At 41.9% G+C, this 144,179-nt stretch overlaps 1 protein-coding gene across 1 annotated transcript; it reads right to left on the bottom strand.

Moving 5' to 3' along the window:
- Positions 1-31,320: 31,320 nt before the first annotated feature.
- On the bottom strand, positions 31,321-142,845 carry LOC126457648 (CLIP domain-containing serine protease HP8-like). Its single transcript, XM_050094129.1, has 7 exons — positions 142,735-142,845; positions 61,304-61,452; positions 52,384-52,621; positions 47,204-47,312; positions 46,934-47,127; positions 35,786-35,881; positions 31,321-32,376 (listed from the first exon to the last, which is right to left on the bottom strand). The coding sequence occupies exons 1-7, from the start codon at positions 142,787-142,789 to the stop codon at positions 32,060-32,062; spliced, it is 1,158 nt and encodes a 385-aa protein (XP_049950086.1). The 5' UTR covers positions 142,790-142,845; the 3' UTR covers positions 31,321-32,059.
- Between the last annotated feature and the right edge of the window lie 1,334 nt (positions 142,846-144,179).

Below are 144,179 nucleotides of genomic sequence, written 5' to 3'. Positions count from 1 at the left end.
AGGCAGCAGTATGGATGACATTAGTATATTTGTTGATAGTGATACACACACATGATGAGGAAGAAGAAAATGCTGATGAAAAGCAATTATAACCGAAAAAGACAGAGAAAAATAGAAAAAAGCATGAAGAACTAGTGTAGTGATAAGTACACTTCATGCACACAGGACTTCTATCTCCTGCCGCTTTGGCAGGAAGGCAGTTGCATCAAACAGAAGTAGCAACAATCCAGAGAGGGGGAGGGGATGGGGAGGGATAGCAGGGTACAGGTGGGGGGGGGGGGCAGCAGTGAGCACTGCCTCGCAGAGGGCAAGGCAGGACAGTGGCAGAGCAAGGCTGCCAGGTGTAGTGTTGGAAGGCTGTAGGGAAGGGAGGGAGAGGTAGACAGACAGGGAGCAGAAAAGGAGAAGACCAGAAAGGAGAAAAGACTGCTAGTACATTGGCAGAAAATAGCACACAATGGGGGTGAGGGGAAATGGATTGGGGCAAGATGATACATAAGAGGGTGCAGAAACTGTTGGGTGGAGGGTATGAGAGTAGATTATCTTAGGCTGAGGCAAGGACGATTTCAGGACCAGAGAATGTGTTCTTCAGCTAACATCCATCTGCGCACTTCAGAAAATCTCATGGTGGAGGGCTGGATTGAGATGGCTTGGGTTGTGAGTCAATCATTGAAATAAAACACGTTATGATCAGTTGCACATCATGCCACAGTGCATTTGACTCTTCTGTTGACCACATTTCATGGTGGCCATTCATCCTGCTGGACAGATCCTCAGTAGTCATGCCAACATAAAAATGTGTGGAGTGATTGAGCAGAGGTGGTATATGAAATGGATGCTATCACAGATGGCCCCACCTCTGATGGGGTCGGATGAGCTTATGACAGAGCCTGAATGGGAAGTGTTGGGTAGGTGGATTGGGTAGGTCCATCGCCTAGGTCTTCACACGGGTATGATCCATGTACCGAGGGGCGTGGTTGGAAGTGGCATAGGGATTGAGTAGGACATTGTGGTGGTTGGATGAGTGATGGACCACCACAGTAGGGAGTGTAGGAAGGATTTTATTTAGGATGTCCCTCATTTCAGGGCGTGATGATAGATAATCACAGGCCTGAAGAAGGATGTGCTGCGATTCTTCCTGCCTGGGATGGTATTGGTGATAAAAGGACATGCTCCTTTGTAGTTGGTTCTTGGGGCAGGGGGAGATATAACATAGGAATTTGTTTGCAGACTTGGTCTGAGGGAATGAAATGTGCCTGTCTGCACAAACTTTTGTGAAACCCACAGCACCAGGGTGAAGAGAGTTCTTGTGACTGCAGGTATACTATTCCCAATGGCCAGGCAGGGATTTTTTGGCGTGGAAAGGATGGCAGCTGCCAAAATGCAGGTACTTTGTCCGGTCGGTGAGTTTAATGTGAACAGAGGTGTGGAAGGAGCCATACAGTGGGTGGAGGTCAATCTCCAGAAAGGTGGCACACTGGGGTATAGGACCAACTGAAGTAGATAGGAAAGAAGATTTTGTGGTTGTGAAGAAATAACGATGGGGTGTCTTTGCCCTAAGTCCAGGTCATGAAGATATTATCAGTCAAACTGAACGAGACCAGGGGATTGAGGTTTTGGGAGGCTAGGAAGGTTTTCTCTAGATGGCCCATAAACAGGGTGGCATAGGAGAGTGCCATGTGTAAGTCCACGTATGTGCCACAGATTTGTTTTATACCTTCCATTCAAAGGGGAAGATGTTGTGTGTTAGGATAAAGTTAGTAAAGTGCATGAAGAATGAGGCAATGGATTTGGAATCTGAAGGACATTTGGAGAGATAGTGTTCAGCAACTGCAAGACCATTTGTGTGGGGGGTGTTGGTACGTAGGGAAGTGGTATCAGCAGTCACTAGTAGTGATCCAGGAAGTAAAGGGATGGGGATGGTGGATAGTTAGTGAAGGATGTGGTTAGTATCTCTGACTTGGGAGGCTAGATTTCAAGATGAGGACCAAAATTCTTTTAGTGGGAGCACACTAACTAGCTACAAAGTTTCATCTAGAATTGTTGGTTTTGTGGATTTGTGGAGCATGTAGTATATGTGTGCATGTGCTGGGTTTCATAGGATTGATGAGGGAAATCGATTCAGGACAGATATTCTGGAAACAGACTAAGCCTTTAAACAGGGATTGGAGTCTATGTTGGACTGGGTTAGGATCACTGTGGCAGAGTTTCTAGGTGGAGAGGCTCGCCAAAATCCACAAACCCATCAATGCTGGATGCTCCATTGTACCCAGTTAGTGTGTACCCACTGAAAGAATTTCGGCCCCCATTGACAAACATTTCCTATCAATTTTGTGAAATCAAGACTCCCAAGTCAGAGACAGCAACCACTTCCTTCACCAAGTATCCACCATCCCCACTTCTTTACTTCCTGGATCACTACTGGTGGCTGCTGATATCACTTCCCTACACACCAACACCCCTTATGCCCATGGTCTTGCCACTACTGAGCACTACCTCTTGCAACATCCTTCTGACTCCAAATCCACCCCCTCTTTCTTCATACACCTTACTAACTTTCTCTTAACACGCAACTCCTTCTCATTTAATGGGTAGGTATACAAACAAATCTATGACACAGCCATGGGCAGCCACATGGCCCCTTCCTATGCCAACTTGTTTGTGGGCCATCTAAAGGAAACCTTCCTAGCCTCCGAAAACTCCAAACCCCTGGTCTGGTTCAGGTTGACTGATGACATCTTCATGATCTTGACTTAGAGCAAAGACACCCTATCCTTATTCCTTCACAAGATCAACATCTTCTTTCTCATCTGCTACACCTGATCCTCCTCCCAAGCATGCCATCTTCCTGGGAATTTACCTCTTCTTCCCTTATAGTGCCATCTATACCTCTGTCCACTTTAAATCCACCAGCCAGCCTGCCTGCATTTTGGAAGCTGCCACCCCTTCAACACCAAAAAATCCCTCTCATACAGCCTAGCCACCTGGGGATGGTCTATCTGCACTCACGAGAATTCTCTTTTCCATTATGCTGAAGGTCTCACAAAGGCATTCACAGACAGGCACATTCAATTCCCCCAGACCTAGTCTGCAAACAAATGTCCTGTTCAATATCCTCCCCCAAGAACCAACTACAAAGAGACATGCCCTTTGTCACCCAGTAGCACCCCTGACAAGAACATTTACACCACATCCGTCTTTAGGGCCATCATTATCTATCATGATGCCCTGAAATGAGGGTCATCATACCTAAGATCCTTCCCACCCTTCCTAAAGGGGTGGTCAATCACCCACCCAACCTCCAAAACATCCTACTCCATCCCTATGCCACTTCCAACCCCAACCTCCTATCACATGCATTATATCCCTCTGGAAGACTGAGGTGCTGGATCTGCCCATTCCACCCACCCACACTTCCCATTCAAGTCCTGACTCAAGCTTATCCCACCCCATCAGAGGCCGGGCTACCTGTGAAAGCAGCACTGGTGCAATCATTGCACACCTTTTTATATTTGCATCATTACTGAGCAGCTTTCTACCAGATGGCATCACAGACAGCTGATCATAATGAGCTTTATTCCAGTGTTTGCTTCAAAACCCAAGGCCATCTGGATCCTTGTCTCCACCACCAGGTTTTCTGAACAGTGCAAATGAGGGTTATCTCTACAACACATTCTCTGCTCCTGAAATCATCCAGGCCTCAGCCTACAGTAGTGACCTACTGTCCCCATACTGCCTCCACCCAACAATTTCTGCCCCCCTCTGTCCTATCATTTCCTCCCAGTTCATGTCCCCTCAACCTCAATGTGCACTTTTTTCTGTCAACATGTCTCACTGGTCTTTTCCTCCTCTCTGCTCTTCTGCTTTCACCTGTTGACACTGTGTCTAGCAGCCTGGCCCTACCACTGTCTAGTCCCTACAAGCACCATCAGGCTGTACTCACTTCTTTCCCCCGACTCATACCTTCATATACTCCCCTTCCCCCCACCCATCTCTGTATTACTGCTGGATCGGCTGGAGGTAGTGGTCATTGGTGCAAGAGGTGTGCTTGCATGTGCGAATGTGTGTGTGTTTCCTTTCTGAAGAAGGCTTTGGCTGACAGCTCATTGCATAACAGTGTTTTCAGTGTACCTGTCTGGACCTCAATGTGTCATCTATATGGTGAGTAGCACTCCATTGTTTTCATACTAATGAAAATTTGAATTATGAATTCCAAACCAGTATTGACTGTGATATGCAAAGGTCCACTTATTTTCAAAGTAACAATAGTCTTTTTTTTTTTTTTTTTTTTTTTTTTTTTTTTTTTTTTTAACTACTGAATATTTTATGTGACTAGTGAAAATTTTGAGTTTGAGTAGTGTCAACTAATGTTGCCTGCACTTACAATTATGTTTACATTTTTATTTATGAGTACTATTTAATGTTCCATAATACAATGAATTAAAACATACACAATCTCCCAAAAGACTAAAGAACCTGTAGATTAATTATGTTTGTACCCAACATTCGCTTGTATTCCTGAATCTCAAGTAAATGTAGTTACATTTCTTGTATGTCAATTATTGGTTCTGTCACCTTACTACCAAAATTAATGTTAGACATATGCATCATATGCAAAAATAACTACTAATTACTTCTAATGATAGAGGTATTTTATTTGTTTATAGAATAAACAGTAACGGTTTCAACAATAACTTCTGTGGCACACACTACTCACCTTCAGAATTGGAGGAGACATCCACTGCAGTGCTCTTGTATATTTTACAAAAAGTTAAAAATTTTTCTTAATAAAATCTGTTGATAGTCAAGGTTGCAAATAAATAATACAGGGTGTCCATAAAGTCCCTTTACAACTTCAAAATTTTATTACAATGGCAGTTGTTGAAATATCTTAACAACATTTCTTTTATTGTAATCAGTGTTTACAAAAAAAATTTTGACACTGTTTAATAGACCTCTATATGGGCGCCTTTAGTTGTATGAAGGACATCAAGACGGTACGCAATTTCTTGCCATGTTCACTGTAGCACTGATTCATCAGTGGTGGCAATGGCATTACAAAACCTTGGCTTTAAGTCAGCAATGTCCCATATCGGTGTTTGATACACAATATTTTTACATACCTCCATAAAAAAAAGTCCAAGGTAGAGATATCTGGTGAGCGTGGTGGCCAAGGAATTGGCCCATCCCTCCCAATCTGCTTGGAAATGTTTCATTGAGGAACTGACGAACATGCAGTCCTCAATGTGGTGGTGTACCATCTTGTTGGAAAATGACAGTTGGTTGTAAGTCAATCAGTTGTGGTGCTACATATTTGGTCAAAAGATTGAGGTAAACGTCTGCAGTAATTGTTGACTCATTGAAGAAAAATGGACTAATTATTTGGTTGCACATGATTTCACTGCATACATTCACTTTTGGATTATCCCGGTGAAGCTTCCTAGTCACATGGGGGTGTTCAGATCCCAAGATTCTCACACTGTGTCTGTTTAATGTCCCAGAAACATGAAAAGTTGCCTCATCACTGAAACAAACTCACTTGAGGAATGCTTCATCCTTTGAAAGGTTCTCCAGCATGTTGAGTGCATTGAGTGCAAACTCTGTCCGTTTTGGCTTGTCATTTGACTCAAGCGTCTGTAACTGTTGCACTTTGTAAGCATACAACCATAAGTTCTTGTGGAGGACCTTATGCACAGTTGAACGTGGTAGTTGCAACTGTCTGGCAGCAGTGCAGATGGACTTCGTAGGTGAACAAATGAAGACATAAAATGCGATTGACGTTTTCCTCAGGTGTTCTTGGTTGCCCACTCCTACCTTTATCCAACACTGTCTGTCTCCAAAAATTTTTTGTGCCATGCATGGATTGAAAGGCGTGATGGTAGATCTCTTCCAAACTTCGTTCTGAAGTTTCGTTGGGTCTGAAAATCCGATTTTGTCTCAATAAACCAGGACACTTGTTTTGCCTTGTCTTGAGGAGTTGCCATTTTATAGAGGTTCAGTTCCTTGTGTCAACAGAGTATCTGAAACACAAAATTTTATTATGTATAAGAACTTTAGTAAACAGTGATTACAATAAAATAAATTTTATTAAAACATTTCAACAACTGCTGTTGTAATAAAATTTTGAAATTGTAAAGGGGGCTTTTATGGACACCTTGTATTATGTGATGACTGCTTTCAGAGAACTGCATTAAGGTAAGCCACAAGAAAGGATTAAGAATCCTTAATACAGACAAAATGTTAGATACATAGTGATTGTAAAAAACATGTGCAGTGTGTACTCATAAAATGGGACTGAGACACTCGTGCAAGAGCTGGATGACATATACCATTGAGATAAAGCATTGAATATACAAGACCTACGAAATAAATGGGAGATGTCAACACATAATAGCACACACAATGCCATGAACCAAGCCAGAATACAGAGTGAAAACCCAATATCCAAGTCAACCCTGATATACAGAATTTTGCATGCAAAATCATTGCATTAGTAACTTTTCAACCAGAACATTACATATAGGAATACAAGTAAGTCCAGTAGTATGTGGCCCCACTCACAGTTGTAAGTAAACCACCCAGCTCTGTGTGCTTGCGCAGTTCACAAGGAAACACCAAAATGCCAACAGACGATATGCAAGTGAACATAGTTACAGATAGTATGAACAAGGTAATATACAAAAAGAAAACACTGGATACAGGAATTAACTAACAAATGCATGCATCTCCTTCTTGAGAATTTGAATGTGTGGCACCCCTTGTAGAGGGGTACCACTTTGTCTAGCAGAACTTGATCAGCTTCCTACTGACTACAATCTTTATCTTCTTAATGATGGTAGCTGCCCATAGCACTTTTCCAGTTGTCAACCTAACAGTTTCTTCCCCTAGTGCCATGGCTACAACGCACTGGTCATTACATAATGATATTTGTGACAGTGTCCACTTTCTACATCTACAATCTGCAGGCCATTGTTAATTATTTGGCATAGAATATGTCCCACTGTACCAGTTATCAGGTGTTCTTCTTGTTCCATTCATGTTCTGAGTACAGGAAGAACACATCTGTGTGTGCTGTAATTAATCTAATCTTTCCTCATGATCTATATGTAGCAGTGAGTAAGAGATTGTAGTATATTGCTAGAATCGTCATTTGAAGCTGGTTCTTGAAACATTGTCAGTAAATTTCCTTGGGATAGTTTAGGTATATCTTCAATAGCCTGCCAGTTCCGCTTCTTCAGCATCTCTGTGAACTCTCCCATGAGTGAAACAAACTTGTGACAACTTGTGTTGCCCTTCTCTGTATATGCTCAATATCACCTGCTAATCCTATTTGGTATAGGTCCCACACACTTGAGCAATATTTCAGAATAGGTTGCATGAGTGATTTGTAATAAATTTCCCTTGTAGTCTATCTAGATTTTGCCAGTATTCTATCAATAAACTGAAGTCTACCATCTGTTTTACCCTAACTGAGTGTATGTGATCATCTCATTTCATTTCATTTCATATCTCTGCAAAATGTTATGCCTGAATGATGCATTTCTATCAAAGTCACAGCATACTTCCTTTTTCCATTTTGTGAACTGCACAATTTTACATTTCTGAACATCTGAAGCAAGTTGCGAATCTTTGCACCACTTTGAAATCTTCTCGAGATCTAACTGAATATTTATGCGACTTTCATCAGACAGTACTTCAATATAGACAACTATGTCATCTGCAGGTTACTATTGATATTGTCTGCAATGTCATTAATATACAACATGAGCAACATGGGTCCCAACACACTTCTCTGGGGCACACCTGAAGTTACATCTGCATTTGACAATAACTCTTCATCCCAGATAGCATGCTGCATCCTTCCTACCAAAAAATTCTTAATCTTGTCACAAGTTTCAGTTGATGTTCCATATTATCATACTTTTGACAATAAGCATAGAAGTGGTAATGAGTCAAATGCCTCTCAGAAATGAAGAAATACTGCATCTGCATGATGCATAGATCCAAAGCTTTCAGTATTTCATATGAGAAAAGTGCGAGTTGGGTTTATCATGATCAGTGTTTTTGAAATCCATGCTGGTTGGCATGAAGGAGGTCCTTCTGTTTAAGATATCTCATTATATTTGAGATCAGAATATGTTCTCAGATTCTACAACAAATCAATGTCAAGGATAGTGGACTGTAGTTTTCTGGTGATCCTGTCACTTCCTTGCCACTGCCAGACAGACTGACCATCACAATGGGTGCTTCAAAGGGTAAGCTGGCAGTTATCTGTCTCTGCTGATATCTTTGTCCCCTATCTGTCAGTTTACATCAGTGAATTTGTGCAATACTTCTCCAGCATGATCATCCACAATGCTGAAACTGCTATTCCCCTTTCTACATGTCCCCTCCACACCAGTTGGTGCCATGGTGGATAGAAATGACAAATTGAAGATACCCCCTATGTTGCACCCCCTACCAAGCTGTATCATTAATGAACCTTTCATTGATTGGGAACTGCTTCACTCTTGCCTCATCTCACAATACAGTCCCAAGCCCTGATTCAGATCATAATCAGATGATCCAATAGCTGAATGTTACTCAAAGACTACATCTACTCAGGGTCTTCAACCATATTTGGTTCAAAGGTGTCTTCTCTTCAAAATAGCCAGACAGTATCATTGTTCTAATCCTTAAACCAAGTGAAAACCCAACATCTCTCAACAGCTGCTGACCGATTACCCTCACCAACTTGCCATTCAAACTGCTTGAAAGGGTCTTGGATCTTTTTGTCCCCCTATCAGTGTAGTTTCCAGGAAGGATGATTTTGAACTGACCATCTGATCTGGATGGAAACGGCAATCCAGCAGGCTTTTTCTAAGCATCAGCATCTTACTGCAGTCTTATTTTGACCTACAAAGGCATATGACACCACTTGGCACCATCATATTTTACTTTCCCACCATGACTGGGACTTTCAATGTCATCAGTTTTTACTCCACTGGTTGTCCCATGTTGCAGTTGATACTTCACTCATCTCTTCATGGGCCAAGCAGAACAGCATTCCACAGGGCTCCGTCCAGAGTGTCACATTCTTCTTCATGACCATAAATGGGATAGTGACCTCTGTGGCACTGCTGGTCATCCCTACACTCTATGTTGACAACTTTTGCATTTAATGTAGCTCATCTTAGTCGCCTTGACTGAATGCCAGCTCCAAAACACCATCTGACATGCTTCTGTGTGGACTCTTTGCCATGGTTTCCAGTTCTCCCCTGCAAAAATGCAGGTTATGCATTTTTGTCATCATACTATGGTCCATCCTGACCTAGAGCTCTTCTTGGGTACCCAGAATATAGAAGTTGCTCCACAGACTCATTTTTAGGGCCTCCTTTTTGATAAAAAGCTGACTTGGTTTGGCTGTCCCATATTCAGCAACAAAAGATTAATTGCATGTGGAACCTTAGTGCTATCTGCTTCCTTGCCCACTCTTCTTGAGGTGAGGATTGTACTACTCTTTTCCATATTTGCTTGTCTTGGTGTCATTCTGACTGTACTATGGTTACCAGGTTTTAAATCCTTAGACTCAGACTGCCATTGTGGAGTTCATGTGGCCACTGATGCCTTCCAGACTAGTCCTGTACACAGTTCCCTTGCTGAAGCTGGAACTTTATGTCTTCAGTTCTGAAGGTACCAGCTCGAGGCCTTGTATGTAATTGCCATTCCACAATTCCATTACCATCTAACACATCCCAGGGCAGGAACTGAGAGAACATTTGGCAGCAATTACTCAACCCCCATTCACTTTGCCAATCTCCTGTGCAGGTTTACAGGGCCATTTGCTCACTCAGACATGGAACAATGTCTTGTTGGCTACAGTCACTCTAATACAGTCTGCATTATCAAGGAGTCTGCATGGCATTCTTCCTCGTTCCCCCAGCCTACATGTTCTCCGCATTGGTCAAACTAAGTTAACCCATAGTTTTATTTAATGTAACAAGCCACCTATACATTGTAGTTGTGGAGCCTTACAAACAATAGCTTATATTCTGGTGGAGTGCCTCCTTCTTTTGGCCCTCCATTTTAAGCATAGCATTCTGAATCCTTTGCCTCAAATATTCACAATTTGTAGACGGATGAACTGGGTCTCTGTTTTCTCCATGAAAGAAATTTTTGTTTTCAAATATAAGGAGTTTTAAGCTACCTTTGGAACATGTGTGATGTGGTTGGGGTTGGTGTATCTCACGTTGCACGCTGGTCTGGGGACGCCCAATGCTATCCCCTTGACCAGCTCATATTTTCATCCCACTCATACTCTGTTCTAATTATTTTTGGATATGATTTGTCTCCTTTTTTGCCACACCTAATTTTCTATTGTAGAGCTCTCACTCTGTTGAATAGTGTGGTTTAGCACCTTGACTACAATGGAGCGGGGGTCATATGGCTGTGGGCAGGAAGACTCCTGTCACACGCAAAGCCCTGTGGATGCCCACCAACTGCTGTACCTATTTATCTCATCTTGTTTTTATTATTGGCAGTACAACTGAAGTCCATTAAATTTTTAGCCTCCTCACTCTTACCATTCTAAATCTGCTGCCTTGCTTTGTAACTGTCTTCATCCATCAGTTGGCTGGCAGGAGTCGAAAGTAGGGTGTACCTTTTTTCACTATTGAATGAGCCCTAGGAGATGCCTCATATGCTCTGACTTGCCTATGGCCTGATCCATACACTTCTCCATAAATTCTTTCTCAGCTCTGGCATTGGTATTGCCTTATGCCTCAATCTCACTGCTCCTATGTACTTTCATCATCAAAACACATACTTTATGGAGGTCACTAATTCAGAATGAACAATCCCTGGATCAAGGGACCAATGATCTTGCTGTTTAATCCCTTATGCAAGACAGCAAGCTCTTGATGCTCTGGTTAATTAAATTATCATTTCAGATACAGCCAGTGATGATGTTGCAAAAATAAGATTCAAGGGAAAAAAATTATTGCTGCCTGACAGAATTTTTGCAGTCCCACAGCAATGACAACACTAGAATATGATGTGCAACAGTGAACATTGCCAGCTTATTCCTGACATGAGACACTAGCCACAACTATATGGAAGTGCGGAGACCAAAGTGATTACATAAACTCATGAGGGTGATGTCAAGAGCGACTGCCCTGGAAGCAGTGTTCTTCAGCCAGCCATGACTGCCACAACCATGGCTGACAATAACACAACTCATGGCTGTGGCTGTGTAGGTTTCACTCACATTTCAGTGACTGGGTACACAATTGCTCCATGTTGTGTAACCACCCAAATTCAAGATGCAGTTTCAATTGGTGCTCTGGCTTGTAATGCACAACAAATTTGCCTAAAGCTCAAGGAAATGGGCCAAACTAGTTTTACCCTACATGAAAGATATGGTGGTAGACTGTATGTGTTAGACACTGCAACAAATTAATATCTCCTTATTGACCTTGGCTCTGAACTGAGCATCATTCCTGGGGAACAGGCACAAACTGAACACACAATGTGTGTCATACAATTTGGGCAACAGACACTCATATCAAACTATTTGGAACTGTCAAGTGCACTGTAGAGCCTGGTTTGCATGAGAAATTTATATAGAAATTTGTGGACACAGACATTCATAAATCGATGTTGGGCACGGCATTTCTTAGCTGATTTTGCCTCTCCCTGATCTAACATGAGGGATTCTCAGGCAAACCAGCAGTGGAGAGTCAGAACCTGGTATCACTGGCAGTATGGCAGCATGTTCACAGGCAGCTTCTGAGAAAAATCTTCCTGCACAACCACCTTCAGACCCTACATATGACATTTGTCTACAATAACTTAATACCTGCCGGCGTTTGAAATCCAAACTACAAGTGGCAACAAAAAGTCATGAAGAAGGAAAAAATCAGAGGCTGTGGCTACACGATGAGAATTATAAAGCTTCAGCACATTCATTAAGTAGGGAAGTGGGCACTACACAGTCATATCTGTGACAGCTAAAAGGGGAACAGCTCCCCGACTCAGATTTCCAGAATGAACAAGACAGCACCCATTGAGACATCCACAGACTACACACATGGACAGTCAGTGTACTATGTGCCAAAAATACAGACCAGTGTAGTGAATGTTTCTTATAGTGCTCATGCACCTCCTACTTGTGCCCTGTGCATCCCCCACATGATGTGTGCAGCATACAAACAGAGAGGTGTCAACTACAGCACAGAGCACAAAATTAATGCCACACCAGGCTCACTGGTCTACCATAAGATGTGCAGCATGCTACCAATTAACCCCATCCAGTTGGCCGTGCAGTCTAATGCACGGCTTTCCGGGCGGTAAGGAGCGCCGGTGCCCGGCACAAATCCGCCCAGCAGATTTGTGTCGAGGTCCGGTGAGCCGGCCAGTCTGTAGATGGTTTTTAGGTGGTTTTCCATCTGCCTCAGCGAATGCGGGCTGGTTCCTCTTATTCTGCCTCAGCCACACTCTGTCGGCAATTGCTGTGCAAACAAGTTCTCCACGTATGCGTACACCACCATTACTCTACCACGTAAACATAGGGGTTACACTCGTCTGGTGTGAGACATTCCCTGGTGGGTCCACCGGAGGCCGAACTGCCCAATAACCCTGGGTTCAGAGTGGGGCGGCGGAGGGGTAAAGTTGACTGCTATAGTCGTTGTGGGATTGCGGACCACTGCAGCTGCGGCGAGGATGGAGCCTCTCCGTTGTTTCTAGGTCCCCGGTTAACATAACATAACATAATATGCTACCAATTAGATTATGAGCAGATGAAACTGCTATCAAGGAATTTCTGCAGGCAGGCACAGTAAGACCGTCAGAGATGATATGGTGATTAGCAGGCCCTGACTGTTACCCCATAACAAATATCCAAGAATACTCAAACCTCAACAGGCACTTCCATGTTCAGTATTCTATACTTTAAAAAAGCATACCTGCAAATTCCCATAGCTACTGAGGACATACCCAAAACTGCTACAATAGCACCATTTGTGCTCTACAAATTCTTGTTGGTGCCTCATGGTTTTCAAAAATGCAGCCCAAAGGTGGCAATGCTTCATTGTTAAAATTCTCCTCAAATTTCCATTCTATTTATTATACTTAGACATTATAGTTTTTCTGGGATCTCTGCAAGAGCATGATAAACACCTTTGACTTATTTTTGAGACCCTTGAACATTTTGGAATAGTGATGAAGATAAATGCCAGCTGCACCAAGCAGAAGTAATATTTATAGGACATTCCCCCAGTTGAGTCAGGGTTTGACCCACAACCCGATGAACAGAACATATTCGTCAACTTCCATGGCCAAGAAACTATCAGAAGTTATTACATTTTCTTGGCATGATTAGTTTTTACAGATGTCACATGCCTCTGATGGATGCATTGGCTGAAAAAAAAAAGAACATGCGGCAAACGGACTCTTCCATGGACTCCCAAAAATTCAACAGGCCTACAACCAAATTAAACTCAGCTTACTACAAGCCACAATATTGGCCCATCCTGACACCTTGTCAATTACCTCTGATGCAAGTGAAACCACAGGTGGCACAGTCTTTCAGCAAATAATTGCGAGCAAAAACACCCATTACCTTTCTTTTTGCAGAAGGTAACCATGTCCAAATGTAAGTGGCTGGCTTATGCTCATGCATGAGGCAGTGCCCCACTTCACAGAAGAACTGATAGATTGGCTGCTAACAATTTACATGGACCACCAACAGCTAGCAGATTTCCATAAGCAATCCCAGAAAAGACCATTCCCACATTAGTTCCACCACCTCGATTATGTTGTTCAGTTTTCTGCCAAAGTCAAGCATCTGAAGGGCGCAGACAATGTCATGGAGGATTACCTATTTCTTGAGTCAATATACTGTCAGTTAACATCAGCTACGACAATCTCACCAAAGCTGAGCTACAGGGTCTGCAAATCTGTGAACTTCAAGGTCTATGACTGTACTGAACCTGAAACTGTGCACTATCCCTGCTTCCTCCATGTAAGCCTGGTGTAGTATTGCAACACCAGCTCTGTCCACTAGTTTTGCTCACTATTAGGAAGCTTATCTTCAATAGCTTACAGTGACTCCCCTACTATCAAGCTTGTTTGTCTGACCTGATATGAAGCAAGATTGCAATCTGTGGACTCAAACTTGAATGGCTTGCCAGTGCTGCAAAGTCCAAGTGACATGCTCATTGAAAGCTTGGGCAATATAGAATACATAAGGTTGGTTACATCATATTCCAATCGATTGGATCAGCCCTTTACTGGAATCAGAAATTTGCTGGTACATTCTTTCCATGATCGATCGCATCACTTACTGGATTGATGTGACATCCATGCCAGGTGTAACAGTGGAAATGGCAGTGGGAGCATTCATATAATTGACTCATGTTTTGGCTGTCCAGTGTCCATCACTACTGAACAGGGCCACCAATTTGAGTCTGTATTGTTCTTTGAGATATGTAACCTTTTTGCTGTCCAGTGCTACCATATCACAGCCTACCGTCTACACAGCAACATATTTGTGGAGTGCTGGCATTGAACACTCAAGGCAGCAATTATGTTGATCAAGTCCATAACCTGGATTCTATTGAGCATTCATTCTACATTCAAAGAAGACCTTCGAGCTCCATTAGCAGAGATTTTATCTGAAGAACCACTCAACCTACTGGAAGATTTCATCTCTCTAGTACAACCAGTGGCCACTGCAGAGTTACCAGCCCTAGTCTGGGCAGAGAAACAGTGTATTGCATAAATAAGACCACCATTGCCCCAATCGCAAGGCTCACCAAAAATTTCTTTCACAAGGCAGTAGCAGATTGCAAGTACATTGTGCTACAAGACAGTACAGTCAGACCAGCACTGCAGCTGCTGTATTCTGGACCTCAATGAGTACTGAAATGGGGAGATAATACAGTCAACACACAACTACATGGGAAGCTGGTCATCAGCTGTGATTATATCATATGAAATCAGCCTGGATTTTCTGAGGTACACCCAGTACAGTTGATACATGTACTGCTTGGACAAAAGACAACAGGTTGGTTGGTTGGTTTTGGGGAAGGAGACCAGACAGCGTGGTCATCGGTCTCATCGGATTAGGGAAGGATGGGGAAGGAAGTCGGCCGTGCCCTTTCAGAGGAACCATCCCGGCATTTGCCTGGATTGATTTAGGGAAATCACGGAAAACCTAAATCAGGATGGCCGGACGCGGGATTGAACCGTCGTCCTTCCGAATGCGAGTCCAGTGTCTAACCACTGCGCCACCTCGCTCGGTCAAAAGACAACACACATGTTGTAATGAGGCACAGGTGAACATCATTCAGAATACTAAAAATGATTTCAAGGTGAGCCTTGATCTGCAACAATTCAAGTCACATGAAACAAATGTAAAAATGGTAGATGGCTTTGTTGTTGTTGAAAGAAAAGCACAAAGAAAAGACAGAATGAGCATGGTTTTATTTTCAGACAGTTGAACTAGAGACAGTAACTTCTAAACTATCATCTCTTCGTGTTCTTACTATTACAGTTGCTAAAAAACAATTGCATCTGGTGTACACAGAAGAAGATATGGTTGACAATGCACCACTTTATTTGTCGCCGTCACAAATGATCCTTCTGCTGCCACAACCCAAAAACTGCAACACCAACCAGCAATCTCAATATGGCCATAACGAATGACCTCCCCCATACCTTAGTCAGTATCACCTGGACAAAATAAGTGGAAGGAGAAGAGGCTCTTTGGGAACATTGCCATTGATGACATGAAATATCATATAAATAAAACTCTTTAGCAGCCATATTTATCTCTCCTGTAAGAAGGAATATCTTTGACATTGTAGCCTTCCTCTGTTTGCGGTGAACATCTATCTTGCATTCACTTGATTTTTCTGTACGCTCTGTTATTAGTAATAAAATTCCTGTTAACTTTCAGCTTCAGTCTGGAAGGCACCAAACCATAACTCCTACAGATAGATTTTTGTTATTGTGTGTATTTGTTAATACCAGTACGTTTACTTTTTAGCCATGTATGATCATAACCAAGAAATTGTATTGTTAATGGAAATCCAGGATGGAAGTTATTTGAAAAGAACAACAGGCTGCTACTTACTTATAGCCACCAACAGTTCAAAAACAGTCAGTGTTAACCAGCATGTGTCCTGAAACGACTATTTATGAATGTGTCTGGTGCTTGAAGAAACATTTGTACAATATATATAGGTGAGTGGTAGTATGTTCACATTTTTTAATTATAACCCAACAGAATTTTTTTGTTCTTAAACAACTTACACAACTTCACGGTGTTGTGGCTCGACAGTACCTCACAAAAATAATTTTGTGTAGGACAGATGAATACATATGTTGACCCAGGCTTACCATGTAACACAATTTGTTGTTTGGACAGTTTAGTAACCATCAGGCCATTTTGAGTAATTATAAAGAATAAATTCCAACATACCTTGCAACAGATTCAAAACTTTTTTAATAGGTAACTGTCACTATAGTTTAACACTTTCGCTGCGGTGTCGGTGCACGTGCGCAACTCTCCAGTGCGGCCCGGCAATGTGCAAGTGCGAGTCAGTAACACATTGAAACGGCAGGTACTGTCATGAAACAGATTCTAAAGTTGTGCTTCCATGCTATCATCACTCTGAAATTCTTTTGCAGCCTCTAAATGACAATCTCTGTGGTATGCCTCATCCTCACTACACAGAAAATCACTGTCGTCTAGTACACTAAGTAACTGTTCCTCTGTCAGTTTAACACTTTTCCTGCTCCTTTTCACATTGGAAGGTCCAGGTGTCTGTTCATTAGTCTCCATTACGAACAATATATGTTCAATAACTGACCACACAAAGGTGTACACGCTTTTATGCTAGCTTAGACGCTGCAACTAGACTGCGTAATCCGACTGTGAGCGCGGACGCTTATAAGTGTCAGCCTCACTGGTTCGTGGCTTGTTGTGACGCTTATAAGCATCAGCCGCAGTGAAAGTGTTAAGTCAGATTGCAATGCAATTAATACAAGTAAAAGAGATGTAACTTACATGTACATCAAGGTGACCAACTTAGCGATTTTGTCACTGGATCTAGCATTTATTAATTCAGTTTGGCGACAAGATTTTAAGTTTTGTGACATGTCTCATTTCTGCCGATTTTAAGTTTTGGGACATGTCTCATTTCTGCCGATTTTAAAAGTGTTTTAGCAACTACTCTGGAGTCTTTTAAAGAATGGCAGTAAATTGTAAGTTTTAGTTTGACATGAAATGTGAAACAGTTGTCACAGTGATTAGATATAACTTTCTTATTCCTCATTAGGAGCCACAAAATATCAGTGTTGGCAGGGCAAATATCAATTAAAAGAATTGAGTAAATGTTTCCTATGTATTGCTGTTTTCATACATCACTGTCAGATATCCCAAATTTTTTCTGGGATTCCCACCCTAGCACTTACCATGACATCGAAGTGACAATAATAAAATCTGATGTTGATATTTCCTGTTATTATTAATGTGCACCGTTGAATCACAATTTGTTTAATGGCAAGCCATAAGAAGAGCCTTTCGACAGAGCGCTATTGAGTGTTCAGTCAGCGTACAGTTGAAAATACTATTATTACAAAATGTTTTACAGCCACTAACCTTCGTAACCTCTTAGTTCATCCCTATGAAATCCCCAAACCACCTTCCTTACCCTCTGGCTCCTACCCTTGTAACCACCCCCAGTGTAAAACTTGTCCAATGCACCCTCCCACCACCACCTACTCCAGTCCTGTAAAGGAAGGTGTACACGATCAAAGGCAGAGCCACGTGTGAAAGCACCCACGTGATTTACCAACTGACCTGCCTACACTGTGAAGCTTTCTATGTGGGAATGACCAGCAACAAACTGTCCATTCGCATGAATGGACACAGGCAGACAGTGTTTGTTGGTAATGAGGATCACCCTGTGGATAAACATGCCTTGGTGCACGGCCAGCACATCTTGGCACAGTGTTACACCGTCTGGGTTATCTGGATACTTCCCACTAACACCAACCTGTCAGAACTCCGGAGATGGGAACTTGCCCTTCAGTATATCCTCTCTTCTTGTTATCCCCCAGGCCTCATCCTCCGCTAATTTCAAGTTGCCGCCGCTCATACCTCACCTGTCTTTCAACAACATCTTTGCCTCTGTACTTCCGCCTCGACTGACATCTCTGCCCAAACTCTTTGCCTTTACAAATGTCTGCTTGTGTCTGTGTATGTGCGGATGGATATGTGTGTGCGTGCGAGTGTATACCTGTCCTTTTTTCTCCCTAAGGTAAGTCTTTCCGCTCCCGAGATTGGAATGACTCCTTACCCTCTCCCTTAAAACCCACATCCTTTCGTCTTTCCCTCTCATTTCCCTCTTTCCTGATGAAGCAACCATTGGTTGCGAAAGCTAGAACAAAATTCAAGCTTTTGCAACCAACGGTTGCTTTGTCAGGAAAGAGGGAAGGAGAGGGAAAGACGAAAGGATGTGGGTTGTTTTAAGGGAGAGGGTAAGGAGTCATTCCAATCCCGGGAGTGGAAAGACTTACCTTAGGGGGAAAAAAAGGACAGGTATCACACACACACACACACACACACACACACACACACACACACACACACACACACACACACACACACACACCCATCCGCACATACACAGACACAAGCACACACACACATTATATATATATATATATATATATATATATATATATATATATATATATATATATATATATATATATATATAAACTTGCTACTAGTTGCTTCAATGATTATCTTGTTGTAGTCCTTTATCTATGTCTGTTGATATGTAAAAGGTAAAATAATTCTGTACGTTTAATAGTCTTAACCGCAGCAGGTTTACCTGACAGCTTACGGCCATAAGCTGTAGTGTTCTGGGCTTGTTGCTTGGTTGATTACATTTTTCTATTGTTTGGGAAGACAAGAGACATCTGTATTTATGATCATTGCAGGACCAACATTGGTTTCTGATGTTCCGCACCCAACTGTGATCTTGTACCCTGTACCTTGGGTGTGTATTTGGGTTGAGAGTTGTCTACTCTGAGGCACGCCACTCACTCTCTGTTGGAGCCTGTTTTGCTTGATCCCCCAGAACTTGGTCTAGCCCTGCCACTTCCAATCTGACTTAATGATAAATCCAGACTTGAGTAAGACCATATCAGTAGGGGTGCCAGTTAACTAAAGATTCACAAAAGCAAAATGTGCTGCTATCATTTGCAATGTCTTAGGATGATATTTTGAGAAACAGTTATTAAAGGGTATTGATGACAGGTGTTACAGCTTAGCCATCATGTACTGTTCAGAAACAAAGAAGTGCTTTGTTGCAACCTACTTGCAGGTAATACAACTGAAGGGTGAACTGAGGAATGGGATACAACTCATCAGCTTTGACCAATGATGTTATTATTGGTAACATATATTAGTTTATTTTTTAGGAGTAGATAACATGTTCTGTGGCAAAGCATCTAAAAGTAAACAAAAATAAATGAATGAATGAATGTGTTATTAAGAGATACTATTTCGTATGCTTTTTGTCGCTTGTGGTAATTTTAAATCATTTTTGTACGCATTTCGAATTATACCTTTGGTACTGAGTCATTCCAATTGTGGTTTCCACTGCAATTGATTCATATACTGTAGTATGTAGGTCAAGTGAAGAATAGGATACTAGTACTAGTGAAGGTGAAGGTGAAAAAAAGCAACAAACTTGTACCCCCTACTTCAGTTGGCCTATATGGGTCAACTGAAGAATAGGGTACAGCCTTCATAGTTCACCTGAAGTACTAGATGCCAGAGTTATGGATGTCACTTTTTTGCTTTTGCTAGTATTAGTATCCTATTCTTCAGCTGATGTACACACGACAGGATATGAATCAATTGCAGGGGAAACAGCAATTGGGATGACTCTCTATCAGAAAATGGCATAATTCAAAATATGTACACAAATGGTTTATAATTAGAATCTGCAGAGGAAAAGGCGGCCGATGTGCAGTGACCAGTTTTCATCCAAAGAACTGGGCAAGATCATTCATTTATTTATTTGGATGGGGAGGCAGACAGTGTCTGCCACCTATCAGCCAGTCAGCAATGACAGAATTGAGGCGCTTGCCTGCCATCTTGCTCAAACAGTTTTACAGAAACTAGTTGGTAAAACAATTGATTATTGCATTATTTATAGATTTATATGTCAGGTTCATGACGATGTGTTCATCATTTCATTAAAGGTAACAGTTATTGTGATATTTACATGGAAGTAACGCACTGCACGAAATTCAAAAATGTTTGCAGTGAAAAATGGGAGTCGCTATGATTTTGCATTTGGTGCAAATTACACAATATGTTTCTGCATGTGAAATTTAGCTAACATATCAAATATTTCTTTAGACTGAGATGGAGGTCTCTCCATCACATCTTGAGAAAATTGAGCTGATGTAACACATTCATTTGCGATCATGCTGACCCAGCCATAAAGCCAGAATGAAATATCCACAACATCCCTCCCATTTCATAATTTGTTTGAAATATCGAAATGAGATTTTGGCAAATGATAGTACACAAATAGGAGAGTTTTTTTACCATACAGTTATTATACAAAGCTTCATTATCTACCATGTTATTCCACTAACAATAGACTTTTTTGATGAAAGAATGTAAGTTTTAGAGGCCACCGATAGCTGGTGAAACGAGAAATGCTATGGGTTTTGGAACAACATGAGTGAAGATATTACATGCTTATTCTGAACAGAGGATGTGCTTTTTTTAATAAGCTACTGACCTTACTTTTCCTCAGTTCCTAACTTAATAAATGACCATTTCAGAATTCTCCTACAACTGCACCGCAATATGTTAGAGAGGCAACACTGTGTAAACTCTGCTGTGTTTTGGCAAAAGAAGCAAATTTTAACATGACAACCAGAAAAATGTGTAGGTTAACTCAAAATTCACTCTTCACGATGCTTCTCTGAAAGTTGCAAATCGTTAACATGCCAAGAGATAATAAACTGCTGCATTAACCGGGATTATTTTTAGATACTAATGAAAATAGGGGTGACGGATAGTTTTGAGTGGTCACCATACGAGTGTGGATGTGGAGGAGCTCCACTTAACATCTACAAAAAAATCTGAGTGTAGCTTAGAGCGGCAGTTCCCCTCCAGCACTTGGCATTTCCCCTACAAGCGCCTAACCACTCTGCCAACGCATGCCCTGCTGACTGTGCATTTGCCGACCACAGTATTCTGTGCAGACTCTACCACAAGCAACAAAAAGCGTACACAATGGCTACCTCTTAATAACACATTCATTTATTTTTATTTACGATTATGATGCTTTGGATCAGTTGAAGCATAGGACACACATTTTATGTTTGTTGCTAGTACTAGTATCCTATTCTTCAGTTGATACTAGTGAAGGTGAAAAAACTGAGATACATAAATCTGTATCTTGTACTTCAGTTGACCTACAGCTGATAAATATCAACTGGCGTATCCCATACCAATGTTACATATGTCACTTTTTTTTCCCTTCTAACACTAGTATCCTATCATACATTTGGCCTACGTAGATTGACAGAACAATAGGATACCAAGACTTTCTACTGTGAAAAAAGCGACATATGTAACATTACATTCGAAATACGGGTATGCGTGATACATTTTCACTATCTGTTTTCTTTGTGCCACGTTCCTTTGTCAACATTTGTCTTTGCAATGCATTTGTAGTAACTTGTGACATTTTTTCAAAGCTGTACACTATATACCATTATTCCATATACTGCAACTAAATGAATGCACCACTGATGCTCTTACCTCAGCCTTAAATGCTTGTATAAGGGATAGGGGTGTAAATTTTGTAAAATTAATAGCAATTGGGACATGCTCCTGCAGAATTCCTTCCTAGTAATTTATACTTTCTAATCAGAAAATCCTACAACTGGTTCTCCCATTCATCAGTTAGGCAAGTCGCACACAAGGAATTGTATGGAGCAATTAAGGAAGGAAAATTACCTTTGAAAATTTGAATGCAAGTGTTATTCATTGGCTGCCCATTTCTGTAGGTGTGGACAGAATATTTCAAGACAGACTGGCCTCAAGAGACAGAGACTGTGGTGATGTGTGTGTGTGTGTGTGAGTTGTGTTTGAATGTGTATGTTGTCTATTTCTGACAAAGACCTTGTTACCCAAAAGATCACTTTCTGACAGTCTCTTTGTTCTGTCAATCCTGTGATTCAGCCTCTCCACTACATGGTGAGTAGCAACTGTCTTGTTTACAATATTGTTAATTCCATCTTGGATTTTCCATTGTTTTATTATTGTTATTATTATTAAACAGAAAAAAATCATACCTTTATTAAAAACTTATTAACTCCACTTCACTGTAGAAAATAGAAATTTCCAGTATGAATTTTAAAGTAAATAACTATGCTCATAGCTTCAATGTTATACTTGAGTCTGCTTAGCTGCACAGAGATGCTGATTCATGGTGGAATCGTTGACAAAGCAAGCCTCATTTCATCATCTATGAATCAGAGACTCTCTGTCTCTGTCTCTCTCTCTCTCTCTCTCTCTCTCTCTCTCTCTCTCTCTCTCTCTCTCTCTGTCTCTCTCTCTCTCTCTCTGTCTCTATTTTTAATTTCAGTCAATGCCAGGAAGCCCATTTCGCACAAATACGTAGTTGAAAATGGTAATATCATCTGAAATGGCATCTCAGAGACAGCCAGGTATTTGTGGCTTGTTGACAACCAAAATGTATCTAAAGGTACTTTGAAAAATTATAATTTCAAATCTGCCAGTTACTTTTGCAAACCTAAACCTACATTATTCACATGATATTTTGAATCCACAAATGGATCATGAACCCAATCACAATCTTCAATTATTGAAATTCTGCTGCACGAGTACTAAATATTCTTTAATTAAGTGTATCAACACCTTATTATCATAAGTCACAGGCCATACAGCTAAGAACATCTCATACAATCCATTTTCAATCTTCAGTATCCACAAATTTAGCTTATTAATAATTCCTTGACTATTATCCAAACTAGTCCAAATACTTTTGTTTCCACTTTCCATTTTTCCTGCAGTATATTGGTAGTTTTTAGTTTAGGGACCGTCTGACAGCAACTGAACGGCACATACGGTGTATCAGGTTCCTAGGTCCCTAGAATTATGCTGGAGGGCATGCTCCGCTACTGGGTATTGGGCATCTCCTAGGCGGACAGTTCGTCTGTGTCCGTTCATGCGCTCAGCTGGTTTAGTAGTTGTCATGCCGATGTAAAAGGCTGTGCAGTGCAGGCATGTCAGTTGATAAATGACATGTCTAGTTTCACACATAGCCCTGCCTTGAATTGTGTATGTTTTACCAGCAGCGGGGCTGGAGTAGGTGGTTGTGGGGGGATGCATGGGGCAGGTTTTGCAGCGGGGTTGGTTACAGGGGTAGGAACCGCTGGGTAGAGAAGTTAGTCTGGGAATATTGTAGGGTTTAACAAGGATGTTACGGAGGTTAGGGGGGCGACGAAAAGCAACTCTGGGTGGTGTGGGGAGAATTTCGTCAAGGGATGATCTCATTTCAGGGGTTGACTTGAGAAAGTCATATCCCTGGCGGAGTAATTTGTTGATGTTTTCGAGGCCAGGATAATATTGGGTGACAAGGGGGATGCTTCTGTGTGGTCTGGGGGTAGGAACATTGTTGTTGGACGGGGAGGAATGTATTGCTCGGGAAATCTGTTTGTGGACAAGGTCTGCAGAATAGTTGCGGGAGAGGAAAGCACTGGTCAAGTTATTGGTGTAATTGTTGAGGGATTCGTCACTGGAGCAGATACGTTTGCCACGAATACCTAGGCTGTAGGGAAGGGAGCGTTTGATGTGGAAAGGATGGCAGCTATCAAAGTGAAGGTACTGTTGTTTGTTTGTCGGTTTGATATGGACAGAGGTGTGGACGTGAGCTTCAACAAGATGAAGGTCAACATCCAGGAAGGTGGCTTGGGTTTTAGAGAAGGACCAGGTGAAATTCAGATTCGAAAAGGAGTTGAGGTTATGGAGGAAATTAACGAGTGTTTCTTCACCAAGTCCAGACCACAAAGATGTCATCTATAAACCTATACCAGGCCAGGGGAAGCAGCTGTTGGGTCTTCAGGAAAGCCTCCTCCATGCGGCCCATGAAGAGGTTGGCATAGGACGGAGCCATACTGGTTCCCATGGCCGTTCCCCTGATTTGTTTGTAGGTCTGGCCTTCAAAAGTGAAGTAATTATGGGTGAGGATGAAGTTGGTAAGTGTGATAAGGAATGAGGTTTTTGGAAGATCTTCGGGTGGGCGTTGGGAGAGGTAGTGCTCAAGGGCAGAGAGACCATGGGTATGTGGGATGTTTGTGTAGAGGGATGTAGCATCTATGGTGACAAGAAAGGTTTCAGGTGGGAGAGGAGTGGGAATGGATTTGAGGCGTTCTAGGAAGTGGTTTGTGTCTTTGATGTAGGATGGGAGTCTGCGGGTGATAAGTTGTAGGTGCTGGTCTACCAGAGCTGAGATACGTTCGGTTGGGGCTTTGAAGCCTGCTACAATGGGACGGCCAGGATGGTTCTCTTTGTGGATTTTGGGTAATCGGTAGAAGGAAGGGGTACGTGGCTCAGGTGGAGTGAGTAAGTCTATGGAAGCCATTGTGAGGCCTTGTGAGGGACCTTGGATTTTTATGATTTTTTGCAGCTCAGTCTGGATGGAGGGAATGGGGTCCTGGGTAACAGCTTTGTAGGTTGAGGTGTCAGAGAGTTGACACAGTCCTTCTGCCACATACTCCACACGGTCAAGTACGACAGTTGTGGAGCCTTTATCCGCCGGGAGGATGACAATAGAGCGGTCTATTTTCAGCTCCTTAATGGCACGGGATTCAGCTGGGGTGATGTTGGGGGTTGTCGGGATGTTCTTCAAGAAGGACTGGGAGGCAACACTGGATGTGAGGAATTCCTGAAATGTCTGCAAGGGATGGTTTTGGGGGAGGGGAGGAGGATCCCTTTGAGAAGGCAGTCGGAACTGTTCTAGACAGGGTTCAACACTGGGTCTAGTATTTGGGGGCTGTGTTTGGGTAGTGAAGTGATATTTCCAGTTGAGGTTCCGGGTGAATGAGAGGAGATCTTTAACCAGGGCAGTGTGGTTGAATTTAGGTGTGGGGCTAAAGGTTAAGCCTTTTGATAGAACAGATGTCTCTGGAGGAGAGAGGGATCTGCATGAGAGGTTTAGGACTGAATTGGGACTGGTGATATGTGGCATTTGACTGTGGTTATAGTTGAGATTTGGTCTGTGTGGGGTATGTGCTGGGATGGGGAGATTGAGTAGGGTGGCTAGGCTAGGTTTGTTGGCTATGAGGGGGGTTTGTTGAAGGTTCTGTTGTGGTTGGTGTTTGTGAGGGATAGGGAGAGGGACCCCACTTCTTAGGTGTTGCACTAGCACTGTGGATAGTTTTTTCAGGTGGTGTGTGGCATGGAACTCAAGTTTGCAGCTGGCTTCTAGGATGATGTTCCTGAGTGTGTTCTCCAAGCAAGGGTTTGAGAGGTGGAGGACTTTGAAGAGAGATAGGAGCTGTTGGGAGTGGTGGTTACATGAAGTAGTGTAGAGATTCAGGACAAGTTGGGTAAGGGCTAAGGATTGAAGGTTCTGGAAGTCCAGGAGAGACTGGTGGAAGGAGGAATTGCACCCAGAGATGGGAACTTTTAAGGTAAGCCCTTTAGGGGTAATTCCAAAGGTTAAGCAGGACCAGAGGAAAAGTATGTGGGATTGCAGTTTGGCTACAGTGAATGCATGTTTCCGGAATGAATGTAAATAATGTGGTATAGGATTAGGGTACATAGTGGGTAACTGGTGGGTAGGGAAATTAAATAACTAAAGTTGAAATAGTAATCATAAGAAGGAATAAAACGCAACTCAACTATCCTGCAGACCTTGTCCACAAACAGATCTCCCAAGCAATACATTCCTCCCCGTCCAACAACAATGTTCCTACCCCCAGACCACACAGAAGCATCCCCCTTGTCACCCAATATTATCCTGGCCTCGAAAACATCAACAAATTACTCCGCCAGGGATATGACTTTCTCAAGTCAACCCCTGAAATGAGATCATCCCTTGACGAAATTCTCCCCACACCACCCAGAGTTGCTTTTCGTCGCCCCCCTAACCTCCGTAACATCCTTGTTAAACCCTACAATATTCCCAGACTACCTTCTCTACCCAGCGGTTCCTACCCCTGTAACCAACCCCGCTGCAAAACCTGCCCCATGCATCCCCCCACAACCACCTACTCCAGCCCCGCTACTGGTAAAACATACACAATTCAAGGCAGGGCTATGTGTGAAACTAGACATGTCATTTATCAACTGACATGCCTGCACTGCACAGCCTTTTACATCGGCATGACAACAACTAAACCAGCTGAGCGCATGAACGGACACAGATGAACTGTCCGCCTAGGAGATGCCCAATACCCAGTAGCGGAGCATGCCCTCCAGCATAATTCTAGGGACCTAGGAACCTGATACACCGTATGTGCCATTTGGCTTCTCCCACCCAACACCAGTCCCTCTGAACTGCAGAGATGGGAACTTGCACTCCAACACATCCTTTCATCCCGCCATCCCCCTGGACTGAACCTACGTTAAACAACCTCACTCCCATTCACTCTTCAGTCTTCTCCTCTTTCCCTTTCCTCTTTAGCCATTCACGCATCTTTTCATCCTACATAGTTGTGTTTATCTTTATACTATATACCTCTTTACTTCTGTATGCATCCTCTTTGGTTTGAAGCTGGCACAGTACTTACAGTAGAATATCTTTGGCTTCCCTCTGACAACCATGCCTCCATCCTTGCTACCCTCCCTATTTTCCTTTCCCTGTTGCTTCATAACCTGGGTTGTGAGTAACTGAATCTCCTTTCCCTTCTTCCCTTTCTTTCCCCTCTCTCCTCCCCGATGAAGGAACATTTGTTCCGAAAGCTAGGAACGTAAATTTTCAGTTCTGTTTTGTGTGTATCTATCGGCTGTACTGAGCTGAGGTAAGTACTGGCCAGCCCCTCTATCTCTTTGTTAGTATTTGAATAAGACAATGATCAGTTATGACTAACTTCGCATACTTAACTCATGAATCCTTTCACACATGTCACATAATCAGCCCCAACTGTATAAACACTAATGCAGTCAATAAATTACTTGCAATTATGTCCCCATCAACATATCGTATGTAGCAAAGAAGTTATGCATAACTGCCAATATCAGTAGATTCATTGACTGAAGTGAGAACTTATAACTGTTCTTAATTTTGTCCTTCAAAATACCTTTGATGTTGCCCACGTTACCAAATTAGCAGCTGTTCGTGTCATGAGAGTGATGTTTGAAATTTCAGTAGCAGCTTCTGAACCAAGGACTATTTTTACCACTCTTATCATGTGGGCATTAACAATGTTTCTACTATTGTGTGTGGTTATTTGGTCTTTATGATAAGTTTGGCTACCTTATAGATAATTTCCTGTACTTTTAGTGAAATGTGTATCAATGTAGTCAAGAGCTTTACTTGTTTTTTATTTTTTTTTCTGACAACCGACAAAAATAATTCAAACCTTCACTTGACAGAGGGCGAGTTTTTCACCTCTCACACACACACACACACACACACACACACACACACACACACACACACACACACAAAATAATATAAATAATTATCACTTTATTGCCTTACTTCCTGTTTCTTTTCCGGACTCAGTGGTTTCACTTTAACAACACTAACAGAAAATACTAGTGTTGCAATCACAATATTCACACGACCGCAGAGCACTGACTACACAGAAATACTCAACAATGGAAGGTCCAGGATGGAATGAAATATTGTTGAACTGAAATACTGTCTGACAATGTAAGACACCTTTGGGGGCATACAAAAATATCCAAGTTTAAGCAGTGGCTATAAACTGGAACAAATATCCAAACAATGCAATAAAATTAATAAGGGAAGAGCATTTTTGCTAATCCCAGAATTTTAGGGAAATGCATGTACAGCCAGCCATGTATAAAAAATGTTGTGTTACAAAGTACTCTCTCTCTGGCAGTATAACTGGTGCAGTGGTACAGGCGAGAATACAATGAACTTAAGGTAAGTAAAGTATAACAACAATAATAGTAAATAAATTACGTTTAATTCTTATGAAAATATAGCAGGCATCAGCATATATTAAATTATCTTCTTACAGTAATATGTAAAACTTTGCACGACACCTTTCACTTTGTGAAGGTACACCAGTTGCAGAACACTTCAATAGAGAACACCCATGCAAAATTTCATTCACATTATAGGTGGCCAGGTGAGACAATTGGCCCACTTTACGTTCAATGACCCTAATATAAAATTTTTATGAAACTGTTATTATAAGAGATAACTGAAAATGTGTTATCAGTCTTATTTTGTGTTGAAATTTACCACTATTTATCATAGGGAACACATAGTTTCACAACGCTGTTGGGGTATTTTCGAATGGAGTGTAATTTCTCATCTGCTACTTCTACATTGTCTTAAAATAACTTACAATTATAATACAGAGTAGGCCTGTTCCATTTTTCTACTAAAGAGTAGTTTATTAATTTTGTATTTTATCAATGCTATGGACAGTAAAACAATTACTGAAAGTAGCTGGTATGTGAGGGTACAAAATTTAGGTGAATTAAACTCAGGATTTTTCCTGTGTTAAACATACAATGTCTTCTGTACTCTGGCCATTTCTAAATGAGAAAGCATGTCGGTAATCTGTTTTATTGTAAATGTTGCACTTTTTAAATACTACATAAGGGCATCATTTCTGTATGTAAGCTATTTCATATTACTTCAGACGTTTCCCATTTTGGAAAAGATTTAATATTAAAGTATTATCAATTAATATGAGTTTGATGAAAAAAACCGTATCAAGAATTTAATACATATTCACACCCTGAACCCTTTCAGTAAGCACGCCTTATACTGCTGTTGTGAAATGTAGTCCTGCTGTTATGAATATAAAGAAACTTTAGCTTCAATATAACTATAGCTGTTTTGGATCATTAATCTCCACAATGTAATCAACATTAAAAGCTCTCTAAGCATTGAGTTGACTGTCTCTTTTACTTGGGATTATTAGTGCCCCAACCCCCCCAAATGGTTTGTGTGAATTTAAAATGTCACCCAGTCTTATCTTTTGTCACTAGTTCAGCTAATTTTCAAAATTCTTTACCAGGCAAGACTTGTTTTTCTGATGCTGTTGCAGATTATCCTTTTTATTGGTTGAAGGGATTTTTTCTAACTAGCATCCTGATATTGCACAAATATTGTAATGCTCCAGTAGGGTTTTGACTCTGAAGAGATGATCCTTGAATTACTATCAGATTCTCATTTGGTTATCTTTCTGAAACTGTACTGATAGAATTTAGGTAAGTTCCAGTTAATTATTTAAACTAACTAATACTGTTACAGTTGACAGTTTAAGCTTAGTTCGGGTGATAATATTCGTAATTTCACACCTTAAAAAAATTTATACTTTTCTGTCACATGAATATATATTAATATAAATGAGTCAATTAGATAACAATGTAAACACAATATTATCAAATTTAAATCCTCAACTGTTGAGATGTAAATCTGAGCACAACAATTTAAAAAGAAAAACTCTCTCTTATTCTCTCAATGTTAAACAAGCAGCTGATGAGCAACAATTTTGGGTTTTCAAAATTACGTGATTCACTGGCTAGACAGTATAATAGTACAAATAATGTGTAAACAGAGGAATGACACATCCACACTCTTTTTGCATTGTATGTATTTCTAACAACAATAGATTTAGATAATACTTATTCAGTTAATTTTGTTTCTTAGTTCACAGTGGTTTTAGTGAAAATAATGAAGATCAGACATTAACTTTATTTATCACAACACACATTTATCACATAATGTTAGTATCACAATCAACAGCATTTGATATAAATAAAATTGAAGGTATATTTTGTGAAGAAACATTCTTTCTTTCATGCATTATAAGCAAGAAAACTGTAATGATCAACAGTAATATAAATCGAAAATTTTTCTTGTAACATTAAAAGCTCATCAGTACTGCTCCTGCAGTTTTTTATCTGACAAAGGTGTACTATTCAATCAGCATTTAAGATTACAATGCTCTGAAAAAGCAGGCAGCTAAAGTAACAGTTTTACATCATGTCTTAACTATAATATGATAAATTAGGGTGTTATCCAGTCTTTTAACCAGCTGTCGCAGCTGTGTTCCAGGTACTTTTAACCTTATTCTTGTAATCACACAATTCATGTACTGCCAGAAATTTTCAGGCAACTTACCTTATTTCAAAAACTTCCATTTTATTGTTGTTACAAACAATCAATGTTAATGAGACTGAAATAAGGTAGCATATTCTATGCCTGTAGCATTCTGATTAGTGTATTGCATCATCCACATTACTGACATGTAGTCTTCACAAATACGAGGTGTGGCTAGAAAAAAACCGGACTAGTACTGGTGAAACAATAAAACGAATGCTATAAGGCTGAAAGTCGCGTGGCCTGTCACGTGACTCTCGCTCCGCCTACTGCCTCCTGCACTCAGTCTGCCCGTGGCGTCTGTTTTAAGTAGTTGACGTTTTGTCTGTGCGTCGGAAAATGTTGAGTGTACAGAAAGAACAGCGTGTTAACATCAAATTTTGTTTCAAACTAGGAAAATCTGCAAGTGAAACGTTTGTATTGTTACAACAAGTGTACGACGATGATTGTTTATCGCGAACACAAGTGTTTGAGTGGTTTAAACGATTTAAAGATGGCCGCGAAGACACCAGTGATGACACTCGCACTGGCAGACCATTGTCAGCAAAAACTGATGCAAACATTGAAAAAATCGGTAAACTTGTTCGACAAGATCGCCGTTTAACAATCAGAGCAGTGTCTGAGTTAACAGGAGTTGACAAGGAAAGTGTTAGGCAGATTCTTCATGAAAGTTTCAACATGAACAAAGTGTGTTCAAAAATGGTTCCAAAGTGTCTCACAATTGAACAGAAGGAACGCCGAAGAATGATTTGTTCTGACATCCTGGAAAACATTGAAAGTGATCCCACCTTCTTACAAAATGTTATTACTTGCGATGAATCGTGGTTTTTTACTTACGATCCCGAAACTAAACGCCAATCGATGCATTGGAAAACTCCTGGTTCTCCACGACAAAAAAAAGCACGAATGTCAAAATCGAAATTCAAGGCAATGATGATTGTTTTTTTTTTGACATCAAAGGGATTGTGCACATTGATTGGGTACCAGAGGGACAAACAGTGAATCAGCATTACTACATTAGCGTCCTGGCTACCCTACGCGAGCGAGTACGGAGAAAACGGAATGATTTGTGGAGAAAAAAAGTCATGGATCCTTCACCAAGACAATGCCCCAGCTCACAGTGTGTTGTCAGTGAAGACGTTTTTGGCAAAACACAACATTCCCATCTTAGATCATCCACCCTACTCACCTGATTTGGCCCCCTGTGACTTTTTTCTTTTCCCTAAAGTCAAGTCAGCTTTGAAAGGAACTAGATTTGAGACTGTTGAAGCAGTAAAAGAAAAAGCGACGGAAGTAATGTATGGACTTACCGAAAATGATCTGCAGCATTGCAATGAACAGTGGAAAATTCGTATGGAGCAGTGTAGAGACTGAGGAGGAGAGTAGATTGAAGGAGATCACATGAAATTGTAAATAATTGTAAATAAATGTTTTTCCAGCATCAGTCCGGTTTTTTTCTAGCCGCACCTCGTAGCACCTCGTTAGAGGTGCATAATTACCATATATACAGAATATACACTCTGAAAATATTTCACTAGATCTTGGTAAATGATCTCTATAGCATGACAAAGATCACACAATACAGCCAAAAATAAATAAAAACAGTCATTGCTATTGAAACAGTACCATATATACAACAGGTATCACAATTGTGGTCTTCGTTTTCATTATGAAAACAAAATGTAGTTTCACGGCTGCATATTGTCAAGTACCCAATCCATGTAATATGCCACTCTTGTGTACACTCCTGGATAGCCCTCAGATGCACACTTCTTTGGGCCAAATGAAACTATTCCATACTGCACCATCACTGGACCCTTGTTACTGTTTTCATTTATCATTAAAGGCCCTCCACTGTCTCCAGCACATGAATCACGCCCTTCAGAGCCTCCTGCACATATCTGTTTGATGTTAATTACTGCATTAGTTCTTTTATATGCTGCAGCACATCTTTGTACAGGTACAACTGGAACTGTCACTTTGAGAAGCTTTGAACTGCTGGTTCCTGTAACAGTATTTTACTTTTACTTCATCTAATTGTTTGTCATTAATACTCTTATTGGAACAAGTTTTACACAGGCACTTAGAAGCGCAGTGACTTTAAAACTAAATTTTCATTAAAATGCTATTCCAGAACATTAGAGTCAACACATGAAATTTATTAATGTTATCCCCAAAAACATACCATCGATCCTACATCTATATCTATATCCATACTCTGCAAACCACTGAAGTGTGCAGCTCAAGGTACTTCCCATTATGCTATGTATCAAAATTTCTTCTTTCATTTGTGCACTGTGTATGGGAAGAAAATATCAGTTTCACATGTATGAGGAATGGTGTTATGAGATGTGACTGTGCTAGATGACTACAAAAAAGTGGTCTGACACATGTCATGATACAGAGGAAAGATGACATAAGGAAAGAAAGGATAGGGTGGTGGAGATAACATTATCAATTTTGATATAATTTAATGATTTTCTAAGTGATGCAAGGGTTGGAGAAGAAAGGTATGTGAAGAAAAACAGTTAAGAATGAATTAAAACCAATGATTGATTTAATACAAAGTATCTCAATTATATAGAGGTTTAAATTTGACCCATTGCCATTTATCATTTATATCACTGAGGAAAAAAATCAAATGATATGTCTGGAATTGTAGTATTGCAACTCCTGTGGTTTACTTGCTAGCAAGAAATGTTTGTGAGGATACCATCATACAAAAAGCACACTTATTTTACTTTACTGTTTACTTGACCACATGGTTCATCACTATCTTTGTGGAATAACTATTTCACTACATGAAAACAGCTAATGTCTTCTTTTGACAATTTCAGTGAGTAAATTTATTAGTTGTTACAATTTTTGAACACCTGATCCTAAGGCATCACTCTCTTTATAGTATTATATTTATGAATGTTACCATTGTTTTCGATCAGTGAGCAATAGTTTACAACAATTTTCAAAGGGCAGTAAATTTACTGTATGTTTGTGAGCAGTAAGCCAGACTGTCTACAGACGCCATAACACAAGAAGAAGAAGAAGAAGAAGAAGAAGAAGAAGAAGAAAGGGCAGCAAATTTATTGTATGGTTGTGGGCAGTAAGCCAAACTGTCTGTAGTGGACTTCACATATTACTCTTATTACACACTCCTGTACAATGAGCACTTTCTTCACCAGTGAAGGGTTGGCAGAATGTGTCTCTGTATGAGTGAAAATAAAAGCAGTTTGTCTACTTTTTGACAGCATCCTCAAAACTCTGCTCTTACACACAATGCAAAAGACTTTAAGTTCCAGTGTTTAAGTGGATCAATAATATTTGACTTTTTTTGCGGGGGGGGGGGGGGGGGGGGGGGAGTCATTACTCTTCTGACTGGTTCAGCATGGCCAACCAGAAATTCTTGTTTTGTACCAACCTCTCCATCTCAGAATAGCACTTGTAACCATACATCCTCAATATTATTTGTTTGATTATTGGATGTTCTCCATGCTGGTCATAGCATGGGGTACTGACTGTTTATTGGATGTAAAAGAGAGGGATTTTTCTTTAATTGTTGTGATTCAAGATCTTTTCCTGGTTACCAACTTATGCCTATTGTGTGTGTCTGTCATAATATATAAACTGATAAACAATGTGGTGTTGGTGAGGGTCCATGCTGAAAATGTATCTGGAGAAGCCTCTAATAATAGTGAAATACCAACCTGAGGGTTTGCCTGCCATATGGCCAGACAACCAGGAGAGGTGGTTTGGGGTGCCATTTCATTTCATTTCATAGCAGGACCACCCTTACAGCACAGGTTGGATTGACAATATGCTATGCCCCTTTTTGTTCCCTTCATGGCAAGCCATCTTGGGCTTACATTTCAGAATGACAATGCCCACCCGCACTTGTTGCAAGTTTCTACTCCTTGTCTTTGTGCTTGCCAAATCCTACTTTGACCAGCAAGGTCACCAGATCTCTCCCCAATAGAGAACATTTGAAGCATTATAGGCAGGGCCCTCCAAGCAGCTCAGGATTTTGATGATCTAAGGCACCAGTTTGACAGACTTAGGAACTTTATCACTCAGGATATCCAACAACTTTTCAATCAATGCCAAGCCTAATAACAGCTTGTGCAAAGGCCAGAGAAGGACCAGCACATCATTGACTTCTCAATTTGTGAAGCTTTTCCTCTTGAATAAATTGTCCAAATTTTCTGGAATTGTAATCAACACTGATTTTACAATAGTTCTCACACTTATCTGCCCTTTATATCTTCAGCGTTGTGTGGCGGATATATTTTTGAACATCTGATGGTACGCCTCCAGATTCTGATCTTACACACCAACTTAAATAGTCACGTGGTTGCCACTTTCCTCAATGACTACAGAAGTTCCAAAGGAATTATCAGCATTTAACAATGCAAACACTCAAGCTACGCAATTTCTGTTTCATTTATTGATTTTCACTTAAGTATTATTTTGAGGGGGAAAGAGGAGTGTCATCAGGCCTAATGCAGTACACATGGTTACTTCCTATGCATTATACCACTTCAGTACCTGTCCGTATGCAATAATCTGTTAATAATTTTCAAGAAAGTTTTGTTTACCATTTATAATATTGTAGCATCTACATCAGATTGGATTACAGCACTTTTATCATCCACAAAGAGTCCCTAATGCCTGCACCTTGTGAAGGTGGTGAGCTTGTAGGACATATTTCTGTGAAAACTCAAAAATGTTACATGAACTCAGCCCATTGTATCTGTCACTGTATCCATATTGGCTGAATGTGTTACTGTATTACTGTCACAGTATCCTAAAAATTCAGTGATCTTGCCTTGTCTCAACAGTACGCTAAGGTAAAAGACTCCCTATTTCTTGATGCCATCAATAAAGTGAAGGAAAGTATTGTGTTGTGACAATCTCCACCTAGGGAGCAGATGTGTAAACGATTCAAGACAGTTCTTAATCCATTCTGGGCCCAGAACCTCATGCATATGTAAAAATCCAAGTGCTGAAGACTTCCTAGTAGTGAGGGGGGTGGGGGGGTGGAGGCAGAGGGGTTGGGGTTGGGTGGACAGAGCGCAGAGCGGGGGAAGGAAATGGGTGGTGGGGAGAGGGGGGTGAGAGAGATGTGATGTGTGTGTGTGTGTGTGTGTGTGTGTGTGTGTGTGTGTGTGTGTGTGAGTAAATCCAAAAAGTTTCATTGGTGTAGTACCAATAAAATTTAACAATACACCATTATGTAGAAAATTTATTTCTATTTAAGAAATCCCAGTTTTGGAAGCTTTAGATTCACCATCTTGTAGTTAATTTGAGTTTCACCATTAGAAAGAAGGTGATGTTCTTTGTCTCCTTATATTTTATTCTGCAGTTTTGACAGTTGTATTTAAATAATAGAAATTAAACATATTTTAAAATGAAATATTTACCTGTTTCAGTAACTCCCCAGCCAGCAACAATCATCCTCTTCTTGTTAGGGTTCATATACTGTTGCTCTTCTCCAACTGGTAAACAGATTGGCTTCACTGAAATAAAATTACATAAAGTCAATGAAAGTGTAGCACTTTACTGCCTTAGCTGTATTGTAACAAGAGAATCGGTGTTGTTTTAAGGTAGTTTATCAACTTGATTGATAGTATATTTTGGAAGAAAAATTAGGTTGATACCATGAGCCTTGTGAGTATAATATATTAAGAAAACCAGCTTTCTGAATAAACCTTATTTCGTCTCACTAGAAAAAAATCAAAATACAAAGAATGTTTTTAAAACTTTTCTGTCCTACCATTTTTTTGTCTCCAAACCATTTGAAAGATTGCTGATATGACATATAGCCAATTTTTACACCTTGTTTTCCTGACAGATTAATAAATTGACATTTGTGAAGAGAGCTCAATGAAAGTGAATGTACTGTTTCTCATTAAGAAATCTAAGTAAACTTAACTGAACAGGAATGCCAGGTTCATTTTTCTTCAACCATAGAGAATGTATTTGATGTCTTTAAAGAAATGCTTGCATACTGGATGATTCAGAAAGATGTGCACAATTTCAGTTGTCTATATTTTCTGCACTATTATTGTACTTGAATTAAATATATTTGAACGCAGATGTTGTAAAGTTTCGAATACTACTGTTAGAGTGCTCTGGCACTACACTAACTGTAGTGTGTACTGCATCAGTTGGAAGTGAGCTGGCTGCTATGCAAACCAACACATTTTACATTCATTCACTCTGTTAAGTGAGACTGCAGCTGTGGTTCAGCATGCATTTAAGCCTAAGTTTATCATTGGAACTCCAATGAGGTGAGACACTAGTTAGTGTACAAACAATATTATCTATGACTGGAACAGACTCTTCAGGCAAATGATAAGATGAAGCATGGAGAATTTTGTGACCAAGTGCTCTGAAACAGAAAAAAGATGAATTGTTTCTGATTTGTGTAGTTTTTAGTGATGGAGCTATGATTCACTTAAATGGGAAGTCAACAGGAACGTCATTTGGATCTGGGGACTACAAAATCCCCACATAACACTGGAACCTGAACTGGACAGCCCCAAAGTTAATTTATTTCGCAATGCTGTGATGACAAAGGTTTATGAACCTTTCTCTTTTGATAATAGTATGGTTACTGGAATAACATATCTCAGAATGATGCAAAACTTGCTTGTTCCTCAAATGAATGAAGATCCAAGAATCACATTTTTTCAGCAGGATGGAGCTCCACCCCATTGGCATCTGAATGTTTGATGTTTCTGAATGAATGTCTACCTCAGTGATGGATAAGTTGCATTGAGAATGAAGGCTTAGCACTTCACTTTGGGCCACTGAGGTCACCCGATTTCACATTCTGCAATTTTTTTCCTGTGAGAGTTTGTGAAATGTGCAGTTTATGTACCATCTCTTCTCACAGATTTGAATGGTTTTCCCACTTGAAAGACCTAAGTAAATGTATCACGTCTGCGATGAACCTAGTCATGCAAGACATTTGTCACTGAGCGTGGCAGGAATTCAGTTACTGTCTAGATGTTATCCATGCAGCCAGAGGAGGATATATTGCACATTTCTCACCTTCCACATATGTATAATCAAATGTAATTTACAGAATTAAAATGCAACATACAGTGCAGGAAATATAGGCAATTGAAATTGTGACCATCTTTTTGTATCACCCTGGTATAACACTATCATGTTCATTCATATTGCCTGGCTAGGGTGCAGTCTAACTGATACAAATTAAAAATCTGCAGATGTAGCACTAATAAAGGGCACTGTGGTTCATTAATAAAATGTAGGATATATTTCTACATCTACATGATTACTCTGCTATTCGCAATAAAGTGCCTGGCAGAGGGTTCAATGAACCACCTTCAAGCTGTCTCTCTACCATCCTACTCTCAAAAGGCACATGAGAAAAACGAGCATTTAAATTTTTCTGTGCCAATCCTGATTTCTCTTTTATCATGACGATCATTTCTCCCTGTGTAGATAGGTGCCAACAGAATGTTTTCGCAATTGGAGGAGAAATCTGGTGATTGAAATTACATGAGAAGATCCTGTCACAATGAAAATCGCCTTTGTTCCAATGATTGCCACTCCAATTCACATATCATGTCTATGGCACTATCTCCCCTATTTTGCGATAATACAAAACAAGCCACCCTTCTTTGTACTTTTTCCACGTCATCCATCAGTCCCACCTAATGCAGATCCCACACAGCACGGTAATACTCTAGAACAGGGCAGACAAGCGTTGTGTAAGCAGTCTCTTTAATAGACCTGTTGCACCTTTTAAGTGTCCGCAACTCGTGGTCTTGCAGTAGCGTTCTCGCTTCCCGCGCATGGAGTCCCGGGTTTTATTCCCGGTGGGGCCAGGGATTTTCTCTGCCTCATGATGACTGGGTGTTGGGTCTTTCATCATCATTTCATCCCCATTGACACGCACGTCACCAAAGTGGCGTCAACTCGAAAGACTTGCACCAGGCGAACGGTCTACCCGACGGGAGGCCCTAGCCACACGGCATTTCCATTTACCTTTTAAGTGTTCTGCCAGTGAATTGGAATCTTTGGTTTGCTCTACCCACAACATTATCTATGTGATTATCCCAATTTAGGTTATTTGTAATTGTAATCCCTAAGTATTTTGTTGAATTTACAGCCTTCAGATTTGTGCGACTTATCGCGTAATCAATATTTAATGGATTTCTTTTAATACTCATTTGAATAACTTCACACTTTTCTTTATTCAGGGTCAATTGCCACTTTTCGCACCATACAGATACCTTATCTAAATCATTTTGCAATTCGTTTCGGTCATCTGATGACTTTACAAGATGGTAAATGACAGCATCATCTGCAAACAATCTAAGTTGGCTACTAAGATTGTCTCCTACATTGTTAATATATATCAGGAACAATAGAGGGCCTATAACACCCTTGGGGAACGCCAGATATTACTTCTATTTTACTCAATTACTTTCCGTCTATTATTACAAACTGATCTTTCTGACAAGAAATCACGAGTCCAGTCACACAACTGAGGCAATATTCCATAGGCACACAGTTTGGTTAGAAGATGCGTGTGGGGAATGGTGTCAAAAGCCTTCTGGAAATCTAAAAATATGGAATCAATTTGACATTCCCTGTCGATAGCACTCATTACTTCATGAGTATAAAGAGCTAGTTGTGTTTCGCAAGAATGATATTTTCTGAATCCATACTGACTATGCGTCAATAAATCTCATTTTCTTTGAGGTACTTATAATGTTCAAATACAGTATACGCTCCAAAACCCTACTGCAATCAATGTTAGTGATATGGGCCTGTAATTCAACGGATGACTCCTACTTCCCTTTTTGGGTACTGGTGTGACTTGAGCAATTTTCCAGTCTTTAGGTATGGATCTTTCTGTGAGTGAGCAATTGTATATAATTGCTAAATATGGAGCTATTGTATCACAGTTCATTGGTGGCCATTCATGTGGATAGACATCTTGTTGGTTGTCAAGTCCACATACAACACAAAACAGTGGTTGCATGTAGATCATATGACAGGTTTCAAAGGTAGCCCTGCCGTTGATGGGACATGGGATGCTTTTGACTGGACCTGGAGTAGGTGGTGATGGGAGGATTTGTGGGACAGGTCTTGCATATAGGGCTATCATGGGCATATGAACCATGAGGCAAAGGGTTATAAGCAGGGGTTCAGTAGGGATGGATGAGGATATTATGTAAGTTCGGTGAGTGGTGGAATACCATGTGGGAAGGATGGAAAGGGCAGAGGGTATTACTCAATTTAGGGCCCAATGAGATGTAATCAAAACCCTGGCAGAGAATGTGATTCAGTAGCTTCGGTCCTGTGTGGTACTGAGTTACGAAGGAAATGCTCCTCTGTGGGCAGACAGTAGGACTTTGAGAGGTGGTGAGTGACTGGAGAGAGAAGGCACGGGAGATGTGTTCCTGTATGAGGTTAGGAGAGACATTATGGTCTATGGAGGCCTTACTGGGATGCTTGATATATTTTGAGGGGGACTGCTTGTCACTACAGATGTGATGGCCATGGGTGGCTAGGTATGGAAGGGACTTCTTGGTATGGCATGGGTGGCAGCTGTCAAAGTGGATGTATTGCTAGTGGTTGATAGGTTTGATATGAATGGAGGTACTGAAGAAGATGGAGGTTAACATTGAGGAAGGTGGCTTGCTGGGTCGAGGAGGACCAGGTGAAGCAAATGGGGGAGAAGGTGCTGAGATCTGGAGGAACATGGATAAGGTGTCCTCATCCTAAATTCAGATCACAAAGATGTCATCAATGAATCTGAATCAGGTTCTGGGATGTTTAGGAAGGATTCATTTACATGATCCATGAATAGGTTGGTATTTGATGGGGTCATGGGTCTGTAATATCTGTAACATGGATTTGTTTTTAGGTGGTGGTGATGCCTTGAAAGACAAAGCAATTGCAGGTGATGATATAGTAGGTCATGGTGAACAGGAAGGAGGTTGTAGGTTTGGAATCCACTGGGCACTGGGAAACTTAGTTTTCAGTAGTGGCAAACCCATAGGTATTAGGGATGTTCGTGTAAAGGAAGGTGGCATCAACAGTGATAAGCAGAGTGCTGTGTGGTGAAGGAACATGAGCTGAAGAATCAGTGAAGGAAACGGTTGGTGTCTTTTATACAGGAAGGTAGGTTGCAGGTAACAGGTTGAAGGTGTTGGGTCTATGAGAACAGATATTCTGTCAGTGGCAGCACAGTAACTGGTCACAACGGGGTGTACTGGGTGGTTGAGTTTATGGACTTTAGGAAGGATATAGAAGGTGGGAGTGTGGGGAGTGTTAGGGGTGAGGTAAGAGATGGACTCTGGGGAGACATTGTAGGATGGGCCAAAGACTTTTTGATAGAGACTGGAGATCATGCTGGATTTCTGAAATGGGAGTGGTGTGGCAGTTTTTGTAGGTGGATGAATTTTACAGCTGGTGGAGTCCCTCTGCAGGTAATCTTTGTTGTTCAAAACTCCAGTGGCAGAGCCTTTGTAAACAGATTTGAGTATAAAGTTTGGATCAGCTTTTAGGTGGTGGATTTCAGTTCTTTCTGCAGATATAAGGTTAGCTTAAATATTGAGTGATTTGGGGAATGATGGTGATGCAAGGCACAAAGTTCAAAAAGTGTGGAAAGTTAATGGGTGGGAGGGGGGGATTTGGGGGCAGCGAACTATGGATTATGGTTGAATGAAAAAGGAAACTGTGTCAGAAGAGGGTTCAACATTAGGTGTTGTTTGAGTCTGGTAGGGTTGATGGTGAAAATGTGTTTCCACTGTAGGGAATGTGAGAAGGAGAGATTTTCTTTAACAAGTGCACTATGACTTAATTTGGGAGTGGGGCAAAAGCTAAGGGCCTTTGGGAAGGACTGATACTTCTGTGGGAATAACAATTTTGGAGGAAATGTCCATGACTGTGTTTCAGATCTGTTTGATCGCTGTATTCTGTGTGCTGGTGGGAGGGAGTTTTTGAGGGTGAGGTAAATGTAGAAGATCATGAGGCAGGGGTTGTCAGCTGTGAGTGGATGTAGGTAAGGTTTGAAGGCTGCTTTAGAGGTAGTGGACAGTGGTAGTCGAAGGCAGGAGTAGGAGACAAAACTGGTTGGAGAGTTTCTTGAGGTGGTGTCATGCATGCTGCTCTAGTTCTTGGAAAGCAAGAGCTTATGTGTAAGATAGGATGCAGGAATATGAGATGCACAGCAGCAGAATACATGGTAAAAATCAAAGATGAATTATGGGGATACACGATGAAACCTCAGGAAGTACGCTGACAGTGAAAGGCAAAAACAACTGAAGCTGGTGTCAAATAACAATGAGATCAAAGACAAAAATAAATGAAAAGACTATAGTATGGGTTCTGGTTGGTGGGTGGATATGTATGAAGAGGGGTACAGCAGCGGTGACCAGACTAGATGAAGTTAGCGTGTGCAATCTGGAAAAAGAGAGGAAAAAGAAGGGGAGGGGTTGGGGAAAGGTTAGTAGAATGAGCTACAAGTCTGTGTGGCAGAGAAATATATATGAAAAGTAACATGCAAAAACAAATGACAGTGACGCAGGAAGAGTGATCTATTTGAAAATCTAGGATTAATTATATTGGTGAGAATAATATGGGACATGAGATGGTGCAACAACAATCGACATAGTCATGTAGACGTGTTGTATTTCGGTGGAACGGTTGATGCAGTGGTGTTAATTTTCATTATTATGGGTGAGTGTGGAAAATTAAGGCAAAGATGTGGTGACAGACCACAGCATATCTAAAAAGGAGAAATACAATCAGTGGGTTAATGGAGCCATCTTGGGGTTATCATGATGCCTCCAATAATAACTGAAATCAGTTGTCTTATCACATTATGGCATGGACACACACATTGAAAAATTTTATTGAAATGGAGTCCAGCCATGAAAACCTACACTCTTATATATGCATCAGCCTTCTTTTCACAAGACATTATGGATACTCAATTCTGATGGTCAGTAGTTTTGTCTCTGCTTTGTCAACTCCATGCCTACCAAGTTCTGGTGAAACAATGGATGAAATGGCCATCAGTATCATCCACATTCAGAGTCCAATGAACTCCTTGCAGATGGGAAAATACCATAGACAGTTCATTTTACTGTTGTGTTCTCCCTTAAATTTCATTATCAACTGAATGAACTAATGCAACATCTTAAATATCAAGGGAGAAATCTTTAAGCTCTTCATGTCTCTTCTCTGATGAGAAGTACTACATCTTTTCCTTCATTGTTTATAATTTCTTAAAAACCTTGCAAGTCAAAGAAAAACTTATTACTCCTGAAATAGAAAAGTATTTACGGCATTCTTGATCTCAGTGAATAAATAAATGAACACGCAGTTAAATACATAGTATAACAACTGATGGGTTACCAGATTTAGAGTAACACCTAGTAATAAAAACTAACATCTAAGTTACCTAAGATTGACAAAGATGATTCTTATTCTTATTTTTAAGAGAATTTCATTTTGTTTCTGCCTTGCTCACAATTCTTTATGTTTCATGTTTGTTCTCTTCTGTAGTAGACATAGCCATGAAGATGTATGTGTATTCCGTACAAATTATCTCAAATTAATACATTGTATCCGTGCAATAGCTCTGTTGGCCCAGTGGTAATGTGCCAGGCTACAAAGACAAAGGTCTCAGGTTCTATTCTCGTCCAATCTTAGGATTTTTGTGTCACTTATCACTTCCTCCACATCTGGCAATGTTTGTTGATATAAAAATGCTTACTTGTATATGGTTCAGAATCCACATCACACTGTAGGTTCCCCTATAATTGGCTGGTTGATTCAGTTCAAAGGTTGGAGGAAGGCACCGCATACCACCTCCTACAGAACCATGCCTCATAAAGCACTGTTGTATTCAAAATAGTCTTCAGATTGATGACTGCTTTACTTGCTAGCTCAATTGCAGCTTCATTCCCTTCTAATGTAGTCAACTGGGACAATGATGATTGTGTATTGTCTACTAGTTTGCTATGAAGGAATATGAACATAAAATATTAAAAAAAAAAAAATTGGACAAGGCAGAACGAAGTCTGAAAGTTTATCAAGGACTCAACTACACAACTAGTTGGTGAATGGGAAAGCTAACTGATGTGAGTGCCAAAACTGAGCTGTTAGTTTATTTTTTTCATAGCAATCTACATACCAGTTTCAAAGCAAGATTCAAGTAGAGCTGCTGCTAAGTTCAGGGAGAACTAACTGTCGTATGAAAGAGTTCCAAGTGCTGCAGCATTACTGCCAACTTGTCAATAAAACATATGACTCACTATAATGTAGTTTAGTGCTCTTTCAATTGATTGTTCTATTGAAATTTGTGTATTTTTTGAAAGTCATGTCCAGGCTCTCAGTTTGTGTCAGGTTACAGGAAAGAGAAACATTACTTAGGAGTCAGTGGGAAGTCCTAAAATCCTTCAAAAACCAACAATAAGAGAGAAGAGAGAAAAACAAGTGCCAATAAACAAGGATAGCCTCCATTACAATTGGTATTTTTGACCACATTTCAATAAAAAAAAAGAAGGTCGCTATTAAGGTGATGCTGTGAAGTATTAAAAAATGGAAAGAAAAATGATTTTTAAATTTTGACATTGCCTTAGGAAAAACAAAAAGACATCTCAAGGGTTGCTATTAACTACAGCTCAAGGCTGAGTACCAGAAGAAATGCTATAGAGATGTCCTTCAGTGTGACATGCAGCTGATTCTGAAATGAAGAGTTTGTTATGTGATATCAGCAGAATTTTTGGGCTCTACTTTTGATGTACCCTAGACTGAAATGCAGGAAAAAAGAAATTTGTGCTGCATTTGAATTTTTAGTAAAGAAAATAAGGATTTTTTTAACTTGTGCTAAACCCCTAACAACTTAATTAAGAGTTATATTTAGGTCACATTCTATGACTCAACATACATTTAAATCTTTATACGCCTTTAAAAATTGTAAAAATCTGTTAGACCTGGTTTTGTCAAAATTGGTAGCAGTACTGGAAAATGTGAATCATTACAAGGAATTAACAAAAGAATAAATAAAGAGCTTGTTAATATTCTTACCACCACACAAATTCTTCACTTTATTGAAAAAATTTATGTTTTTGGCACTCAGAACTATTAGATTTACCACTCAACAGTGTCACCCATTCTCCTTCCATTTTTTTATACTCCACCTAGGACTTTCCCATATCACATGAACTGAGATTATAAAAACTTTTTTTTTCTGATTTATAAAGTAAATAATTACCTGAAGAAACAGCACTTTTGTATTGTGGAGGGGAAACAGACCCCCATCAAATTCACACTTACACAGTTTCTAGCTATTAACAATACTAAGCCATACATATAAAATTCAGTTAAATGAATTTAACGGAAAATAATAGTGTAAATATTTGGATACAGTGAAATCACACAGCCAAGCATGCCAAAAATTTATTCGAACATGTACCTAGGTTTTGACAAATATAAACCTGTCTTCCTCAAAGGAAGCAGTAACACCTAAAAATCTGGTGTAGTACAACCTGTACATGGAAGTCATATGTGCAGCAAAAAGAAACATAAAAAATTACTTACAGTGGCAATATAAAATAAACTTATATGTTATGTATTGTGTGAAAAGAGAAATGAAGTCATAAGGTTTAGTCAATAGTAAAAATGATCCACATAAAATCTAAGACAGATGGGCATCATACAGACTAACAGAAAACAGGGCAGAAGGGACATCCCTGCAGGATACTTAGCCCCAGAGATGCTCAAATGACAAGTGGTGCCAACCACAAAAGCTGATACGTTATTGAAGTTACATTAAAATAGTATTTATGGAAACAGCAACATAACAAAAACTATTATAAAAATCATATAAATCTATGCAAACGGTGAACAAAACTATGATGCACATTAAAGTAAGATAGTCACAGATTTTGTCTTTGAGAAAAATAACACTTTGAAACAGTGCAGAAAACCTGATACAGCTGCTATGTGAGATTAAGAATAAGCTGAAAGCCACCGAAAAAAAATCTGTTTTTAAGCTGTAAGTGATCATTAAGAATAAAGTCCCTATAATTGAAATTGTGCTTAAAGTTTTGAAATTCCTCCAGCAAGTGTAATCTAAAACCCTTCTCCTCCCTATGCAAAATAATTATGTCTTTGAATTTAATACAAGAGTGTGCACACTGTATGTGACGCTCGGCAAAAATAGAGCCATGAATGTTATAGCCTCCTTTACCCAATAATGTGATTTGAATCTAGCTTTGACTGCTCCTTCTGTCTGCACTATATAGAAACAGTGACAACCATTACACTTTATTTTACACATCTAGAATGAGGAAATAGTTCTCATTACACTTTAAGGCATGAATTAAATTTTTTCCACGATTTTTGTTTGCTGAGAACCAAAATTTACAGCTATATTTCGTAGTAGAAGGCAGCTTATCTGGAAATGGTACAGAAAAAAATTGCCGTCCTTTTTACCTTATATTTCCATATTTTATTTTTTAGCAGTTTTATTAGCCAATATTCGATTTGATAATGCCTAATGACGGTTCAGAGCCATTATTACTGGCTACAGTTTCAATCAAACTCATCTCTTCCCAAAAATTCTGTAGGGATAATGGAGTAACCAAAGTGTGAGAATGGAAAAAGGCCAATCTGTGAGCTTGAGGGTGAGCTGAATCAGCCAGAATAGTGCTATCTGAAAAAGTTTGCTTATGAAAGATTTTGAAGTCTATTTGTACGTATGATGTATGATTGTCTTAGATTTTATATGGATAATTTGTACTGTTGACTAAGCCTTATGGTTATGCCATAGCATTTATATGGATCATTTCATTGTTCACTAAGCCTTATGACTACTTTTCTCTTTCCACACAATATGTAACCCATAAGTTTATGTTATAGTATGTAACTTTTTATGTTTCTTTTTGCTGTACATATGACTTACTTGTACTTGTTGTAATATATATATATTTTAGGTGTTGTTACTTCTTTTAAGGAAGACAGGTTTATATATGTCTAAACCTTGGTAAAGGTTTGAATAAACTTTTCGTGTGCAATTGCTTGGCTGCATGATTCTGACTGGATCCAAATTCTACAGTTGCTGACTGCTGCCATGTTCAAGAGCACAAGTACGTATTTTTTTCCGAATGCCATCACCTAATCTACCATGTGAATATAAATGGTAGTGTAGTGCAGAAATGTACGTGGAATTAATATTTCTTTAGTCAGCATTTAACATACACTACATCTAGACAGTAAAATAACAAATTCACCCTCATCAGGGTCACTGATTTCACACTCACTCTGTTCCTTTGTCTCCCCCTTTTTCATAAGAACTATGCTACTATGTGGCTTGCCTGATCAGTCCATTTCCTCCAACTCTATCCTTTCTTTGGCAGAATAACAAACTTGTACTTCCAAAAACCGCAACTTATGATTTTTTCCATTAAAGCTACTGGATATGTACTACAACCATTTTCCTCATAGATGATAATACTAAATCTGCTTTTTCCTAGCCATTCAAAATGTTCATGAATGATTATTTTTACCTGTCTCTGTGAATTGAGCTTCTCCTCGAATACGCACAAGACCAACATCATTTTGAAGTTTGTCTTTCGTGAATGATGGATGTGCAATTGCATATTCAATTTCAAAGTCCTGTGGTTCTGGTGCACAAACTAGCCCATTGTCTTCACAGTCTCTTGGGCTTCTGAGGTCATGCTCTCCCAGTCTTATCGTGGATCTGTGTAATTGAAAATGGTCACAATAAGTGAGATTGTATTGATGGGATAAACTATGAGTAGCTTAGTTGAACTTACAGTTTTAATCCAGAAGGGTCATGTGGATTTGGTATGCAATGGGCAGCAGTTAAGACGTACTTCCCATTAATAAGTGATCCTCCACAACGGAATCCATAAAACTTATTATCTGCAAACAATTTACATTAATTAAAGCCAGATAGGGTTCCTTTAATATTAATCAATTTATTTCAAATAACCAATTCAAACTTAAGTTACATCTATCGTAAGTATCTGATATCTGCATTATACTGCACAGATTAGAAAGAAACAAATTTTCACCTGAATTACATAAGGAGGGAAGAAAGTAAATGTTGGATCAGTGCCTTACAATCTTAATTTCCTAACCAGAATCTGCAGTGGAAAATGAAGCAACAGTAAGTTTTTTCTAGATAACAAAATCAACATAGAGTTAAGGGCACTGTAATTCCAGCCAAGGAAAAATAAAGTAAGTGAATGGAAGGGAAACAATGGTAATTACACAAATAACAGCAAAATATGAAGTTAAGAACCATGTATTTTAATTGTCTAGTTAAAATCAAGTCTGACAAATTATTACCATGGACAGTGACTGGTAAGCATACAAGAATGACTGTTCACAATATAGTTATTATTTTACTGCAAATTCAAAACTGTGTTCAGTGTTCAGCTAGGAGGATTATTATTAAGTAATATATTTGTACTAATAACTTGCAAACATACAATGTATTCACTGATACTTAGCAGAACTTTCAATTTGTGAATGTCTATCTTGACTCTTTCCACAACACAACGAATAGTGTCACCATGTTTTGAAATAGTGTGCACTTGTTGTTCCCCACCAGTTCCTCCAATTAACCTTCCAGTTTCCTGTCACTAAACTTCCCTATCCTTATTTTACTAACTAGTAAATACTTGTAGAATTTGACTTATCACATTGGGGAATTCATGGCTGTGTATTTGCTGTCTAACAGTTCACTGTACATTTAGGTTTGTGTTGACATGGCAATCAATCTTATTTCATATTATTATCCCATCCTGGATTTTCCATTTGAAAATGAGTCACACATAATATAATAATCAAAATGAAGAAATTCATAAATAAAACTGGAAAATTTAATGCCATATTCAGAAATGGAAATGAGTGTTGTGTAACTGGAGTTTATGTGATACAACGCTGAAGTCAAACACAATGACCCATAAGTTTTTTATTTAGTTTCATTTATCATTTTATTTTCATCTATTTATTTATTTTTAATTAATCTTGTATTTTTATCTGTTAATTTATTTGTATTTATTTATTCTTATTTATCTTTTATTTACATTTTTAAATTCTTTTGGCTGCAGACTTAAGACTGAACCAGATAGTATCCAAGTAACTGCATTTAAGTTTTCCACCTCTTTCTTGAACTGTCACATACACAACATGAAGAAGTACTAAATTATATGTATCATATTGTAAGGAAAACAGTACAGAAAAGTATTTAATAACATGGGTGTCAGCCTACTTGAACCATGATACCTTACAGAAAATATGTTTTGAATTAATTGGATATAAACTGTAGCATAAGTTTTTTTAACACCATGACTTGTGTCAGCCACCAAGGCCATTTTCAATTACAGCAGATGGACACAGATGCAGATTTTGGATTGATACGTATGGTATCAAAATCTGGGAGAGGGGGTGGCTGGGTGTGACAAAGCAAGCTGGGATATTTTTACTTCCCCTCTTGTTTTGCAATCTGCCTTCTTAAAATTCATTTTTCATTTTTGACTAATTGCCGTTAACGTATGTGAATATAATTTGCATTGCCATAAAAGGGAAAGATGGCCCTCAGTTTTAAAGGATTTAACACAAGATCTAATTTTATGCTTAGTTTTATGTATGTAATTGATTTTCTAATTTATTTCAACTACTCCTAGTTAATATATTTTGTTATAGGGTGGAATCAGTAATTGTTTCATAACTTAGATTCTATCGTCGACTTATATACAAAGATAAATTCTGTACTAATTGTAAACATTTAGAGGAACCACCAATAGTATTCTTAAAGGGTATATGCGTAATGATATCTGTTCATTTCATCACTTAAGCAAATAATTCGGCCTAACCCTCGCAGCAGAAGAAACTGTTAAAAAGAATAAATTTTTCGATGTATTCATTTACTTTAATGAGTGATGTTTTAATTGCAATTTCTGTTACTTTAACTTCGAACAATGTATAGTTTCTGTACCTATTATTGTGAGGATATATGAAGGCTCGATTTTTGGGCCCGAGACAGTCAGTTCACGGCCGAGATTCAGACGAGGAACGTGTATTGGTTAGATCAGCAACAATGCATAATTTTAACTCTGAAATAAGTGTAACACAATTAGGCCATGTTAAAACAATGACAGTGTCTGTTCCATACGTACCTGACTATTCTGAAAGAATTGTGAACTATGTGGTTATGTTTTTTACTGCTCATAGATGTTCAACAGTAAACTATTGTAGCAGTGTGTGGATGTTTGCCTGCAAACTATTAAAATGGTTCAAATGGCTCTGAGCACTATGGGACTCAACTGCTGAGGTCATTAGTTGCAAACTATTAATGAGGCTTATTGATAGATAACTGGCCATATAACTGTGTATTATTGTGGGGTGGAGGTTGTGAACAGTGAAAGTACAGAACTTCGAAATGCTAATGTGCACTTGTCAGCTACATCATTTAAAGTTGTTAGTGTTGAACTTCCAAGCCCCATTTTTCAGCCAGTGTAGCAATGCAGTATGTTGACACCGAGAACAACAAACAATGAAATAAAGCAGGCGAACGTCACACAGGGCAAGGTGGGGTGGGGGATGGGGATGTACCAGCGGTTTATACACACCGACATTTTAGACTTAAAAAAACAAAAGAGGGGAAAAGCAGTAAGCAGTAAGCATGACAGCTAACATTAACAAGAGAAAGCCTTGTAGATAAGTTTTCAGGAAGCATAAAATTCTTACTAGCTAACGTGTGTACATTCTCGAGGCAATTACGTTTGTGAAACTAAATCTACAACATAATTCAACGAAAAGTAACTTACACAACAACAATAGATGGAGAAGCCGAAACTTTCACAGAATTATTTGCAAGCATAATAATAAGCTCCAGGCTGCCGTCCACACAAAATGTGGGCAATTTTTTACAACAGACAACCATCTAACTTTAAAATGTCAATACATTAAAGAAAATAATGAAGCATTTATTAATAAAGAAGTGCTGTTAATTCAACAGAAGGTTTCAAATTGTAATGCCCCTTAATAAAAATTTTAGTGTACACAGTCTTAAGCTTTTGTAACAGAAACTGATAATTTATGATCTGCAGTTCTTATTTGAATGTAATACAGACCTATTCTCATGGGAAAAAAAAAGAACTTAAATCCGAACACTTACAATATTGCAATTCAGGTAGTCTTACAACTGTAAATGTCACATTCTGTGTCCTTATTTAACTGGCAGAATTATTTGTTGGAATGTATTGTTGTTCATATCTGTTTACTACAAAGTATCTTGTGTTTTTTACTACTGGCAATGCTGACACTTAACTTACAATTTGTCGCAGGTAGCATTTTTTAATAAAAAGTCTAACACCACATAATAGATAAGTTGAGATTGGATTCTGTTATAAAGTTTTTGTACCATGACCACACAATAACTATCACAAACAAGGGAAACTCCAGCACTGGCAGCACTGGTTGCATAAATTTGAAACTTTTTTTAAATTATGGCATACTGATTTCAATCACAGAGAGATCTCCAGTGCTAAAATAAAAATAAAAACACAGAGTCAAACCTGAAGAATGAATGTACAATGTATGTGCCATTTTACAATACAGAACAGTGGCCTCTTCATTGAATACATTTCGGATGTGGAGTATGTGTTTTTACATGAGGAAACAATAGGTCACACAGAGATTTATGAGGAAACAGAATACAGAATTTTATAAATTAAAAATATTGCCACAAGAACATAGTACTTGCACTATGCGTTTATGGCAATATTTTTAACTTTATAATTCTGTCTTCTATTTCTATATAAATCTCTGTAGAACCTATTGTTTTCTTCTCTACAAACAAATAATCTGTATCATAAATGTATTCAACAAAGAGGGTTCTGATGATGTCCACCACAAACATGGAGCTTAGCTGCATAGGTTTTTGTAAGCAGCTGGCTCAGTTTGAATCTTACCTGCTAGTTGGCATGTTCTTCGTGACAAACACCTATGTTTTGTGCATGATTTTTATGAGTCCACTGGACTTAGTCTTGGTATGTATTTTACCTTGTAAAGCTCAATGTCGCCTATTGTAAAATGATGCATATGTTTGTACATTGAACATTTAGGTTTGACTGTGTGTTTTAATTTTTATTTTAGAACTGAAGATGATCACTCTGCGACTGAAATCAATATGCGATATTAACAAAAAAATGGTTTCAAATTTATGCAACCAATGCTGGAGTTTCCCCTTTTTGCAGTACAGGTAACTTGTTCATTCATACTAAATAACATCTTGACAATGCTTGGTATTTACAGTGTTATAATTAATATTATATAAAACTTACAATTAAAAAAGCTTTTACAAGATTATTTAAATGTGGCATCACACTTAGCAGAAAACTGAAACATATTTTTTAGATGTTAGTTTTGTAAAATACGGAGTGTTAAATATTATGTGTATATTTTTATTAGAATTGGACTGATATTTTGATTGTTTACTATAGAGGCACCATAATTATATTCATCAGTCCTAATTATTCTATACAAAATACACCATCACATCTTGCATTTAAAACCAGTAAATAATGTGTTTACTTCATGAATATTTGTTTACATATTTTATAAGGCTTGAACAAAAATTCTACTGATGTATTTTTTACATTTCTCAGATGTCATTAAACAGTAAAATATAAGTTGAATATCAAGACATGACTATAAATGTATAACCATGTAATAAAAACTACAGTGTATCATGATGTTTATTAATCAGAGTATCATATACAACAATATGTAAATCTCAGTCCGTTATATTACAATATGCATTTACCTTTTACTGGTAAGAGAAGTAGAGTCAGTACAATCTTGTACTGCACCATATATGTAAATTAAAGCTATGATAGTGTCTGAGAAATGATTATTATGTAGACAGCAAATAAGTAAGTAAGTAAGTAAGTAAGTAAGTAAGTAAGTAAATGGTACCAACCACGTGTCTTGTAGCCTAAGAGAGCCATCCATGGGAATTCAAATAATCCTGTTTCATTTCCACCTATAATTCGATCACTCTCTGCATGCCCACATTCACTGAATGGTAAAAGACCCACTCTTGGATGTAGACTCACATCGTTGGGCTGCTCTGAGATAGGAGCAGGAAGACCATCAGTGGAAGAAAAGCCACTTGGTTGGATTTTTTGCTGTGGGCAGCAGACTACTGGAACCTTGCCCTGAAGTAAAGATGTAAATAATTTTCTCTGATAATTAGTCTTGGGTACATTTTCTAGTTATCCATTATGAAAAAGAGAGGCAAGGAGACATATTTAAAAACACAAAAGATATAAAAATCATCTAAAGTTAGGGCAAAGTTACAGGATCTGGTTCTTCAAGAAGAACAATCTTTGAACAGATTTATAACTTTTTTCTTTTTCGTTTCTTTATTTCTTTTTATTTGAAGCAAACGTTTTTCTGGTGGTGCCTTTGGTTCTGAAAAACGTCATTTTTAATTTGAATTATTTATTTCAATAAAAGCATATTTATTTCACAAGGGAACACACATTAATACTGTTTGACCTTGTCTGAAGTGGATAGCAGAAAGATTTCCCACCTCAAACGAGATGGGATTATCTTGCTCTCCTGCCCTCACAAAGTGGATACCAAAATTTTTCACAAACCAGCAGCACAACACCAAATGGGAACAGTAAGGAGGTAAATTACTTGCATTTTATGTTAACAGTGACAAAACATTGTCTGAGGAAACAACAGAGCACATATATCGAAAATTTGACTCCTAGCTACATGAAAAGTTAAAATTGCGCAATATAAGATAAATTAAATAATATGAAATTGTTACATAATGAAGTTTTATTTTATTCCACCCTCTTGTTCACTTATATTTCATATGTGCACAGTTTTAGTGTCCTTAAGGCCAAAATTTAAATACAACAAGTACATTTTCTTCACTGCATCTGAGGATCTTTTCAAGTTAAGAACGAGAGTTGAATCAATAAGAGTGCTCCGATTCCTTATTTGTACATCTCATTGCAAATGAGAAACTTCAGTAATATGTCAAGTTTAGTTATTCAATAACAGAGAGAAATAACTAGTTTGTATACTATATTAACAGATAACAGTTATGTGCTGTACTCCACTTTGTCTGAGAAAGGCCAAAAGATGTACTAAATACAAATAGCAAAATGGATTGAAAAAGCTGTCATCTCCTGAGTTACAATGAGCAGCTATGAATAATCTACTTCTGCTTAATTACTATCCATAATTATTCTAATAACTGTCAGTGGATAACAGCTAACACTACAGGAACAGAGATGCATTTATAATGGTCACTGTTACCTTGCCTATAATTGCGTTTTTCAGTCTTTAAATTCGTTGACATTGATATATCACTGTAAATGGCATATCGAAAGATTTAAATGTTATTTTTAATCCCTAATACAATGAAGAGGGAATGTACAAAGGAGTGAAAGTAAGAACATCAGTATCTTTACAAGATCTGTTGTTACTGAAGTTACAAAATATTCATACTGCTCACTCTTCCAGAACAAAGACTTTGTACTGAACAGCAATATTTAACAGAAAATATTCTTGAAACATCATGGATGGAAATATGCAAATAGAGTTTGTAGTTTTGTCCGCATTTCACCTGTAGAAACTTAAATAAAAACTAATGAACTTCCCACTATAATATCTGTTTCAGCTGGTTACTTCTCTGAACACCAATACATTTTACACATAGTGTTTTCTTTAGCCCTGGACTATCATGTATGTTTATTGTATCTGTAAGTAACACTTATTTTCTTTCTTTTACAATTGCATAATGTGAATTTCTCTCAGAAAAGAACTATTAAGTTTGCTGTGGGCTAGGTGCCAACCTATACAGTATTATCCCGGTATGAATTGGTCTGAACCCTTGATTAATATTTTGTTTTATCACCATCAAACACTACAGGTTTTTGAAGAAGTCATTAATGTCTTTAGCATACCATTTGTCTCTCATATATGAATGCTCATTAATAAACCACACAGGACACCATACTGTGTGTTTTCCATTTCAGAGATTAATTTGATTTTCTGGTCCAATTTATCAATGAAATACTCTTTTCTATTATAAAGGATGGAAGGATTCCACATTCATGCAAGGGGTATGCCATTAATCACAGTATTTTACTTTCTCAAACAATGTCTTCTGGTTTACACAAGTATTTGCCATGTCAGAAACAATGAAGTGCTACCAGAACAATTACTATTTACCACTGCTGTGATTACACTAGTGAGGCTAAATTTGTCTTTTTTAGTTGAAAATTCTACTAGAAAATCAACCAGAGGCTCAAAGTCTCCTCGGAAATGTGGACAAGTGTTTGACTGTAGGCTACATTCTGAAACATTTTTGAAAAGGCTGAAATGGGTGGACTATGAAGACAGATCATTTGCTTTACTTTGTTCCCTTTGCCTATGGTCATTACTGCACGTTTAAGTCTGTCAGGAAGTATGCCTTTAGTAATTAACTGAATTAAACATATTTTGTTTGAAAAAGGTGGTGAGTCATAAGTCTACAGAATTTTAAGACTGTGCCAGAAACACCACTGTAACCAGAGAAGTTGAAACTTGTAGTAAAACACACACAATACTTACAATTTTGATCAGGTTTTACTACTATATATTTTCTACAATTTTGGAATATCCATTTTGCATGGATATTGTACTGCATCCATAACATTACATAACAGGTACTGGAAAATGATCTTATCCAAACCGGCTGAACAATTAAAAACAAATTATACAGCAGCCTCACATGTTATATCATTTCTTTGATTTATGAGAACCATGAAACACAACCAATGAAAATTATTTTGGAATCTGAGGCACAAAGTGTTATCCTGAAGTACGAAAAATTGAAATACAAGTTATTAAAATGTCAAGAAAGCATAAAATTCAGCAAGCAGTGCCTAGCTGAGAAGTTAACAGTGACATTTGCCAAAATCAGCATCATGACAAATACTTAAGCAGCAAAACACGTGAAGCTGAAGTGTGAGAAAATGTGGGTCACTGAAGAACTTCATAAGAAACATTAAACTTAATACTTGTTTAAAGAAACAAATGTACACAGCACACTTGAATTTTGGAAAGAAACTTTGTGGGTAAGTTTTTTAGTGGATGTTTGATTTAATTAACAACTGCATTAATAAGGAAACCTCAACTATTAGACAGTGCCATGTCAAGAAACAAGCTGCTCTCTTTTTTAATTATTTTCATAACAAAAAGAATGAACTGATTGTATTAAAACATAAATTTTATGATGATGTAAACAACCTGATACACAACACATGTGAGGATAGGGAGACAGGTTTGTTGGAGGAGGAGGAGGATATTAGTGTTTAACGTCCCGTCGACAACGAGGTCATTAGAGACTGAGCGCAAGCTCGTGTTAGGGAAGGATGGGGAAGGAAATCGGCCGTGCCCTTTCAAAGGAACCATCCCGGCATTTGCCTGAAGCGATTTAGGGAAATCACGGAAAACCTAAATCAGGATGGCCGGAGACAGGATTGAACCGTCGTCCTCCCGAATGCGAGTCCAGTGTGCTAACCACTGCGCCACCTCGCTCGGCGACAGGTTTGTTGAGTGAAGGCTTAACACACAACTAAACTTAGTTCCTCTACCAAGTAATCTGTAATTGCTCATGTTAAAAGTGCAATCAATGTAGCAAAAATTAACAATCCTGAACAGAACATCATGACAAGAAAAATTGCAAATATCATGAATAAAGCAATTAATACTCAACAAATATATGAAATGAGTTCATCTGAAAGGCATTTGTAATGAAAATTTAAAACAAATTAACAGCTCACAATGCTGTAACAGTTACAGCTGACTTTTAAAGTAATTCAACTGTCATATATAATTCTGGCTACACAGAAAAACACTGAAATATTTATTAAACTATTTTCAAGGTGATAATATTACTCAGATAAAGACACTGCAGAAAAATGACAACTTGCTTAAAAATGCACTTAATAATAACCATTTCTTCTTAGAGAAAATATATGAATCTAAGAGATCCTACATTAAGAGCACACCCAAATCCACATAAGGGAAGCGTCATTGTAAGACCAATCATAAACTACAGAGGAAGCCCTTCTTATCTGTGGAGTCAAAAATAAAATAAAAGAATTACTTTTTTATAATTCATATTTTTTGAAGAACTCCTCTGAATCAATTTATGAGATTAAAAGTATTAACATTCCACCAGAGAGTAAATTTCTTTCATTAGATGTGTTGGAATTATATACTAATGTCCCTGTAGATGAAACAGTTAATATTCTTAAAAAAAAATCTGAAATATGGGAAACTTAGCCAGGCAGAAATTGTTGAGCTTGCTGAACTTTGACAACTAATCTTTGCTACAACTACTTCATTTTAAAAGTGAAACCTTCATGCAAAATAGAGGCTTTGCTATTCATTGTAACCTGGCAGGAACATTAGATCAATCATACGGAAAATAAGCTCTTTGAAGAGCAAGCAATCCCAGTTGACAAACTGATGTCATGTTAAGGACACTATTATTTTGTTCAGTGGAACAAATAAAGAGACATCCACAGTTTATCAGAAATTCAATGAATTCCACAAAACCACACACTGTACCACTGAATATGAAAATGAGAAGAACAATGAAAATGGAACTCATACATTTAATGTTTTCTGAAAATGAAACACTTCTGATGGGATAATCACAACATCTCGTGTCATCTGACTACAGGTAAAAAAGCATTTTTACACGCCATGGTAGACAGAATAATCCATTTACCACTGCCTGATAAGAACGCTGAAACAAAGCTATATCTATTGAGAGAGACAGGCACAGAAAATGGATACAATCCTGATTTAGTGAATAAAATCTATGTAGATAAAAACTATAAGTAAAAGAAGAATAACCATAATAAATGAAAAGACAAAAAACACCAAAATACACAGTCTTACCACATAGCAGACAAATGTCTTGCAAAATTAGCTACACATTTTGTAAAACAGGAATAAAAATTTATTTTAAAACTGGTAATACAATGTATTTCAATATAGGATATACAATGAAGAGCCAAAGAAGCTAGTACAGCTGCCTAATATTGTGTAGGGCCCCACGAGCATGAAGAAGTGCCGCAACACGGTGTGGCACCGGCTTGACTAATGTCTGAAGCAGTGCTGGAGGGAGTCTTGCATAGCTCTCCATAAATCCGTAAGAGGATGAGGTGGTGGACTCTTCTGAACAGCATGTTGCATGGCATCCCACATATGCTCAATAATGTTGATGTCTGGGGTATTTGGTGGCCAGCAGAAGTGTTTAAACTCAGAAGAGTGTTCCTGGAGCCACTCTGTGGCAATTCTGGACGTGTGGGGTCTCACATTGTCCTGGTGGAACTTTACAAGTCCATCAGAATGCACATTGGACATGAATGGATTCAGGCAATCAGATAGATTGCTTACGTACATGTCACCTGTCAGAGTCTTATCTAGATGTATCAGAGGTCCCATATCATTCCAACTGCATCTGCCTCACACCATTACAGAGCCTCCACTAGCTTGAACAGTTCCCTGCTGACATGCAGTGTCCATGGATTCACGAGGTTGTCTCCATACCCACAAACGTCCATCTGCTCAATAAAATTTGACATGAGACCTGCCAGACCAGGAAACATGTTTCCAGTCATCAACAGCCCAGTGTTGGTGTTGATGGGCTCAGGTGAGGCATATAGTTTTGTGTTGTGCATTCACCAAACGCAGTCACCAAAGATAAACAAGTGGGCCTTCAGCTCCAAAAGCCCATGTTGATGTTTCCTCGAATGGTTTGCACTCTAACACCTGTTGATGGCCCAGCACTGAAATCTGCAGCAATTTGTGTGGAAGGGTTGCACTTCTGTCACACATTGAGCGACAGTCTCCAGTTGTCATTGGTCCCATTCTTGCAGTATCTTTTTCTGGCCACTATGATGTCCGAGGTTTGTAGTTTTACCAGATTCCTGATATTTATGGTACCCTCGTGAAATGTTCGTACAGAATCCCCATTTCATCCCTACCTTGCAGATGCTACATCCCATCACTTGTTTGCCAACTGTAACACGACATTCAGATTCACTTAAATCGCTGCCATTGTAGCAGTAGTAACCGATCTAACAACTGCGGCAGACACTTGTCTTATATAGGCGTTGCTGACTGCAGTGCCATATTCTACCTGTTTACAAATCTCTGTATTTGAATATGCTTGCCTATACCAGTTTCTTTGGCACTTGAATGCAAATCTGATCCAGTACACCATTACCATACCAGGTAAGTATATGAGATAAAGTGCAATGATTGCAGTAAGTTTTACATTGGACAAACAGGTAGAAAAATATGTACAAGATATAAGTACCATTGTAACACTAACAAAAGCAACTTATCAACATTGGTTATACATTTAAGGAACACTAAGCATGTAAGAAAATAATGAAAACAGTGTTACTATTCTACACAAAGCAGAGAAAGGTAGATAAATGAATCTCATGCAAGAGAGAATTTTTTTCAGATTATGTTGAAGATCCAAAATTCCTGTGGAATGGGTAACTTGAATTGAAAAGCAAGAACTTTATTGGAAATTCTCATGATACTTTATTAAAAGGACAATATTGGTCTTAATACCAGCTCTTTGCCATTACATTGCTTATATTCTTTGGATAGTTGTGTAATTGACCCTTCACACTTCTACCTTCATGTAACAAAATATCAAGAGTTTCAAAATTAGTATCAGGATTTTAAGAGTGTGTAGCATAAATTATATTCAATACATCATATGAAAGAGAAAATAAATCTGTTTTGTTTGTATACCTGTGTGCATGCAGTGATTCCTGCATCTTCCGGTAGAAAAAAAAAATGATATTAGAAAAGAAAGTTTGTGTTTAACAGTTTGCAAGGACTAAAACTGTTTTTACAGTGCAACACATGTTCTGTATTAGGTTCCATTGTAATCCTGCAAGTGATTATAACACTGACTGATGGAATCATCAATTTGAAGATACCAGCTGTCTTTATAAAGGGTAAAGTATGGGAGGACCAAGATCGAGTGAAGAAAGTGTTGAACAAGTGAAAGTTTTTCCACGCATAGCACCAAGAAATCAGTCCATAAGGCTGGGTTTGAAGTAGCAGTTCCAGTGATATCTGTGTAGAGATGCTTACAACTACATCCTACCCCATTTGAAGTTGTTACGAGCTGTAAAGCCTATAGACTACTTTGCTAACAAAATGTTGCTATATGACCGTGATGATTTTCTGGATAGTTTTGTCTTCAGTAACTTATCAACATTTCACCCAAGTGGAAATGTGAACACACATGTCCATCTGGGGATCACCAAATCACTGTGGTATTGTTGCAATAGACTCCATTAAATTTAATGGTTTTCATAACGTATAGTGGCAGAAAGTTTATGGTCTTTATGGTCCTTTCTTTTTTGGCGAATCAACTGTAACTGGGATTTCTTATCTTGTGCGCTACAACTAAGGCTCTTTCCTCAATTGGAAGGAGCTGAACCAAAGAACTTTTGTTTGACAGCAAGATGATGTGCTGTCTCACTGGCATAACTCAGTATGTGGCTGATTACTCAATGTTGCAGCTGACTGCTGCATTGGCTGCAAAAGGCTGGATGACAGAACTTGTTTCACATGGCCTCTAATCTCACCTGATCTCAAGCCATGTAATTTTTACCCTGGTGGTTTCATAAAGGATCATATATATGCAAGGGCATCCATATGATGGTTTGAGGGGGAGGGGCTAGACCTGGGGTATGGAGTGCTTTTAACATTTTAGAAGATGAATGGTGACTTAACTATCCACAAAAATATTCCAGTTCTGACTGTGTTAAAAACCCACATAATACTGACTTAAATAATTTTCTTGAAAGAAAAGCACCCTGAATGGTGCTCACATTGAACACTTGCGAGAAAACTATTTGATTTCCTCTTTCATATACTGTTTATTTGTATTTGTAAGCCGATTGTAGTACATGCCACAAAGCCTTAAACACTAACATTAATTTTGCAACACCAGGTATTATTTACAAATGTTATATTTTGAAATTTGTTTTATGATATATATTTAACACCTGCTTTTAACAAACATTTGTAAGTATTATGTATATTTTACTACACTGTTCAGGTATCCTTTTTGCATGTAAACTGTCCTTTATTTATAACATTGTGCAAGAGGAACTGAAAAATTGCTCTGACAGACTGGTCGTGGAATTAAAAATAAATTATACAGCAGCTTCATGTGTTACAATATATCATTTCTAGAAAAGTTATTCATTTTCAGTGAACTAGCTGTAAGTTTGAAAGAGATGCTTGTTGAAGAATGAATTGAACTCTGCAGTAAGATGTGTGCTGAAATTTAATTGATCTGGCAGGAAGTTTCAAATGTTTGTTGGTTGTGTATAGAGTCTCTACTGTATTCTAATGTTGCCACATTTGATTGTTTAGTGTTAGTTCCTACCATGTAGGTAATATTAGAGAATAATAGGCGACCATTAATTTCATTAGGCCATTTCAGTTTTTGAGTCTGGCTTTGCTAGAAAATCTCTCTCTTTTGTTGCCTATTTTGGGATAACTTTTAGCACTACTGTAACAAGGATTGATGCAGTAATCTGCAAAACCAAATACTGAAACTTTTTCATGACCCTTGATTTTTGCAATTTTTATTGTTCATAATGATACATGTACAGATTGCCTATGATATATTGTGTGCAGATGGGCTATGATATACAGGACTGTGGCAGTATCTAAAAACAATATCTAACAAATGTTACCTCTTTCATAAGACTCAAATAAAAATTAAGTGAGTAGCTTGCATTTGCCAAGTTTACACATGTGAGACGTACCTGGTATCCACAGTTCGAGCGTGAAAGCAGTTCTATGGTCTGTCGTGAGGGTGATGCCTGCAGCAGCTGAAATAGCTCTGTGCAGCGTGGCAGTGGCTTGCAAGTGCCATCTCGCCCATCAACAAACAAGCAGTCGTCACCATCGGATTCTGCAGACAATGCAATTAAGATAAAAGAATGTTAAACATTTATTTGTGTTTTATATACATGTTACTTCCTAGTTTTTCTCCTATTCATAAAATTTTTAAAACATTAGTCCAATTAAAAGGATAAAGAAAACATGTTTTAACATTTTCAAAAAGAATATTTGTAATCATTTCAAATAACAATTAACAGAATGTCAGCTTTATGTAAAATCAGGTAGGAAATATTAGATTGTGGATGGATGTTATATGTTTAGGGCACACAACAAAATTGTCCTTAATGCTCTTACTTATATTAATATGTGATGAGGATAGTTGAAACAAAATACTTTTTCAAAAGTAGGAAAAAAGCAGTCAGTTTAAAACAATCTGCAGTTCAGCACATGGGTTGTGTAAGTAACTTGTATCTTTGCTAATACTTAAAAAGAAGAACATTTAAATAGTCAAAATTATAAAACTATGATTCAGGTCAATGTATCTGTTTGAATTTCAGGTGTTATTTCCATTTTCAAACAGAAGCGATGTCTGTCATGTTTGGCATAATCTGCAGTAGCTTATTATTTCGTATCTTCAGTCTCCTCCTCTTATTTCCAGGTTGGGGAGGGTATTTGACTTGGGTAGTTCGTGCAGCTATGTTGACCCTAATGCTGTGGTGATGTAACAGTCAGCATATCTGCCTAGTAACCCAGGTTCGAGTCCCAGCCGCAGTACAAATTTTAATTCAATTCTTCAGCTTCCAACATTATCGAAGATTTTTCATGTCAACAAAGAGATACAACAGCACCCAAGGGGATAGGGCAAATTGGTTTCAGAATACACTTTCTTTTCCTTGCTGCTGTGTCAGTGAACTCATTTCCAGAAGAATTACACATTATTACCTTGACATAGTAGTATGTAACGGATGTTTGATGTTCAATGCATTTTGACTGTTACGTACACCTACATGATAACTTAATACTCTGAAATACATTTACGCAAATCGAAGAAAATTGGTACATTACACGATTTGCAGCGTGTTGTCTGCTGCAATGCTCGCTCTAAGGATCACAGAGTTCTACATCACATACTGTATTTTCACTTGGGAGCCCTGTCCTACACCAATTGTGAGGCAAGAGTGCTTAGTTGCTGACACCTTCTCATTTAGACACACCAATGATTATTTAAAAAGTATGAAGTATTTGTTTAAAGACAAAATATAGAGTAAAAAGGTTTTGACTTTGTTAAATTTACAGGGCATGCTGAAAAGTAATTGCTCCAAATTTTTTATGTGAAAACTCAAAGATTTTCATATGAAACAAATGTTGTAACCATTCTACATCTCTATTCTTAATTTCTACATATTTCCGTCCCTCTGCCACACTGTAGCATGTAACATGTAACACGCTGGTGTGTAACATAACTGTGCTGGCAAGTGAGGAATAGCATGCTGTAATCGAGATCTGAATTGGAAGAGTTTGTCTATGCTTCAGGGGCACTCTCTCCTTCAGCATGACAATGCCAGACCACACACGAGTGCTGTTATGTCTGCAACCATCCAATGCATTCAGTTCACTGTCTTCGATCATCCTCCATATAGTCCCAACTTGGCCCCATCTGATTTTCCTCTGTTTTTAAAATTTAAAGAACATCTTCAAGGACTTTACTCTGATAGTAATGAAGCACTGTAAGCAGAGACGACACTGTGGATTCGTCATGAAGGGCAAACAATACACACTGATGGTGTCAGCAAAGTTGTCTCTTGTCGGGAGAAATGTGCCAATTGCCAGTGTGACAACATTGTGAAATAAATATGTAAAGGTGAAGAATAAGATGTAAACTGTTAATTACACTGTTTCATTTAAAAAGCTTTTAAGAGTTTTTATATGAAAAGTTCGGAGGCATTATGGTTCAGATACCATTGTAAAAACAGTCTAAGCCTCACTGACAACTACCATAGGTAAGAAATTTGCTCTAACCTAGCTACAGATGCTTTAGCTGTGGTAACCAAGTGAATTTCTCATAAAAATGAGTTCCCCCTAAATGTATGTCATACAGATAGTGCAAAATTTCACTGTTATTAGTTTCATACTTATAAAATTTCAGTTCAGTCTGCTAACAGGAAATATAGTATAGAAGCCTGAAAAGTTTGGTGAATGATATTAAAAAATAAAGGAAACAAGAAATGCTGACAAAATATCTTTACTAGGCTTTAAAGTAATCATCATTAGCAACCATACACTTCTGACATTGGATATAAAGACATTAGTAGCTTCTTGTGGGATCACAAAAAGAAGTTTGTGATGTCAAATCTGGAGAATAAGGAGGGTGCTGGAAAACAGTTACCTTGTGTTTAGTGAGAAAGTTCAGAAGGCACGTGCTGCAGATATCCAAAAACACATGCCCACGTGCTTCAAATGATCCCACAAGAAAAACACTTCTAACAGATTTCAACAGCTTTACACCAAATGTCAGAAGCATGTTGTAGCTAATGGTGATTACTTTGAAAGCCAATGACAACATTTTATTTGTAATTCATTTCTTTTATTTTCCGAGACTGTTCACCAAACTTTTCAGACATCGGCTGTATATTGACCAAAGTTTTAAGACATTTACTCACATTTGAAAATGGTAAAGACATGAGAGAAAAAAAGAGGGTGAACTGCAATAATGCTTTATGTAAAATAGTTGTGTGCACCCAAACACACTTTATAGTTTCTGATCTACAGAGTAATGCTAGTTTTGGGCATGTTTCCAACTGCTTTTAGACACAATACATGGCAGGTTTCTACAAATAATGTCTGCTAATAATGTGACTTTTAAGAAGAATCATTTATCTGTAGTTCCGTTAATCCCCTGTTACAAAATGTACGTGCTACATCAGTAGTTAAGAAATTTCTTACATGACATCCTGAAAACCATAGATCGAGGTAATCAGATAGGAGCAGTATTTCTTGACTCCCAAAAACCATTTGATTCAGTACCACACCAAAATTTAGTAATAAAAGTCCAATTAAATAGGGTATGAACGTTTTGACTGAACTGAGGATTTTTTGATAGAGAGAATGCATCTATTGTATTGGATGGAGAGTCGGAAGTAACTTCAGGCATGCCTCAGGGAAGTGTATAGGGATTGTTGCTGTTCGTTTTATACATTGTTACAGCAACAGTAGTAAGGGTAGAAATTCAAAAATTTTATTAAAACTCATTCATAACATCACATGAAAAGTTAATGCCAGAGACAGGGGCGGGAGCAGCAAACAACCCAGTATGTCGCAAATGGGTCAGGTCGTCGACACATTATAACACTGTCTGTCAAATGAGGATAAGCATTCAGCAGGAGAGGGGCTGTGGCAGAAATCCAAAGGAAGTGAGACAAGTATTTTCATTAGCTTGTAAGACATGTTGCAATAAACTCTCTTTTACAAGAGCATATAGCAAGGAACTGACACAACAGTTAATATCCAGTTAAGTGAATATAGCAGAATAAGGAGGGCAGATACAATCATGCATCTAGTTCAAACTAACTTTCTGCATTCAAAGTCTGTTAATTCTCGTCATGCAGGCATAATCGTGTTGGAAACCATTTCACATGAGTGACCTGAGAACAAATGACAGCTCTGACAATGTACTGTGCTTTTATACATTGTGTTTGTGATACCATTTCCATCTCTGTGTGTTCATATCGCTATCCCATGACTTTTGTCACCTCAGTGAATATATTCGTGAAAGGAGATTCATGGAGAATTTTACCATTTGTATGAAAAACTTAAATGCCAACTTCTGCTGTTCAAGAAGTATCATCGAAGCTACCTTCAATGTTTGATTGTGTTATGGACGCTATAAAACCTGTTCTGCAAGTGAATTCACTTATTTCCAGTGACCTCTTTTGGTTGAAGAAAGGCTGGTGGTGGCCGGGGTAAGAAAACAAGTAAAGAAAAACCAGCTCTTTTATTTCTTTACACCCATAACAATATATGCAATTACTCTTTCACCTCTCTCAATGTTTATTAAGATGTGAATGATCAAGTAGTGGCACTTGGAGGTGATCGATATCTCCTTAATAACTACTGCATCTGCGTTCCAAAATGTTATGTATTTAATGACTGGAACTGTTTCATAAATCACAATATGTACTTCGACCAAAGGAGGTTTTTGTCATTGTTATCTCCTTGATCCTGGCGCATAATTTTAATCTTCTGTATCTCTAATTCGAGAAAGCATGTAGTCGACCTTTTGTTTACGTTTCAGCTTCGATGCAACTGTTGGTTTTATCAAGCCTGAAGGGAGGCTACCCTTCTGGGTTTTTCCGTTACTTGGGAAATCAGCAGCAAGGCCTGCTCTGGCTGTTCAACGTCGGAAGCCATAAGGTAAGGTCCGTCGTTGACAAACACTGGTGCCAGTGAGTCTCATAACTGACACGGACAGTAGCTCTTTCAATGCCATTTTTCTGGGTCCCCCCCACATCAAATCCGTCGTCCAGAGTAGAACATTTAGAGTCCAGAAAAATAAGAAGACTTGCTCTCTGCTGAATGTTCTATTCTTCGCTTTGTTAAAATACCTTTTAAAAACAACGTGGAATCAAAGTATTGCAACGTGCTTGTGTATACCGGTTCGCTGTCTGCGTCAGCTCTAGAACGATGCTTCGGTATTTCTTTCGATTCTTTTGTGATTGTTTCCCTTAAATTTTCCTTTTTTTCTTTAATGCAGCGCCTGAAGGAAGAATTAAATGTTTTGAAAAAAAATGACGGCAAGACATTACAGTACTAAAAAGTTATTTGCGGCTTTAGCAATGGCCGTTTCAGTGGAGACTGGGGAGCCTTGCAACGAATTGTCGACTTTTTATTTCTTTATTTAGCAGCTTATGATGCACGTCTATGGAGTAAGTCCAAGTACATATTTGCTTTGTCAGTTTTCCAATAAAATATATTACTTTTACTGATTCTGACTATAGTTTTGGTAATAAATTTTAGCCACAATATTTCTGAAAATTGACATCATAGAAAATTTTAGATACAGTAAACTGAACAGATTTTATGAGGCATACATAATCTATATATCTAAATTACAGAACATTTAATTGCAATAATTCTATGCTATGGGTCCATTATTTTATATATACGGTATCATACAGCCACATAGCACATACATATTCTAAATCCCGTTTTGTTTACATTTATTAAAAGAATTTAACAGCAATAATGCTGTAGAAAAACAAAATCTTTAGATAAAACACTGCTGTTAAGAAGTTAACACATTTTTCTTTTTCTCTATACCTGTGGACATTTTTCTTTTAGTGTACTATGCCTGTTTGTCTCAGTTATTTTCGTTTGAAAGAAACTCTCCGATTGAATATAAAGGGGATTCTAATAGCAGTTGTTTGATAGACTGTTTAAACATATCCTTCGATTTGGCTTAGTGATGTGAGGTGGTAAAGAGTTGTACAACGTTACTGCCATGTAACCACTGTTTCTTTCATATTGAGCTGTTTTATGCTGCGGAATTCTTAATTTCTTGGTATTTCTGGTGTTGGTGGTTGTGTACATCTTCACTTTTGTTGAATTTATTTTTATGATACCAAGCAAGGAGCAGAATTTTATATATATACAAGCTGTAGAACGTTAGAATCTTATATTTTTTGAAAAGAGGTATGCAACTATCTCTTGTTCTTTTGTTTCCTATTATTACTGTTCTGAGTTAACTACTTGCTTAGCATGCTGGAGGAAATTATATGTGCTATTGATACATCCTTGTACACAGCGCAGTAAAATAAAACGCTTGTTTAACGAGATGATAACTGATGAGATGGTGCACACCTTCATGCTGTCGCTAACCATGTTCTTCATGCAAATTCGACCTACATTTTTTATCATTACTTTTCCATCAACATGCTCTCTATCAGAACGGATAATTTCTCATTGACACTCTATTTCAACATATGTTAAAGACAAAAAATGGCATTGGACAGTTCACATTACGTGCATAAAAAAGTTGTCCAGTACATAAACTGCTCGCTTTTAGAAGCTAATTACAAATTATAAGACATTAATTGAATCACTGATTGGAAAAAGGAAGAAAGTACTTTTTTCCGAAAATAAGCTGATATATAAATTTAATTTTGGAGCTTTCCACTCATCAAAGAGTGGAAACAGGAAGAAAAAACCAGTAATAACAGGGAAAGTACAGCATTTTAAAGTTTGTAATTAGTGGAGTAGAGAAGAATGTCCGGATATTCTTCTGTTTTCCACTCGCTAGTGCAAGGAGCATCACCAGATGTGAGGCAAAGAATATTACAATGCCACTAAGCGGTATTTAAAAACATTGTTTCAATTTTACTGTCGCACATTGTCAGTGTGTTTACGTAAGTTGCCGTTTGTAGACTCGTAGCATAATGAGTGAAAGTGACTCTGAAATTGAAAAAGTGCATGGGAGAAGAAAAGGTGTAAGAAATGTAGAAGCCTATGACAAACAAAGTTGCAAGGGAGCTAGATCACTAGGACTGGAATACATAACCTCTAAAGGATTAGTTGTGCCAGCAAAACTGTCTGGTCCACACTGCAAGTAAGTTTTATATAAATGTTTTCATGTAATATTTGTCTTCGTTTTACTGCTAAACATCTAACAGAAGAACCGGTACATTCTATCTTACTCCAAAATTCTGTTTTATTTGAGTTGTTCCAAAATGTGTTTCGAACATTTCAAAGAGTCCTTAGGATCATGTGAAAGGTCCAGGCAAAGCTTCGGCCTGGGTGAACACCATGGATGTGTACGTGAATGGACCTTGAGTATAGGTGGTAAAGGCAAGGAGTCCACATCAGACAGAAAAGATCGGATGGGAACTGCAATCCTAAGCCCTGACTGGGCCTCCGATGCGGGAGATGAACTGCTGTGGATGGGAAAAGGAGATGGTAATTCAGATGCTCAGAAGAGCTATGAATGTGTACAACATAACTGGCCAGCAGTTGTGCATGTCTAACCTGTAATGGAGGGACTCTGGCCTCCACCAAGGACGCTGGTCACCAGACTCGTCCTAAAAAGCTACTGTCACAGGGCAAACACCACAGTGCTGCACTGGGTCAAGTAAACGCAATGCTGAGGGCACCGCCGAACCATAAACCAGACTCTCATAGTCAAGGCGAGATTGAACAAGTGCGCTGTAGAGCTGCAGCAGCATAGAGCGATCTGCACCCCAGTTAGTGTTGATCAGGCTGTGGAGGGCATTGAGCTGCTGCCAGCACTTCCGCTTAAGCTGACGAAGGTGAGGAAGCCAAGTCAACCGGGCGTCAAACACCAGTCCTAAGAATCAACATGTCTCCAATACAGTGAGTGGATCATCACTGAGATAAATTTCTGGTTCTCGATGAACGGTACATCAACAACAGAAGTGCACGACACACGACCTCATGGCTGAAAACTGGAAGCCGTGGACTAGAGCCCACGGCTGTGCCTTGTGGATGGCTCCTGTAGGCGCCGCTCCAGTACTGGAGGAGCAGAACGACATGCGGAAGTCGTTTGCATACAGAGAAGGTGAGACTGACGGCTCAACAGCTGCTGCTAGACCGTTAATGGTCACTAAAAATATACACTCAATACAGAGCCCTGCGGGACGCCATTCTCCTGGATATGGGGTAACTATGGGAGGCGCCAACGTGGACACAGAAAGTACTAAGCGATAGGAAATTTTGGATAAAAATCGGGAGCAGGTTCCGGAGACCCCACACATATAATGTGGCTAGGATATGATGTCGCCAGGTCGTGTCTTAAGCTTTTTGTAAATAAAAAAAAAAGACGGCAACCAGGTGTTGGCATTTGGAAAAGGCTGTTCAGGTGGCAGACTCTAGGGAAACTAGATTATCAATGGTAGAGTGACCCTGGTGGAAACCGCCCTGGCATGGAGCCAGTAGGCCACGTAACTCCAGGACCCAACACAACCGCTGACTTACCATACATTCTAACAGCGTACAAAGAACATTGGTGAGGCCGATAGCTATCCACATCAAGCGTGTGTTTACCGGGTTTGAGCACTGGAATGATGGTGCTCTCCCGCCATTGCAATGGAAACACGCCATCGCACCAGATCCGGTTGAAGATGATGAGGAGATGTCACTTGTAGTCGGACGAGAGATGTTTGATTATCTGACTGGATCCAATCTGGCCCATGAGCTGTGTCGGGGCAATGTGCAAGAACGCTGAGGAGCTCCCACTCTGTAAATGGAGCATTATAGGGTTCACTGCGACGTTCAGTGAACGAGAGGTCTTTCCTTTTCATCCGCCATTTGAGGGTGTGAAATGCTGGGGGATAATTCTCTGACGCAGAGGCTCGAGTGTAGTGCTCAGCAAAGTGTTCGGCAACTGTATTTGCGTCGGTAGATAGCACGCCATTGATGTTAATGCCAGGAACACCTGTGATGGTCTGGTACCCACAAACACGCCTGATCTTTGTCCAGACTTGGGAGGTGACTTATGGCACCCAATGGTCGAGACGTACCTCTCACAACACACTTGTTTCCGTCGTTTTATAAGCTGACGAACACGGGCACTGAGCCGTTAAAAGCTATTAGGTGCTCTAGGGAAGGGTGCCGTTTATGTCACTGTAGAGTTCGCCGACGCTCTTTAAGGGCCTCAGCGACTTCCAGTCACCACCAAGGTACTGACTTTCGCTGGGGGCACCATAAAGAACAAGGGATCGTGTTTCCCGCCGCAGAAAATATCGTTCTAGTGACCTGCTCAACTAGCACATCGATGGCACCGTGTGGGGGAGATTCAACGGTGACAGCAGAGGTGAAAGCTTCCCACCCAGTCTGCCTTGTTTAAAGCCCATCTTGGTAGACATTCGGGGGAATAGCGCTGGGGGAGTGACAGGAAGACGGGAAAGTGGCCACTACTACACCAATCATCGCGGGCTCTCCAGTGGACAGATGGGAGAAGTCCTGGGCTGCAGAGGGATAAATCAGTGGCTGAGTAACTGCCAAGAGCCACACTGAAATTTGTGGGGCCCACAGTATTTAAGAAGAAGAGTTCGAGTTGAGACAGGAAAGTTTCGACATCTCTACATCGGCCAGTAATCACAGTGCTACTCCACATGGGGTTATGAGAGTTAAAATCTCCCAAGTGGGAAAGGTTTAGGGAGTGGATGAATCAGTGCAGAAAATGCATTCAGGGGTACTGCACCATCTGGAGGAAGATATACGTTGCAGACAATTATTTCCTGCGTTGTCCTTATCCTGACGGCCACAGCTTCAAAAGGGGTTTGAAGGGGCACAGGTTCACTGCATACTGAATTCAGGCCACACACAAACGTCACCTGACACACTATTATAGTTGCTACAGTTCTTGTAACATCCCCTATCGACGCGAAGGGCAGAGGTCTGCATTGCCGGGAAACAGGTTTCCTGGAGGGCAATGCAGAAAACAGGTGTAAAGCTTAACAGTTGCCATAGATCAGCCAGGCATGAAGCTCGGAAGGCATGAAGCATTGAAGGAGGCAATTTATGCCTCAGGGTCACCTGCTGCCACCGATTGTGTATTTGTATCCATTCCTATGGTGGATGAGGCATCAGTGAGACCCAGGTCCTCAGGGAGAGCTGAGATCTCCATCTCATGTGCAGGTGCAGAAATGGTATTGGGGGGGGGGGGGGGGTGTTGGGACCACCAGAGGGTCCTTTTCTTAGCAGACTTCTCTTTAGGGGCTTGCTAAAAGATCTTCTCTGAAATAGCCTCAGGCACAGAGGAACACCGTGAAGCTCTTTGTCCAGCAGCTTTTGGCTCCTTTAGCCACTGGCGAGTGTCCTTTGTGGCATTAGTGGAGACCTTGGGAGAGAGGAGCTGGAGGAGGCTGTTGCTTCTCCAGCTGGGGGGAGGGGACCAATGTCCTCTGCATTTGGGGGGGCTTTGCTCCCGAAGTAGGTACTTTGGGAGCAATGGAAGGAGATTTTCCCCCTACCACCATGGGGGCAGATTTATTCTGAAGGCCCAGAGGGCCCACTGTTTGTGGCACAGAGTGTGGTACGACTGGTACTTGTGATGGCAGTGGTACTGTAGTTGCAGCATATGTGGACGTCAACCGAAGGGGGGGTTATCGTTCCAATTTATGTTTAGCCTCTTGGTAAGTCAATCGGTCCAGGGTTTTGTACTCCATGATTTTCTGCTCCTTTTGGAGTACTGCGCAGTCTGGTGAACAGGAGGAGTGCTGCTCTCTGCATTTGATACAAGTTGGAGGAGGTGCACAAGGAGTACCTGGATGCAGTGGATGTCCACAGTCTCGACATGTGGCGTTGTATGTGCAGCAGGAAGACATGCACCCAAATTTCCAGCACTTAAAGCATAGGGGGAGGGACGTATGGTTTAACGTCACAGCAGTAAACCATCACCTTGACCTTTTCAGGTAATGAATCACCCTCAGAGGCCAAGATGAAGGTACCTGTGGCAACCCTGTTGTCGTTCGGTCCCCTGTAAACGCGCTGGATGAAATGAACGCCCCGCCGTTCTAGGTTAGTGTGGAGCTCGTCGTCAGACTGCAAGACGAGGTCGCGATGAAAAATAATACCCTGTACAATATTGAGGCTTTTATGGAGAGTGGCGGAAACAGGAATATCGCCCAGCCAGTTGCAAACGAGTAACGCCCGGGATTGGGCTGGCGATGCTGTCCGATTCAAGACTGCACCGCTTCTCATCTTGGAGAGCACTGTCACTTCCCCAAACTTATCCTCAAGCTGTTCAACAAAAAATTGAGGCTTCATAGGTAGAAAGGAGTCCCCATCCATTCCGCTCCAGACTAAATAGTGAGGCGAATATGGCTCTCTTCTTTCTGTAGCCCTACGTTCCTCCCACGGTATAGCGAGAGGGAGGGAAACGATTTAGCGTCGTATCTGTCAGCACTGTACTCGATCTTGCCTTTCTTAGAGACTGCTGGCGCCGTACGGTCACCAGCAAGAGACGACTTAGTCCGCTTCATTGTGGGTCATCTGCCCTGATGCCCCCCACTCCAATCAGGGGCTCTCCCCACGGGCGCCATCCAGCCAGAGCATAGGCCACCTGGCATGATGGCTGTTGCCGGGAGTCCTGATGCCCCAGGAAGACAGCCATCTACTCCTTGGCATACGTGGGGAGTTTACAGCTCAGGCATCAGCAGTGCGATCCGTGTGTTGTCAGGGGCCTATCACCAAATAGGTACATGACGGCCCCACCACAACCGACTTGCTACTGTGCTGGATATTGGGCGCAGAGAAATCAAATACTATCATTGGGGTGAAAGAGGACAGGAGACAATGGAAGAAGATGACATACCCCGAAAAAGTGTCCTCGCCCAAACAGTTGAATTGCAGGTGGAGATGCAAAGCCATGAGAAGAGGTTCAGGAGATCGAATCTAAGGGCACTATGGATAACTCGTGCACCACGTAAGGTGTCCTTCCCCATATGGCCCCCACTTCTGTAGAATTTGAAAAGTGCAGGTCAAAGCATAAAATGGGACCTGAACTTACATGTCCGAAAAGTGTGAGACTCCTTTTAGTCGCCCGACAGGCAGGGATACCTCGGGCCTATTTCAACCCCTGCACCCGCAGAGGGATTTTATAGCAGTATTCTTCTGTTGAGCTATATATGTCTGCTGAGGAATAGGTTATTAGGACTCAAAGAAACGATATATTTAACATTATGTTCGAAATCTAAATGTACGTGCTATATGTCTACTATCTGTTTTCTCTGTCCTGCGTTCCTTTGTTTCTCAACTTTCGTCTTTGCTGTCAAATCTGTGCAATGCATCATCTCTGGTACCTTCTGACGTCATTGATCAAAGCCGACGCGTTGTATCCCACTCATCAGTAATACCGGTTTTTGTCCAGTCACATTCATTGGCTCAGCCAACTCACAACCAAACTTTAACACTGAAATATGGAACAGTATCCGAAGACGTCCTGTCATATACACAGAAACAAGAATACAAGAAATACATACGAAAACCAGCAACTAGCTTGATGATCCACAGTAGCCAGATCAATAATCGTCGATCTCGGTATTTTCTGCTGAAACAAGTCATTAGATCCAGAGAATCTCACTGGCTGTTCTATGCTATCATCCGATTGGCTACGAGCGAGAGAAACGAACTGCCGACAGCAGCACGCAGGAAGAGTCAACGAAACCATTTAAGTGCACTTTAACCACAAAACAAACATAGAATCTTGACGCCACCCAACACTACTGATGTAAGCAGAAATAAAGCAGAATACGAGCAACATATTTACAATGCAATTCAAAGAGTGAAATATACGCAAGAAATCGTAATCAGAAACAAAATTAAATATAACCTGCTTTTGTTCACTACGAAACAAAAATAAATATGGAAGAATTTAAATTATGGCCCTGGTCTAGACTTCAGCCCAGGTGGTGTTACTCGAAGTTTAACCCCCGTGACAAGAACATTAAAAGAAAAGATATGAGGTCAGCGAATAGCCAGGACTCAGTGATAACATCACAACACATAATGAAATAACGTCTTTTTCACACTTCATGATTAAGTTTCAGTGATTTGTCTTCCCTTAGTGTAAACTTCCACTTGTTCCACACTTCTAAAGGTCCTCAATCATGATGGGATCTATGGAGCATGAATGGATGGCCATGGAGATTCTGAAAAAACCCGAACTACCAGAGCTTGAAGACAAATGCCAATCATCTCGCACAAGCCTACTTACAAAGGTTCGATAACCAATATTAAATGAAGAATCTGGGAATATACTATAGCCTCCAACGTATAGCTGGTGGCCTGTAAAGACAATTCTGGAGTAATCACTGTGGGCAAAGGCAGATTGAAGCAATTATTCTTCCCGCACTCAATAGTTGAACGGAAAGTGAAGAAACCTAATATGTGATGCAATGGGAAATACGTGGTGTGTCTAAAAAGTTCGGTGAATGGTGTCATACCTGAACAGCAACTTATCGCATGTTTGCGTGCATGCGTATAGGTCTTCAGATACTTGAGGAGAGTCTGTGCACGGCATGCACTGCATGTAACTGGCTGTGTAAACAGACTGCGACCAGTTGAACGTAGTGTGAGAGGAAGTGTCTTAACGCAATCGAGCAACGTGTTAACATCAAGTTCTGCTACAAATTGGGAAAGACTGGAATGGAGACACATGGAATGTTGGTGCAGGTGTACGGGAAGGAAGCCGTGAGCAGAAAATGTGTTTACGAATGGTTTAAACGCTTCCGTGAAGGGAAGAAAACAACCGAGGATGAGCCACGTTCAGGTCGGTCATCGACAAGCAGAACCCCAGAGAAGATTGAGAAAGTGCAACAAATGCTGGCACAAGATCGGCTGCGGACTCTCAGATTGATTACGGAGGAATTGGGCTTTAGCAAGGACACGGTGCACACCATCGTCCGCGATGATCTGGGTACGCGGAAGATCTGCTCCCGATTTGCGTCGCACAAGCTCACAGACGAGCAGAAAGCACAACGGATGTAAACTGCTGGTGATTTCATTTCCATGTGTGACCAGGATCCATTGCTTCTCACCATCGTCACGGGAGATGAGACGTGGTGCCAGCAGTTCGATCCGGGATCAAAACGGCAATGGACGTAACGGTGTTCACAGTCTTCCCCGCGACAAGAAAAAAAGAATCCGTCTGCAAAAATCCGAGGTGAAAACACTGTTGATCGCATTCTTCGACAACAACGGGATCATCCACAAGGAATTTGTTCTTGCAGGTCAAACCATTAATGCTGCATTTTGAACCGATTGCCACAACGTATCCGGCGGGTTCGGCCCGAGTTGCACAGGACTGGAAGATGGATGCTGCTCCATGCCAATGCCCCTGCACGCTGTGCGATCCGTGTGAGCCAATTCCTGCCGCAGAAGGTGCTAACTGTTCTTCAACACCCTTCGTACTCCCCTGATCTGGCACCTGCGGTTTTCTTCCTGTTTCCCTGCTTGAAGGCGGCCACGAATGGTGAACATTTTGCGGACGTGAATGTCTTCAAAGATCGTGTGACAGCCGTCCTGCGATTGCTTCCGCAGCAGGCCTTTGCTGATAGTTTCCAGACGTTGTAGTAACGCTGTCAAAAGTGTGTTGTAGCGGGTGGCGACAATTTTGAAGGTCAATAAACAACATCTGTTTGTATCTTTTCTTTTGTTTATTCTCTGATAGCTTTCACCGAACTTTTTAGGTACACCACGTAGTCTGTGCCATGCACGTCACAGTGGTCTGCCTGGTGTAGAGCAGGGGGAAAAATGTACTCTTGCGCAATACTTCAGTTGTACCTGGTTAACGTATTCCCCATTTCATGGGATGCCATTCTTAGCAGGTTCGTGTACCAAGTCTGAAACTGTCAGTTTGTATCTAATTATAATAACATAGGTTATACGATTAAAAGTTTTTGAATAAAATAGCTATGGGTATTCTTTGAGCTCTATGTCTGAAACGTCAGAGAGAGAGAGAGAGAGAGAGAGAGAGAGAGAGAGAGAGACATTAGATGTCCGGAAGGCGACAACAATAAGGACAGGGCAAACGTACTGAAGGCCTCGTACGGATGCTGGTGGGAAACTTCCTGATACGAGCCAACATGTAGCCTCTCTCCGCTCTCGTCGTCTACGAAGCGGCTGCAATGACCCCGGGCGACTGTGCTTCCCGCTTGCGTCACGCAGATGGCCGCCACGTGCGCCGTCTGCTACGTCACAGCTGCTAACATCTACAGACGCTATTCTGACTCAGTCTGTTACTGCTGCGTTGAGATTCACTTACATGTTTCTTCTCGTTTGTATCTAATCAGCCTCGAAACAGTCTTCACTCATTTCAGTCTAAATCCAATCATGTGCACAGCTGTTTGTTTCTCTTAAACGTTTACGTAGTGCCCTGTCATTGACTTAATCGATAACAAATTTTAAGCAATTCTATATCGACAAGACTTCTCTCTTTAAATATCTGTCTTTTGTGTTTTACAGCTTTTACTGTTGTTTTGATCTCGAATATCATATGACAAAAAATTGCGTTAAGTGTGAGGGGCAGTCATTAAGTTTTATTTATAACCTCGAAAAAAAAAAAAATTACGTATCTAGTTCCGTAACTTTATTAATCCGAATTGGTAATTAGAATACTACACTACTCCCTCCCTGTATGTTGGGTGTAATGACGTTTATGGTAGATCGGGACCCTTTTCTCGACAATTTGGCTTTCTCAGCACGCCTCCTGGTGTGACTTCAATTCTCATGGTCACCGACGTTCCCGCCTGTGATTTCCAAACCAGACGTCCTCCTATGGGATAAGTTTGAACAGCATTACTGGAGGAACGAAGCGCAGGTGCTAGGATCGGTATATATACAGGGTGTTACAAAAAGGTACGGCCAAACTTTCAGGAAACATTCCTCACTCACAAAGAAAGAAAATATGTTATGTGGACATGTGTCCGGAAACGCTTACTTTCCATGTTAGAGCTCATTTTATTACTTCTCTTCAAATCACATTAATCATGGAATGGAAACACACAGCAACAGAACGTACCAGCGTGACTTCAAACACTTTGTTACAGGAAATGTTCAAAACGTCCTACGTTAGCGAGGATACATGCATCCACCCTCCGTCGCATGGAATCCCTGATGCGCTGATGCAGCCCTGGAGAATGGCGTATTGTATCACAGTCGTCCACAATACGAGCACGAAGAATCTCTACATTTGATACCGGGGTTCCGTTGACAAGAGCTTTCAAATGCCCCCATAAATGAAAGTCAAGAGGGTTGAGGTCAGGAGAGCGTGGAGGCCATGAAATTGGTCCACCTCTACCAATCCATCGGTCACCGAATCTGTTGAGAAGCGTACGAACAATTCGACTGAAATGTGCAGGAGCTCCATCGTGCATGAACCACATGTTGTGTCGTACTTGTAAAGGCATATGTTCTAGCAGCACAGGTAGAGTATCCCGTATGAAATCACGATAACGTGCTCCATTGAGCGTAGGTGGAAGAACGTGGGGCCCAATCAAGACATCACCAACAATGCCTGCCCAAACGTTCACAGAAAATCTGTGTTGATGACGTGATTGCATTATTGCGTGCGGATTCTCGTCAGCCCACATATGTTGATTGTGAAAATTTACAATTTGATCACGTTGGAATGAAGCCTCATCCGTAAAGAGAACATTTGCACTGAAATGAGGATTGACACATTGTTGGATGAACCATTCGCAGAAGTGTACCCGTGGAGGCCAATCAGCTGCTGATAGTGCCTGCACACGCTGTTCATGGTACGGAAACAACTGGTTAACCCGTAGCACTCTCCATACAGTGACGTGGTCAACTTTACCTTGTACAGCAGCAACTTCTCTGACGCTGACATTAGGGCTATCTTCAACTGCACGAGGAATTGCCTCGTCCATTGCAGGTGTCCTCGTCGTTCTAGGTCTTCCCCAGTCGCGAATCATAGGCTGGAATGTTCCGTGCTCCCTAAGACGCCGATCAATTGCTTCGAACGTCTTCCTGTCGGGACACCTTCGTTCTGGAAATCTGTCTCGATACAAACGTACCGCGCCACGGCTATTGCCCCATGCTAATCCGTACATCAAATGGGAATCTGCCAACTCCGCATTTGTAAACATTGCACTGACTGCAAAACCACGTTCGTGATGAACACTAACGTGTTGATGCTACGTACTGATGTGCTTGATGCTAGTACTGCAGAGCAATAAGTCGCATATCAACACAAGCACCGAAGTCAACATTACCTTCCTTCAATTGGGCCAACTGGCGGTGAATCGAGGAAGTACAGTAAATACTGACGGAACTACGAGGGCAGTTCAATAAGTAATGCAACACATTTTTTTTCTGAAACAGGGGTTGTTTTATTCAGCATTGAAATACATCAGGTTATTCCCCAATCTTTTAGCTACACAACACTATTTTTCAACGTAATCTCCATTCAATGCTACGGCCTTACGCCACCTTGAAATGAGGGCCTGTATGCCTGCACGGTACCATTACACTGGTCGATGTCGGAGCCAACGTCGTACTGCATCAATAACTTCTTCATCATCCGCGTAGTGCCTCCCACGGATTGCGTCCTTCATTGGGCCAAACATATGGAAATCCGACGGTGCGAGATCGGGGCTGTAGGGTGCATGAGGAAGAACAGTCCACTGAAGTTTTGTGAGCTCCTCTCGGGTGCGAAGACTTGTGTGAGGTCTTGCGTTGTCATGAAGAAGGAGAAGTTCGTTCAGATTTTTGTGCCTACGAACACCCTGAAGTCGTTTCTTCAATTTCTGAAGAGTAGCACAATACACTTCAGAGTTGACCGTTTGACCATGGGGAAGGTTGGTTGGTTTTGGGGAAAGAGACCAAACAGCGAGGTCATCGGTCTCATCGGATTAGGGAAGGACAGGGAAGGAAGTCGGCCGTGCCCTTTCAGAGGAACCATCCCGGCATTTGCTTGGAGCGATTTAGGGAAATCACGGAAAACCTAAATCAGGATGGCCGGACGCGGGATTGAACCGTCGTCCTCCCGAATGCGAGTCCAGTGTCATGGGGAAGGACATCGAACAGAATAACCCCTTCAGCGTCCCAGAAGACTGTAACCATGACTTTACCGGCTGAGGGTATGGCTTTAAACTTTTTCTTGGTAGGGGAGTGGGTGTGGCGCCACTCCATTGATTGCCGTTTTGTTTCAGGTTCGAAGTGATGAACCCATGTTTCATCGCCTGTAACAATCTTTGACAAGAAATTGACACCCTCAGCCACATGACGAGCAAGCAATTCCGCACAGATGGTTCTCCTTTGCTCTTTATGGTGTTCGGTTAGACAACGAGGGACCCAGCGGGAACAAACCTTTGAATATCCCAACTGGTGAACAATTGTGACAGCACTACCAACAGAGACGTCAAGTTGAGCACTGAGTTGTTTGATGGTGATCCGTCGATCATTTCGAACGAGTGTGTTCGCACGCTCCGCCATTGCAGGAGTCACAGCTGTGCACGGCCGGCCCGCACGCGGGAGATCAGACAGTCTTGCTTGACATTGCGGCGATGATGACACACGCTTTGCCCAACGACTCACCGTGCTTTTGTCCACTGCCAGATCACCGTAGACATTCTGCAAGCGCCTATGAATATCTGAGATGCCCTGATTTTCCGCCAAAAGAAACTCGATCACTGCCCGTTGTTTGCAACGCACATCCGTTACAGACGCCATTTTAACAGCTCCGTACAGCGCTGCCACCTGTCGGAAGTCAATGAAACTATACGATACGAAGCGGGAATGTTTGAAAATATTCCACAAGAAATTTCCGGTTTTTTCAACCAAAATTGGCCGAGAAAAAAATGTGTTGCATTACTTATTGAACTGCCCTCGTAATATCAGCTCTAACATGGAAATTAAGCGTTTCCGGACACATGTCCACATAACATCTTTTCTTTATTTGTGTGTGAGGTGTTACAAAAAGGTACGGCCAAACTTTCAGGAAACATTTGTTTCAGTGCGGATGCATTAGTATCGTCCGAACTCTTACGGGAGTCAATAATCTACGAGTAGCGGGTTAATGGACGAGGGACGCTGCGCTGCAGCTTGCGATAAGTTCAGAACTTTGACGAACAGTGTGTCCGGATGGCCGAGACGCTAAGGCAACCGTTCTATAGAAGCAAAACATCCGCCATCGAGTCTCGATCAGGTACAAATTTTCAACTTTCGCGTTTGCATGAACACAATGCCCTGTGGGGCTGGAAGTCACAATTTCCAACACATCCTTTCCCTTTATGTCCCCATCCTCTATTTCACCTAAATGTATATAACCTCGTCAGTCTAAATGGTACTCCAGTTAGGTTATCTGTTATCTTATGTTGACAGCTTACTACAAACTGGTATGTTTTATAGATTGAAACTATTTTTCCCAGAGTCAAAACATCGGAGACACAAGAGTTAAAGACGACATTTATGTTTCGTTTTTGTTTTTTGAAAAACATTATATTGTTATCAGTAATCAGTCATTTTGCAGGAACTACGACCTTGCTGAAAACAAATGCTAGAGAATAAGATATTAGTAATTTGAACTGTAAGGGGCGCGTGATAACGTCTGCGTATCTGTACAAAAAGTAGAGTATATACATCCATTACATGTGAAACTGTCGATACTATTTCTTTTGTATTGTAATACGTACAATTCTATTTTCAATGTGGGCGCACTTCCGAACTTAGGGATCGGTATTCGTGGGCGATTCCAGCTTAGCCGATTTGGGTACCTTAAGTGGAAATTACTGCCTTTGTTCATGTTGAGTTGGCAACATAATGTGTGGTAAGAGTTTGATCATCTTGGTTAAATAATCCGAAATTCACGACGAAAGCGTTGGTGGGATCAGACTTTATACCTAAGTTGGTGAATAACCTGGACGTTAAGCAAGCAGAGGCGGAGCATAAACAATTAATTGATCCGTTTGTACACCACTCACGGTGCACAGTAATGAAGTCTGATCACCTTTTTGTTTCAGGCTTTACATTAAGCTTACATAAACCTATATTTCTATCAAGTGTCCACCTGATAAACCACTGATATTGTCTACAGGGTACGATCTTCTTCGTCTTTCTCTTCTTGGTGAGCAAGGTTCGTTTAAGGGGCTATCCGCATGGAGTGCGGAGTGCAGGGACAGATGAAGCGTGGAAAGCTCTGGGACCCACAGGAGAGCAATCCCGAGAGGAAGTCCTGTCACCAGTGGACGCTGAGAAGCGGGACGCTTCTCGTGCTAGGTGTGGGAAGGTGCAGCAGGAACCACGGCAGACATCTGGTTTGAGGAACGTTGATGAAGGGGGGAGGGGGATAGTCATGATGTTAGCATAACTGAGTGATATCCATAGGATGTAGACATTCATAATTCTTCCGTGCCTCAGCATATTACAGATAGTAGTCAATAGATCTGTATTTTTGTATCTTCTGTTGGTTCTTAAAAACTGGGCAAACTGGCGAACATGGAGGGTGATGTTCTGCCTGTTGACCCACAAGCTGGGTGTTCACAAGGACTACCTTCGTTGAGTGATCATACACAGTTGCTGCATTTGGGATCTGCCGTGCATTGGGGTGACATACGACCAAATTGTAAAAATTTGAAGCATCCCATAGGCGGTGGGACATATGGTTTCACATCAAACCTGTACACAATGACCTTAATGTTCTCTGGGAAGATGGATGGATGGACGTGGTGTTATGGGCGCTCAACAGTGTAGTCTTTAGCGCCCGAACGGAAACAACAACGGACGAGTGTCACTAAAATGCAGCAAGTGCAAAAATAGGACTAAAATTAAAGGTGACAGCGTACATAGGCAGTGTGCACGTCAACAGTAGCCAAGTGGAAAGCAGCACATAAAGAGAAGAACTGCAAGAGAACGTAGGGGAAGGGGTTAAAATGAAACACATAGCACATGTTTGGAACCGGCCTATTACAAGAAGAAAAAGGAGTGGTCAGCCACACGGCAACACACTAAAAATTCCAACCTAAAATTTTAGGCTTAAGCCCAGAAACATGACAGTACCTTAGAACTTTCTTGACACTCGCCTCGTCATCGGCTAAAATCCAGGGCAGATCCCCACTAATATTAACTTCCACCCTGACAGAACGATATAAATCCACTCAACTAAAATGTGGCGTACAGTGATTAGTACGCCACAAGCATCACACAGCGGGGGTTCCTCTCGCCGTAGTAAGAAGGCATGCGTAAGAGGACAGTGCCCTATGCGAAGGCGTGTAAGGGTCACTTCGTCACGCCTAGGTGACCGGCAGGAGGAACATTATTTTCCCTCACCGCCAGCCATTCCTCCTCCCACAATTGCATATACTTCCGCCACAGCACAGAAACGACACCTTGCAAAGGAATAGAACATTGTGTCACCTCCGGTAATCTGCAGGCGTCCTTGGCAGCTCTATCAGCTTGTTCATTTCCTCGTATGCCCACATGCCCTGGCACCCAGCAAAAGGACACTTGCTTGCCCTGTCGTTGGAGGATGTACAGTTGGTCGTAAATCAGCTGTTCCAACTTCTCCGCTGGGTACAGGTTCTGCAGTGAGTCAGAGCAAATTAGGAAGTGTTTGCCCTGAGTACACCGTATCTGTTCCAATGCCTTCAGGATCGCGTGAAGTTCTGCGGAAAAAACAGTGTATTCCTGGGGAATGCGAATCTTGATGACACGTTCGGGGAACACTACTAAGCATCCAAGAAAATCCCCCTGTTGGGATCCATCAGTGTAGACTACTGTAAAATCATGATGCCTATCTAAAATGTTAAAAAACAAAGATTTGAAAGTAAAATCTGATGTACTGTCTTTCTTAAAATTTGCCAAATCTAAAATCAGTCTGGGCCTCTGGAGGAGCCAAGGTGGATATCTGCTCCAACCTCTACGTGAAACATTAAAACCGGCCACACCCATCTCTAAAATGCAATCCTTTGCACGAATCCCATAGGGCCTTGTTTCTCGCTGCCGGTTGCGAAAAAGCCTTTCCAGTGGAGGCTGAGCAACAGTGTGGTATGCAGGTGTGTATGGTGTGGATAATGTTTGATAGGCCTGGCGCACCATTAGTAGACACCGCCGGAGGTGAAGTGGCGGTTCACCTGCCTCTGCACAGAGGCTCGGTGTGGGGCTCGTTCTGAACCCCCAGTGGCCAACCGAATCCCCTCATGGTGCACCACATCCAATAGCTTCAAAGAAGTGGGTCTTGCAGACCCATACACCGTGCATCCATAATCAAGCTGGGACCGCACGAAGGCTCTGTAAAACCGGAGCAGACAAGTCCTGTCTGCTCCCCATGTGTGGTGACTCAGACATTTTAAAATAGACAGCGCCTTAAGAGACCGGTTTTTCAGTTCCTTAATGTGTGGCAGCCACGTAAGCTTAGAATCAAAAGTGAGGCCCAGAAACTTCACCGTGTCTTTAAAATTCAGAACGGTGTCCCTCATCCTCAACTCAGGGAAGTCAAAAATGGAACGAGAACGGTTAAAAAGAACACACACCGACTTATCAGTTGAAAACTTAAAACCACTCTTCTGTGCCCATTCATCCAAACGTCGCAGAGTGAGTTGCAACTGACGAGTCGTCGTTGCAAGGCTTGAAGAAGAGCAAAATACAGAGAAATCGTCCACAAACAAGGAACACTGCACAGGACTTTTCACAACAGACGTAATACTATTAATAGCAATAGCAAAGACCGTCACACTTAAAACACTACCTTGAGGGACACCGTTCTCTTGTTCAAAGCGACTAGACAGTACGTCTCCGACTCGCTACCGAAAATAACGTGGCGACAGGAAGGACCGAATAAAATTGGGAAGACATCCACGAAAACCCCATTCGTGGAGCTGCCTGATGATAAGATGCCTCCAAGTAGTGTCGTATGCCTTTTCAATGTCAAAAAATATTCCCAACAGGTGATGCTGGCGCAGGAAAGCCTGTTGTATAGCCGCCTCCAGGAGGGCCAGGTTATCAAAGGTGGAGCGATACCTCCTGAACCCACACTGAAAGCGACTAAGGAGTTGTCTGGATTCTAACATCCAGACAAGGCGGCGGTTGACCATCCACTCCAAGGTCTTTCCCACCCGGGCACGTGCGGTCTTTCCCAGGTTTTAAAAGAGGAATTAAAATTGCTTCACGCCACGAGTCGGGGAAGTGACCGGACATCCAAACTAGATTAAAAAGTCGGAAGAAGATTTCTTTATTTCTCCCTGTGAGGTGCCGCAGCATGCTATAGTGGATTCTATCCTGACCAGGGGCTGTATCACGAGCCCCACACAATGCAGAATCCAGTTCCCACATGGAAAATGGGCAGTTGTACTCTTCTGTATTGGGTGAGCGGAAGTCAAAACTGCTCCTCTCAGCAGCCACTCTGTGGGACTGGAAAGCTGGATTCTGACTGGCGGTTGCAGTAATAGCTGCAAAATGAGCCGCCATAGACTGGGCAATATCTTTTGGGGTCGTTTGGAGAGTACCATTCCACATTATAGCAGCCATAGGGCACCTCCCACCTCTCCCAGAAATCCTCCTTATGGTCTCCCATACAATGGAACTTCGAGTAGAACGATTAATGGTGTTCAGGAACTACTGCCACGACCTCTTCTTGCTCTCTCGTATAATCCGACGACACTTTGCCCTCGCCACCCGAAAGGCTGCAAGGTTCTCTACAGTTGGCCAGCGTTTGAACCTACGCAGAGCTGCCCACCTAGCCCTGACTGCAAAGCGGCATTCGTCGCTCCACCAAGGGACAGGCTGCCGCTTCGGTTGTCCCATGGACTGTGGGATGGACGCTTCACTGGCGCGGTGGATCACTTCAGTAATATGATCCACCCATTCCTGGACACTGACCCGATGTTTAAACTGGGCTAGTTGACTATATAGTGCCCAGTTGGCTCTACCGAGCACACGTCGAGGTGGTTTCCTTTCCGGTTCCACCGCATGTGGCAGGTGAATCCAGATGGGGAAGTGATCGCTGCTGTGTAAATCATCAACCACTTCCCATGCAGCAGTGTGGGCGATGGCTGGAGAGCAAAGCGATAGATCAATGGCAGAGAACGACCCAGTTGCAATGCAAAAATGCGTGCTTTGACCTGTATTTAGCAAATACGAGTAGACACTAGAAGACAGAAGAAGCCTCTCGATTGCTCTACCCCTGGGGCAAGTACTCACAGAGCCCCAAAGCATATTGTGTGCATTAAAATCATCACAGAGGATGAAGGGGTGGGGGAGCTGTGTTAAAAGATCACCGAGAGTCTCTTCGTCGAGCACATCGTATGGGGGCAGGTAAAGCGAACATACTGTTAGCATATGACGCACATGTACTAATATTGCAACTGCCTGTAAATTCGTCGTGAGGGAGAGAGGCGAGGAGTGGTAGTCGGTGTTGACGAAGATACCTACTTCTCCTCGAGCTCTCTGTCCACTCAGGTCGTCCTTTTTGTGGAGGACATAACCACGTCGCTCAGGGGTGTATGTTTCACTGAAATTTGTCTCTTGCAGACATACACACATAGGTCTATCCTCAATCAATAGACGTAGTTCCTCCACATGTGTCCTGAACCCTTGCAGGTTCCATTGTAATATGGGAGCCATCACGGTGGTTGTATTTTCTGCCTCTCTTTCCGCCGAGGTGGGGAGACTGCAGCGGGTGTAGGCTCAGTCTTGGGGCGAGATGATTGCCCCATATTCTCAGACTCCATCAGCTCTGGAGAAGAGTCTGATGAAGCGCCTAGTGGGACCACATTAACATGATCCGAGGGTTTACCAGCCGATTTAATCTGTTGGTGCTGCTTGACGTGTGCTTTCCTTTGTTTAGGGGGCTTTGCTGGAACTGGAGCTGGGGTGTTTATGACCATGCTGGGCTTTGGAACAGCCTCAGCAATCGGAGATGCCTGGGGCTCTTCAATGTTAGCTACTGTACCTTTCTCTGCTGTTCGAGGAGGGGCTACAGGCTTTGATACACCTGCTGCCTTGCAAGTGCACTGACATGTGCAGGTGTTCGTGCCAACACTAACAACCTCCGTCTGTGTAGATACATCGACTTTTGGAGGCGGCTTCTGAACAATGGAAGCAAAAGACGTAACGAATGTGGGGGGCTGCATGGCCTTAAAGATCTTTTTGGCTTCACTGTAGGGGATACGCTTAGTTGTTTTTATTTCTTGTATTTTACGTTCCTCTAGGAAGATTCTACAGTCCCTACTCCAAACAGGGTGGCTTTCAGAACAGTTTATACATCTGACAGGCGACGAACAGTGAATTCCGTCATGGGCAGCCTTACTACAGTTGCCACACATCGCTTCTCCTTTACACCCTAGAGTTGTATGCCCAAAACGCTGGCACTTAAAACAGCGCATCGGGTTTGGGACATACGACCGTACGTTTAGGCGAAGAAATCCGGCCTTGACGTGTACTGGGAGTTTGGGGGTATTGAAAGTAAGAATGAAGGAGTCAGATTTCACCAGGTTCCCATCCACCCTTTCATGATGTTCTGAACGTCAACAATTCCCTCCTGAGCCCACTCACTCTTTAATTCTTCTACAGGAATGTCAACGAGATCCCTACAGGTAATAACACCCTTACTGGAGTTCAGGGTGCTGTGAAGCTCTGTATCGATTGTGTATTCCCCCAAGCTTTTAGCTGTTTGAAGGTTAACTGCTTGCTGAGAAGTTTATGTTTCAACAAGCAGTGCCCCATTCCGTAAACGCTTCACTGATTTTAAAGTTCCAGGTTTTCCTTCTAGACCCTTTTGGATATAGAACGGCGAAACCTTTTCAAAGGAACCCTCTTTCCCTTTTGTTATTAAAAACACATTCTGGTTGTCAGTATGTGCTCTGTTACTCTGAACTGCTGTACGTTTGCTGACGCCTAAGTCAGGAGGACTGGCTAACCTAGCCCTCTTGTTGGATTGGGCGGTAGTGCCTACCAGCGGTCCACCCATCCCACTGGCCAGCGAAAAATTAGGAGGAGGAAAAGAGGAAGAATTCGTGGTATCCATGGTCGTCCCACGAGCAGCTAGGGAAACTTATGTCCATCTAGACAGAGCCCCGCATGCCTGGATAAGCCTTGTACAACTGAGGTGCGGCAGGTTCCCCAGAGGTTGCCCGCTAGCGACTGTTCCACCTCAACAGCCATGCATCTTATCGGCGCGCAGCACACCTTAAGATTGAAGGTCTTTTTATAGAGGTATGTAACGTCCTCGCGATCCAGGCAATCAAGCCAAGATCCCCGGTCCCTACGACACGCAACGTTCCACCGTTGCGCCACACGGTCGTCGCTGAAGCATGCCCAGAGCTTACGGTATCAGCAGACTGGCGGCGCACACCAGTCCACAGCTCGAGAACCCCGGGTTCGCCAAGCCCGTACCCAGCAAACGAATGCTGAGCCCCCTGAGGGAGTTCTCTGGGAAGACATTCCCTTCAAGACAAAGCCGCATGTAGCCGTGTAATTATTCGTGGTCTTCTTTTTGTGTCGGGCAATGGTTACAAATATGTTTATCTAGATCATCACATGCTTGAAGATCTGTAGATTGGGTAGCAGAGGAAGTTTTAATTAATAACGAACCACTTCGAATTTTCCCCAGAGATTCAAATTCCCCAAATTTGGCGTAACCAGGGAAGGAAACATCGTATCTCTCTGCATTACGGTAATCTTTTGCATCTAAAGAGGCTGCTGGGGCCTTGTGGCTGCCAGCTGTAGAAAGTATAATTCGCTTCATGTGGAATCTTCTACCACAGTACCATCCACTCTGAACGGAGGCTCTCCCCCTGGGCACCACCCAGCCACAGCAACGGTTACATGGCCAGTAAACGGTTGCCCGGAGTCCTATGCAGGTTTCTTTCGTAATGAGTTATGTGTAACGTCTGTAAGGCGCCTACAGCTTCATCGATAGTGCGGGCTTGACAGTTGAGCACTGCAGTGGGAGTGCAGCTCTCTGCGTCGACGGTTCGGCGCCTCCTGCTGCTGCTGGGCAGGTGTTGCGCGCGCCCCACTGCATCTAGGCGTTGCAAACCGGCGTGCTGCGTTGTTGAACGACATAGCTGACAAAACAGAACAGTGTGGTTATGGGGCGCCAATGAATACGATATGCGATCTCTAATCCTACCTATTGCGAGCAACTTCAACATCGGAGTTTTTGGGGCCCTAGATATCAACACTAATTCACGTAACTCAGTTTTCCACTTGTCAGGAGGCGAATGCTCGGTCACATGTGGTGAGCAATGAGCAAGACTTCTCTAAAGGTTGACATGCACCACTGCTTCCCTGATCTGACGTTTGCCTGACATGTCTTCCATGAAACATCTCTGGGCAACTTTAGGAAACTTGTGCTTACACAGTAGTAACTGCTGCTGACACTTCATGGAAACACATACCAACTGGAGGGAGGGGGAATAATGTCTTAGGAACATCTTCAAGTTCCTACGTCAGACGTTTCAGAGCCGACTGGAATATGTGGGAGTTCTCAAATTATGATTTCTCAAAATTGTAGATCAGTTACAGTTCCTCAAGCCTAATCATTTGGGTGCTGCCATGCACCCAATCTGTGATGCAAAGTACGCTTCATTCACATACATCCTTATTGTAATTTACAAAGATGTTAATGTCTGTTCGTAGACCAGAGTGAAGTACAGTTATTTTCGTGGACGCAAAGGAAGCAAATAAACCTAGAAGTGCGAGCGAGGTATGGACGTTGTGGTGAGCCACAGGATTTCCTGTTCCGCCTAATTCCAGCGCGCTATCCAATATTTAACGTAACAGCCGAATGTTTTGATCTTGTATCGTAATATTAAGGTCAAAACCGACTCTATGGTACGCAATTGTTAATCCAGGTTGTTATTTGATTCTTGCAGTGTTATTTGAGAAGTACCAGCCGTGTAAAGTCGCACGTTATCTAAACTGTTTTCGTCATTTCTTCCACTCGGTGCCAAATTACTATCAGAGATGAACTGATCGTAAATTTGCACTGCAATGTTTTTGAGAATCGTTATCTGTTAGCTTCAGCTATTTTAAGTTACTAGTCAATTAAGTACACGGTAGCAGCATCAGCAGTGAATAAGTTTGTTGGACGTCCAGAAGACGTTTCTCTGCGCCAGGTTACATTACCAAAGATCTAAACAAATTGTCAGTCAACCGGTGTGGACGTCTGCAATGTCCCATCCACTTGATATCTAACGTGCACTGTCAAGATTGACTAGGCTTCCAGTCGGTTCATTTGGTATCAACAGACAAACTATTTGGCTTGGCTCTGTCACTCTGTCTGATAGAAAACGAGTGTCATCTCTGCTGTCAGGAGCACTTTGCGGATGACTGCAATTGTATCAAATGGACTGGAAGTGTTCTACCAGATATCTGTGGTGCAGTTCTTGTTAAAATTCTGTGCTGCACTGTAATTCCTAACGTCTTCACGAAATAGCTCATTCTTAGATTTCTAGGAATCTATTTCGTTCTGGGCTTTGTGTGTACTGGTAAAATTTCATTATTTTCGATTGTTCTAACAACCTAACATGGTCCGAGACAGGTTCTGTGTCATGACCCTTGACCTCAGTTATTTTAGAAAGCGGAAACCCTTCCAAAGGAGTTGCTTTCGAATGGCCCCCCTATTGTGACCAAGATCAGACTAACAAAGAGATTGGCAGCTATTCATTTACAGGACAGCTACCATTGCAACAATCAATGAAAGTTCTATTCTGTCTGTCATATCGTTCTCCTTCCTCAGATGCCAGTTGCCACAGTCAGTTGCAGATGTCTGCAATGCTTCTGTATACGGCGTGTTTATTTTACTCAAAAGTAACTGCGGAAGTGCGCATAAAGACTGAAACCACGATGCTAAGCCAATCCAGCACTGCATGTTAAGGGGCAGCGTGTAAATGTATTCAGTTGCTGCTACCGCAGACATATTGTGTGAACAGACAAACGTGGAGCGACAACATCGCCCCCGTCCCAAGATCGAATGTCTTAATTTTGTTATTATGACCGAGTTGTAGCACGCCTAACCTAGTCGCAGCCTGTCGCCTCCCCTTATAATCGACACCTACTGACACTCCCTCATAATGTTTTCTCCCTGATACCCGAGCGTTAACGCAATAGTACTCTTCAAAGAGTAAGTTACACATATCGTTCCGCACTAAGACAACGGCGCAACAAGAGCGGCACAATATCAGAAGAGAATACATGTTCCGGGGTTCCTGCAGTCACAGTTCTACTGCGGTATGGAAAATAGGTGCATGAAAGTGTGGGAGTGAAATGGCTGGGCAATAGGAGTCGTTCTCCAAATCTGAAGTACGTAGAACAGAACGACTCTTGTGGACAAAACGTCTAAATTTCTCACAGAGTCACCGTGAAATTCTAGCGGTATACGGACAAAATGGAATGTCTCGTCTAGGCAACACTTGACCGAGGCCGCACAGACGTGAGTGGCGCTGATTGGGAAGGGAGGCCATCGATATCGACCACAGACGGGATTGTCCAGGCTGCCGAGGAGCTGATTCGCAGTAATCGCAGATTTTCCAACGATGAGGACCTCCACGCAGCTGTTCTGGAAATGCTCTGTGACCAGGGAGCGCATTCCCATCGACAAGGAATTGAATGACTGGTTCAATATAACCATTGATTACTAGATTTTCTCAATTTGTTGAATCTGTGTCACTGTGAAGTGTAGTGCAGCATTCAACAAAAGTTACTTCGCCTGTCATAATAATGAATAACTATTTAAAGCCCACTCGCACTACAATCGTGCAGTCATACGAGTTTTGAACATATGTTAATTTAAGTTCTATGAGAAACAACAAACAGATACAGGCACTAGGAAAATTTTGTCAGAATTAGCTGATGGATAGCATTAACGTGATTTGCAAAACAAACAAAAAATAAAAAGTACTATGACCTTTTGGGGGAAGTTTCTCAAATGTCGACTTCTTAAAAACGCTAAAGTAGTAGTGTAACATCTAGACAACGTAACAGAAGGAAACACGTGACAACTGAAGACGGGGAAATTAACGTTCTTGCTGCTGCTGCTGCTGCAACTGATCCGCAAGTCAGCTCCCGCGCAATCGCACAAGGAAGTGCCGTGAGACACCCAAGTGTCCCACGCCATTCTCCATCGATACAGGTTCCTTCCCTATCACATCTCTCTCCATCAAAAGCTGCATGGAAACTATTCTGAGAAGTGTATTAGCTTCTGTACATGGTCATTAAGTCAGGATACTTAAGATATATCACGTATCTTGTTTAGAGATGAAGCCATATTTACCAGTCATCGCCGAAACATGCATTGTTGGTCTGTTGACAATCCCCATTGGCTTCATTAGGTGGAACGTCGGCGCCCATGAGGTGTAAACGTGTGGTGTGGGATAGTGGACCATTACCTCATAAGCCCGCCTTTATAGACAGAACACTAAACGCCAAGTGTCGCAACCTCCTAACAGACCGTCTTCCACGGATTCTAGAAGACGTTCCTCTGCACTCTAGGAGGAACCTGTGCTACCAGCATGTTTGCTGTCCAGCCATAGTGCACGAAGTACTGCAGCACGTCTTCAGATATTGTTTCCAAATCGTTGGATTGCACGCAGAGGACCTCTTTCCCATGGACAGCCCGTTCCCAGGATTTGACGCCTGTAGACTTTATCCTGTGGGGAAAACTAAAAGATGTTGTCTAAAAGGACATACGAGCTACATCCGCTGATATGAATCAACGTATTACTGCAGCCTGTTCGGACATCTCCGCTGAAATGCTAGCACGTGTGCAGCAGTCGTTCCATACCAGACTGGAAGCGTGTATTGCCGCTGCCAGTGGTCATTTTGAACACAACCTGTGATGGTCATCTGTCTCGTTACTGGCCAGAATCCACAAATCTAGTGTATGCATTTGTGTTGTTTTTTTGTGTGCTACCAAAGGTATTGAAAAAGTGTCTGGGAAACTTTTCAAAATACCATATCTTGTAAACGACTCGCACTAGAATCCTGCAACTAAAGGTGAAAACGTAGAGAATGGTAAACCACTGACATTCTAATTTACCCCACTTTTAGTTTGTTGATGTCAATAGGCATTGTTCCATTTAAAAAGTATGCACAAAAAATGCACTTTCTGTGTATTATTATAGTCTGCTGATTGGCTAACAATACGAGCCCATGACTACGAACCCATTTTGTGAAAACCGCACATCAATAGCCCTTTCCGTTTCCGCAATATTTGTGGTGCAAGTTTTAGGTGATACAGGGTCATCCGATTTCTAAGAAAATCATAGCTATTATGTTATTTGAGACGCGCGAACGACGTATTGGTGGAAAGAGAAAACCCTCGAGTTTTACAATGTGCGTCCACTTCACTTCTAGTAAAAATGGTGTCGGAACAACACAAAGTGTTTTGTGTTCTACTTCTTGCGCAATGCGGGTCAGTAATAACTTTCCAGCGTGACTTTCGTACTAAGTATGGTGTGGATCCTCGTACAGCCCATAAGCCCCATAAGCTCCGATCCTCGTACAGCAAAGAGCATTAGACGATGGCATGTACAATTCCGAGAAACAGATTGTTTGAGTAAAGGCAAATCGCCGGACCGTCCCAGAAATCCGTTCGCCGTGTTGTTCGACAGCTCAACATGCTCCAGATGTCCGTCTGGCATGCGTTCCGTCGACGTTTACACGTGAAACCATACAGAATTCAGCTACTGCAAGCTCTTCGTGAAGGTGACAAACAATACCGTGTGGTGTTCTGTAATTTCGTTCTTGGCAAGATGAAGGATGGCAGTCTTCTTCCACACTTAGTACTTAGTGACGAGGCAGCATTCTATTTAAATGGAAAGGTGAAGCGTCATAATGTGAGAATATGGGGTATGGAAGAAAAACATGAAATTGTACAACATGAGAGGGACTCTCCAAAATTTAATGTGTTTTGTCCAATTTCACAGGAAAAGGTGTATGGTCCATTTTTCTTTGCCGAGAACACTGTTACAGGAAGCACATACTTCGATATGCTTCAGAGCTCTCTTTTCCCAGAGTTGGAGACTGATTCGAACGATTTCGTTTATCAGCAGGATGGGAAACAGCCACACTGGCATCTGGAAGTGCTGGAATGTTTAAATCAAAGGATTACCGAACGATGTATCGGTCGCACTTGATCGAATGATTCAGCCGTACATTACTAGCCTCCAAAGTCCCCGGACCCGACTCGATGTGATTATTTCTTGTGTGGATTTATAAAGGAGTCTGTGTATGTGCGTCAGTTACCAACAACAATGAATGTACTGAGATATCGCGTAACAGCAGCTGCGAAAGCTGTAACTCAAGACCTTGAACAATTTTAATACCGTGTTCTCACGAGGGCATATTGAACACCTATGATAAGGTATGAAAAAAAACTGAGTTTCCCATTCATCAAAAAACAAAATTCATTGTATATGTTTATTACTTTCAGAAATGTAAACGTGCCAAATGGGGTGACACTTTTTGATACACCCTGCATATTACACTTTTTATCAAACCAAAGAGTGAACGGCTTACCATGTAAGGTTTCATGAGCTATACTATTTGTTTGTCCCACTCCATGAACGAGTAATCTCTATGTCTGGGACAAAAGGAACCGTAGAGAACCAAAGATTGCAGCAGTGAAGACAGCTATGGCGTAAGACGAAAGTATACGAACTGGTAATGTGTGGATATGGAAAAACATATACACAAAAAATAATGAAATATTAAGAACGATCATCTTGTGTGCATTTGACCACTAAGTCGTTTCAACTGGATGACGGCCTTATCGGTGGACGAAGTGAAAATTGCAAACTTATATTAAGAGGTACGAAGGGTGGCCACAAAGTTTTAATTATCATCTCGATAAAATAAACTCAAGTATTTTTTCCAGCTACACGTCTGAAGCAGTGGTGCACACTAAAATACCCGCGTCGCATTGGCGTAGCACGCCGCAAGAAGAGCGAAAATAACACTGCGCAGCACATTTGTAAACGCGACAATCGCGTTATAATTCGTTTTCCGCATTTGGAGGGAAACAACACCTCAACAATCCATGCCGAAATGGTGAAAGTGTATGGCAACAAAGCACAACAAATTACTTTTTGTATGTCCATCCTTTTGGCAGGAGGTCTTTGGGACGACGCCCGTTTCCTATTGTGACAAAATGAAACACCTACAGCCGTCCTTATGATTTTATTTTATTTTATTTTGTTGCGACCAGTTTCAACGCTTCATTGCGCCATCTTCAGGCTGTTGTTGATGCGGTATGGGTTGATATGATCCCTATATATATCACATCAGTTGCCAGCATAACTGGATACGCAGATAATGTGGCAGCAGTCCAACCATCAACTGCGAAGTTGATTGTTGGAGCGCTGACACGTTATCTGCGTATCCAGTTATGCTGGCAACTGATGTGATATATATATATATATATGATACGGACGGCTGTAGGTGTTTTATTTTTTCACAACATACGACAGCGCGGCAGAAACTTCCAGTGTGGTCAAAGAAGTCTGAATGGAAAAGTTCGATACGACAGACTAACTACGAAGAACAGGGGTCCTAAGAGAAATGAAAGCCTTGCGCTCAAAGACCTACGGATCTCCATCGAGACGACTGTGTAAAAAATGAAAATCAGTCGTGCATCACTTCTCAGCCTGTTGCACGACATTTTGAACATGGCAAATGCCATCGTCCTCCGGATTCCGCGACCGCTCACACCTATTCAAAAAACCAGCGAAATTGAGATAACAGAAGGAATGTTGCGGCATTCTCAGGCCAATCCAGGTAATGTCTCAAACCGCTTAATCACTGTCATCATCTTGGACAAGTGCTGGATATGTACTATGACCCTGCGACATGGGAGCAAAATACGCATTGGAAGCATGTGGGTTCATCAAGGCCGGATAAGTCGGAGACCCAACCAACATCGGCCAGGGCGGTGTTCCAATATCTTTTTTCTTTTTTAGATTGCCAGGGTATAGTGCTAAAAAGCTACACTCATACTAGGGGAACAGTAGCATACCACTGTAAGTACCAAAACCAGGCGAAATTAAGGAGGGCCGTCAAGATGAAGTTTAGCGGAAACTGTGTAAACGGTTTTGCGCCACCACAACGCCGCAAGTCATTCTACACATGACAGTTACACGTGATATTTCTTTGAGTTGTCAGATCTTACCTCCTGCCTCTCGCCCTTCCGAAACTCCTGACAAAGCACGCAATTACCACTTGCTCTTTCGCCGGGGGAGCGGGAAACAGTTGGGTGACAGGCATTTTCAGAATGGCGAAGAGGTGATTTTTCGAGGTGTGACTTTTCCCAAACAGCCAAAATGCAGATTTCTACAACCAAGGTCTTCACTACGTCATCCATCGTCTGGAAAAATGTGTCATGTTGAAGGGTGAAAACGTAGAGAATGGTAACACCACCAATTTTCACAGTCGCGGTTCGTTGTTTATTGAAGTGATAATTAAAACTTTCTGACTCCATCTCGTACAGCGAAGCAAGTACCAACAAAAATGCGATTTTTTAACGTCAGATAAAGCGATGATTCACTTCTACGCGTTTCGCAGTGCAAAGGTCAATATTACAAAGTCCACGCTTTTTAACAAACTGTTTATAAAAAACTAAAAGAACACTAAGTTTTACAAAAAAAAATGATAAAAATACCGCAGTACACTGATAAAGATCTTTTAATGGACTTTACGGGCCTCCGTGTAACAATGGAAAAAAATACCATTTTTAGAAAAGTGTGCACACGAACATTAGCTCATGAAAGCGCATAGCATCTTAGATCCTAAGTAATCACCTACCGATAGATTTGAGTATGTTCCATGTTTGGATGACAAAAGTAAAATTGGGAAGAATGAAAATAAAATTAAATATTCTCATTTTTCAATTCACTGATGGCAGAGAATCTAGACGAACTATCTCATATTTCTGATTACACATCGATACAATTAAATCTACCGATTACGAGCTACACGATCTTCCCTACACGTTTCCAGTGCCGCAAACTGACAGTACAGACGTGATGTATGCGGGGACACGGTACGTTTGTTATTACGACACTCTGCACCTACCACTTCCAACGACAGATTAGATATTTGAATGACATTACAATGTAATCTAGACCTATAGCTGCTTACAGGCGTTGATAAATATCAACGGGGACAGTTGAAAAATGTGTGCCCCGACCGGGACTCGAACCCGGGATCTCCTGCTTACATGGCAGACGCTCTATCAGTCTGAACCACCGAGGACACAGAGGATATTGCAACTGCAGGGACTTATCTCTGGCACGCTCCCCGTGAGACCCACATTTTCAACTTACTGTCCACACACTACATTTGTAACGACCCTGTCCACTATATTCATTAATCGCGGCAGTCAGCCTACCGATTCCCGTAAGAGTTCGGGCAATATGAGTGCATCCGCACAGATACCATCTTCATATACATAAGGCTTACCGGCCAACGATCTTCTTCACTGCGGATGCACTCACACTGCCGGAACTCTTACGGGAATCGGTAGATTGTCTGCCGCAAGTAATGAGTATAGTGGGCAGGGGCACAATAAATGTAGTGTGTGGACAGTAAGTTGGAAATGTGGGTGCCACGGGAAGCGTGCCAGAGGTAAGTCCCTTGCAGTTGCACTATCCTCTGTGTCCTCGGTGGCTCAGACGGATAGAGCGTCTGACATGTAAGCAGGAGATCCCGGGTTCGAGCCCCGGTTGGGGCACACATTTTTCAACTGTCCCCCGTTGACATTTATCAACGCCTGTAAGCAGCTAAAGGTGTGGATTTCATTGTAATTTCATTCTTGGAGAGGTGCAAGATCACCAATGGTATCTGTTCTTTCGGGCGTGTCCGAAAGAACAGATATTTATTAGGCATTTAGCGGCGAGCAGGAAACGGGCGTGACCTCCTCTGGGACTAGCGCGCGGCCGAGTCCGCATTTCCAGGTTCACGTAGGTGAGAGCACGCACAGCCGTCATTCCGGAACTCTGCTGCGAAAGCTGGAGCCGAATGTGGGCCGCGTGCCCGAAGCCTCACCCTCGTCTCCTCAGTCGCCTCCAGTTTCTCATATGGCCATGGTAGTGACGCCGCGCTTCACACCGCTGCAGCACAGTTCAAATCTTAAGGAACTTCAAGTGCGGTTGGCAACTTTAAACTTGGCCTGCGTCTTAGACTTTAACTACAGATGAAAAATCAAATTTAAAAAACAATATTTTTTTGATTGTCCGGTTCCCGGCCGAGTTGGAGGTTTTCTCCGGTCGGGGAGAGAACTTCGGTAGCCTATTTCTACTAGACTGAGCATATAAGCAGTTATTAGCATCTCATTTAGACAGTGAATTGGCACCACTTAGTTTCAGTAAGATGGATGTAGAGGAATTATGGGAATTATTAGATCGGCAAAGGAAAAAGGGACCCACCTGCAATGTCGGGAATATACCGCTTACCACGCACATGCGGAAAAGTTTACGTCGGAATGACTGGACGATCAATCAACACCAGGATCAAAGAACAAAAGGGACATTGCAGGTTGGGGCAGGTGGAGAAATCGGCCGTGGCAGAGCACGCGCTGAGTGAGACCGACCATGTAATAAAATTCTCCAACACGGAAGTTCTGGCTGTAGAGAAGCACTATCACACCCGCTTGTTTAGAGAAGCTGTAGAAATACACAAACACGGGAACAGCTTCAGCAAGAAAGGCGAAAGCCTTAAGGTAAACGGATCCTGGCTTCTCGTACTGCAGCGAACGACCGTCGCAGGTAGCAAGAGGAGAACCGCACCGGAAACGACAGCGGAGAAGCCCTCGGACGTTGGCGCGCCAGGTACATATAGTCTGCGGCCGCGAGCTCGGCTCCAGTTCACCACCGGCAATGGAGGGTAAAGCTTTGACAATGCCAGCCACTCGTGCTGGCGAAACGTCAGTAAAATCATCAGACGAACGTCGGCCGAAGAACCCGAGACATAAGCAAATAGGCAGTTTGTCAACAACTGGCCACGAAAGCCTTACCAATTTTTAATTATGGGCAAAGTTTAAGCAGATAGTAAATCGTGGTATGGAGATTTATGTGCCTAGTATGTCGATAAAGGATTGAAAAGACTCACCACTGTTTAATAACGAATGTTGGAGGATGCTGAGGAAGCACAGAGGCTGTTGCACTCTCGGTTCTAAAGGGAACGCACAAATGACGACAAGCGAAAATTAGTAGAGATTAGGGCGTCTGCGAAAAGATCTATACGCGAAGCGCACACCAACTACCACCGTCACACCTTAGCAAAAGATCTGGCAGAGAACCGGAGGAAATTTTTGTCTTACTTCCACTCTCTTGTTGACCAGTCTGGTGTGGCAGTTCAAATAGCAAAATGAAAGCCGAAGCTTTAAATTTCACGTTCAAGAAATCGTTCACACAGGAGAATCGTACAAACATGCCCTCATTTGACAATAGCAGAGACATACTAATAAGCATCCCTGGCGCAGAGAAGCTACGGAAAAATCTGAAAGCAAATAAATCACCAGGTCCAAATGGAATCCCAGTTCGACGTTACAAAAAGTACTCCACGGCACTGGCCACTTACCTAGCTTGTATTTGTCGCGAATCTCTCGCCCTGCGCAAAGTTTTGGAAACTTGTGGTAAGATCTTATGGGACCAGACTGCTGAGGTCTTCGGTCCCTAAGCTTACACACTACTTAATCTAAGTTAAGCTAACTTACGCTAAGGACAACACACTCCCATGCCCGAGAGAGGACTCTAACCTCCGACGGGGGGAGCCGAATGAACCGTGACAAGGCGCCTCACACCACACGGCTACCCCGCGCGGCAGTGCAAATTCCCAAGCGAATGGAAAAAGGCGCAGGTGAGTCCAGTATTTAAGAAGGGTAAAGGAACGGACCCGCAAAATTACAGACCAAAATCCCTAACTTCTGTTTGCTGCAATATCCTTGAACATGGCCGGCCGGTGTGGCCGTGCGGTTAAAGGCGCTTCAGTCTGGAACCGCGTGACCGCTACGGTCGCAGGTTCGAATCCTGCCTCGGGCATGGATGTGTGTGATGTCCTTAGGTTAGTTGGGTTTAATTAGTTCTAAGTTCTAGGCGACTGATGACCTCAGAAGTTGAGTCGCATAGTGCTCAGAGCCATTTGAAACATTTGAACCTTGAACATGTTCCTCATTCGAATACAACAAACTTTCTTGAGAGTGAGAAGCTTATGTCCACGAAGCAGCATGATTTTAGAAAGCATCGCTCGTGCAAAACTCAGCTTGCCCTTTTGTCACATGATATGCTGCGAACTGTGGATGAAGGGCAACAGACAGATTCTATATTTCTAGACTTCCGGAACGCATTTGACACGAGACCCCCATTGCAGAATTTTAAGGAAGATACGAGCAAATTGAAGGAGTTCACAGATATGCGAATGGCTCGAAGACTTCTTAAATAATAGAACTCAGTACGTTGTCCTCGACGGCGGTGTGCATAATCGTTCATCAGAGACAAGGTATCGTCAGGAACGACCCAGGGAGGTGCGGTAGGACTGCTGCTGTTCTCTGTATATGTAAATGATTTGGAGGACAGTGTTTGCTGATGATGCTCTGGTGTACGGTAAGCTGTAGAAGTTGAGTGACTGTTGGAAGATACAAGACGACTTAGACAAAATGTCCAGTTGTTGTGATGACTGACAGCTTACCCTAAATGTGGAAAAATGTAAGTTAATATGGATGAGTAGGAAGAATAAACCTGTAATTTTCAGATACAGTATTACTAGTGTTCTGCTTGACATAGTCAAGTCGTTTAAATATTTGGGCGTACCACTGCAAAGCGATATGAGATGGAACAAGCATGTGAGAACTATGGTAGGGAAAGCAAATGGTCGATGTTCGGTTTATTGGGAGTATTTTGGGAAAGAGTGGTCATCTTGTAAAGGAGACTGCATTTGAGTACTGCTCGAGTGTTTGGGATCCGTACCAAGTCGGGTTGAAGGAAGAAATCGAAGCAATTCAGAGGCGCGCTGTTTTATTTGTTACAGGTAGTTTCGAACAACACGTAAGTGTTACGGAGATGCTTCAGGAACTCAAATTGAAATCCCTGGAGGGAAGGCGACGTTCTTTTCGAGAAACACTGTTGAGAACCTTTAGAGAACCGGCGTTTGAAGCAAAGTGCCGAACAATTCTACTGCCGCCAACATACACTCCTGGAAATGGAAAAAAGAACACATTGACACCGGTGTGTCAGACCCACCATACTTGCTCCGGACACTGCGAGAGGGCTGTACAAGCAATGATCACACGCACGGCACAGTGGACACACCAGGAACCGCGGTGTTCGCCGTCGAATGGCGCTAGCTGCGCAGCATTTGTGCACCGCCGCCGTCAGTGTCAGCCAGTTTGCCGTGGCATACGGAGCTCCATCGCAGTCTTTAACACTGGTAGCATGCTGCGACAGCGTGGACGTGAACCGTATGTGCAGTTGACGGACTTTGAGCGAGGGTGTATATTGGGCATGCGGGAGGCCGGGTGGACGTACCGCGGAATTGCTCAACACGTGGGGCGTGAGGTCTCCACAGTACATCGATGTTGTCGCCAGTGGTCGGCGGAAGGTGCACGTGCCCGTCGACCTGTGACCGGACCGCAGCGACGCACGGATGCACGCCAAGACCGTAGGATCCTACGCAGTGCCGTAGGGGACCGCACCGCCACTTCCCAGCAAATTAGGGACACTGTTGCTCCTGGGGTATCGGCGAGGACCATTCGCAACCGTCTCCATGAAGCTGGGCTACGGTCCCGCACACCGTTAGGCCGTCTTCCGCTCACGCCCCAACATCGTGCAGCCCGCCTCCAGTGGTGTCGCGACAGGCGTGAATGGAGGGACGAATGGAGACGTGTCGTCTTCAGCGATGAGAGTCGCTTCTGCCTTGGTGCCAATGATGGTCGTATGCGTGTTTGGCGCCGTGCAGGTGAGCGCCACAATGAGGACTGCATACGACCGAGGCACACAGGGCCAACACCCGGCATCATGGTGTGGGGAGCGATCTCCTACACTGGCCGTACACCACTGTTGATCGTCGAGGGGACACTGAATAGTGCACGGTACATCCAAACCGTCATCGATCCCATCGTTCTACCATTCCTAGACCGGCAAGGGAACTTGCTGTTCCAACAGGACAATGCACGTCCGCATGTATCCCGTGCCACCCAACGTGCTCTAGAAGGTGTAAGTCAACTACCCTGGCCAGCAAGATCTCCGGATCTGTCTCCCATTGAGCATGTTTGGGACTGGATGAAGCGTCGTCTCACGCGGTCTGCACGTCCAGCACGAACGCTGGTCCAACTGAGGCGCCAAGTGGAAATGGCATGGCAAGCCGTTCCATAGGACTACATCCAGCATCTCTACGATCGTCTCCATGGGAGAATAGCAGCCAGCATTGCTGCGAAAGGTGGATATACACTGTACTAGTGCCGACATTGTGCATGCTGTGTTGCCTGTGTCTATGTGCCTGTCGTTCTGTCAGTGTGATCATGTGATGTATCTGACCCCAGGAATGTGTCAATAAAGTTTCCCCTTCCTGGGACAATGAATTCACGGTGTTCTTATTTCAATTTCCAGGAGTGTATATTGCGCGTAAGAACCACGAGAAATAAGGGGTCACGAGGAGGCATATAACTGTCGTTTTTCCCTCGTTCTCTTTGCAAGTGGAACAGGAAGGAAATGGCTAGTAGTGGTACAGGGTACCTTTCGCCACGAACCGTATGGTGGCTTGCGGAGTATCTGTGTAGATGTAGATCCTGCTTAATGTATTCAAATGTCTTGGTCTCCCTCAACAATTATTATACCCCACGCTTCTCTCCGATAGCAAATCGCCAGTTTCGGTATGAACTACCTCAGAATGTCTGCCATCATTCATTCCCTTCTTTTAGTCAACTTTTCCCACGAATTTCTTTTCTCCTGGATTCAATTCAGTACATCATTAGTTGTGCGCTCTGGCCATCTAATCTTCAGCATTCTTCTATAGCGCCGCATCTGAAATGATTACCGTCCACGTTTCGCTTCTGTACTTGCCTGCATTCGGGCCAATGTCTTCAGAAAAGACTTCCAAATACTTAAATTTGTATTCGATGTTTAAAAAATTCTCATTTTTCAGAAATACTTTCCTTGTTGTTGACATTCTGCCCTTTAAATCCTCTCTAATTTCATCAATGATAGTCACTGTCTTCGTGTTGGTGGTTAACGACTTGACCGGCTACACGTGTACCGCTCGCCGGTCTCCACTGCAGGCGTCTGCGTTGGACGCCCAAGACGTAACTAAGCAGATCGGGATTTAGTTTGGAAAAAAAAGACTGAAGTTTTCAAAGCAGGTTTACGTTGTTATCTAAAAACATTTGCGACAGTGTTTTCTTCGAACGAGGTTGATATACGAGACCTACGTTTCTGCCGGCATATACAGTCTTCAAATAACTTACGGAAAGGCATCCGGTACTGTTGCCGCCAACCGCCAATATTTCGACAACGGATAGCAGAGCAATTCCGGAAAGATAACACACTCTCTCTCTCTCTCTCTCTCTCTCTCTTACACACACACACACACACACACACACACACACACACACACACACACGGGCGCGCGCGCGCGCTCGCTCAAACTGCAGCGCCCCCACATAAAAGATGACCCACGTTAGAAGCTATCGATATTGAAAACTACTAAACAACGGGTGAGGTAGGATTAATTCTGTCCCTCTCTTTTCTGACAAGGGAAGGAGCAGGATTAAACGCAGAATTTAAGCAAAAACCTCCATCTCTATTTACAAGGTCATTTGTTAATTTAATTTCGGCAACTACCATAATAGCTACAATTGCATGCCAGTATTTCCCTGTGTGCCTCATACTCAAAACACCGGTCCTCCACGGTCCTGCTAGCCAGCCACAATTGCAAGGAATACGATAGACATCCGCCTTTATGCAAACCAAATTTAACGAAACCTAAAACGACTCTAACCTTATATGGAGGTCAGAGAACACGTTTCCCATTAATATTTCTGCAAAATATGATCAGCCGTATTAGAAATGCTTCCTGCGAAAGGCTGAAGACTTTGGCGCCAACTCGGCATTAGCATCACTCAACCGATGCACGGGTGATCCATAGCACAATGCACTTCTGATCTTCCACTATAGCCGTTCTGACGAATGGTGACCTCAAGATGTGTTAGCTGACAAAGTCTCAGTTTCTGAAATAACGGTGGGCCCTGTGAACCAAGGTATAAAGTACTCCTTCACGCTGAGTCGGATAGTGACAGCTATCAGTCTGTAGATACGAGGCAATTTCCATATGCTTCCTATAAACGTTGCATCTACCTTCCTCCAGACCAACACACCAAGAAAGGGAAAGCAACAGTCCTTCTCGACTTCCATCGTGTAACGAATATTCGGGTGGACTGAATTCAGTTGTTCAAACTTCTTACTGCCATGACGTTAAACGACACAAGTATCGCGACAAACTAAATTACTTTTAGATGATAGGTTAACTCCCAACAAACTTTCATCAACATCGTTCGGTTGCAGATGACAAGCTACCTGTAACAAATAACACACAAGTCGTCCTGAAAAATCATGCACGCTAAGTGTAAAGATATTAACAAAAAGAAACTAACTATTGTTTGAACCAAATATCCACATAATTTTGTAATCATTTAGTAAAAATGTTCACATTACGCATGAAATAAAACGGAAACCCACTGATGATGGCACAGTGGTGCTGAAACATGTTTGGTTACTTGGAAAAAAAAAAGAAGGTCTTTTGCGTAACTGGCGGACCTCACATCCTACAACCCAAGTATCGTCTACCTAACTGAAAAAAAAGTAGGTTTCGTAGCCGTCGACTCCAAGGCACGTGCCTCGAAATGTTCCAGAAGCAAATTTGCAGTAGCACATGATAACGGGCTTCCCATCGTAACTCCATCTGTCTGCTCATAGCAGCGGTCATTGAATAAACGGTAAGTGGAAGTCAACACAAGTCGTTAATTCAATACCAAACCTAATTCAAACAGAGGAACACTGTAAAGAGACAACTTACTAGAATATCGGAGTAACTCCAACGCATTTCCTCTAATCGAGGAAGAAATCCGCCGAGGTCTTAATGTCACGCTCACACTGACCAATTAGTGGGCTCAACAGAGTAACATGGTTTCTGCTACACGAGACGTCGGAGCACCAGTGTTGCAATCTGACGAAGAGGAACCCCTTCTTTGTGGATACTTGGAAGGCCATATAACCTAGGCGGAACAGCACAATAAGTATTACTTCTCTCGATAGTCTCCTGCGACAAGGAACTTTTCTTCAGGAGGCTGTTCGTCTTTGTCTCAACTTTTTTTGAGCGGCCATCACCGATCCTGTGATACGCTGGATCAGACAGAAAACTCTGCACGTTCTGAACGTAATCATACTTGTCCAGAACAACTGCAACATCGCCCTTGTCCGCAGGTGAAATAACAATATCCGGATCTATTCTAAGTGAACATAAAATAGCCCTCTCTGCTGCTGTTATATTAGTCTTGGGTGGACGTCCCCAGTCAGCACACGACATGCCTCCGTCCTAGTCTTCTCCACAGCCGCAGAAGGTAATTAAAAACAGCCTGTTCAAGAGACCAAATAAAATCTACCACTAGCAAACGCTTGGGTGTCTTCGCAAAATTTAAACATTTCCCTAACATCTTTCTTTAGCACGTTTCCCTAGCTGCGTCGTCACACGCTTTCTCCGTGAGATTTAGTACAGTACGCCGAGCGAGATGTAGAGTTAGACTACGAGTCGCGGAAACATTCCAAATGCCGGGTAGTCACAGAATATTTACATTAAGGCTGCAAGCATGAAGCATCGTGCAGCCAATCCCAAGAAAAAGAGGGCATTTTTGAAGCAGTCATTAAACATAGTCGAAAGAGATTTATCCGTACTAGGGAAAAGGTTAATTTTAGCACCGACACCCAAGCGTTTGCCAGTGTGTGTGTGTGTGTGTGTGTGTGTGTGTGTGTTATTTTTTAGTTCTGTTGAACAGGCTGTTTTAAGCTACCTCCTGAGGCTGCAGAGGTGGCTAGGAGGGAGTCACGTCGTGTACTAACTGGAATACGGTCACCCAAGAGTAATATAGCAGCAGCAGAGAGAGCTGTTTTACGTTCACTTAAGAGTTGATCCAGATATTGTTATTTTAAGTACAGACAAGGGCATTGCTACAGCTGTTCTGCACAAGCAGGATTACGTTCACAAGGTGCCGTGTTTACTGTCAGATTCAGAATGTCGCAAGACCGGTGCTGACCCTACAAAAATGTTGCGACAAAGACCAACAGCCTCCTGAAGAAAAGTTACTTGTCGCAGGAGACTAGATTATACGGCTTTCCAAACAACACCACATTAAGAACTTGGCGGATTCCTAAGTCACGTCGATCAAAGGGAATGCGTTGGAGTTACTCTGATATTCCAGTAAGTTTCGATGTGGTCTCTCTCTTCGGAGTGTTCCTCTGTTTGAATTTAGGTTTGGTGTTGAAGTAACGATCCTATTTCGACATGTGTTGACATCCACTTACTGATTATTCAATGACCGCTGCTATGGGCAGACAGACGGAGTTACGATGAGAAGCCTGTTGTTATCTGTTACTGCAAGTTTATTTCTGGAATACTTCGAGGCACGTGCCTTGGAATCGGCGGCTTTGAAACTTGGGTCTTTTTTGCAGTTATGTAGACCATACTTGTGTCCTTTGGTCTCATGACTGAGAATTTGAACGACTTTTTATAACACTTGAATTCAATCCACCCCAATATTCGTTTCACGATGGAGATGGGAAAGGTGGCTGCCTTCCCTTCGTTGATGAACTGGTCAGGAGAAAGGTTGATGGTACGCTGGGATATGCTGTTTATAGGAAACCTACACAGAGTCGTATCTACAGGCTGATACTTGTCCTCATGCGGCTCAGCGTGAAGGAGTACTTCGTATCTGGGTTCACAGGGCCCACGTCATTTCAGACCCTGAGAGTTTGTCAGCTGAGTTAACCCATCTTGCGGTCACCTTTCATTAGAATGAATGTACTGAAAGACGAATTAAACGTGCGTTTTGGTACTGACCATCCGTACATCGGGTGACGTTTATAATATATACCGGTCTTACGCAGGAAGCATTTCCAATAAGATTCGTCGTATTTTGCGGAAATATGATGTGAAATGTGTTTTGTGACCTCCAACCAAGATTAGGGTCCTTTTAGATTCCGTTAAGGTTGATCTTGGTTTGCGTAACGTGGGTACCTACCGCATTCCTTGCTGTTGTGGCGTGTCATTAGTCTGGCTATCAGGACCGTAGACGACCTTTGTACTGAGCAAAAGCGTCACACACGCTTACAACAGCCGAGCAAATCGGCTCCTGCAGAACATTGTCTTGGCATCGGTTACCCTGTAGCACATAGCAGCATGGCACGCACTTCTTGCTATTGGGACTGTGTTATTAAGGAAGCTGCTGAAATCAAATTAGCAAGTAACCTTGTAAATACAGATGGAGATTTTTGCGCAGATTCTGCGTGGAATGTTGCTCTCTCCCTTGTCAAAAACAGACGGACAAAGTTAATGCTACTTCACCCGTCCTTTGCTAATTTTGACGATCGATAACTTTTGGCGTCGGTCATCTTTCGTTGTGTGGTGGCGCTAACGTTTATAGCTGAATGTATGTGTGCTATTTTTCCGGAATTGCACTCAAATCGAAGTTTTAAACGCAATTGAACGGTGCTTACTTGCTGAAGTTTTGCTTTGAAAATCACTTCGTAATCACTTGTCGACATAACGGCGGTTGTCAACGACGTCACCCAGATGCATTCCCGTAAGTTATTCGAACGAAGTGGATATACTTTCACATAGACGCGCAGAGCCCAATAACCTTTCATGTGAGTTGTGCACGCTTAGGTATGTAGTTTTGCTGATATTTATGTAGTCCTAGAGTGCAATAGCGGATGACTTCACCCTATGAGATGGCATTGTTTAGTTGTACGAGGCTTTCTCCTGTACCAACATTTTCTGCATCCACATATCTACATACACGACGACCAAAAACCAATGAGTTCTGACCACTGCAAAGCTAAATACTGCCTCGTAGGGTTGTGGGTAAGTGACGTGGTAAGGAAATTATGTAAGGGGAACAGTGACAAATGGGGAATCATTTCATTGATGACACGAGCCCCAAGTGGGGGAAATATACTGAGTAACAGATTTTGACAAAAGCCAGAGTGTTATGGCGAAACGCATGGGAACGAGCAACTCGGAAACGGCAAATATGGTTTGCTGTTCGTGTGCTAGTACCGTGAGTGTGTATGGAAAGCTGTTGAAGAACGGTGGAACCGCGATGTGGAGTCCACGCCTCACCACAGAACATGGAGATCGCAGGGTCGCCCGCTCTGCAAAGCAGGAGAAGCGGCGATCTGTGGCACATACTGACGAGAGAGTACAGTGCGGGTGCAGGTGCAGGTCTAAACGTTACAGAGCACATCGTTCAGGGAACATTGTTGAAAATAGGATTCCAAAGCAGACAACACCTACGTGTTCCCATGTACAGTTTGTGTCTTAAAAATAAGTTGAATAAATTCGACAATAAGATACAAATGTTTAGTATTCTTCGATTAGCACACTTGGACGTCATTAAACTTTTTCCAGCGATTCTTCCAAGTTTGCTTGGCTTCCTGGACCACATTGACAGGAGCCTCCTTCAGGCACCTCCTCTCAGCGGCTTTCACGGGATCGACCGTCCCAAAATGATGGCCCTTTAAGTTTCTTTTTATTCGAGGAAAGAGAAAGAAGTCCGCTGGTGCCTGGGGCAGCGTTGCCACACCGTTTCTGGCCAGGAACTCCCTAACAATGGAGGCAGTACAGGGCGGCGCGTTTTCGTGATGGAATCGCCAGTTTCTACAGATCTTCGTGATGCGAAACAACCGGTTTTGGAGCCTTTCAAGGACTTTTAAGTGAAACTTGCTGATGACATTTTGTCCCTGTGGCACAAGACTCCGAGCGGACAATGCATTTGTAATAAAAAAAGATGATGAGCATCTGCTTCACCCAGTATTTCGTCATTCTTGCCTTTTTTGCCTTCGGGAAGGCCTTCGTGTGCCACTCTACTCATTGTCGTTTTGATTTGATGGCATGCCACTATTCAGTAAATCATGGCATTTTGGTCTCCCGACGAGTCACTGGAACATAGGCACAATCTACACTGGGCAATGACCAGCAAGCAACTAGCGAGAAACGCATTGCTTTCCCGTCACCTTCTCCAAATTTTCCTCCACCAGTCACAACTCTGCAACCTTCTAGGTTGGCAGGAAGAAAAAAAAATCATTCAACTTACTTTCCGGACACACTCTACATTCAATTGTAAATGCAGTGGTCACGGGATCATCTAGATTGGACCGTGGATCAATGTAGACTTGTCGGCTGGTCGGATGAACGACGTTTCTTGTTATACTAGGTCAACGATCGTGTCCCTATCTACCGTCATTCAGACATATGCCTGCACGAGACATGCACCACACCACGGACAGCAGACTGGTGCGGGCAGCATTCCGCTAAGCTGGACATTCACGTGTGCTTCCACGGGACCTGCGGTGTTAATCTAAACCATCATGACCGCCATGGACTACGTGAACATTACTGTGAAACACCTGCACGCTCCACTCTTGATAGCAGCTTCTGGCAGGATAAATGTCCATTTCACAAGGCCAGAATCGCGCTACAATGACGTGAGGAACATGATAGTGAACTTACGCTGATGTCTTGGCCATCAAATTCGCCTGATCTGAACCCGATAGAACACGTTTCAGACGCTTTCGGGCGCCGGCTCAACGCCACAAACCACTGGCCCGTTATTTTCGGGAAATGCGAAGCCTGCGCGCAGATATCTGGTGCCGCATAAGGACTTGTCGATTCGGTTCCACGCACAATCGCTGCTATATTGCGTTCCAAACGTGGACCAACACACCGTTAAGCACGTAGTCATAGTGTTTTGCTTCATAAGTGTAGGTTCCCCGCAAGCCACAGTACAGGTGATAGTGGAATGTACTGCGCACCAGTATTACCTGTGTTCTGTCCTTATTTATTAGCGTACTGGTTGAGAGGAAAATGACAGTCTAAAATATGCTTGTGTCCGCGCCCTAATCTCTCTTTTCTTGCTAACGTGATCCTAGGCGACGTATAACATGGCGACAGCAGAGTTGTCGCACCGTCTTCTCTGAATATCTAAATTTATCCGACAGGTTTTCGCGAGAGCTCCTACTTCAACAGCATACAGTCCAGCGCATGAAGTTTCCACCTCAGTCTCCTGACCTCAATATCGTACAACATATGTGAAATACTTGAGGTGGCAAAGGTCACGAGGTAGCTCCTAATATCGTATCGGACTTCTTTTTGCCTAGCGTAGTGCAGCAACTCGACGCGGCATGGGCCCCACAAGTAGTTGGGAGTCCCTGCAGAAATACTGAGCCATGCTGCATCTGTAGCCGTCCATAATTGCGAAGTGTTGCCAGTAGAAGAATTTGTGAAAGAACTGACCTCTTAGTTACGTACCAAAAATGTTCGTTGGGTGGCCAGATCGTCCGCTCGAACTGTCCAGAATGTTCATCAAACCAATCGCAAACAATGGTGGCCCGGTGACAGGCGCATTGTCATTCATAAAAATTCCATCGATGTTTGGGAACATGAAGTTCATCAATGGCTGCAAATGGTCTACAAGTAGCCGAACATGGACCAGACGACCCTGTCAATTCCATGTAAACACAGCCCACACCTTCATGGAGCCACCACCAGCTTGCACAGTGTCTTGTTGACAGCTTGGATGCATGGCTTCGTGGGGTCTGCGCCAGACTCGAATCCAACCATCAGCTCTTACCAGCTATATCGAGACTCATCTGACCAGGCCACAGTTCTAACCGATATAGTCACGAGCTGGGCAAAGCCGCTGCAGGCAGTGTCGCGCTCTTAGCGAAGGCACGCTCATCGGTGATTTGGTACCATAGCCCCTTAACGCTTAATTTCGCCGTACTGTCATAACGGATATGTTCGTCCTACGTCCCACATTGATTTCTGCGGTTTTTTCACGCAATGTTGCTTATCTATTAGCGCTGACAACTCTGTGCAAACGCCGGTGCTCTCAGTCACCAAGTGAAAGCCGTCGACTACTGCGTTGCTTGTGGTGAGAGGTAACGCTTAAATTTGGTATTCTCGGGATACTCCTGACACGGTGGAGCTCGGAATATTGAATTCCCTAACGATTTCCAATACAGAGTGTCCCATGCGTCTAGCTCCTGTTACTATTCCGCGTGGCAGGAGTGTGTTAATTCCCGCCGGGGGGGGGGGGGGGGGGGGGGCGATAGTCACGTCGTAAACTTTTTCATCTGAGTCACCTGAGTACGAATGACGGCTGTGCAACTGCACTGCCCTTTTATATCTTGTGTGCGCGATTCTACTGCCATCTGCATTTCGCTATCCCATGACTTGTCTCTTCAGAGTATTATTGTGAGGCGTGTTTTTAGTCGTAGTGCTCTCCAAACCACAGCCCTGCTAAGGGCGCATATGCAGTGGGGTTGTACTGGGTTGATATTCAGTTCGTATGGTGCCCATACACATCTTCGCCAACATCGCCGTATTCTTGCAAAGGATAATCACACTCTACATATGGCGGCACTTGTCCTGTGGCAAACCTGATACATTGATATCGCATATTTCAATTATTTTGTAAGCTATAACAAACATATTTGTCTGCAGTCGTGCTTCGCTTATCATTCTGCCGCATTTAAATGCTGTACGCACTGCGTAAGTGTCACTACAAGCCCCATATATTTTTAAACTCATGTGATCGTTTCTGTGTTTACAGACTTAGTAAGATTTTTTATATTAATGGTTTTTCTTAAAAACGATTAACTCACAATAGCTTATTCTCGACGGTATTACACAATTATTATGGTATTAATATTATTGTTAAACGTCTCTGTGCACTGTTAATATACATTTGCGATTTACCTAAAAGAAAGGGGGAGAGGAGTTAAAAATCCGGTATGGAAAATGATTTATCCTACGTTTACGTTGTTGGGTTGTGGCTAGGTGAGGATAAGCGAGGAGCACGGAAGTAATCAAAATGGTGCGGACTAGACAATTAATTTTGACAGAAAGGACCGCGAACGCCCCGTGTATCTGGTCTAAAACCAACAGAAAAAGGCGAATCTTTCTTATAGCCTATGTTTCGGACAGAAGAAGACATATCCGTAACCAATGGCAGCCTGAGTAGAGATAATTCAGTTCCTGTAATGACTGCTGTCTTCACGCACCCACATACCCACACACAGAAACAGTAAGTTGCAAGGAATTTCCTCTTTACCATATTTTCACGGCGCCGCCATTAACGATTTAACGTCAGTTCGAGCAAGTGCGCTCAGACGGCGTGTTTCTCTGAATTCCCATTTCAACAGTACCAGCATCGTTCATGCCACCTGCAGGAGAATTGGAAGACATTTTCCTAGCCTCTAAACCATTTGGCGTATGAGAAACTCTGTGCTGTTAGTAAAGACGTTGCCTAACATTGATTTAAAGTAGTTTGGTCCTTCTACTCGAGTTAGATAACTCGTTTCTTCATAGACTGTGTGAAACTGATCGGAAATAATATCTGTCATGACTGACACTTTTTTGCCAGATAATCCTGGAATGCATTTGTTTTAACCAATAAAGTATGCAGTTACCTATACACGTACCGACAAGAAGCGGAAAGAGAGTTCAACATTGATAATGCACTGTTCTTTAGTTTTACCAAAGAAGCAATTAATCAGAGGATGGTAGCATATTGAATAGACCAAAGTGGCACGTTGGTTAACACCCTGGAATAGTGGTGCGGTATGAATGAAATCAATTCCCTTGTACCAACTGGAATTTAGGCATCTCATGAGTATCGCAAATCGCGCCATCCAAAAGACGTGTTCGTTCCTGCAACAAGGAGAACGCCCATACCCTTGCCAACAGAGTCATTGCTGATTCTCACATGGCCGCGACGTCAACGAGACAGATTAATGAAATGGAATCGGCTACAGGCGATCTGAGCTGTCGGCCTGGCAGCGGAACGGGCGAGGTCAGGTGCGGCATCCACACCACCTGACTCAGCGTAGTCGGTTCTTGGCTTCTGCCGAGAATACAAGTGCGCGCGCCATGCCTCTTGTTCTATCGAAACAAAACGAAGTTGGCTTTGCTCTGGTAGCGTTGCTAGAAACTCCTCGCGTAAGAACGAGCGATGTGGACCAAAAAATAGTTACTGAAACGAAAATATTTTAGTCATGTGACGCTGGATAGTGACGAGTTTCGCAATTATTTGAGATTGAACTAAGGCCGTTTCATTACATTGCTGCGCTTGATGACTCCATTGATTTTGAAGCAGAGCTATGTCATGCTCAAGAAAGCTGGTTGCCACCTTTAAGATTTTCGGCTGCTGCAAGAGACTATGCAGATCTTACACACAATACTGCAATCTCTCAACACTTACTTTCAGAATTAATCACTGAAAGCTGCGAATCAGTATGCAGAATTCCGAGGAACCACATAAACGTAAAGAAATCAATTTTTGAGGATGTAAATAACTGATAATTTATTTGATGTGGAAAGACGTTTTATTGTGCACCAGTGTTCTCAAATATACAGAACTCGTTCACAGTGAAAGCACTGTTTCCGGTTTTCGCACTTTTTTTCTTCTATTTCATGTTGGGCAGCACAATTGCGTATATTTGGAATAATTGGGGGAAACTGCAAAGTTGCACGTACAGCTAGTACAACTGAATCTGTGCTTGCCCAATGACGATGACGAAGGCTACAGTGAGGGCACGGGATGGTATCACATAAATTCGCAATCGATGACTGTATAATGAGCTTCCCTAATTTTACATAAAAATATCGCATATTATCGTAGCTGTAGGTCGACAGCACTCCCATATATCTCAGTTTTTTTTCTTTCTTCAGCTGAAAGTAATGAAGGTGCCATATCGATTAACCCTTTCCGTTTTCTTATGATTTTCTATTGCACGTCTTTTGCATGTAACGCAGCGTGTTTCCTTCACCTGTGTTTCATATACCAGCAACTGCTCTGTATCCCTGCAACCATTTGTAGCGCCTGATTTCTGGAATCCTTGTTGCAATACCGCTTGTTAGAAGTCTCCCTACACACATTTGAAGTCCCTCTAGAGTTCTAAGAACGCCGTAATGGCTTGTCGCTTAATATCAACAGCGACCATTATGGTGCACGTACGCACGACCTTCTCGCGGTTAAGTCCAAAGCATACCTGACGAGCGTTATCATACGTCAGCGCTACAGACATTCTGACGTAGTCAGGCAGTTTGGTGATCGCGTGGGCTGGCCACCTAATAACCATCCGACAAGAAATTGTCAGCCGACACAGCTACGCACACACGACCTGGCAATGCGTCTGACCTGACCAAACCTGCCCGATCACCTGACTGAATCAGATCGTCTGTAGGCCGCTTTACAGCGGTATCGCACGTTGCAGTGGCCACCAAGACGATACATAGGATTAACGAGTCACGAGTACCAGACCCGAGAGCATTTCTTTGTGACATAACTAATCTCACCGGAAAGAAATGCCATCCCTTTAAACATCACACTGGTTGCTTTGGAGCACTGTAGACGGTGTTCAATAAGTAATGCAAGACATTTTTTTATGAAAACAAGTTGGTTTTATTCAGGATTTTGGCTACAAAGCCCTATTTTCAGCATAATCGCCGTTCAATGCAACAGTCTTGCGCCAGCTTACTGGCAGGGCCTGCGTGCCCACATGGCACCACTCTGCTGGTTGACGTCAGAGTCATCATCGTCTTGCTGCGTCAATAGCCTCCCCATAGTCCACGTACTACTTCCGCGGAATGCATCCGCCATTGGGCCAAACTTGTTGCTCTTCATGTCTTATTATGTTAGGCGGCGTGGAACGCAGCGGCCACACGCCTTTGAGTACCCAACTGGTGGACGAGTGTGTTAGCACTACCAACGGACGTCCAGTTGTGCAGTGAGGTGTTATATTGTGATTTGTCGATCAACTGGAATGAGAACGTGCGTACGCTCCAACACTGGAGTCGCAGCATTGTGCGGTCAGCCGGCATGCGGGAGATCGGATAGGTTTGCACGACCTTGTTGGAATGATGACAGATGCCCTCCCCAACGACTCACTGCCAGGTCTCGGTAGACATTCTTCAAACGCATATGAATATCTGCGAAGCTCTGGTTTCCCACCGAAAGAAACTCAACGACAGCTCTTTGCTTGGAACGCAGCTCCGTTACAGCCCCTATTATAAAGGCTGCCACCTATCGTAACTTAATAAAAGCGGGAATATTCCACGATGTCGCAAAACAAATCCTGCTTTCTTCAACCGAAACTGACCGAGAAAAAGAAAGTGTTGCATTAGTTATTGAGCGACCGTCATGGTACTGTTACCGGGTGTCATGGGATCCTGCGCCGGTACCAGCAATCGGCAGCCGGAACCGACGCAACGATGGATCTACATGGAGACGTTGCAGAGTAGCTGTAATGAGCTGTAATGTTTGAATGTAATCATGACCGCACCATGGATTAAGTTGAAGATTTATTACTGTATCAATACTGGCTGCTCAATGTGACCACAAGGAACGATATACCATTCGCAGCAATGTAACATGGTGAAAGAACAGCTATAAGAAGGTTAATAGAACCGAGCCAATATCTTTAACATCGGTTTACTGCAAGCTCCTTGAACATATTCTCAGATCGAATATAATAAATTTCCCTGAGGGGGAAAAGCTTTTGTCCACAAATCAACATAGAAAGCATTGCTCATGGGAAATTCAGCTTGCACTTTTCTCACATGAGACTATGCGTGGATGAAGGGCAATAGGTGGTTTTCATATTCCTCGATAATTTGACACGGTGCCACAATGCTGATTGTTAACGAAGGTGCGAGCATACGAATAGAAGTCTTCTTAAGTAGTAGGACCCAGTATGTTGTCTTCGACGGCGAGTGTTCATCAGGGACAAGGGTATCGTCAGGAGTGCCACGGGCAAGTGTTATTTTCCACAAACATAAATGATCTGGCGGACAGGGTAAGCAGCAGTCTGAGGCTGTTTGCTGACGATTCTGTGTATATTGGAAGGTGTCGTCGTTGCATAACTTTAGGAGAGTGCAAGATGAATGACTTACACAAAATTTCTAGTTGATGATGAGTAGTATCTAGCTCTAAATGTATAAAAATTTAAATTAATGCGGATGAGTAGGAAGAACAACCTATGCTGTTCGAGTAAAGCATGCTGCTTGATACAAGCACGTCGATTAAATATCTAGGCGTAACGTTGCAAATTAATATTAAATGGAATGAGGATAAGATAAGGACTGTAGTAGGGATGGCGAATCGCCGACTTTGGTTTACTAGGAGAATTATTGGAAAGTGCGGTTCATCTGTAAAGGAGACACATGTAAGACGATAGTGCCACGTACTGGTGAGTACTACTCGAGTGTTTGGGATCCGCACCAGGTCAGATTAAAGGAAGACATCGAAACAATTCAGAGGCGGGCTGCTAGACTGGTTACCGTTGGTTCGAACAACATGCAGGTATTACAGGGATGCTTCGGGAACTAAAATCGGAATCACTGGCGGAAAGGCGACGTTCTTTTCGAGGTTCACTATTGAGAAGGTTTTAGGAACAGGTATTTGGGACTGACTACAGAACGATTCTACTACCGCCAAAGTATATTTCGCGTAAGGATCACGAAGATAAGATTAGAGACATTAGGGATCGTACGGAGGAATATAGACAGTCGTTTCTCCCTCTGCATATGGCAGCTTGCGGGGTATGTATGTTCATGTGGATGCAGATGAAGTCCAGGAAAGATCCTCATAGACATGCCTTGCGAACTACAGCCGGTTTCAAACCCGACAGGAATTGCTGTTGTCAGCGAAAGCAGGTACATCTGAATCATTTTGTAGTAAAGGAAACTGCATTTGTACAATGAATTGGGCCCACCCATTCACTTTTCCGAGAACGCGAACCAGGAAGTGTGCTTCAAAATTCTCGGTGCTATCTTCTGCTAAATCTTCATGGTAAGAATCCTGTTGACACTCGTATCTTTCAAGATGACGACAGCAGCGTTCAAGAACTGCACGCACGTGATCCTGATTGCTTGAACTGAGCAGCCACCCTACTGCACATCGACAGGTTCGCTAAATCATCCAATCTTACTCCCATAGAAAGTCTCTGCGACCATTTGGAACAGCGGGTGAAACGTCGTAATAGACATCACCACAGTTTGGTAATTCAATGGGATCTGATGATCAATGAGTGGCTTCAGCTGGACATGGCACACCTGAAGGTCAGAGACGGCGTTTGTATTACCACCATGATGCCTCCTGAGAGTAACGAATATTTTGACTGGTGTCCTTACCAAAGCGGGCACCGTCTCTGAGGTGCTTCCTATGAGTCTCTCTATTTCAGTATATGCGCCTCCTTCAACATCATGACAACCCAAGTGAAGCTGTCGAACCTACTTCATCATAACAACAGTCTTTTATTTACTAATCATCTCCTTAATAGGAATACATGTTAGTTACCTTTAATTTAAAATAGACAAATTTTTAAAAATTATATGGTGGTTATAATTAAACTTTCTGGACTAGAAAGAACCCCCATGACAAAGGAGTGATCATAGTACAAGGAAACTTTGTGGAAACATTTGTAAGGACGCGCGGAAGAGAAATAACGAATAAACCATTGAAAGAAACAATTTCCACATGAGAAAGTTAACTTTTGGTATTTGCGCACCAGTTTTGCGATCCAGATTCAGCTGTCGTGACAGAGCTCGTGCACTGCTTGAAGAGAGCACATTGCGTCCAGCATTCTCCATGGCAACAGTTACTTGTTCAACAATTTGCGGCGGTATAGGCTGTCAGCCACTCCCAGAGGCAATTCCCAAATCGCCAGTTAATTCGAACTTCCGAATCATGTTCTTCAACCCCGGTGTGGACAGAAGAATTGCGAAGAGCAGCAGCACTATTGCTGTTGGTTTCATATAACAGATTTACTGGTGGTTGTGTTTAAACCCTACTTTGCCATATGTAGTGTCCCTTTTGCAATATTCACCCTTATCGAGGTGAAACATAAATAAAAATGACTGTATGTGACTCAAAATGAATTACAAACATTGATTTATCTGCGAAAGGTAATAACACTAACTGTAAAAATACTACTATATAGATCGATAAATGCAGAAAAGACATTTTTATTGTATGAGATTATAATGTGATTATCTTTGTAAGAGTATAAAATACAATGCAATGCTCATTCTTCTGTCTAGTCTGTTTTGTTCTGTTCGTTCTGGTGTTAGCTGAATAAGGTACGCAAGCTATTGTGCTGCGCTAGCATTTGTTTCTGTCGTAACGTAATTGCAAATATTTAATGGTGTAAACTGTGTCTTAGTAAGAATATATTAGTATAAAGTGATCTCCATGTGTTATTTCAAGAACCTACGCCACGCCACATTTATCTTATGAAAAGAATATTTAGTGAAAATTATTTAGCATGTTTCCAGCTGCTGCGGAGCGAGTAACAGTGATCTCTGATTGTTAACAATTAGCCGCCATTACGCGGTACATTTAAAAATATTTTTTCACAGCACAATGTCTGATAGCCGGAGCGGAAGAAATTATGTTAAAATATTCAGTGAGATTAATTGAAGGAATCCAGTGAAATAATTTTATTAAAACTTGTCTATTTTCTGTGATAGTAATAATTTCAGAGCTGAGTAATACTACGCTATTGCATTTACAGTAATTTGTAGGGAGCCTGGCGCTCGGTAAAACCAGATACAATACGTAATTGGCAACCTACGAAATTCATTATTTTGCTTATTATATCTCTTTTGTATTTTTTTGAAAGCTAAACGTAAAAACTAACTCCACTAAAAATCAGCAACAGATCACGACAAGTCAAAGGACAAACAAATTTACTAGGAGAGTGTTTCCTCTAAATAAATAGTTACATTATTTTTTTAAGAGATATAATAAATGGCGCCCAACGTAGGGCCCGAATAGATAAAATATTTTTTTTTAGGGTTTGTATGTAATTGTTAAAATGTGTTGTATGTATTCTAATATCTATCAAATTTCATTTCATGTATAAACTTGAACGAGGAAAGCGGAGAAGAACTGTATAGACCCTGAGAGGACGAGATAGCAAAAAGAAAAGAAAAGAAAAATGAAATCAAGGTAAGGACCACTATGCATAAAAGCTTGCTACATAGGCCCGTATCATCAAAGTATAGTATCATAGATGGTACATGGTGTACAGTGGTGTAGATATTAATATTGTGTGATTTTGGAAACAATAAGCAGTTTGACTTGTGAACTTAGTCCGCATTTGTAGTTTGAAACAATTTTTGTAGTTAGCCCAGTGAAAGTTATCGTCATTATGGGAAAAGTTGGACGTGTGTTAGATTTGCAACCAGATAATGTGTTCAATGTTACAAATAATGTGCAATTATTGAGCGATATGGATAGTGACACTGACTTACTAAATATTAATAGTGATGGGGGGGGGGGGGGGGGGGGGGGAGAAAATGTAAACAATGTAGTGTCCGGTGAAATGTCAGGAAGTAGCCAGCAGACGAAAACAGTAAAACCGATAGGTGCTACTAGTAGGGCTAGTGATAATTTTCCAATGATTTGAACAACTACCACACCGGTATGCTCACCAATACCGGATCCATTTGCTGAATTTTTACGGAAATTAGAGAAAAAGAACGAACAGCTAGTCAATCAGATAAGGGAACAAAACGAAGAGAGAGATTGAGGGAAGAGAGGAATCAACAGCTAGTCAAGGAGATAAGGGAAAAAAAACGAAGAAAAAAAAGGTCTTAATAGAAAGTACAGGTACAATGTTCGAAAAGATATATTCAGAAATGACAGAAATAAAGAAAGCCCATGCCGAACTGCCGAACATTGTAAGCAACATAGCACAAGATGTGCAAACGCTTCAGACGGCACACACAGTCATCCGGGACGAAGTAGAACAGCTTGCGAATCGAATGGACAATTTAGAAATGACACAAAAAGAAACCATAGAAACACAGTTAAATGATCAAGCCCAAAAAGTAGAAAAAGAGTTCCTTGACTGGCTCACTGAAAAAGAAAGCCAGATCACAGAACGTGTAGAAAGCAAAATACAGTCTGCTCTGCAAAAAGTAACTAACGGAGCAGCTGTATGTAAACAACCCACAGTAGACACGCTACCACTCGCAGGTGAAAAAAGCGAAGTGAGATACAAATTGCCAGTACCGCTGTGGCGGCAAGAAATGATACACAGAATTGCTGAACTTGAGCGTGCAGATGTGCAAATGCTTAACAACAACGGTGGCACGCCTGTTAGGAACGTGTAACGATAATGAGAACAGTTCATACCAACAAAAAAGCGATTCGGAAACAGAAAACATACAATTTACGGGAAGCATTCTTTTGATAACCCCGTGGGGGCAGCTTCTACTTACACAAGCAATAACATTGATGAAAGCTTAATAAAACGCAGACAATTCCAAGTATTTAACGCGGAAAAGAAGACAGTGCATCCGGTAATCTTCATAAAAGGATTCCGAAATGTATTACCGAGTGCCTGGAATGAACGCCAAAAAATTCAGTTCATAATCGCACATATACAAGACGACGCTGCCTTATGGGCAAATGAAGTCATAGAAAATTGCCATAGCCTGGCACAATTTGAAAAATCTTTTCTAGAAAGATACTGGTCTAAGGCTATTCAAGAACGCCTGAGGACTGAAGTATACAGCCCGCAAATGTATAATCACAAACAGAGTACACTCCGTAAATATTTTGAAAAATATATCAACAAAACTAGATATTGGGATGACCCTATGTCAGCCCGTGATGTGATCAGAATCGTAAAATTACGATTGCCCGGTTATATACGAGACAAATTAATAAATGTACCCGAAAATGACCTGGACGAAATCGATCTCTCCCAGGAAGAAAATAGGATAAATAAAGACCGGGAGAACAGTAATAATGGTTCACCACACAAGTTTAAAAATGGCAACAACAATTCCAATTTTGGAAGTCACGGGAATGGAAAGGAAGATCAATCCGCAGAACAAAACAGGAAGAACGGAAACGGTCAACAATCTTACAATCAAAAACGTAGGTGGGAAGATAGAGGACATCCCGGCTACCGTAACAGTAATAATAATTACAATAGCAAACGTCGAAATGATGGTTAATGGCCACAACAAAGCAGTAGTGCCAACAACCGCACTTACCCGGTGCAGTGGATGCAAACTTCTATGCCACCACCACCGCCTCCTAACGGTAACCAGTACCAGTGTGACAATAGGAATTCTATGCAGAATACTAACGCAATACCACAAACATGGACAGACTCGAATAGCAGCGTAAGGATAGTAGAAATGTCCACTGACGGAAACCACCATAGTTCAAGACCGTCAAACGAACAACGGCCACAATAAGCTCCCAATTGATGGTCGGCGAAATAACAGGGGGCACACCTATAAACAATACACAAGATAATATATTATTACTGAGATACCAAGATGGAAACAGTACACAACATGATTTACTTATGGAATCAAACCAATGTAACAAAACAGAAATAAGTGAAGTACAAACCATCATAAAAGCTAGAATTAATGAATTACCAGTAGAAATATACATAGATACAGGTGCCACTACTAATGTTATGGGCTATGATCTATTCAAAACCTTGAGCCAAAACCGCAACTTACCGACATATCCTGTACAAAACTGCTGTGTCATTGGAGCCATGGGAGCACAAGCACAAAACGTTCAGTATCAGGTGCTGGTAGATTTATGCCTAGGAGAAGATAACGTAAAATGCATCTTTCTCGTAGTCAAAGGATTGAGAGTAACCTGCATCCTGGGGGGAGGTTTCCTGAGCGAGGAGAAAGCAAAAATTGATTTCTCCAGCGGGAAGATCTCCCTACTGAATGAAGATAAGCAGATTGTACTGGATTTAACACGAACAGTAAGTACACCCGGTAAAGATTACCCGAGCGTACGAGTAAAAAGCGAAGAGATGCCCATATTTCAATTAAGCAGCAATTTAAGGGGGCAGGGAGAATATTATTCGGACGTAGCTCACAACGAAACGCTTCGCTGGACCGAAACCCTTAACAACAAAGCAGAAGAATCATGTTATCTAACTGAATCCCAACGAAAGCAGCTCGCACAGTTATTGAATAACTACAGTGATGTTTTCTCTGAAAAACCTGGAATCATCAAAAAATGGTTCAAATGGCTGTGAGCACTATGGGACTCAACTGCTGTGGTCATCAGTCCCCTAGAACTTAGAACTACTTAAACCTAACTAACCTAAGGACATCACACACATCCATGCCCGAGGCAGGATTCGAACCTGCGACCGTAGCAGTCACACGGTTCCTGACTGCGCGCCTAGAACCGCGAGACTGGAATCATCAAAGGGTATATGTATAATATAGATGTGTTTCCCCATGCGATATTCTGCCAAGCATCATATTCAGTACCGTGGACGAAAAGGGCGGCAGTTAACAAAGAAATACAAAAAATGCTGCAATGGGGTATAATAGAACCATCCCTTTCGCCGTACAGCAGTCGGCTGGTAGTTGTAGCCAAGCCAGGTGGAAAAATCAGACTTGTCCTAGACGCCAGGAGCATTAATAAAATTATAGTACCCGTTAGGACGAGACCGGTGAATTTAGAAGAACAAATACAGAAATTCTATGGAGTCAAATATCTCACCTCGATAGGTATGCGAAGTAGTTACTGGCAAATCCCGCTAACCAAGGAATCTAGAAAATTCACCGCCTTCATTTTCAATGGAAGGAGTAATCAATTCAAAGTGTTACCTTTTGGACTCGACGTAAGCGCAGGCGTATTCATTACGGCATTGGACCAAGCGCTAGGCGCAGACTTGCTAGAAAAAGTTACTCTTTACGTGGATGACCGTCTAGTGGGCACAAGCACATGGGAAGAACATATAGAAATCCTGGATAGAGTGTTAAATAATCTCGCAGAAGCAGGAATAACTGCAAATCTTGAAAAATCAAAATTTGGGAGGGATCAGCTTAAATTCCTTGGACACATCATATCACCTTCCGGAATAATGCCTGATACCAAGAAGATACAAGCGATCAAAGAATTCCCACAGCCCACAAACAAAAAATAGTTAAAAATCATTTATCGGACTAGTCTCCTTTTTCCGACGTTTTGTGCCGAATCAGCTGCTCAACAATGAAGCCTTGCTCACCTTATTGCGAAAAAATGTCACATGGAACTGGTCCGCAGAGTGTCAGTAAGCTTATGAAGAGATCAAAGGAGCCTTAGTGAATGCACAAATGCTCTACCATCCGGATATGACCCGGGATTTTTGTATAGCCACTGACTCTTCATCCTATGGTTTAGGAGCATGTCTGTTTCAAGTAAAAGAAACCAGTGGGAACAGGGAAATAAGAGTTATAGCTTTTGCCAGCCGAGTGCTTACTCAATGTGAAAGAGCATATTCCGTGACCGAAATGGAAGCACTCAGTGTTGTAAGGGATCTGCAAAAATTTAATTATTGTGTTTATGGCAAATCAATTAAATTGTTCTGTGATCACCAAGCCTTAAGCTTCCTATTAACCTGCAAACTATTACATGCCAGACTAGCCCGTTGGGCATTAGTACTACAGGAATACAATTTAAAAATTATGTACATAAAAGGGAAAGATAATGTCATTGCGGACGCTTTATCACGTCTACCAGTAGGCATGTCACAGCTAGGTGGAATGATCGAGCGAGCGTCAGAATATAAAGTTTTATTAATGATGTCGCAACCATACCGCCGCGAATATTTGCACCTGTGCAAGAATGTAGGACAGCTGCAAGACTAAGATCAAAGGATTGTATCCCTATAAGGACTTAAAGAAATTTGTGGTACCTGACAATAGGACATGAATGGTTTACCGTATTTTTGTGTAATATGTAGATTTTGCACAGACTTCAATATATATTTTTGTGTAGTTGTAAGAATTTGATGTTTTGTTTGTGCTTAGTATGTAAGATGTTTTGTCTTTATGTCAAGGAATGAATTACACATCAGCCTTCAAAAATGAGTAAAAAGAAGCTAAAGGACCATCAGTCCAATGACAGTATTTGTTTAGAAACATAATCAGTAAGATGTTTTTCAGTGGTTACTAGAGTTAGTAACTATAAATTTTATTATGCTGTGTGATAAATGTTTATTTAAAGAATGCACTAAATATTCTAATCTGTCACATGAAAAATGAACAGAATGGTGTATGCAAAAGACTATGCACATACCATGTGACATCTGTGATGCTGTGCTTTGACCTTAAAAGAGAAAGTATAAGCATCAAGCCACAATATTTGAGATTAAATGAGAGCTCCACTTTAGAGCCTGTTTTTGACAGTTGCAAACCTTTTATAGCATACGCGATTACGCTAACAGCTTATGGAGCAAGCACATGCGCAGCGGTCCTAATCCCCAAATGAATATACCCTATGACAAATTTATTAATGCTCAAATATAAAAGCATTGCAAGTCAGGCCAGAATCCGTTGCATGTATGATGTAACACTTAATTGTATGCAATAACAGAACAAAAGTGCTTTTGATCTGTGAAATTTCATTGTAACATATTGTGTAAACGAACAGACATCTGTGTCACTATGTGATATAAAAAAAAAACAGTAATCATGTAATACAATTGTATCAAAGTCATGCTGTAAGAAATACTAACAGGAACTATAATAGTGTGTTGGTATTCGCGGAGGAAGTGTGAGCTTTGAGAACCGTATTAATGATCTACTTGGACAGTGAACACTTATGTGATGTACAACTGAAAAAACGCGAGGTACAAACATTAACTAAACATATCTGTGTGCAGTGACCGAAAACACAAAACTGTGATCAGTATGTGTTCGAAACTGTACAGACAAAATTTTTAGTTTGGACGCTACCTCCTGTGCGCCAACAATTAATATAACGCCACGGACCACGTAGTAGGACGTTACTGCAACGGCAACTACGGTGGAACGCCGCCAAACAAAAATAGTGAAACATAAATATTCCATACGAAGTGATGACAACAGGGATGTGCAGTGCTTACCTCAGCATCATATCTCCTGCATCATTCAGCACCAGTACGTGCAAACGAACACGAAAATACCAAGTAACGGAGCCTGTGCCTCGATGATGCAATAATGTTGACTAGTCAATTCTTACCCACAGCCATAACATCTTACAAAATCCGTTCTATAACAGATGTGCATTTGTTTCATGATTTGCACGAGTCAACATCCTCTCCCGTGCTGAAAACTTTAACGAGCGGTGCGCAACAATGCAGACGCGCCACGCAGACAAAATAACGTCGTTCCGTACTCCACATCCTGACCGCCGGCTACGGACAAGAAAGAAGACAGCAGTTTCCAGCCGACGCTCCATGGCAACGGGCACGAGGCATCGCGGTAGCGACATACAGCATCATCCACACCACACGACGAGAAAAGCGCCGACAAAAATAAAAAACTAAAATATTACCAACACAATATAAAAAAAATTGATGAACACTTTCATATAAAAACTATATGTTTGTTTCTTTTTCAGAAAATTTTACATTTGATGTAAATAATTGTAATACCAAAACATGTAGAGCCAACTTATGTAAGTAACACAAAGGGTTAAATCTATCAGCTCTGCCGAGGTTTTTCTGGGGTTTCCCTGCGGCCCTCGTCCAAATGGAAGAGCTTGTTATATTGCAAGTGTCCCCAGCCATGTTATGTAAAAAGACTGAAAATGAATGTGTACCCATGATCTAATACACGGTAAAGTGAACTGAAAGTGACCAACGAACGAAAGAAAAGTGACACTCGTGGTCTACAAGGACCAAACATTAAGTTGTGTGTTCCTTGTAGCCCAGGGGGCCGTATGTGTACCTTTTGCAATATTCACCCTTATCGAGGTGAAACATAAATAAAAATGACTGTATGTGACTCAAAATGAATTACAAACATTGATTTATCTGCGAAAGGTAATAACACTAACTGTAAAAATACTACTATATAGATCGATAAATGCAGAAAAGACATTTTTATTGTATGAGATTATAATGTGATTATCTTTGTACGAGTATAAAATACAATGCAATGCTCATTCTTCTGTCTAGTCTGTTTTGTTCTGTTCGTTCTGGTGTTAGCTGGAATAAGGTACGCAAGCTATTGTGCTGCGCTAGCATTTGTTTCTGTCGTAACGTAATTGCAAATATTTAAAGGTGTAAACTGTGTCTTAGTAAGAATATATTAGTATAAAGTGATCTCCGTGTGTTATTTCAAGAACCTACGCCACGCCACATTTATCTTATGAAAAGAATATTTAGTGAAAATTATTTAGCATGTTTCCAGCTGCTGCGGAGCGAGTAACAGTGATCTCTGATTGTTAACAATTAGCCGCCATTACGCGGTACATTTAAAAATATTTTTTCACAGCACAATGTCTGATAGCCGGAGCGGAAGAAATTATGTTAAAATATTCAGTGAGATTAATTGAAGGAATCCAGTGAAATAATTTTATTAAAACTTGTCTATTTTCTGTGATAGTAATAATTTCAGAGCTGAGTAATACTACGCTATTGCATTTACAGTAATTTGTAGGGAGCCTGGCGCTCGGTAAAACCAGATACAATACGTAATTGGCAACCTACGAAATTCATTATTTTGCTTATTATATCTCTTTTGTATTTTTTTGAAAGCTAAACGTAAAAACTAACTTCACTAAAAATCAGCAACAGATCACGATAAATCAAAGGACAAACAAATTTACTAGGAGAGTGTTTCCTCTAAATAAATAGTTACATTATTTTTTAAGAGATATAATACATACCAGTAGCTGCGCGTAACGTCAAGGCGTGACAATAACACTACAAACAGCACACCGCCTGAACATCATCCCCTATAAAGTTGGGTACCTGTACGGTAAATAGATTAACATCTACACTGGCTAGCTAACGATTAATTAAAACCAGCCTAACTGATAATACAAGATTAATTATGACATCTATTTACAAACTAACTTAACTACATACTATCGAAGGTCTGTGTCATATCTTTATTTGCTATTTTGGTTTAATGTCGGGGCATGCCTTCTGCATGTAAGTCTTTTTTAACAGAGAATGAAGTGAGTACTACTTAACAATGAGAGATGTACTACTGTTTAATATATTTTAAGTTTACAGCTGCTCAGTTCCGATCAAATATTCGGTCAAAATAGGTACACATATATTTTACGATCTTCAGCACTAGAACACTGTTTCGTGTTTCTCAAATCTTGTAAACCTTGATCAAGCCGAAGTGGGAAACTGACATTCTTTTAAATGTGTTTCCTGATCTATCACGCTACACTTATTTCACGTTCTCGCAGTTCCACTTGTGCAGCCTCCGCCAGCGAAGTTGCTTTCTCGACGCTAGGAAACACTCACCACGGCGAACGTTCCGCTTTCTTGCATTCCTCCTCGCCTGTACTACAACGTGTGACGGCGGACACCATCTGAGATCACAGCAGTTAAAAATTCTCAGTATTCCCCAAACACCTATCAACCCGCCATTTTTGGACCAACATATATATTTACGAAATTACAATGAAATGAACACCCTTAGCAGCTTACAGGTGTTGACATACGTCAACGGGGACAGGTGAAAATGTGCGCCCCGACCGGGACTCTAGCCCGCGATCTCCTGCTTACATGGCAGACGCTCTATCCATCTGAGCCACCGAGGACACAGAGGATAGCGCGACTGCAGGGATTTATCTCTGGCACGCCTCCCGCGAAACCCACATTCTCAACGTATTGCCCCGCACTACTTTCGTAGGGCCCCAGCCCATTGGCCAGCCGCTGGTGGCCGAGCGGTTCTGGCGCTACAGTCTGGAACCGCGCGACCGCTACGGTCGCAGGTTCGAATCCTGCCTCGGGCATGGATGTGTGTGTTGTCCTAAGGTTAGTTAGGTTTAAGTAGTTCTAAGTTCTAGGGGACTTATGACCTCAGCAGTTGAGTCCCATAGTGCTCAGAGCCATTTGAACCATTTTGAACCCAGCCCATTATACTCTTTACTCGCGGAGCGTTGCCGATTCCCGTAAGAGTTCGGGCACTGTTTGTGCATTCGCACAGAAGAAGATGGTCAAGTGGTCGGTGAGCCTTATATATATATACACTCCTGGAAATGGAAAAAAGAACACATTGACACCGGTGTGTCAGACCCACCATACTTGCTCCTGACACTGCGAGAGGGCTGTACAAGCAATGATCACACGCACGGCACAGCGGACACACCAGGAACCGCGGTGTTGGCCGTCGAATGGCGCTGGCTGCGCAGCATTTGTGCACCGCCGCCGTCAGTGTCAGCCAGTTTGCCGTCGCATACGGAGCTCCATCGCAGTCTTTAACACTGGTAGCATGCCGCGACAGCGTGGACGTGAACCGTATGTGCAGTTGACGGACTTTGAGCGAGGGCGTATAGTGTGCATGCGGGAGGCCGGGTGGACGTACCGCCGAATTGCTCAACACGTGAGGCGTGAGGTCTCCACAGTACATCGATGTTGTCGCCAGTGGTCGGCGAAAGGTGCACGTGCCCGTCGACCTGGGACTGGACCGCAGCGAAGCACGGATGCACGCCAAGACCCTAGGATCCTACGCAGTGCCGTAGGGGACCGCACCGCCACTTCCCAGCAAATTAGGGACACTGTTGCTCCTGGGGTATCGGCGAGGACCATTCGTAACCGTCTCCATGAAGCTGGGCTACGGTCCCGCACACCGTTAGGCCGTCTTCCGCTCACGCCCCAACATCGTGCAGCCCGCCTCCAGTGGTGTCACGACAGGCGTGAATGGAGGGACGAATGGAGACGTGTCGTCTTCAGCGATGAGAGTCGTTTCTGCCTTGGTGCCAATGATGGTCGTATGCGTGTTTGGCGCCGTGCAGGTGAGCGCCACAATCAGGACTGCATACGACCGAGGCACACAGGGCCAACACCCGGCATCATGGTGTGGGGAGCGATCTCCTACACTGGCCGTACACCACTGGTGATCGTCGAGGGGACACTGAATAGTGCACGGTACATCCAAACCGTCATCAAACCCATCGTTCTACCATTCCTAGACCGGCAAGGGAACTTGCTGTTCCAACAGGACAATGCACGTCCGCATGTATCCCGTGCCACCCAACGTGCTCTAGAAGGTGTAAGTCAACTACCCTGGCCAGCAAGATCTCCGGATCTGTCCCCCATTGAGCATGTTTGGGACTGGATGAAGCGTCGTCTCACGCGGTCTGCACGTCCAGCACGAACGCTGGTCCAACTGAGGCGCCAGGTGGAAATGACATGGCAAGCCGTTCCACAGGACTACATCCAGCATCTCTACGATCGTCTCCATGGGAGACTAGCAGCCTGCATTGCTGCGAAAGGTGGATATACACTGTACTAGTGCCGACATCGTGCATGCTCTGTTGCCTGTGTCTATGTGCCTGTGGTTCTGTCAGTGTGATCATGTGATGTATCTGACCCCAGGAATGTGTCAATAAAGTTTCCCCTTCCTGGGACAATGAATTCACGGTGTTCTTATTTCAATTTCCAGGAGTATATATATATATATATATATATATATATATATATATATATATATATATACCGTGTAAATAAAAACATTTAATTGTCTATGGTGTTTCCTTCCTCCTCTCTCTCTTCCTTTGAAAATGTATCCATCTCCATCGCGTAAACATTCGTAGTTACTTCGTTGATACATGGACACTGATTCATATGATCTCTTCTTCCCCCCCCCCCCCCCCCCACACACACACACACACAGTGGAAACACTCAAACACATCTTCTGCTATGCCATCACCTCAGCCGGCCTAAGAGCTAGTGTCCTCTTCGTAACCACCATTACACTTCCTTCTTTGTAAAGATGTGCGTGGCGCATTCCTAAAATTCCAAAAACAGTTTTCACAGAAGAGATCCTGTATGCGTCCGTAAGTTTCAGTAATGCAATTCCATGCATTACCCACACGGCTTGTTTACATTTAACTAATCTTGGACTGCATGCCAACGCTCTGACAGCTAACTTACTAAGCAAGTGTACGTAGTTTTGTGACACAGTCTAGATTCGTCTAGAAGTGAAAAACTTCTCTTCATGAGATAGAACTCGTTTGCATACAATTTAGAATTTTGTCAATTTGCAGTAACTAATTTGTTGTGGCGCATTCAGTTAATCGCACTACTAGTTTTTTTCTTATATTCAAGTTCCTTAACCATAACCGTTCTCTCTGATCATCACGCTAATCGCTACCACATCATCCCAAATATATATGAGATGCATCCTTTTGTGTGGGTTAGTGTCCCTATTTTCTGTAAAAGTGTTTCCAAGCCAATAACTCTGGACTTTGACCCACTGCGCCACAAATTTTGAAGAAGTTAGTTGCCATGACTGAGAATGCTGGACGCAATGTGCATGATTTGTGTCACGGCCACTGAACATTTCATGGTCTATCTTTCTGAAAGTGCTGCGAACAGTTGTGAATAGGTATCTCGAATGCGGTTCTAGTCTGTCGTGGACATCCTCTAGTTAATTACAGTGTGTTTATAATTAAACTTTCGCTACTTGAGCCAGTGTATACGGAAAATATTTAGCGTATGGGTACCCAAGTTCATACGAATGATCTTCTAACGAGGTGCTGCAGGATTCGCGTTGTCAGTAGTGTCAGTGTCATGACTTGTCGTTTGGCGCCGACTCTAGTACGGCGACGTAGGGTGAAACAGAAGCATCAGTAAGCGTTACAGTTGCCGACAGTCAACACGGGTCTGGACAAGATGAGCATAGCTTTACTCGTAAAGCTGTTTTATCAAAACAGCAGCAGTAGTACTGCTTTCTCTACGCGAGTATCGACGCTCAAAGTAATACGGAGAGGTCTTCTTTACACATCGGGACTGCAGAACATGATTCGGAAGGTCGAATGAACTGGCGGTTTGGGAAATTCCTGGGATAGGCCGAGGACAGACTGTGCCACAAATATTGAACAAGTTAGTTGCCATGGCTGAGAATGCTGGACGCAATGTGCACGTTTTGTGTCACGGCCACTGAACATTTCATTTCATGGTCTACCTTTCTGAAAGTGCTGCGAACAATTGTGAATAGGTATCTCGAACGCGGTTCTAGGCTGTCGTTGATGCAGATGAGCGTCACATTGAACATCGTTGGTAACGTGGAACGTAAACATAGTACACAATTACAAACGTTACCCCCTCATGTGGGAATGTGTTTTTTTCAATGGTTTATTCGTTATGTCTTTTCCGCATGTCTTTACAAATATTTCCACAAAGTGTCCTACGATCATCGGGGGACCCTCTCAAATAGCGGTTGGTCTTCCTTTCTCTACCATAGTTTCAAATATACACGTGTATGGATCCCATCTGCCTCTTTTTGGGACATAAAACACTTTTTCTACGGCTACGAAATGTTTTGATTGGTCTATTGTTACCCCATTTGTGCACTTTTCGTCAGCAGTTTTTATCAGTTTTCGGGCCTGATTCAGATATGAAATGAAATAAAATGGTTTATGGCGTTATTGACCAGGATACCCCGTTTGGGTTTGGTCAGATTCAGCGACCTATTACTTTATCTTTCTGAACCCAAACTGCGATTCATTCACGCCGAATAGTTTTGTACAATCGATCAGTCTGCTGAATGATAGTACCGCTTGTATTTTCCCTAACATGTTTAAAAAATAGATAGAACCTTAAAGTATCGGTTCCATCGAATCTCCGCATACCTTGTGCTGAGAAGCCTACAGTCCGTAGTTTCGACAGTCACGGTGTATGTACCCTGCCGTCCAGCAGCCATAGTTAATAACGCATATACTGCACAGTGATCCAAGTTCGCAGCTGTGCCTGCCACAACCGCAGCTTGTCGTCCTACGCCTGTGCTACCTGCCCGTATAGCTAATGGTCACTAACTCGCGTTGCGTCCTCCTTCGCTTTCCCATCGTAATGATACTACTTCGTACAGGTACCTATATACAAAAAAAAATTACACTTAAGGCAATTGTTTAAAATGGAAATGTGCTAATAGTTGCGAATAAAACGAGAATTCTATTTACGCAGAAAATAGTCTAGAAGACACCCCAGCCTGCAGTGTCTTATGAAATTACGTAAATATTGAATTTATCGTCTGCATGGCGCATGAAATTATCAGAATGGCATGAAAATCCGTCTTCTAATTCCAATAAGAGTAAAATACGTACCATAGCAAGAATTTTAGTTACTCTCGTAACATCACATACAGTACTGTGACCTTCAGGAACTTCATAAAACGTTATTTAAACACTTTTGTGTGCATTTTAAAAGTACAAATACAACATTTATGCTGCTAAAAAGCAAGTTCTATCGTACCCCACTCAAAATCTGCGGTTCTGTTGTTTCTTTCGTCGGAGGTATCGGTATGGAATACCGGCGCATACCGTAACAAATCAAATACTGTACACTTCTTATGTCATAAGGACAACGACAGCAACAATGCATCACGAGTCAAAGCCGATGTTTGGTATCGGCAGGTTCAGTCAACCTAAAGAACAAGTGTCTGGTGACCACCTGTGTCCGCGACAAAAAAAATCAAGTGGCTCTAAGCACTATGTGACTTAACATCTGAGGTCATCAGTCCCCTAGACCGAGAACTTCTTAAACCTAACTAACCTAAGGACATCACACACACATCCGTGCCCGAGGCAGGATCGAACCTACGACCGTAGCAGCAGCGCGGTTCCAAACTGAAGCGCCTAGAACCGCTCGGCCACAGCGGCCGGCTGTCCGTGACATTGGAAATAAAATTGCTGAGCAGCTCTGTCACGCCTGATGAGTAATAGAACTATTGTAATAACCTGCAGTGGCTCTGTCAATTAGATCTGTAACTAACTGAAGTGATACACTGCTCAGTCTCACTGGTAACACACACACACACACACACACACACACACACACACACACACACACACACACACACACACAAACACAAACAAACGTACCTCGTTCACGTGTTTCATTACATCTTAGATGTGTCTCAGTCAGCTTCCGTTCAACAGCAACAGTTGGCACTGGATACAAGCAGTGCCATTCCTTTCCTCCTCCTCCTCCTCCTCCCCTCCCCCTCCCATCCCCTCTCCCCCTCTCGTTCGTTGCCATCACATTCCAGAGCAAGAGCGCTTTCTCAACACGCGTTAGAACTTTAAACCATGCACAAGCCGTCCGGTGTCCATGACATGCTGCGCTTCCAAACTGGATACACCGTTAACTACACGTATTGATATTGTGTTTCACTTGTATAAATTCAGTTATGAATTCCAGGCTTGTCACTAAAAAAAAAAACGGGGTATGTTCTAAGCAGGAGATGCATGGTTCAAGTATCCATCCACCCACCCTATATACATGTTCTCCGGATTCGCTAAATGAGTAATGAGTTATTTTCCACAAGCATTGTCAGCCTGAGCCCCGAGATTTTAAATTTGTACCTTCCTATGCGTCTCCATATTTACACAGAACAGAATGGCTGGAGCAGCACGTGAAAAATCAGACTAAATATGGTGGGTATTTTAAGATTATCACCACAGAGACGCAGTTATGAAATAGGAAAAGAAGAAACATCAGTAAGAGCCTTCCTTTATTTGGAAGGGCAGCCCCATTAACTGCAGTTGCTGGTTAGTTCTCAGCACGAGGTAAAACAACAATGATACTCTGGAAATGAAAAACGGAGCAGTCAAATGTTAAAAACAAATCTGTTCCAGAAAAAACCAAAAGAAAAAACCAGTGCACTTCATGGTACAGAGATAATCGAGGGACTTAAATGTGGGAACCTTTCGGAGAAAGACATTCTTGCGAAGTTCTTCTGGATTATTTCGACGAGCAGTAGCTTGGACTTCGAAACGTGTTACTGATTCACTGATACACTTTCTATAACGATACGTCAATTTTCACAAAAAATAGAAAACTTTTCGTGCCAAAAAGTTATTGACAATCTTCGCTCTCCAGTTAGTTCAATATCTTTGGTGCTGCGAGATGCCAATTTTATTCCCTCAGGAAATTAATTTTTCCGGGTCTACTTAAAACTTTTACACCTCAGACATACTCTTAACATAACAAAAATTTCTTCTTTTACTGCTTTTTTTTTAGTTATTGAACTGAATATTCAAAAAAAGCCGAATTTGATGGAGAGGTAAACAGCGATGGCGCAAAAGTGCTTAGTGCCCGTTGTTGTTCTGCTTACGCACACTACATAAAGCTGCTCAACGAAGCTAGAAAACAAAGGCAGCTATTGTCTTACCCTTTTCCAATATCGATGGTACCCTGTGATGCTACAGAGAGTCGTCACTACTCTTTCTGATGACGAAAGTAATTGCACCATTTTTGGTGCACTTCTACCTTTGCTAAACTATTACTTTGACTTCAGCTTCGTCTTCGAAGCGCAACGGAGCATACATGTTTCACCTATTCACTTAAAAGCTCGAAGTCCTTCGAATCATGCTTCAACGTTCGCAAATATTTTGAAGAATCCTTCCTTCGTCGAGAGTTTGTCAGACATCAATTGTGTATACGTTTTTTCTGTTCAGAAGTACATTCAGGATAACATAGCTATTCATATTGAGTCCCTACACTTGTAATCTCTCAAACCTTAAAGCCACGATCTTGCATCGCGGTTCAGCGAAATTTCTAGAACACCTCTTCATGTATAGCCTAAAGTTATCCAAGGTACTGATTGCTCATTCAAAAGCCTGGAACTTCCCTCAACAGTTTGGGGAACAGTCTACCTGAAAACAGTTTTATTACTACGTGCTGCTCGTCTCTGCCCACTTTTATAAAACTTATTAAAGCTCTCTTAGGATGCCTATGAACAGACAATGGAATATAAGTATGTTCGAAGAAACCTGTTACCAGAATCACGCTTCCCAACAGCTCTATTGCTTACTAAAATTTCCCATATTTTGTAGAGATTTGCAAGAGGTATCAATACAGCCACTTAAATAACGGTTAAGGAGCTGACTGCGTTAATCGAACGTAGCTTTGCGAATAGAACGTGAAATGGTACGAAACACACATTACCATACACAGTGCACCGCAAATGTGGAAAGACTCGTTATTGCATGATTACACGATTGCTTGACAATTACTGGAAGCAGTCACATCCAATAAATATCGGCGAGTATGCGACCAGAAGTGCCACTACCATATAGTGTAACTAATCGCAGGAGTAGCAGGTGCCAGACAGACTCAGTTGAAGAATCCTCAAGTGATACTCCCACGAAGAAGATACCCAGCAAAGCACTCGTTCGACAGACACCTGAGTGTTGATCTTCAGTCTGGTACCATTACAGAGTAGGACTGATAGAGGAAACAGAGAAGATTCGAAGAAGAGCAGCACGTTTTGTCACGGGCTCATTTAGTAAGACGCTCACCCAACGCCAAAGGCATTAGCTACAACAGACAGAGATGTTGAGCATCACAAAGTGGTTTATTGTAAAAATTTCGTGAGTACCTTAAAGAGTCAACTTATTGATCAGCCAGTACATTATGACTACCTGTCTAACCGCCGGAATGTCCACCTCTGACACGAATAACAGCGGCGACGCGTCGTGGCATGGAAGCAATGAGGCCTTGGTAGGTTGCTGGGGGGATTTGGCACCACATCTACACACACACACACACACACACACACACACACACACACACACACACACACACACAAGTCACTTGATTCCCGTAAATTCCGGGGAGGGGGGCGATGAGCTCTGTCGCCACGTTCAGTCTCATCCCAGATGTGTTCGATCGCGTTCAGAGATCTTGTGAGTTGGGGGAGGGGGGGGTGGGCGGGGGGAGAGCAGAACATCAACCGCAACTTGCTACTGCGGTCATCTAACCACTCCATCACACTCTTGTCCTTATGTCATAGGGCATTATCGTGTTGAAAATGCCACTGCCGTCAGGAAACGTGATCGTCATGGAGTGTACGGGGTCTGCAACCGTCGTATGGTACTCCTTGGCCGTCATGGTGCCTTACACCAGCTCTACTGGACCCATGTCTTTCCCAAGAGCATAAGCTAATTGCCACCAGCTTGTCTCCGTCCCGCAGTACACGTGTCAATGAGCTGTTCTCCTAGAGGACGACAGATTTCGCGCTCTCCCACCAACACGGTGAAGAAGGTACCGCGATTCATCAGACCACGCAACGCTCTGCCACTGCGCCAACGTCCAGTACCGACGGTCACGTGCCTATTTCAGTCTTAATTGCCGATGTCGTTGTGTTAACATTGGCACATTCATGCATCGTCGTCTACGGAGGCACATCGCTGGGAGTATTCGGTGCACTGTGTGTTCAGACACACTTTTACTCTGCCTAGCATTAAAGTGTGATGTTAGTTCCACCACAATTCGCCGCCTTTCCTGTTTTACTTCTACCCAGCCTACGAAGTCCGGCATTTGTAATGGGGGCTGACCGCCCAACCCCACGACGTCTGGACGTTAGAGATGGGTAGTTCGCGAACGAACGGGTGCAAAGGAACGGTTCACCAAGATGAACGACAGGACCGAGGAACGAATTCCAAGGAACGATCGGTTCATAGTTCACTTCGGTCACGGCGGTCTACTAATGGTTCCCGGGAACGAGGAACGATCGGTTCATAGTTCACTTTGGTCGCGGCGGTCACTTCGGCAGTTCTCGTTCCAGCCTCGGTCGCGTACTCGTGTCAGTCTCGGTCTCCCTCGGCCGCACTCGTAGTCCTTCGCATGACCACCTATCTCAGTTCCACTGCCGACCGCTCCTAGTTAGTTCAGTATCCAGTTGTTCGTTTCGTTCACTGCGCTCGACAATTTTACATGTGTTTCAAACTGTTCTTGCACTTGGGTCTGGCTATTCAGCGTCCACGACCGGTAATCAAAAAGTATTTTATAGTTATGTAAATTACATTTGTATGTAATAGGTACGTCTTTTCAGGTAACAAAAGGGCATATCAGCTCACTTCATTATATCGATGAACAGCAGAAGACATACTTATAACAAGGCAAGTTTTTTTGTTATTCATATGTTTTATGGTTTCATCGACTTGATTTAGCAACTAACTTTCAATAATTTGTTTAATTTTTAGTGTAAGAAAATTCATAAACGATTTTCGTGTATTTTTCATATACAAAACATTACATTTAGGAAGGCTCTAATTATTTTTAAGTTTGGTTGTTTCCAATTTGCATTACCTGCTAGTTTGATTTCTTTGAAAAAAAAAAAAAAGTGGGTTGTGGGTCATTTTGGCTCAGTATGAAAAGCGGTGCCTCTCCATTTGAAAAGACATAGATTGCCATAAAATCGTATTTACTTATTACCTCAAAATCATTTGTTCAGAAGGAGCTTTCAAATCAAAAACTTTATTACTGCGAACTTATTATTATTATTATTGCTGCATTAACTTTAATAATGCGACATAAAAACCTAATTTTTACTAAGCATGTGATGCAAGTATGATGAGAAAACCACATTTTATTTTATGCTTCCATAAAGTCTACGTCGCCTACGAACTCAGAGACAACATGAAGCATATATAGGGTGTAAACGATTATTGTTTACAACGTAGAATAGCTATGTAGTGGAAGTCGAAGCGAAGAATTTTATACAAGACACTTGTGGTCTCGCGCGACTGCTACGGTCGCAGGTTCGAATCCTGCCTCGGCCCTCCGCCACACACCGTTGGGTGGCTTGCGGAGTATAAATGTAGATGTAGATGGATGTGTGTGATGTCCTTAGGTTAGTTAGGTTTAAGTAGTTCTAAGTTCTAGGGGACTGATGACCACAGATGTTAAGCCCCATAGTGCTCAGAGCCTTTTGAACTTGTGGTCTAATAAGTTGGGAAACAGCCACCAACAGGTTTACAAGACTACATGTGCTATAGCTCATGCGCGTCGAGTGAGATTTCCATGTTCTCTTCGCCAGCTCTCTACACATCGTCATCGATTGTTTCGCCATTGTTGCTTGCATTAGCTTGTTATTTCTTCACTGCCTAATCATTACATGTTTGTCTGTTTGTTGTATCTGCTCGTTACGGGCAACACATCGTCCGTAATTGGCGAGCAGTCTGTACTCGGGGCCGGTTTTCCGGGCGCCACCTTATATTATTTCCCTGTGATCAGCCGCACAACGCTACAGTTGGCTAAACGAGAGGTTCTGCAGAATCACAGAAATTACTTCTAAAAGTGTGTAATAATTCTGTAATGAATAAAAACTCTATACTCCAGGGGGGAGGCAAATGCCCCCTCTTGGTGCCCTCCATCCTTCAGTCACCTACACTACAAGTTTTCAGTTTTTCGTAAGAACCATATATCAAGCACAAATGAACGGTGAACGAGTAAAAATGAACGGTTCCCAAAAAAGAACTATCAGCAGTGAACTAGTTCCCAAGGATGAACGAGTTTGCCCATCTCTACTGGACGTGCTTTCACCTTGGTTTCACCACGTGTTGAAGACACCACATCACTCCTCGAACAACCAGGTCGAGCAGGTTACGAAATACTTGCGCCGAGCCTCCTGGCCATCGCAACCTGCCTCAGGTCAAACTCTGATAGTTCGCGTGCGTTCCCCATTCTACAAATGGACAGCACGCTCACTGATATTACATGCACCGTGCGTGTGTGACTAGCAGTCATTCCTCCCCTGGACGGGTTTACAGCAGGTCGGTGTTCATAATGTTTTGGCTGATCAGTGTATTACTTTCTCCTGTAAATTCGCGGAAAGACCGTGGAGGCAACACAAGAGATACAGGAAACGTATTCGCAGTTGCGAGTATGAACCACCTCCGGCTGCATGTTGGAAGTAAGGCAATGAAAATCTGTGGTGGACCAGTACTCCAACCCAGATTTCCCACTTTACGTGAGCAGTCGCTTTAACCACATCGGCCATCCGAGCAGGAATCGCGGCCAGACGCTAACTTCCTTAAGTCGTCGTCCATGTATCACGACCTGCACTCGTACGTTACGTGTATTCCCATCCAGGAAGGGCATATTTGAGAGTCGAGGGCCTGGTATTTGCGAACAAATACGAAATACAGTGTCTGTGTCATTATGTAGTACGATGCAACGTTCGTACTTCTTAATAACACAGTCATTGCTATTTCGTAAAATAGCAGAGATTCCAGCTCAGACGGAATCATTGGGGACTGGAACTGCACAGGCAGGAATTGGCAGCGATACACAAAATTCTCTCCGACATATACCATACGCTGGCTTACGGAGTATAGATGTCTATTATATGTTTGAAGAGACTTGTGGGAATCACTCTCGCCAACAGCCCTACCGTTTAACGCAATTTTCAGGTACTTCGCAGAAATTTACCAACTTAAAAAGCAGATGAGACAGTTATTACGTCACTCCATCGCGCGGTATGCAGACGGGGCATGAAAGGGTGTTAGTGATAATGGTACGAAGCACAGAGCCATGTACAGCCGATTACGGAACATGTATGTAAATGCAGGTAGTTTCCAACGTTGAAGCGTGTGCAATAATGCTTTGGAGAAAGAAATAGATGCAACGAAAATAAAATGGCAGTGGATTGTAGAGGCTGATGATAATGGTTGTTATAATTTGCTTGTTGTGTACAGCCCGTGCTCAGAATGTAGGTGGGGAGGGGAGGGGAGGGGAGGGGATGGGAGAGGGACGGGACAGACAGTCGTCAATCCACGCAGAGCCGGCAGTGTTTACGGCTGCTGTCCTTGACCCCCCTCCCCCCACCTCCGCTCTGGCGGCAAACACTTCCCTGTGATCGCGGGCCCTCGAGCACAGCGCTTTTACGCACACACACATTAACACTGACACAAGCAAACCTCAGCTGCCGTCGTTCGAGGCTCTGCACGCGGCGTGCGGCTAACGTGGAACCGAAAATCTTGAAAATGCTACTTCTCTCACCTGGTACTGACTCCTCCCAGGAAATATTGTCATTCGTGCCATTTTTAAGGGCCGTCGTCTCATTTACCATCTTTTTCTTTGCACGATTTTTAGAGAACATCAGTTTTCGGTAAAAACTGCGTAATGGACTCCCCTCTTCCCTTCCATTTTTCGTAACTTATGTTCGATATATGCAAAGTGTTCTTCGCAGACTGCTCCACTGTCTAATATAGGCATTATGAAGTTATTACGCAGTTTCAGTTTTTGTAACGAGAAGTACGTTAAATATGGCGCGAACGTAGATATCAGGCAGCACTACGCACCAGTCTGTTACCATAGCATTTATTTCGCATTCATATTCCTTGGTTTCGCCGTTCCAAAGCCAACCGTCACTTTACAGTCTAACCTACGCTGAAGTTCAGTCTACCCCACAACCAACATTCCAGGGACAACACTGTCACACTCTAGATCTGTTCCACATTTCGAAAAGAACGACAAAACTCCTTTCGACGAATAAAAGGTAACTGCCCGTGGGCGAAGTGATCGATGTTATGATGCCGGAGAAAAATTTATCATACTGCACGTAAAAAATTACTGTTAAATAGTCAATCGCATCTCTCATTATAATTCGTTTTATGTCGTCGAAACAATTCAAAGAAGTGCTGCTAGATCTGTTATCGGTCAGTTCGATCATCACGAGAGCGCTGCGGAAAAATTCTGTGCTAGTCCAAGCATTCTGTGGTGGCGTAATGCTAAATTTGCAAAAATTATTACTTGAAAAAAAATGAGCGTGTAAGAAACTGTATTTTTGATAGAATTTCTTTTTCATGAAACTCAATCGAAGACAGCGAATGCGCCAAAAAAAGTCCTCAAAGTTGCACAAAACTGTTGTTCTTAAATAAGTAAAAAGCTATAGATCCAATCGAAAAATGTTATTAGAAATTTAAGTTTTCACTAGTAACCTCTATTAAGGGCATCGCTGTGAAATGGTAATTGCAACTACTACATTAAAAAAAATCACGCCCAACGAAAGAGCAAGTTCTCCGAAGTAATTTTTTGATCCTTACAATTTAATCGTAAAAATTGTTTAATAGGATGGTAGCACAATACTTTGTGAAGGAAATAAACCTAAAACCGTTGTTGTAGGGCCATCCATTGAGAAAATCTAGGCAATTGTTGAGAGCGCTTTTTTTTTTTTTTTTTTTTTAAAAAAAGGAACGTTGTATCTCGCAAAATAATGAATATTTTTCAATTTTTCATACAAGTACTCAATTTATTTACCGTTGGTTACACTTACGGTAGATGCGGGCAAGGGAACGCGAATGTTTACGAGTTCCAGAGAACCCAACTTTTAACCAATTTTCCGGTGTATCTCGAAATGTAAGAAAGCAATCGATACTTATTAAAAAAAGCAATAGACAGATCTTTTTATGCTCTACAACTTTTTCATTTAACAATTTTCGACCGGAGCTACAGCATTTTACTTAAGAAGGCAGATTTTTGCACTTTGCAAATTTTTTTGGCCATGTTCTCCCTTTTTGGTTCGAATCTCATGAAACAGTATTTAAAATTTACTTTCCCGTAAGCTCCTACTTTTTGTTTTAAGGTAACCATTTTTGCAATCACTTTTCAATGATGTTTGTATATGAGTTCTTTATGGATATCCTTGGAATTCGGAGGTAAGAGGACTATCTTTTCGTGAAAATATGTTGAAGTCGAAGAACCTGCTTTTCTGACAGGCTGCAGAACGCTTTTATTACCTCCAACGTTTATCTAGCATGAGGACCGTAAGGAGAAAATAGGGGAAATTAGGTTTCGTACAGCGGCACACAGGCAATGGTTTTTCCCTTCCTCAATTTGCAAACCCAACAGGAAAGGAATGATGTGAAGTAGCCTCCTCCAGTACAGTGTGTAATAGATTGCGAATTACGTAGATCAAACACCAAAGACGTTCCTGTATAACACACCGAGGTGGGCGGGCTCTACAGGAATCATGCAGATCAAGCAGGAAAAACGTTCGAAAAGAAATCATGACTGCTAAATGAGTTTCCTTTTACTCGTACTGTTTAGCTTTACCCTACAAATTCAGGAAAGTACTGCAGCTGCCGACCAACTGAGTGTGTTTCTGAGGCGGCGCCAGGACGCGAGCTGCACTCTTTTTATTGATCTGGTCGCAGCTCGCCGAGGACATCAGAAGTGCAAGTTTCTCCGGTTCGCCTGCCTTTGGGCTTACTTCTTCGTATCCTGGCTGGCATGCCGGTGGACGCTATAACTAGTTCTCTCCGTGCTCGCTTAAGGTACCTTCAATTTTTCGTGAATCTCTCCTAGTACTGCGGAAGACGATAGCAGCAGCTCTACGTGAGAAGAATCGGTACCAATTAAATTAGTAGGAGATAGGTATTTAACGTCCCGTCGACAACGAGACCATTAGAGACGGAGCACGTGCTCGAATTAGGAAGGATGGAGAAGGAAATCGGCCGTGCCCTTTCAAAGGAACCATCTTGGAATTTTCCTGAAGCGATTTTGGGAAATCAAGAAAAATCTAAATCAGGATGGCCGGACACGAGTTTGAACCGTCGTCCTTCCGAATGAGCGTCCAGTGTGCTAACCACCTGTGAAATTCCGATAAACTACGCACTCTTCGCTCCTCTAAAAGAGTGATGCAAGTTACAATTTCCCTACTGATGTGCACTACTGTATAAACAGTGTCATTGTTCGGAAAGGAGGTGCTGTTTGCATGGACCACCAGCTATACCCATATGCAGTTGCAACCAGATAAAGCGAACAATCGAGGTGAAGAGAAGGCCACTATTTGGAAATACTGGAGGCGTGTTTCATTTTATATTCTCAGCCGAGAGGAAGAATAACAGCAATTCTTAGTATTCCATTTCTTATTTATTCCAAACACGCGGATGGTGTCATTCTTTGTTTCCAAAGCACTACATGGCACAGTCTTGCAGTCATCCCGAGTCAGATTCCACATCAAGTTTGATCAGCTTAAGTGTTGTGGACAATTAGCGTCAATATGTAAGAAAATTATCTTAAACGACAAAATGAACACCTTGGCCACTCACAATTGAATGAGAGATCCTCATACAGACTGTTTCGAGATTGGATGGCGCATCATATTATTATGATACATGACCTTCTTATACTTAGGTGCTTCAGTAATGTTTGGTGTGTTGTTTACGAAATATGCGTCAAGTAAAATCTATCGCAGTGACTATGGCATTTCATTTGAAATGTAATAAGTATGCAGCTGACAATGAAATGACAACGGACGGGCGAGATTGTTTCTGCTCACGTACGGTTTCGTCATCCAAACAGTACCGTAGTCCAGCAAAAACATAAGATAAAATAAAACGGTAAAAAGAAAAAATTAAAAAATAAGGCACATACCTAAAAACGAGTTATTAAAGACGCGAAAAGCGTTGCACGAAGATTGCTACTAGTTACACAACAGAAGCTGTTGTCGTTACACGGTGACAGTAGGCTCAAACTGAAAAATGTCTGCTTCAAGCAAATTTACTGTATTATTTACTAGACGCACTATCCCAGACCAAAGTGTTTCGATGAGAATGAAAGTTGCGGTAGACGTATTTGTTTACCGCGGCTGTCCCAAGCTTCTTAACTGTTGCACATAAGACGCAGAGTGAAATTCTGTATCCGTAACACGGCTGGACTTGAGGTGCATGTTCGTTAGTTTCACTTCACTTCGAAACAACGCTGGCATGTTCAGCGGTGAACATTCAGCTTGAAAACACACACAAAGGAGAGGAACGCGCAGCTACGTTACGCGAGCGAGATGCTTGCCGGCAGCGGCAGCAGCACTTGCCGCAGTACTTACGCGCGGCGGCCAGCAGAGGCAGCAGCAGCAGGACAGGTAGCAGCGAGTGCGCCATGGGGCAGGCTGCGGCTGACTGGCGGCGGTGGGCGAGAGCGGCCGGGCCCCACCGACCTCCCACCAAGGCGCGCCGCGCGCCCCTGCCGAGCCAAACAGGTGGCACGGGTTAACAGCACAGCGCCGCACACGACTGCTCTCCCAAAGCTCCGCAGCTGCACGGCAGGTTGCTCCGACCTCGACACGCACGGGATTGAGGCTAGGTTATGGCTGTCGTGTTTTCCAGCATCGGAGTCTAGGGATGGGAAAAACCGACCGGTTGAAACCGATACCGGTATTTCAGTTCTGAATAACCGATATTTTTCAGTATTAATGCAATTTTGTCATATGATGACATGATGGAGACCGTGGCTGTTGTTTGAAGACAAATGTTGATGGTGTTAGGACAGCAAGCAGCCACAAATTTAATTTTAGTTCCTTTATTCAAAGGAAACCGTTACCGGTTTCGAATCGTTGTGATTCATCCTCAGACGGTTTACATGCTTTCTTCATGACATTTAGTGTGTTTTTACAGATTAATTGTCGTGAAACGTCTGTTTCGAGTGTTTGTTTTCATAACATTTGTCCAACAGATGTAAATGCATTCCCACTGCATCCTCGTTGTTGCACACGTAAATAGTTCTCACTGTACACTTTAGATTTGTCGCTGAGATCATTTCAACCACGCACCACATGTTATGATACATAGAAAGAGCTTACAAACATATATTTGTAAGCTCTTTGTATGTATCAAAACATGTGGTGCGTGGTTGAAATGATCTCAGCGCCAAATCTAAAGTGTACAGTGAGAACTATTTACGTGTGCAACAACGAGGATGCAGGGGGAATGCATTTACATCTGTTGGACGAATGTTATGAAAACAAACACTCGAAACAGACGTTTCACGACAATTAATCTGTAAAAACACACTAAATGTCATGAAGAAAGCATGTAAACCGTCTGAGGATGAATCACAACGATTCGAAACCGGTAACGGTTTCCTTTGAATAAACGAACTGAAATTAAATTTGTGGCTGCTTGCTGTCCTAACACCATCAACATTTTTCAGTATTTGTTTGGTCTCGGTTATAACAGATATTTTTCATTTTTTACGAATAACCGATGAAACAGGTGTATTGGGAGTTTGTTATTTGCATTTCTGGAATTTGTACGTTCTATAGATGTCTCAGGCTCTAAGCAACAATTTCTGAATTGCTTATTATTCGCGCGCAGTCTTTGGTTGGTTGGTTGGTTGGGATTAAAGGAACCAGACTGCTACGGTCATCGGTCCCTGCAGTCTTTGATCGGCAGGCCCGGATATGGGGGAGGAGGGAGGGGGGGGGGGGGAGGGCGACCGGAGTGTGTGCCCCGGGCGGCAATTTCAGGGACTGCCAAACTCATTTTCTTGAAG

The sequence above is a fragment of the Schistocerca serialis genome, chromosome 1 (assembly GCF_023864345.2).
Source record: "Schistocerca serialis cubense isolate TAMUIC-IGC-003099 chromosome 1, iqSchSeri2.2, whole genome shotgun sequence".
NCBI classification, from domain to species: domain Eukaryota; kingdom Metazoa; phylum Arthropoda; class Insecta; order Orthoptera; family Acrididae; genus Schistocerca; species Schistocerca serialis.
This window is presented reverse-complemented; position numbering and strand designations above follow the sequence as displayed.

Coding starts and splice junctions, on each gene's coding strand:
- LOC126457648 (XM_050094129.1), bottom strand. CDS start 142,789: ATGGCGCACTCGCTGCTACCTGTCCTGCTGCTGCTGCCTCTGCTGGCC. Junction 47,313..52,383: donor CTTAGGCTACAAGACACGTG/GTTGGTACCATT, acceptor AATTGTTTGCAG/ATAATAAGTTTTATGGATTC. Junction 47,128..47,203: donor GACCCTTCTGGATTAAAACT/GTAAGTTCAACT, acceptor TCAATTACACAG/ATCCACGATAAGACTGGGAG.